We start from the raw sequence: 144,179 nt of genomic DNA on the forward strand, positions 1-144,179 counted from the left end.
CCCTCGGTTGGAGAGCAGGGAAAAAATTAAATAATGTCTGTATAATTAAGATTATAAAATCCTTTTTTTTAAATTTATGGCTCACAACCCTGGCTCCACAACAACTCCAGCGGGGGAAGTTATAACGTACGAGCCAAAACCCAGAAAAAGCTTGAGATGCTTTTTTCTTCTTCTACAGCACGCCGTTAATGGTGTTGTTCTTTGTGTTGGATTTGGTGCCGGACAGTTCGTCTTATACTCTACTATATTCATAGTATATTCATGTAAAGTGTACTTGTTTTTTTAAGGTGCTATATAAATTCAAGTTATTATTATTTATGATTTATGAACCCCTAATGGCTCCTGATGTGCAGGTTGGTGCCTTGCATGGTTTCCGCCGCCATCTGTGTATGAATGTATGTGTGAATGGATGAATGTAATGCACAATCTATGTAAGGCGCCTTGGATAAAGGCGCTATATAAATGCACCATTTACCATTCATGATGTCCACTCTCCTATATAGCTGTGAATGCTGGACCCTGAAGCCTGCTCTATCGTCCCTGGCCCCACTGTGCTACACCAGAATGCTACGTGCAGTGCTAAACATCAACCAGGATGAACACGTTACCAACATGCATCTGTATGGAGTGATACCGAGGGTGGGTGAGAGAAGATGGCCTCCAGGAGGAGGAGAATGAGGCTGGTCGGTGCCATTGACACTGGGATTAAATGGTAAACGGTGCCATTTATATAGCGCCTTTATCCAAGGCGCTTTACATATGCATTACATTCACACACACACACACACACACACACACACACACACACATTCATACACTGATTGCGGTGGAAGCCATGCAAGGTACCAACCTGCACAATTTTGCCCAAGGACCTGCTCTACCTCCTGAGCCACAGTCGCCACAGTCGGGATGTATGGAGGACTGGAGACCCCGCTGTAGGGCTCATCTGGATGTATGGAGGATGGAGAGGACTGGAGACCCCCCTGGAGGGCTCATCTGGATGTATGGAGGATGGAGAGGACTGGAGACCCCCCTGGAGGGCTCATCTGAGGACCAACTAAAAGAGGACTGCTCTATCTCTCTCTATCCATTGGTGGGTTCCAAACTTTGACCCTGCTGGCCGCCATCCCTTCTTCTACAACTGAAGTAGAAGACAGCTCAAGGTACGAACCCTTTTCCCCATCTTTGCTGCTGCTGCTTGTGTTGTAAGCAAATTAAGCTGTGTGTACACTTCAAGCTGTTGCATTTTAGGACGCAATGATTGGGTGGCAATTAATGAAACATGTTCAGTCAGTGACTGTTTGTCTCTGGGATTGGATGCTGCAGTCTGTGTTGTGTTGTGTTTCTGCTCTGGGATTGGACGCTGCAGTCTGTGTTGTGTCTGCTCTGGGATTGGGCGGATGCTGCAGTCTGTGTTGTGTCTGCTCTGGGATTGGGTGGATGCTGCAGTCTGTGTTGTGTCTGCTCTGGGATTGGGTGGATGCTGCAGTCTGTGTTGTGTCTGCTCTGGGATTGGGTGGATGCTGCAGTCTTTGTTGTGTTGTGTTTGCCACTGAACAAACTGAGTTGTTGTAACAGAGAATAGTATTATTATGTGGATCTTGGCCACTTCAATTAGCCTTTTAAGTTCAAGCTAGAGGTTTTGGGCTTTCACATGACGACAGCCATCATTTAAAAATGAAGACTGATGTTCATCTACACTACAGTTAGTAGATAGTTAGTTATTGTTACTAAGTGTGCGGCTGCTGTGTTGTGGGTGTGTTGAAGATTGTGTGTTGTGACGGCTATTGTTTAATGACTGGCTTGACGGAAAAACTTATCTCTATGTACTGGTCAATTCCTCATGGCCCGCCGTGGCCATAATTATTTCTTTCTTTCTTTTCTCTCTCTCTCTCTCTCTCTCTCTCTCTCTCTCTCTCTCTGTCTTGTATGTGTAGGACATGTTAGTGAATGATGCGTGGGTTCATACATGTCCAAGCACCCAATTATGTGTGACAATTAATCATAAACTTATATTTGTAATCGTTACAGCCCTACCATTTGGTGTAAGAGTGTGTCCTTATTATGGAGAGAAAGTGTGGGTACCTGAGGAATAAAAAATAACATACAAAAAATAGCGGCAATACAAAATGCCATCCTACAATATTTAATACAACAATTAAGTTTCTAAATACATTTTAAACCCATGTCCTACTTTCCTTTTAAAATAATGCTTTATTTTAATTATTCATGGAACTCCTATTCCATTGAGTTTGGCAGTACAGTAGTAAGGAATTGCAATACACACACAGAGTGTTGGTATCAGTTTTTCTGTCTTGATTCCAGGGTTCTCTGTCTTTTCAGTTCAGTTACTATTTGTATGAAGACCACCTCTCCAGAGATGGCCCTCCTGATCACTCCTGGTGTTCCAGATCTTATTGACCACAGTGCAAACCACAGCCCAATAAAAGTCTTGTTCCATAGCAGACATGTTTTTCATCAAAGACTCCATACAATACTGCATTATAAGTAACGTTAATGTTAAAAACCGATCTGTGGCATTTTCCCCCATACATCTCTAGACATCTGACAGTCCACTAGCAGGTTCTCTATGGTTTCATCTGGGTTACAGTTTGCATCCGGGCATTTAACAGTTTTTACAGTTTTTACTAAAACAACTCCATTTGACCACCTCCCTTACTCCCTTAATGACACCCCTCTTTTTTATGGATATACTTTTACTACCAATGTTCTTTAAACATACCTGTTTTTGTTTTTCATCAAGATTTTTTTTCTAACTATATTGCCATTATAAGCTCATTTACATGCAATTTGTTTAATTTTATAAGACATGTTCAATTTTCTCTCAGTTCATCATTTTGTTTTTCAGTGTGAAAGCAAAATAAGTGACATTACACTTTAACCCATTTTGTTATACGTTAGCTATTGAAACATAGCAGATCTACAAGCTCATAGCTTGTAGAACTTGTAGGTCTATTTTTGAAAAGTCGTAAAAATGCGGCACAAATCTTTGAATAGGTATATCTTTCAGAACGTTTTTTTTTTTATTTCAACGTCAGGCCTGAATGGGTTAAAGTTGCCTAGGCAGGCACTCTGATGACTCCGTTCATCAGAGTGATGTCACAGTCTCTCATGCCCAAATATAGAGTTCAATGTCAGTCTCGCCCCCAAATATGGACATCCATGACATCAGATTCCAGTCTGTAACCATATCAACCTGATATAAATGTTGTGCTTAATTAATGAAAAAAATAAAATAAATGAATAATAAGAAGGATTTTTTCCCCACCATTTATACTGGTGTGTATATACTGTATACATACAGTTTATTCTTTAAATAAATTAAATCAATTAGTTCGGTTATAACTGTTGCACCACTACAGTGCGGTCATGTCCCTGTCATGACATGTGCACAACTTCATACACATTGCTCTTGTCGTCTTGACTCTCGGGTTCTCTGCGCTCCTGCTGGGTTTTATTGGTTCCCCTGAAACGGGTCCACGTTAAAACAATAACAAGGGACAGAGAGAGCAGAGAGAGCAGGGCCACGGCCACCGTAAGACCCACTGCCGTTTCTGTCGTCGTTGTTGTTGTTGGTGTTGTTGTTAATCGATACACCGCCATGGTTCTGTTGTATGCTCTCTTGTTGACCTGCTCTGAGGAGTCACAGGTGTACAAGCCAGTGTCTGATTCCGAGACGTCTCGAACGAGGAGGAATCCGTCGTGGATGTAGTATTTGTTGCTGTCGGAGTGAAGTATTTGGTCCGACAGACGCCAGTGGACCTGCGCCAGGTTGGAGTCCGGCTGGCAAGGCAGCAGAATGTTGTTCCCTGGAACCAGGGCGACATCTTCAACTGGTGGCTCTTCCGGCTCTGGACGAGGACATTGCGAAATGTCTCCCTTTAGACTCTGAATGGCAGTGTCGGAGGAAGACGCCATGAGGCTGGAGACTAGGCGGCATTGGTCAGAGGAGGGGTCCCAGGCACAGTAGGGGTCTCTGGCCAGGATACAGTCCACACAGGACTCGTAGCGGCTGCAGTCACTGACTGGCATCTGAACAGCACCAAACTCTGACCCTGCGTACAGCTGGCCCTTGCTGGAAGAGAGACGCAGAGTCCTGATGGGATTGGGGTCCTTATACAGCTGAATCTCTTCGATAATGAACATCTCCCCAGCGTAGTTCACAGCCTTCTGAATGTAGCCGTTGTCAGTGCCGATGAACATGACAGGGTATCTCTCACCATCTAGTGCCAATACACTATCCACTACAATCCGAGTCAACAGAGGCCCCTTTTTCACCACCATCGGGCCCCCATTGAGTGGCTGAACAGTCTCGGCCATGATGGGCCGATCTCTGATGAACTCCACGGTTTTATCTGGTAGTTCAAAAGAGGTCTCAATCCCCTTTTTTCGAGCAACATCATTGATGCAAGCTCCCGGTCTGGGATCAGGCAACTTACCCGTGTACGTCACCCACTTGATCTCACCATTCAAGGTTTCGGGCGATTTAAACCTCCCCTCACTGAACAAGTTTCCAACGGTAGACACATTGTATGCACAAACTGCAGACATGTCTGACGAGCTCGACTGAGGTGTAAAGACAGCATAGAAGATGCTCTCGGTCCAGTTTGGGTGCTTCAGCAGGAACACATCCTGGACAATGGAAGGCAGGAGGCTGTGCTCAAGGATGGGGCAGTCCAGACGTGCCTTCTGGAACGAAGTCCATTTCTTCTGCAACGTCCGTGCACCTCCTATATCCCCCTTGCAGACGCGAGCCACTCGCGACACCATGAGTTCGCTGGAGAAGTCATATTCCTTTGCCTTCTCTGTGAAGAACATGTAGACCTTATCATCGTCACCATCGGCACTGCCAACGCTTTCGGGCACAAAGTCCATGTGGATGAAGGCGGGGTCACTGAGCCAGGAGCTTCTCCGGTCAGTTTGAATAGCCGAGGCTGAGCTGCGGAACCTTGTGAAACTGTGCTCATAGGCCAAGAAGTTGACTGCTGTTGCAGAATACAGATCAGTTCCAACCATGAGGGAAGAGTGTCTATGGAAAGGATTAAAGGGACACTTCCCCCTCCCGTCCTCAAGCTTTCCCTCCAGACTCAACTGTCCATCAGAATACATCATGTAGTCGCAGGTGGGTTTAAAAGCATTTGTTCCACAAACATACATCCTGGGATCATTCACCTTGCCATCTTCCAGTGTGTGCAACGTCCGAATGTAGTTACGGCAATCCACCTCAGCGTCTTTTCCCTTGGATGAACACTCCCTCTGTTCTGCTTCGGTAACCCTCCAATGAACTGCAGCTTTCTTATCGGCGATGTTGTCGATATTCAGGGCATAGATTGCATCTCTGGAACCAAGAAGCAGCAGACCCAAATCCTCTCTCATGAGCATGGTGGTGTAGTTCCAGATCCCCTCCTCTCTGAACGTCTTCAGCTCGTTCTGGTAGGTGACAGTCTTTCGTGGAATGCCGAAGTGAGTGTTGGACGTGCCATAGGACATGGGGAGAAGACATCCCCAGAGAATGAAGAAAACATACAGAGGAGACATGGTCTATATATAATGCAGGTGTGGGAAAAAATTAAGCACTGATGCTCCTGTCAGGAACGTTATAGGTCATGGTATATAAAGTTTGTCTTGCAATTGTCTGCTCTCATGGAGTCTCCTGTATGTATTGATAGTGTAAATGGCACTCTTGGGCTGCTGCTTTTATTTGACACTGACGTCACAGTGATGTCACAGTGATGTCACGGTCTCTCATGCCCAAATATAGAGTTCGATGTCAGTCTCGCCCCCAAATATGGACATCCATGACATCAGATTCCAGTCTGACGTCATGGTAACCATAGCAACCTGATATAAACAAACATGGACGCAGGGCAAGGCCTTTTTTAACAACTGTAGTCGTGTCGGTGTGTCCCTGTTATGCCCATATATGGAGATCTCTATTGTCTATAGTCCAGTATTTGTCTGTCTTTCTGCCTGTTCCCCTTGTATGCTCGTATAAAGAGTTCCCTGATGTATTCTCTCATTACTATATGCCCATTTGAGTACCACATCTAGAGTTGGGGCGCCCCTCACACCCATGTCGCACTGCTGATATATGCCCATATATGGAGATAGCTGTTTCTGTCAGTCCATGTCACTTTTATGCCCATATGGAGATCCCTGCTGGCATATGCCCATATATGGGTATGCCTCCTTTTGTGCCCATATGGAGCTGACTGTTTGTTTGCGCCTGATGCCATGACGACACATTGAGGCATTGTGAGCTTGTTACTTGTGTTACTTTTGTGTGACACACGATGAAGTCATATACAGATTACTAGGTTAGCACATCCGCGTAGTGTGGATGTGCTATATGAGGGCAGTGTAGCTGCAGAAGGGGGGGGAGGGAGAGGGCTAGGTAGGGAGGGAGGGAGAAAAGGGGGAGAAAGAGAAGGGGGGAGGAGAGAGGGAGAGAGAAAAGGGGGAGAAAGAGAAGGGGGAAGGAGAGAGAAAGAGAGAGCGGAGGGGAGGAGGGAGAGAGAAAAGGGGGAGAAAGAGAAGGGGAAGGAGAGAGAGAGAGGAGGGGAGGAGGGAGAGAGAAAAGGGGGAGAAAGAGAAGGGGAAGGAGAGAGAGAGAGGAGGGGAGGAGGGAGAGAGAAAAGGGGGAGAAAGAGAAGGGGAAGGAGAGAGAAAGAGAGAGAGGAGGGGAGGAGGGAAAGAGAAGGGGGAAGGAGAGAGGAGGGGAGAGGGAGAGATGTGAGTTGTGAGGGCCCTCAGAGGTGGATGTGCAAGGTTTCTAGATGTGAGGGCCGTGTAGCGGCCTGAACCTCGAACTCCCCCAAAATTCAGCACACTGTATTTCCATGCATTATGCACTAATAGGAGTCCCGTGCACACATAAATTACCTTCATTGTAAAAGCAACAAGCGTACAACTGTTCTCTACCATTAAATTCCCCTTGTCTGCGTAAGACCAACCTCACCCTCAATCCCTCCATTCCCCCCCCCCCTTAATTCACACCTCATTTCATGTCATAAATCCACTTGGCCCTCATATCTAACTAGTAAAGCATACAATCTTTCCCACTAATAGGCCATAATAACTTAATAAGCTATTTTTCCACCACTATTGTTCTTATTTTTCAATTTTAACTGTATACTTCTACAGTTAGTATGCTCTCTTTTGTTCAGCTGTCTAAAAGCTTCTCAGTACTGGAGATGATGTGCAGAATGTGTGCGTTTATGCACACTTCATGGTGCATGCAGTAATGTGCATTAAAAAAGTGCATTGAGAGGAGTCGCTAGCAAACTTTCACATTCAAATCTGGCGTGTTCATTTAAACTTTGACAGTGTACAAAAGGGTCCATTTTGTACACTCTAAATTAAAGGGGGTGCAAGTCAGTGGGTTTTCAACCAGTGGTCCTTGTGGGAGTTCCAGGTGGTCCCCAGCTAAATGAAGGAGAGTTGGTAACCAAATGGATCCTTATTAGATCTTTAACTCTTGAGAGTGTAAAATGAAACCAAACGGACCCTTACGGGTCTGTTTTGGTTCATTTTACGCTCTCAAGACAAGTTATTGTTAAACATTTGCATTTACTTAATTTACAGTCCGAAGTCTGCACAATTAGAGAATGTTGAAGAATTGTTATTTTGATAAGCGTTTGCCTGTTATTATCTCTATATGGTACCAACAACAATACAGCATGTAATTGTGGACAAAACCTTTTCCAACAACAACAAAATATTCAAAGGCTTGAGTTTGAGAGGCTAAATCTCATGGAATGGAGGTCTGTGCCTGTGGCTCAAATGCTGAATAAATAATGGGCCTTGATCTGAAAAGGGTTGAAAGCCACTGGTGTAAGTGATTGGTGCATCCCTATTTTAACACTTCATTTGAAAAAAACAAACAAAAAAAAGACAGGTACAGCCGCCTTTAACACTCATACTTTACATTGTGTGTATTTCACATCATGCAGCTATATGTTATATAGACCGACACCTCCTCTTCCTCAACCATCTCTCCCACTTAGAGCGCCTTAACAGACATTGGCAGCCATTCCCGATTAGACACGCATCTGAGAAATGTCAAAAATGTCTCATGCAACATGTCTAAGCTCAACTGGTCCACCAAGACGTTTTTACAGTAGCGATAAAGGGCCAGGCATCGGCAGCTGAGGAGGGTTCAGAGAGTGGAGGCGGGAGGCAGTGCATGCCACGGGCTGGGCTACTAACCTCGCGTCACCAGGCTTGACTGGTCTGTGTTACTAAATGGACGCGTGATCCGGTCGGGAGTGGATGATGATCGTGACTCTCGTAGCCTGAGCTTTTATTTTGGAATGTATTCTTTTTCCGGTTTGAGGGAAATAGGAAGTTCCAGATTGAGGGTTCCGGCCTGATGACTACAAAACAATGACGACAACATCTCTATAGTTTTAGTACTGGCGTAGGCAGGGAGTTCCAGAGGTTTGCCCCCTTTACTGAGAAGGCAGACTGTCCGAGTGATGTGTTACACCAGAGGTTCTCAACTGCAGGGGACCCCCGGAAAGGCTTTGGCCATGTCTCGCGACCCCCGCCCCGCCACCCCTCTCCCCACCAATACAAACTATAAATAAAATATCAGAAATGAATACTGAAAACCAGATATAATCATTAAGGAAAGTTTATGCATGCACTAACGTTGTGTACTATGTAAACTCTTTTTTTTAATAATAATTTGGGGATCCCCCAAAATAATTTGGCGACCCCCCCCCCCCCCCGAGGGGACGCGACCCACGGGTTGAGAACCCCTGTGTTACAGTTACCACTTGTGACAGTGACATAATGATATCATCCGCTCCATCCTGACCGGATCATAAACCCGAAAAGGAATGTTGCCCTGCATTTTTACAGTGCCTTTAGGACAGCATGACACTGTGGAAGAAGTACGGCTCTTAACTGATTTCTCACTTGCTTGTAAAGGTCAAGAACATATTGAGCCCCTTTTTCGCTTCAAGGGTTTATCAACAATGAGATGAGAACTTGAAGCCAGTTATAGTGCACACAGACATTTCGGCCATTTGAAAATAGCCGATCTACACGATCGCGATTGAAAACTTGAAATGGGACATAATGACTACTTTTACTTTTGGTAATTTAAGTACATTTTAATGGCATTAAAATGAATGCCAATGCTTTTACCCAAGTACATTTTGAATTCAGGACTTTTTAGTAAAACATTTGAATACTTTTTCCACCACTGCAGACCATATGGGTTTGAATCCAACTCCCGTCCTGTCTCGCATGCCTCTGCCCGTGGTTTCCTGTCTTTCTACGTCTATGCGCTGACCTGTCCATCTGTATATATCTGATATCCGATCCCCCCCCCCAGGACAAGCCACCTGCGACTCAGCTGACCGCTATATGGGTACGGCGTGGCCATTTGCAGAAATGCTTAGCAAGTCAAATCCTTTCAACTCCTGACAGGCAGTTGGGTGTAGAGAGGCCTCAGAAGGGCCTGGCTGGTTCTGCAAGCAGCAACAGGCCAGGGCGCGGTCACTGGTGGAGCTGCCATGTTTCACTTCACATGACTGTACAGTACCACAGCCAACAAACCCCCGAACACATCATATCTATATTGCTGTAAAAGTTAGTGAAATATTGATTTGTGTGTTGTAACAACGTTCCTGTGGCCCGATTGCCTACTGACTTGGACACATACAGTATTTGTACAGAACTGCAGCATAACATTTCTGCAAGATTACTTATTTTCGAAGTGGAAAGTACCTCAGTTGTACTTCCTCTCCTTAAAAAACAGGTGTTCTTTCCTAGGTCTATTCCAGGAAAACACGGTTTCCTTTTTCTATTTAATTAGCCATCTCTGTAAACGTATTGGCCAATATCATCTTAGACTCAGACTATGCCATGCATGTAAGTCAGTGTACAGATAGTGACTCATTGCTATAAGAGTCGCATAGTGTACTGTAGACGCCTGACCTGAAGGTACAAATATTGCTCTGTGTCATCCAGTGCTGCAATCAAATGATTTGATTATGTTAAATTATCATTTGTCTGGTAATTCTTTTTCACGTGGTTATTATTTAGATCTAGGGCAGGGGTGGGCAACTTTGACGATGGAGAGGGCCACTATAGTTCCACACTCACTCCAGAGGGACACATTGCATATTACTGTCGTAGCAAAAATAGCCGATCTACAAGCTCAAAATGCATAAAAAAAGACAATAACATTTTAATACTAGTAATTAGCTGAAATCATTAATACATCAGTATTCCGATATTAACCTGCGGGCCACATTAAGTGATGGTGAGGGTTGCCCATGTATGATCTAGGATTTGACACCCAGAAGTACAGAAGAGAGGAATGACGGAAAAACACCCAACAACTACTGTAACTATGAGCTGAACACATATCAGATGGTAATCATTCATATCAGAGTTGAATTGAGCATCTTGAAGGTTCCATACTTCAATCTAGAGAGGTAGCATGTTGGTGGAGTCTTTTTTTTTTAATTATTATTATTATTATTATTATTATTATTATTATTATTATTACATGTTTCAACAATAATTCCAGTTGTAGATCATTTCGTGACACATACATGTGTGAAGAAATGTATTGAAATGTATTTCCTGTCCTGGTTTGAGTATTGAACAAGACAATATTGGTTAAATTATTGTTGAATATTTAACACCGAAATACAGGGAAAAAAAGGTTTTGTTTTGTGTAGTTGAATATGGTCATTAATTTTCTGTTGACAAGGTTTCATCATAGGGGGAGCTGTGGGGAGAAAAAAATCATGTTAGCAGTTCCAGGAAGTGAGGTACCAGGAAGGAACATCTATAAAGGTACAGGAAGTGAAGCTGGTGTTGCATTTTAGCTATCAAAGAGAGTGTTTGGTGGTACGTGGTATGTCATATAGAGACTCTTTTGAGGCCAATACTAAACTATAATCAGAAATTGATATACCGCAGAGTAGTGGGGCCGGAAAACATTGAGATCTGGAAGAAGAAAAGTTTGGTCAGGGAACATTTCTGAGGGTTTAGCTCTGAATCCCTTCAGAGCTTTTGGACAAATTAAGGACAACATGCTGTGGCCTCCTGACTTGAAAATTGGGTGAGGAATATACTTATACTTTTACTTTTTTTTTTAGCATTGCATTGTCTTTTTATTTTCTAACTTTATGGAATACTCGGAAAATAGAAGATCTACAATGGTTTGATTACTTACTTTCAACTGAAGTGAATTATTATGTTAATTGTTTGGTCAAAATTAGATAAGAATATTGCAATTTAACTTCAATGGCAACAGTTTTGTGTTTTCCTTTTGGTCTGCAATAATACATTCTGGATAAAGAATTACTGACGCAGGTACAGGACCTTTATTTATTTAAGTTCTGTAATATAACTCAGAGATAACTTGTTATGGTTTGATTGTTATAATGTTACATGAATATTATATTATATTACAAATGAATGCACTGTGATCCGGTGTATGACAGACATAAATTACTCCTCAAAAGAGCATGCAAGTCCATCTCAAACCCCAGATTCAACCGGTTGTGGCCTAGCAACATCAAATACTTCTGCATGGGCAGCGTTGAATAGGATAGTATACAGCTGTAGCCTAGTTGTGGTTTCCTCGGTCGGACACCATGAACATGGGAAAGATCCATGTCTGTGTTATGAGTTTGCGGTCATTGCATGGCGCCCGTAAATTGAACCAAATAAAGGATCATGGCCAGAATTCATAATGCACTCGCAAAAAAACCCTGCAGCCCCTCAAAGCCGTCCGGAGATACGGGGAGAGATGCACTGATCCTAGCAATCCCCTAGTGGCATGCAGCCTGGCTTGCTCTCGTCCCGCCACTGTGGCTGTTGGATCAGGGCCCATCAGTGGCTCACACATGCAGGGCTGATCAGAAACACAGAACCTGACCGGCTCTGAACTACTGGGTTTGCATGGGTCTGTGCGTGAGTGCGCAGGCTTAAAGATTCTTCCAGAAGCTTATTACTGTCTGTTCCAACAACACTGCATGCCTCAATCTGACTCAGTCACTTAAGACTGTTCCTTTCATACCAGTAATACTGCCTGGAACAATTTATGTTATGTTTGGAAATGTAGGTTCAAATGGTATAATCTCTCGTGAGGCATCTGCAGTGGATAGCTATCTCGGAGAGAAAAGATGTACTGCTTCAACTATTCTCCTGAGTCCTGTCCAAGAAAAGATGACGGCGATAGCCAAAAGTCCACGGGTGATGGTGCGTTCACACGGGCAGATGAAACGATGCAAAGGCGCGTTGTGAGTTGATTTGGAGCAGCTACATGCATCGTTGGGCCTTTGCAACGTCATGTCGCTGGCTTCCATTGAAAAATTACAATGAAAGGAAGACAGCATTGTTTAATTAATCTTCCCCGTGTGTGTGAACGTGAGTGAGTTTTCCTGTCCAGGTAACCAGGTTGTCATGATGTGGGGGTCATCGTTAAGCAATGATAGCTTGTAGTGGTGGTCAGTCTCTCAGTGGGGTTTCAACCAACTCTTTCTCAGGTCAGTGTATGAGGCCACAGTGAAGAGAGAGTTATTCGCAGAGGGGGTAATTTTTTTTGCTACAAAATATCCCCTTCACTGGTTAGTGAGCAACACCAGCCACAAATCCCTGCTTTTGGCCAACAGACTTGCTGAATTTGCAGAAAGAGAAAGAAAGGGGGGAGGGAGGGGGGGGGGGTTGCAGTCGAAAAGAGGGAAGAAAATAGTGGGCTGCCATGCAAATTAAGTGCAGATTCTGTATATATGAATCTTTTTTTCATGTCACAAATGAAAAAGAAAAAGAAATGGCGAAGATGAAAAATGGAGAGAAATAAACATAGTTGGGCTGGCTGGGGCCCTTGTTTCATTTGGCGGATTGCAACCCAGCACCATTACAGCCCAGTCATTAACCTGGAATCCAGAGGAGGAGGGGGCAGTGCTCCATTTTCCTCTCCTTCTTTCTCTCTCTCTCTCACTCTTTTGCTTCCCTCTTTATCTTCTCTCTCTTTCCCAGTATCTGCTGCCTATATCCCTAACACCAGTGGTTCCCAAAGTGGGGTCTGGGGACCCCCAGCCAGGGGTCCTTGAGGTAGTTCCAGGGGGTCCCCAGCTAAATGATATAGTTAGGAACCAAATGGATCCTTATGGGTCTGTATAATTTACAAATGGAACCATTTGTATACACTCTCAGAGTTAAATTATGTTTGGGGTCCTTGGCATATATTTTCAAACAAATGGGGGGTCCCTCTCTCTCTCTCTCCAAACTACATTTTCCATTTCTCTCTCGACAATCTGCTCTTTTTCTCCACACTCTACATTATATTCTTGCTTTCTTTGTTTCCATTCATATTTATTTCAATTCTATTATTTTCTGCTTTCTCAGATGCCCCTCTCTCTCTCTCTCTCTCTCTCTCTCTCTCTCCCCCCCCCCCCTCATGTCACTCTATTTCTCTCTCACACTCTCCTCTTAATTCTCTTGTCTTCTGTTCTGAGTCTGACTCAAGTTTTTTTTCTTCTTTTTCTTTTCTGACCTGCTCCCTCCGTTGTCGTCTCCGGGCGTAATTTCAAGGCAATTCTAATTCACTTAAAAATCCTTAAAGAAAGTCTGGCACACTGTACAGGAGGGGCTGTTTGAAGGCTGGAGTAAGGTGAGGTTGTATTAACGAAGGGGTTTTTTTTCTTCCAAGTGTGCATTTTACGAAAGAAAGAAGGAAAGAAATAATAATAATAAGAACCAGTGGGTTAGAGTTTACAAGGCACTCTGGAGGCCAATGCCGAGATATGAAGAATAACATAACAAAAAATATGATCTGCTGTATTGCGGGAAAAGGAAGTGTTTGGGGTTTCTGGTCAGGTTATTACAGTTTCATACCGCAAGAAATGGGTATCCTCTCTGGTGGGAATGTGGAGCCTTGGTGTGAACCCACGTCGGTCTGGGGCCCCTGGGTTTTACTGTTCGCTTAAGAAGATGGCCCCGTTCTGCCCAAACCACACATGAATGGGAAACCCAAAAAGAAGAACTTAAGACTTAAGTGCTTGAATCAGAAACGTATGTGCATGCAGCACAATGCCAACCTCACCACAACAGATTGCCAGGCGCAGGCAGGCCTATACAGTACCTCTTACGTTTAAAGAGGAGGGAATTGGAGTATTATTTTAAGATGGGAGAACTGGCGTCTCACTCACTGAGCACAGTCGGCACACAAAGAGGCCTTGCAACAGAAAATGGCGATAATAGTGGTAGAAAAAGAAAATTAAGACATCTATTATGAAATCTTATAGCAGGCGACCGGGGGTTCACCATTTTGAGATGGCGAGACACAGGCAGACGCGCTGCATTATTCTGCACCGCTTTGTCTTCGCCGTGAAACTCCTATTCATTCATTCCCACGGAAAGAGACATTCATTATCCCGTTTAAGATAACACACCCCAAGTGGTTCATCCAAAATAAGCCTCCCAAGACATTTGTCAGTGGTTTTTTTCCTACTCAACGTACCTGCTTGTGTTTGCGGCATGCAGGCTGTCCCTTCAGATTATCACATGCTCTCTGACAGACAGACAGCCTCCTCTCCTCTCTGCCGTAAGTCTCCACTTAATTCTCCTGCAGCTCTTTAATGCAGCTGGCTCGGGGCAGTGTGATCTGTTCTTCCTCCTCCTGGCCCTCTCCACTTAGCCCTCCATCACTCTGATGTGTGTCTGCAGGAGAGGAGACAGACCTTGACTGACTTCTGCTGGCTCTGAGATCACCTGGCTTGAACCTATACTTAGTATTTAGTCTGTTTGTGTATTTGTAATCCTCGACTCTTCTTATGATATATACTCTCTAACAACTAGTGTAACCTATTGTAATGACTCATTGTTCTGAAATCTTGGCCTGTTCTTTTCATTTATTTTCTATTCTTTTCTTTGTCTATGTCTTTGTCTTTATTTTTTTTAATTAAGTCCTTTATGTCTGTCTTCTTTTTTTTGCAATTAATTAAGTCCTTTAAGTCTGTCTTCTTGTTAATTAACACAAATATTAAATACAAAGTGCAGGCTGCTCCACAATGCACAGCTCTCGGGCCCATCATGCCTCGAATAATACTGTGACAAATAATGTTCGTTGACTACCTTCTTTCACTGACAAGCTAAATGAAAACTAAATAAAAACGAATCTATGATGAATAAGAATAAATATAATGATCGACAATTTTGTCAACAGATAAAAACTAGACTAAAATGTTACGGAGGGACTAGTGTAAGTCATTTTACACTTGGTTGCATGCTGAAAATAGCCGATCTACAAGCTCACAACGCATCGCAGCACGTGTAATATCAGTCAAAATACATTTTAGTTGACTAAATCAACTATAGATTTAGTCGACTAAAACTAGACCAACACTAAAACATTCCAGGTGACTAAAACAAAATGAAAACTATTCAAGGGACTATGACTAAAAATTTTCTTTCAAAATTCAACACTGCACTCCAGCCATGCAGGGCCAGCTGATCTGTGGCATTGTGCCAAGGGAGAGTGGTGGAGAGGGTGGGTGGCATCAGTTCACCATACTCTGTGGACAGATCTGCCGTGCCTGCCACGCATTCACAGAGTCAACAGAGAGACGGTGCATGCACAACGTGCATGTGCGTTCCTCTCGTCCACTGATCCGGTGGGCGAGTGGAGTGTGCAGAGTTTTGTTTTGTGAGGCCCAAATAAACGCATACAGAACACATGTTCTGTCTTCTGTCTTGTCTGTGTTTAATGGCCGCCACAATGCAGATCATGACACAGATCATGTGTTCTGTATGTGTGTATGGGGCCTCAGTCATATTCAGTGTCTGGCACGACAGATAAGTAGGGTGGAGAGAAGGAGGGGGGAGGATTATTATTATTATTATTATTATTAATGTATGGGGTTTTGTGTGAGGAGGGGAGGGGGGTACAGGGAGTGGGCGTGTTGCAGGGTCTGCCGGTGGGGTCAGGCCGGGGGTGACACTGTTGTCAGTCATGTTTTCGGGGCTGACAAGACAGACAGGCCGGCTGTGGGAACCGATGACAGGGGGGCCCTCAGAGGCCTTCATGGGTTAACATGGGATGGGAGGGGGTTACCCCCTCCCTTCTGCACACAGGAAATACGCTGATGGCAGATGAATGGAGAGATCAAGTGAATGAGTCAATGAGGACAGCGTAGTAGGGTGCATGGGCAGAAGAAGGGGGGACAAGGGATGACACCAGTAGGGGGGGGGGGGATGGGGGGGGGGGCAGTGGGCGTACTGGTCCGGATGATGTGGTGGGTGACGGGATGGCTTGTACTGTAGATCGGTTATTCTCAAATGGATGGAATGTGGGGGTTGGGGAGGAGGGGGGCGGAGAGGAGAGGGGTGGACTTGGATTGAGGCAGAGGTTTGCGCTGCAGTCAGTGGTGGAGAAAGTACTACTCACTGTAAATAAAAGTATCAATACTGCAGTGTAGAAATACTCTGTTACAAGTAATTATTTCAAAATGTAATTGAGTAAAAGTACAAAAGTGTTGGCATCAACGTCTACTTAAAAGTACCAAAAGTAACAGAAAATCTGTATAATAATCTTTTGAAAATAACAGATCTACAAGCTCACAATGTGTCGCATCTCTACGCATTGTGAGTTTGTAGATCTGGCTGAAATGTATATAGGGCTGAAGTGGTTAATGTAGGCCTAAGGCCTATGTTTTGTAATTGGCCTAATAATGAAAGTAACTAGTAACTAAAGTTTTACAATACATTTTGTGGAGTAAAAGTACAATATTTGCCTCTGAGATGTAGTGGAGCAGAAGTACAAGTGGAAATTGGAAATACTCAAGTAAAGTATTTAGTGGTATTTTAAGTAATTTTACTTTTAAGTACAGTACCAAAGTAAATGTGCTTATACTTTCCACCACTGCAAGCCATGCACTGAATAGCCTGAGCTGCAGGCTGAGCTGCAGGCTGAGCTGCAGGCTGAGCTGCAGGCTGGTATAAAGTGTAACAATACATCAAATATTCAGTAGGCTGCATGGAAATGAACATGTTATACGAACAGTGAGGTATCACATCTTCATATTGTGTACCGTATATTGTAAGCATGTCTTTGTACCTTTGGTGATGTATGTGTATGATGCAGTCAGGAGTCTGGGGAAGACTTTCTTCCTTGGGAGGCATTAACGTATGTGAACATTAACCTTACCCCTCAGTGCGTCATGCGTGCGTGCGTGCGTGCGTGCCTGTGTGCATGCGTGCGTGCGTTCGTGCGTGTGTTGGTTTGAGTTCCTCACTGGAGGATATCTCCAACTAACCTGCAGCTAAAGTACATTATTGGTAAACAGATCATGTAGCAATGCAGCACTAGAGAAAGCACTTGCAGAACGACAGACCAGATAGATGGAGGCTGCAGGTGTTACTGGGTGTTTCTAAGGGTGGCCAAGTTTCAGCATCTCCTTCCACACACTCATAGCAGGGTCTCTCTTAGTTCATATACAAACTGCACAGCACAGCTACTTTAAAGATGTAGTTGTAGCTAGTCTATAGCTGACATACCAAGTCTTGTTGGTAATGTGGCAGAGGACATGTGTTATGTCATTGAGTGATAAGAATAAAACATACAGCGCCAACGGGATGGAAAGCCACTTCTCCATGTCCGTGGAGAAATTCTCTTTTTGATGTGAAGGGCAAACTGTACTCGATACTCGACCTGTGAAAGTTTTTAACTTAATGTGCTGCTGAAAATGTAGTGATATTGCTTTTGTTAAGCACGCAGCTGCATGTTGAAAAGAATAGCTTACTTGTCTTGCATGCTACATCACACTGAAAGAAGTGATCGAAGTAAGTTACCAAGCTACTGCCAACACTGAATACTATACTTCATATGAAGCAGAGTGAAAATATGGGATCTGCACCAGTGTTGCCAGGTTTTGTGAGAGGAACAAGCAACCAGGTCTATGAAAAGAAGCGACTAGGCTATAGGAGCCTTCTATGGACAAATGCAGACAAATGCAGATCAATTGGGGGGTCCTTGACATGAAAATATTTGAGAACCACTGGTTCAAGCAACATTAGTAAACAAGCACAAATAAGCAAAGATTCTTTCAAAACAAGCCCAAAAACCAAGTGATCTGTACTAGTCACAGGTGAAGAAAAACGAGCTCACAGTATTGTCGGGATGCATTATTGTTCCAAAGATCTTTAAATCGCATTGATATAAATCTCTCCCTTTATACACAAACCAACAAATCACATCAACGATTCTCTGTGGGAGTTAGGCTACGCAAAACGTTTTGCCCCATACGCAGATACATGTGAAAGAATTACACATATATTTCCCCTCAGAGCTAACACGTGCATCTGCTCCTCTTTGGAAGTGTGTGTGTGTGTGTGTGTGTGTGTGTGTGTGTGTGTGTGTGTGTGTGTGTGTGTGTGTGTGTGTGTGTGTGTGTGTGTGTGTGTGTGTGTGTGTGTGTGTGTGTGTGTGTGTGTGTGTGTGTGTGTGTGTGTGTGTGTGTGTGTGTGTGTGTGTGTGTGTGTGTGTGTGTGTGTGTGTGTGTGTGTGTGTGTGTGTGTGTGTGTGTGTGTGTGTGTGTGTGCGGCTGTGCGTGCGTGTGCGGCTGTGAGGGCCAAATCTCCCAAAAAGTGTAATTGAATTTGATAAATATAGACTTATGTTTTCCTGGTTCTCACAAGAGAAATGGTTAGTAAACACATCGGGGGAGTTAGATGTACAATTAGGAAAAGATTCAAGTTGGCGGTTAGGATTAAACATACCAAGGTCATGTTTGGAGGTTGTGTTTAGCTATTGTTGCGCGGCAGTCTTGCATCACAAAGTGACACACTTTTCGATGCCGACCCAAAATGTTCATGTCCTCACAAGTAGTAGTCCTATAGTGTGTGTGTGTTTCTGCTATTTTCAAAATATTTGTATTCATTTGAAAACTTGATATGAGACATTCTGCATAAATAGTATACTTCCTACTTTTGGTACTTTAAGTACATTTTGATACCAATACTTTTGAATTCCGGACTTATTCCGTAACGACGTACTTCTACATTGCAGTATAGAGGGTATGCGCATGACATCATCATCACACCCGGTTATACCCAAGTTATACGAGAATGCCTACTGAGTGGCAAAAAACTACTTTCTGGCCTTGACAGCCCGTAGCCTACATCCAAACAGAAAAGTCCTATCTGATTGCATTAAACGACGTTAAATGACATTAAACGTACTTTTCCACTCACTTTGCAACTCGATTTTCCATTCACTTTATGTATGCGCAATTTGCGCATTGTGCATACCAGTCTACAGATATACTTTTACTTCAGTAAAACATGTGTACTTTTTCCACCACTGGGCTTGTGTCTGTAGACTGGGCTGGTCCATGCAGGCTGGGCTGTCTGAGGCCAGGCCACCCCCTGAACCCCTGCGTCTGGGCGTCTGCAGGGTTTTAGGCGTCGATCCTCCTCCATCTAGGATATGGCTTATTTATGAGCCGGGCCGAGCCTGGTCCAACAGTTGGAGACAGAGGGAGAGAGAGGGGAGAGTTATATACCCTGTGATGCATTGCATTCACCTCACACACTTTAGCAAAAGAAAAAGAAAAAAGAGCACATGCACCCATGTACAGGCACATGCGTAAACACGCACACACACACACACACACACACACACACACACATACGCACACGCACGTACACACGCACACACACACACACACACACACACACACACACACACACACACACACACACACACACACACACACACACACACACACATACTGCTTGCAGATAAGACGATGGAAATATCTCCCATGATCTCATAAAAATCTAGTTCTAGATCTAGACTGTATAGGATGAGCCATCTTCCCTGTTCGCCTTTTGGTCCCATGTGCATCTCTCTCTCTCTCTCTCTCTCTCTCTCTCTCTCTCTCTCTCTCTCACTCTCTCTCTCCATACACACCCCATGTCTCTTTCTTTATCTCAACGTATCACTGTAACAACTGTATTTTTCTCTCCCTCTGTCCCTCTCCCTAATTTCCTCTCTTCCACACACATACACACGTGCACGAGCACACACGCACAGAGTAAGCCCTGTGCTCTGTTAAAAGGTTATAGCTCTCTGTTGTCGAAGATTATAATTTTTTATGACAGAAATTCCCCCTACTTTTTAGGGGGTTTTCATGATGCTGAATCCATTCCAAGCATGAGTTTTGCACGAAAATACTCCTTGGGCTAAACTCGGCCATAGCTACTTGCCCAAATGTGCCCAAATGTGCTGACCTCATCACATTTGTGCAAAACTAATGCTTGCAATGGATTCAGCATCATGAAAACCCCCTAGTTTGACATGTCACATGCTACTTAAAGTATAATGAAAATTGGAATGTTTATATTGGTTGATAATGGTACCCCAACTTTCAGCAGCTGTCACAAAGTTTCCCAAGGGAGTTTGGTTGGAACATTTTTTTTCTGTGATAGTAGACACCTTTATGAACACATCTGTGAAGAAAGCTAGTGGTAAGCAGATTTGCAGATTTGCCACAACTTAAGCTAACTTTATCTAACTAATACGGGAGTGAAGGATCTCAAGTCAAGGAGACGGTCGTCTCAGCCCAGAAATCCATATAGCTGACTTGAGATGAATTGACCGGTGGTTTGGACCACAGAGTCTGGAGAGTTTGATGCACTGTATGTAACTCTTACTTAAACAGGCAGGAACACCTTTGTTTAAGGCGTGATCATGGGCTACAATGCACTTGACCTTGACCCCTCCCTGGGAGATGGATTGCTGAGGCGGAGTGCCACCTGTAGTGTTGGCTCCCAGTACATACCAGAAGTGGTGGAAAGTAACTAAGTACATTTACTTAAGTACTGTAAATATTGTACTTTTACTACACTACAATTATTTCACCTACATACATTTTGGCCATTTGAAAATAGCAGATCTACAAGCTCTGAGCTTGTAAAGATTTTTATACATTTGAAAACTTGCAATGGGACATTCTCCGTAGTGAGTACTTTCTACTTTGTGGTACTATTTTAATGTTAATACTTTTGGAATTTTACTAAAGTACATTTTGAATTCCAGACTTTTTCTTCTTCTTTTTTTTTTAATATTTTTTATCCCACGATTTTTGTAACCCATTTTTTCACCCAGTGTCAATTATCTAATGTAATCCTAGTTCTACATTGTAGTAGTTCTACATTTGCAGTATTGATACTTTTACTTATGTAAAACAATTGAGTACTTTTTCCACCACTGCTGTCGGCTCCCAGTACGTCGTACTCACTTAGTTACCCAGGCTGTGCTTCTCATACGCTGAGTTGGCGGTGCTAGGGGATCGAACCCAGTACCGTGCGTTTCGAGGGCGAGTGCTATTCCGACTGTACGAGTGCCGGAGAGGGTACTTAAATACGGGTATAGACAAATGTAAGTCCACAGGGTTTCAAACTGGCAACCCCGGGGCCCCAAGTCCACTTGAACTTCTTCAAAATCGAGTGCGACTCTCTTCCCGCACCCAAGTACACTGAATACAGTATACGTTTTTTTCTTTTCTTTTCATCTCAGCTCCCTTGTGAAGCAGTACCGCCCTAGCTGTCTTACATCACTGCTCAACTATCCCTGTGTCAGTGAACTCTCAAATACCAGTGGGGTAGAACTAGTACAACCCACAGTGGACATGAAGAACACTACAGAGACAGAGAGAGAGAGAGGCCCACTGTGTTCATTCTGTCACGTTTGGCAACGTACTTCACCAGTGCACAACAGAGAGAGAGAGGGAGAGTTGCTGTTGCTGACCTTTCAGGTGGCAGGCAGAGAACGTGGGATGAGTATGAGGGTGCTTGATGCCTCCCCCCCCAACCCACCACCCCCCCCCACCCCCCCGCCCTTTTTTGTGTGGTTAAATGCCGCGGAAAATTGGATGGCCCGGCAAAACAGAGGTGGATGTTTTCCCTGCAGCCGAGTGCGGATGGAGCACATTCCTGGGGAAAGCTGTGTAAATCCCTCCATTGATTTGGTGCGAAACCCCCCTGACCTCTGGAATACATTAGCAGATTAGCCATGGAGCCCCGTGTGTGCGCGCGGCGCCTTTAGCCCAGCTATAGCCGCTTGGTCTATTTCACTTTCACTGTGCAAAGAAGGCAGCGCTCCACCGCCATGACTCCCAAATACTGCACCCACCCACCCGGATACTGGGGGACAGATGGGCCCACGGCCCCATGCACACCCGCATTACACACTCTCCAAACTCAATTACACTGCAAAGTCCTCGGTGTTCATTTAACCCGGGCCGTGGTGGGCAAACTGTTCAGGCTCATCATGGTCGTTGATCACCCACACCCATGAGTGCCAGACAGTGAAAACCAACATTGCTTTGACGTCTTGTTATTTGGCTGCTAATTAGATGAATGCAAGCATAGAAGTAGTTTTATAATCAAAACGCGGAATGAGCCAATCATTTCACATGAATAATGAAGGAAAGATAAATTCTGACTATCTGGGGAGACTTTTTTCTTTTTAATGTTTTTGATCATCTCACTTAATCACCAGTCTGATCAGCTGGTAGAGGATAAAGAGTTTGTTGCCACTGCTTCAGCCCTATACCGTATCATGCAAAAATAGCACATGTACAGTACAGACGTTTTGGGGGGAATGAAGAGAGACATGCCCAAAATAGGTATGGCAGGTTTAAGGTGATTAACAGAGTGTAAAAGTGAACCCCTCCACGGGTTATGTCAACAACGAGGATGTGTATTGTACAGTAGGTGTGCTTGCATAGCGTAGCCTACATGCCTGCACCTGCGTATACATGCATACCTCCCTCATATCTCATGTCTAGGTGTATGGTGGTGGTGGTGGTGGTGGTGTATATATATATAGGGTGATGTCAACGTGAGTCAGACTGAGCGTATAGAAGGGCTTTGTTGACTCTTGGAAGAATCGAGTCCTGTCTTTCAGATCAAAGATGTTCAGATTGTATTTAAACAATCGCTGTCTTCTCCCTGGAGATTTATTTGCAGAACTGAGCAGCTCCTTAATCTTAATCTCTCTCTCTCTCTATCTCGTTTTTCAGTTACATAATATGAACATTAACACTAATACTGACACACAAAGGTGCTTCTTGGTGTGGATTTGGCTCCTTTGAAAAGTGAATAGTTGGATGTTCCTGCATCTGCATTTGTCATAAGATGGTGCTAGTTGTTGCTGGTCCCTGCACTATATGGAACCATAGTCTGGTTGTTGCTGGTCCGTGCACTATGACATGGAACCATAGTCTGGTTGTTGCTGGTCCCTGCACTATGACATGGAACCATAGTCTGGTTGTTGCTGGTCCCTGCACTACGACATGGAACCATAGTCTGGTTGTTGCTGGTCCCTGCACTATGACATGGAACCATAGTCTGGTTGTTGCTGGTCCCTGCACTATGACATGGAACCATAGTCTGGTTGTTGCTGGTCCCTGCACTACGATATGGAACTATAGTCTAGTTGTTGCTGGTCCCTGCACTACGATATGGAACCAGTCTAGTTGTTGCTGGTCCCTGCACTACGATATGGAACTATAGTCTAGTTGTTGCTGGTCCCTGCACTATGACATGGAACTATACTCTGATTGTTGCTGGTCCCTGCACTACGATATGGAACCAGTCTAGTTGTTGCTGGTCCCTGCACTACGACATGGAACTATAGTCTAGTTGTTGCTGGTCCCTGCACTACGATATGGAACTATACTCTGATTGTTGCTGGTCCCTGCACTACGATATGGAACCAGTCTAGTTGTTGCTGGTACCTGCACTACGACATAGAACCATAGTCTAGTTGTTGCTGGTCCCTGCACTACGATATGGAACCAGTCTAGTTGTTGCTGGTCCCTGCACTACGAATCTACGATATGGAACCATAGTCTTGCACTAGAACAGTAAATGTTATCTATATGTAACACTCACAAACGCAATGCTGATACATGCATGTCCTTTGCTCCTCCAATGTTGTTGCTCGAGTCTTATTAGTTGTAATTTAGTCTTTATATTTTAATTAGTCATTTTTTATAGATCTTTCTGTTCTTTCCTTGAGCTTCATATAGGTATAGTGGGCACTGTGCTTACTAATGCTATTTGTCTGTCTTAAATGTTGTTCTGTATTTGTTGGTATACTGGAGCTGTGTAACATTATTTGCCTCTTCGCTTGGCCAGTTCACACTTGTAAAAGAGACTTTAGTCTCAATGTGTTTTTTTTACTGGTTAAATAAAGGTTAAATAAAAATTAAATAAAGACAATGGACTCGCACCAAAATAGCCTATGTGTGTCTCTCTCTCAAAGAGTATAACTTCCCTGGAGTTTCATCAATGTGTCTCGTCTGTCTCGTGGAGGTCCACTGCTGGTTCCACTGTATGTGTGAGCTGCTGCATGGGGTCATTTTCCACATGACAGCCGCATTTATGGGATTTACTGTGCAGCAATGCAGGGACCCTGTGTTGTGTTTCTGTTGTAAGGAAGGCAGAGGGTCAGACTAAAACTATGACCAAAAATGTTTGTTGACGACCCTGTTTTCACTGACAAAACTAAATGGAAACTAAATGAAAATGAAGCTATGATGACTTAAAGACTAAATATATTGACAATTTCCTCAACAAATACAAACTACCTAAACCTAAAATGTTAGGAAGGGACTAGTGGACAAGAGATCCAGTCATTTCACACTTGTTTACATGCTATTTTCAGCAAGCATAAAATCAACCATTACGACGGCATCAAAAATGCATTTTTATGGACCAAAACCAACTGAGTTTTAGTCGACTAAAATCAGTAGCGGTGATCGTCAGAGGGAAGACGAGGCTGGGGTTCCATCCTTGTTCCATCCGGCTCCAATGTGGACGGGCGATTATAGGGGGCCAGCTCTGTTTGAAGTATGTGGAGCTGTGCCGGTGGTGGCGTGGATATAGAGAAGAGAAGTGTTTGCTCTCCCACTTCTGCCTCTGTTCATACCCCCCCCCCCCCTAAAAAAACCCTCTGTTCTTCACTCGTTCATTGGGCAGTGGGAGTTTAAAGACTGCTAGTGCACAGGCAATGGTAACAAATAGCGAAAGTCATGAGACCTGTAGTCTCGCTTGGCCAGACTGTTGCCTCCTGCAATTTTCAAATGCGTATACAGTCTGGAGCAACGGAAGCTCTGACCATGAGCAAGCGATAAAGCGGAAGTGAACGGAACTTCCTCTTTGTCCTTACAGTCGCGCAAAATGTAAAGCTATTTTCGTGAAAGGAAATGCCAGCTTCCTTCCTTGCTCGGATTTCGGGAGGTGTAGTTCCAGACTAGCATTTAGAGATTGTGGAATAGTCTAATCTTGCTAGGACAATAATTTTCTCTCTCTCTCTCTCTCTCTCTCTCTCTCTCTCACTCTCTCTCTCTTTTAGCGAGCCGTGTCTGCGTATTTTCTAATAACGGCCCTCTATAGTTACATAACCTTCAGACGTTTGCTTTTCATAACATTGTGGAAATGTTATGAAAGCAGGGTGTTAAACGCTGGTTGAGCAAGTGGCTGTTGACCTGGCATTGTGCATAATGCGTGTCCGCGCACATGCTTACGGGCATCGGTCTCACTCGGGGTGAGGGGTTGGTGCTCTGGGTCAGGGGGAACAGCTATCACGGTCACGCACTACAAGACCCACCAGGACCCCTGTTACACCCCCTTTGGTGGGGACACATGGCCCCGGCTGCACCCCTCAACAGACTCACACACCACAGGGGGAGTGTTCAGCCACCAGCCACCAGCCTGACGCCCAGATGGAGGCGTCGCCTTCTTAAACTATTGGCCATTTCAAGTCATTTTTTTAAAAGGTTTTCAGGAAAATTAAATAAAAACTGATCCAAAACAAAACAATATATTTCTTAATCATTTCACCAAAAACATTTATAAAAAACGACTACTATTGAACTTAAAATAACACTGTCTGTTAGTTATGTAACATAACATTGAATATAATTAAATAGGATTAAACCTTAGACTTTTGGCCTAAGTCACACTCTTGAAATACCGTATGCCATTTTAATTAAAAGGGGCAGGATCAGCAGGATCCTTTTCAATTAGGACTTTAGCGATTTTACCAGAGGTGGCTAGTGTCACGAGGAGCTAATTTAGGCCAAAGAATTCCTCAAAAAATGACTTGGCCCATTAGTTTTAAGAAGGTGATGATAATCATGATATTCTCCCTTTCCACTCTCTGTCTCTCACTCTCTATCATCAAACTTGAATTCATGATTTATCTGATTATGTTCCCTGAACTTGAGGAATTTCATAGTACATCTCTTTAATCTTTGCATGCTATTTTGACTTTGCCTGTTGTACAGACCAGTTGTACTCTGGGTAGATTTATTCCACACTGCTCTACTTGATTCTAATCTGTTGTCAACAGAGTACACAACCCCCTTATTTTCGAGAAAACAGTTTACAGTTGTGTTTGCATATAGTTGTGTGCATATTGTGCGCATGTGCACACACACACACACACACACACACACACACACACACGCACAGATGCACATGCACTCACGCACACACGCACGCACGCAAGCATGCACACGCAGACGCAGACGCACACACACACACACACACACACACACACACACACACACACACACACACACACACACACACACACACACACACACTTTTGCAACCAGATCTTATTTTAATGATGTTAAGGACACAAACACTTTCATGGGGTGTGTTTTTCTTTATATTTTAGTCATGGCGCCATGTTCATGACCAAAATGTATCATGAAAATGTGGTCTCACTTCCTTCCTGGACTACGAGTCACACCTTCACGCAGCCTCCCCCTCTCCACAAGGAGCGGTAGTGCACCAAAGCGTCATGGTCATTGTAGGAATTCAGCAATCCAGTCAAACCCTATAGTCAAACAAATATGCAGACTTCGTTATTCTTCTGGTACAAATTTCAAATTGAGCTACTGTTATCATTCTATACAAATACTATATTATCATTGAGTGACTGCAGTTTCTTCCAGTGGTCAAATGTCCCTTAATGTATGCTTTGTCGTACAACGATGTGGCCAATCAGACCCACAGGCTCAGTGAACTCGTCGTTCTGCTATTTTCAGCGTGCTTCATGCAATGACGTGCAAATAACACAGACATGACCTCTCTAAGCAGAGAGTGGCCTGAAGGCTGCACGATGAAAACAAGTATCCAATGCACCCGTGAACAATAACCACGTAGGAAAACAGCCTCTGACCCAATATCATGTGTGTCGCTGACGGCTAACGCTGACCATGGGAACGCTCTGGACAGGAGAATCTGCTTACACGCTGCTCTCTGTTTTTAAGTAAACAACATCCATGTCTAGACTCTCTGGGGGCTGCGATGGTCCGATAGGCTTTCACTGTACTGGGAAGAACAGATGACATGCATTATGATGCACATAATATTTCATCCTCCACAAACACACACAAAAACATTATGAGCATGAATAATCTGCACTGGGTCACCAACTCCCTCAAATGTAAATTCTCGGTTGGAGATGAATGAGGCTATTTTCGGTGAAGAGATGTTTTAGTGTAGAGAGAAGAAATCACACTCGTGTATGTGAAGTGAGGGGCGCCTGGTAATGTTTGTTTAAAGTGCTCTATACAAACATTAAAAGTCCATAGACTTGGCCACTGTGTTTGTTTAAAGAGCTCTGTCTAGACAAACGTTAAAAGTCTAGACTTTGCTGATATGACGAATTTCAAAAGCCAGACATTGGAGCTAGGGCTCATGATAGTTTTAGTATTTAATCTGACTTGATTGAACTTGGTCAATAGTTCACCAACACTATCCCATACACACTAATATAAAGTAGAAATGTACTCTGTCGAGGTGCCACACTGCTACTAACTAATGTCTATTACAGCTGCTGTTCTAAATTCTTTAGACCCGTTAATTGACCTTATACCTACCTTGAAACGTACCTTAGTTACGTCACCATCAACAGCCAATAAGGGACCACCATTCTTACCGACATACTTGCATACATGACATACATGCATACATACATACTTAAGTTACCTTTTTTACCCACTCAACATTTAAACATATCTTAATTACGTCACCATCAACAGCCAATTAGGGACGACCATACCATGGATACCATACATATATATACCTACCACTTTTGGTCCAATCATCATCGTGATGTCATCTCTAAACTGAATATATCTCTGTCTTGAGCAGAGGGTTGCTAATTGCTAGCTTCTCTCAGAGGCTAAATGGCTTCCCGTTTCAAAGAAGCACTGCTCACTTTTACAGAGGAGGATTTTTCCTGTTCGGTGTGTCGTGACATATTTAAACATCCTGTCGTCTTGTCATGTAGCCACAGCTTCTGTAAAGCCTGTCTGCAGGAATGGTGGAGACATAAGGACACCAAGAAATGTCCAGTTTGTAAGAGAATATCTTCAATAGATGATCCACCCTGCAACCTGGCTCTGAAGAACATATGTGAGACGATCATGGGTCCCAAGCTCACAGTCCTCCAGGAATCACTGACGATCTTACAGGAGAAACTAAATGTCTTCTATGACATTCAAACAGACTGTGAACAAGCAGCAGAACACATTGACATCCAGACTCGGAATACAGAGAGGAAGATCAAGGAACGGTTTAAGAAGCTTCATCAGTTTCTACATGAGGAAGAGGAGGCTAGGATCACTGCACTAAGGGAGGAAGAGGAGCAGAAGAGTCAGATGATGAAGGAGAAGATTGAGGGTCTGAACAGAGACATATCAACCCTTTCAGATACAATCAGAGCCATAGAGGAGGATCTGAGAGCCGAACACACGTCGTCATCTCCACAGACCAACAGCGCCACGGTGGAAAGACTCCGGCTCACACTGCAGGACCCACAGCCGGTCCCGGTGGGAGCGCTGATAGACGAGGCCAAACACCTGGGCAACCTGACCTTCAGAGTCTGGGACAAGATGAAGGCCCTCGTCTCCTACACCAGACCCGAATAGTTCTGATGATCCTCATGGGGGCTATCCGCAGCCCCGCCTCCCCCCCCCCCCCCCCCCCAGCGGTGAAAAAAAAGAAGTTGATGTTTTCTCGCGTTTACGCTGATATAATGACGTGAAGCTAGCGGAAAGGCATTTACGTAGATTTCATGTGTCCCGACCTAGACCTAGAAATGCCTGTGATCATTTAATTATACTTCGTACTAGTCTATATATATGATATATAAATGCCGAGTGCACTTGCATGCCTATGCATGCATTCTAGAGGCAAGTCCCATAAGGAAACTGCCCCTGCAAGCGACACCTTTTTATTTATTTATTAGGATATTTCTATAGCATGCGCGATTGCGCTGCTCACTTGACAGCCTTCTCTAGGCTACTCGCAGTGCAACGCGTTGTGAGCTTGTAGATCGGCTCCCGTGGACTCGCGGTGCATGTTAAAAAACAAACTCACAATTATAATAAGAACATAGGCCTACACTTATCTGCATTCTGCACTGTACGAATCCAACGTTGTTTAGTGTTGTTTAGTGAGTCAGTTCTCTGACTGTCGGTGTGTGTGTGTGTGGGGGGCGGACAGCAGCATGCGGCCGCTGAACCGAGTCCAATCTGGGTGAAATGTACATTGGAAAATTAATATAACGGCGCGGTGAGCCCGGCAAGGACAGAACACGGCGACGGCCCGATAAAAGTGCCGTTGGAATAGTAGCTTCTTCGGCAGGTTTAAGCGGCGACAGGCTGGCATCACTGGAGAACTGTAGCTTCCTCTGTCTGGACGAAGCTACCCTTCTTAGCTGGTGGTGGTTTCATTGTGAATGAAGTAAGCATCACACTGACACAGTGACACTGTACTGTAGGCATATTTATACATACCTGGCTAGGTGAAAACAAAATAAACCTGATTAGCATTTGAGTACTTGGTGGCCGCACCCAACCCATTTTAACACCTCTGAACAGCCAGTGGAGAGGTTCACATTTTCGGAATGTAACATAGTATGCAGTCTGTGACAGAGTCAGAAAATCTGTAATGTAACTAATGTTAATATAAAATGTCCACGAAAATGTTCATGGGGGCTAAAAGGGGCTATTTAATTCTTCATGGGGGCTATAGCCCCATAGCCCCCACAGACTCTACGTGGCTGTCCTACACTCCCGTCATCCTGGACCCCAACACCGCCTGTCCAGAATATGCCCTGTCCGACAATCTGACCAAGGTGAGACACGAAGGCGAACGGCACCTTCCCAATAACCCAGAAAGGTTTGACTACTTCGGCCTCGTGGTGGGCTCCGAGGGCTTCGACTCAGGGACTCACAGCTGGGACGTCTGGGTCAGAGACAACGAGGACTGGGAGGTAGGCGTGCTGGCGGAGTCGTACCAGAGGAAGGGCGAGGCGGGGGGTCCGCTCTGGTGTGTGAAGTTGGACCAATACGGAGAATACACGGCGAAAACGGCACCGTGGTCGCTCACCGTTCTCCAGGTGAACCAGCAACCGCGGAAGATCAGAATCCAACTGGACTGGGATGCAGGAAAGCTGTCCTTCTCCGATCACGACACCGACGCACACCTACACACGTTCACGCACCCTTTTACAGAGAGGCTCTTTCCGTACATTTATAACGGCGATGATGCCGTTCCTCTGATGATGTTACCAAGGAAGCTAATAATAATCGCTTAAATTTATATAGCGCTTTTCTAAATAACCAAAGCGCTTCAGCGACTTTATTAAGAAAAAAAAACAAAGCAAAACATAACGGATACAACAACAGTACAGGGTTAAAAAGATAAAAGGATAAACGAGGGAAGGGGGGGGACATCCTAACCAGACCTCAGCTGGGGAAAGCTATCCTGAAGAGGTGGGTTTTGAGTGAGGTTTTGAAAGAGAGGAGAGAGGGAGCAACTCTGAGATGGTTAGGGAGTTCATTCCAGAGTTTGGGGGCCGAAACATAAAAGGCCCTGTCCCCCCAGTTGCGGTACTTGGCCTTGTGGACCTTCAGGAGTTTGGCTTCACTGGACCTGAGGGAGCGGGGGGGGGACATATGGTTTGAGAAGATCGGAGAGGTAGGGGGGAGCCAGGTTATTGAGAGCTTTGTAGGTGGTGAGCAGGATTTTGTAGTGAATTCTTTGTTTGTCGGGAAGCCAGTGTAGGTCGTGGAGGACGAGTGTAATGTGGTCTCCGGAGCGTGTACTGGTGAGCAGGCGGACAGCGGCGTTTTGCACGTGTTGTAGTTTGTTGAGGACTTTGGAGGTGGTGCCATTGAGTATACTGTTGCAGTAGTCAATCCGGGATGTGATGAATGCGTGGATGAGGGTTTCGGCAGCAGGGAAAGAGAGGGCCAGAGGCGGGCGATATTCCTGAGGTGGAAGAAGGCGGTTTTGGTGATCTGGTTTATGTGGGGGAGGAATGAGAGGGTGGAGTCAAATGTGACACCAAGGTTACGGATGTGGGGGGAGGTTGTAACAGTGGAGCCATCGATGTTGAGGGTGAAGTTCTGGGTGGAGCTGGTGAGAGAGTTAGATCAGTGTCAATACATAAGACTAGAAGCTCGCAGAAACCATGTGGCCCGTAGAAAGATGTTACCGTACAGGTGCGCATCGCTTTTCGATGACGTTGCATAGAGTGGTCCTACTGGGCAAAAGAGGTGGCTGAAATGTGCCTGAATAATGGGGCGGCAGTGGCTCAGGGATAGTGTGACCGGATGGGAACTGCAAGGTTCCCAGTTCGAACCCGGGCTTCCCCAGAGTTAGTGTCAAAGTGTCCTTGAGCGAGACTCCCGTTGTGCAGGTTGGTTTCCTCCGTCATCGGTGTGTGAATGGGTGAATGTAATGCACAATCTCTGCGCCTTGATATAGCGCCTTGGATAAAGGTGCTATATAAATGCACCATTTACCATTTAATGCGTTTTATATTAACTGTACTATATGTGAAGACATTGAGGGCAGGACAATAAGAAGCCTAGAACCTTGGCAGAGTACTTATGGAGGTCTGTGGAAGTGTGCTGGTAAGCTCGCTATTAGCTTATTTGGATATTTTCACGAATGTAAAAAGTGCATTATAAATAGTGTGGTTGCTACGGGCAATACACTTATTATTGTTCTCGGTCCGAGGATTTTTTTGCCAGGAAAGTGAACCTGCTTTTTGTTACCTTTCGCACAACAGAGAAGTGAAGCTTTTGGTCATGTTTCACACACTGTGGATTCCTCCCGACTCCTGTCGGTGCAACCACACTTGCAACTTTCAAGATTTGTGCCTCTAGCTATTATTATTATTAACAACAAACACATCATTGACCTTTTTACCTTTGACCTCAACACCACTGATGACCTAAAGACAAGGACCAACACCATTATAATTATTTCACTGCAACTCTACTAAATACTACCATTAGCAGTGAACACATTTTGGGTAATTGAAATATAATGATTAAAAACTAGAACATTTCAAAGGAATCTGTTCTCGTGCATCAGTCTGTTGTAATAACAATAAAGTATTCACAGCATTATATCACAAATATTAATCACAGGCCGTGCTATTGCGGCAATAGTCACTAAAGGGAAATAAACATTCAATGAGCGTCTGTCTACATTAAGAGAAAGACACACAGGGTTTATACATAACATTAGCGGCTCCCTCGATCCCCTGCACAATATGTATTTATATTGTCCACATGCCGTCTCACGTCGTCTAAAAAAAAGTCTATAGACTTGGCTGGCAAACGATTTTTGTTCTAAGTGCTCTAAACTAATTTATAGACTTGGCTGCCATATGAGGTAATTTAGAAAGCTATGTGCACTGGCCCCCGGGGTCCCCAGTACTTAAAGTACCTGTATAGGCTTCAAATTAATTTCAACTACCCAAAACACGTTTGCTTTATTAATATGTGGCTGCTTAAACACACGTGTGTGTTAATTGTTTGCTCTTCTAGGGAATTTGTTTTGCACTACACGGTCAATGAAATGTACCCTCTTGTGAGGCCGTGCATGACTGAATTCCTTCTTTTTCCCCGAAAGGGTTTCCCACCCTTCAGCTCTTGCCAGCCAGGTTAATGTTTACAGTTTTATTGATTGTGGTCTCCTGACTAATGTTAGGCAAACAACAGATCAGTTCCATTAGCTCAGAAGAATCAGAGATTTGTGAGGGGACAATATGGTTCTTGGATTAGAAAACAAAACAAGTGCCATGTTTTTACACCATCCTTGATTTATAGCCTCCCCGTCTTTTTCAGTTGATTCTCGGGTAGTCTCTCTTTCGCTTTCTTACTCCCTGTGTTCTCCCTTTTTCACCTCCATCTGCATATTCTTTCCATTGATTCTCTCTCTTTTCTTTTTACCCCTCCTCCCTGCAAAACTTTTTGTACTTTCCCTCTCACAGGGATGGAAAAAAAGCATTTCGCACTCTTATAAAAACAAGCAGGGAGAGCTTCCATTTGAGACAGGGGTGTGAAACTTTAAACTGTCCCCCTAAACACCCACCCACCCACCCTCCCCCACGCTCCGTATTCTATACTCTTGACGGGGTCAGAGGTGGCTGACTCGCCAATTCTTCAACCTCTCACCACTCTGACGGGGGGCCCATGTTGACTCTCAAGCCCATTGTAGCTTTGCAAAGTATTCACAGCATTATATCACAAATATTAATCACAGGCCGTGCCATTGCGGCGATATACAACAAGTATAGTCACTAAATGGAGATAAACATTCAACGAGCGTCCGTCTACATTAAGAGAAAGACACATACAGGGTTTATATACATAACAATAGCGGCTCCCCTCCCCTGCATGGCGGCCTTTACCTCTACTCTTTCTCCCCTCTGCCCTCTCTCTCCTTTTCTTTCTATTCCCTGCTGAATACCCCTTGTCTCTTACCACCCCTCCTTTCCCTCATTCCCTCTCTCTCTCTGTGTGTTCAGTGTGTGAAGGATCATGGCCAGTGCGTAGCGTGGCCAGTTGCTTGTTGTCACCGCGAATTACCGTGACACAGCCGAGGAGTGACAGGTCACACTGGGTGGGACTGGCAGAGAGAGGGAGAGAGAGAGAGAGAGGCTGGACCCTGGGGTAAAGGGGGGAGGGGTCGGAGGATGACTGCAGGGAGGAGGAGGGGAGAGACTATCTCCTGCAACCACACCACTGTGAGGCAGGGAGATGGGAGGGGCCTTGGATGTGAAACATGACGGTTCTCATGGATTCGTTTACAAGGTGTGCCTCCTTGACTTTCACCAGTTTCACTGGTTGAGTCATAAACCTGAGGTTTTCCCACAGCGCAATCCTACCCATCATTTAATTACAGAAAACAATGGGATGAGAGTTGATGATCCCTTACTTAAGGATTCTCATGAAGGAATCCAAGTCTTCCTGTTATGAGAGTGCATGTTATCCATTGTGACTTGCTGTTTACATTCAACGTTCCAATTTCTTGTTAATTTGCATAATGCAGGAAGCAGCAGCACGATGCGTTAATGAAAATGAATGCTTCCAAACACTTTATCGCCTGCACAGAATTTCTTGACAGAAAGTAGCTCATAACATGTCTATGTTGATTTTTATGAAACAAACTCTTTGCAGATTGAAAGAGGATAATTCAAGCTCGCCTTACAGATGCAATGTTGGTAACATAACATAATTAAATACAAGCTGATAGGACTTTTATATTTGATTGAATGGGCTGTCAATGGTGTTTCAACGCTAGATTCAACCCATTATAAAAACATCTAGTGTTGCAAATTGCGGCTAGTACTAACCAGTGTAACTGTGTAAAGTGTTGGGACTGTTCTGTTGCTCTAACCACACTATGAGACAAACGCACAAACCACACTTACAATCCCAAGATTCTCCAGGAATCTGTTTTTTTTGCTGCCGGAAAAATCTGTGTATTGGCCTTGTTCCACATTTCCACTAGTGATTTGACCATGATTGATGGAATATATGCTAACGGGCCCCCCAGATTATCGAGAGAGGCAGAGTGGAGCTTTAGCTAGATTCATTTGTTTTTACAGTGCAGTTTTTCAACAGGGATGACTGAATAAATGTACCTAAGCCATTGCATGTTCAGACTTTCATGTCTGTTTACACAGAGAAAGGATCATAAAATCTTTCCTGGCTTATGTCCAGAGTTAGTGCAAGGCATAATCGTTCACATAAATTAATTAATCAATCGCTCTTTTGTCTAGGGGTGCATTCGGTTCACTATTCTATATCCAATAAGTACTTGACTCCACTCTGGTTTGTTTTATAGGCCTAGTAGGAGCTTTTATTCAGCCTCTCGTGGTTTCTTTGACATGGGTGTGGGCAGTGCTGCCATGCTGCAATCGAGAGATAGAAAGTGTTACATATTGACAGACGGGCTGTTCATGAGATGTTGTGCAATGGCGTCATTGGGAATTGCAAATGTGGAACGCTGCTGTGGTAGACAACAATTTAAAATCAGTTTGTGCTCGGCAGGCATGCATGCTGTGACCTGAAGCCTTGTGGCAGCCAACCCGCTCACACACACACACACACCGGTACTGAGCAGAGTTATAAGGCTGGAGGCCATGTACGCTGTATGGCAAAACAGCATAACCACACCTGCCCAGAAATCAAAACAAACATGGATCGGCAGTCTGATGAACTTTTTGTCTCAGTGCTAGGCCAAAGGCATGACGAGACTCATGTTTTGCACTGTCCGTCAGGGACGTGCAGAGAATGTTAGAGAGGCAGGGGCTGAAATTCTCTAAAAGGGCACTTTTGACCAAACATATCGAAACGGCATGTATTTCGACAAATTCTTTAAACGCAAAATGTCGCGTTCAAGTTCAGGAGAGTTTGAAAAGAGGCAATTCTCCTGCTGCTGGCATTTGTGGTCTGGAGAGGGCAGTTTTTTAATGTAAAAGGGCAGGGGCTCAGGCCCGCTTTGATGTCCATGTGTGCATGTGCCTGCTGTACGTCCATCCATGTGTCTGTCCTTCAGTCCATAATATACGTCCGTCGATCCATACGTCATTCTGTCTGTTGTCTGTGGACAGAGGAACAAATGCCACCATTCTAACATTGGCCTATTATAGCACCACCAGGAGGCCTTTTTTGCAAAACATTACTCCATTATTCAGGCAAATCGAGTTATGAAAACGGATCCGTCCGATTTTTCATATTAAATCTCGATTGGCAAATCCGAACATTGCTGGCCCACAATAACCTACCTGAGCTGGCGGAGCTCCGAGGAGCACTTTTTCTAGTTTTTCTATTTGCAGAGTCACTGGGGATCGAGGGGGATTATTACTATCTTGTGAGAGATGCTACAGTTTAGCACCAGCGAGGGGCATTTCTCTCTCTTTCTCTTAATTGCTCTCTTTTCTTTTTCTCTCAATGCAGTGCAGAAGCAGCTACAACGGTCAGGGGGTCAGGGCCCTGGTGAGGAGGTTGCTTCTCTAGAGACAGCTCAGCTCAAATTAGGCCTCAAATTCGCGTTCACGGTCAAAATGGTTAACCCAGGCTCACCTCATCGTCCCTTAAGAAAACATATGCTTTGCCTCAATGCCGCAGTCTCATTGTTAGCACTGTGTCAGTCACACGGATGGGGAAACCATGCTTCTCCATGGAGCATTGTCCACACATATCCAAACATCTCCTATAATAGTGAAAATCTGAATAATTATTTAACAGTAAAATGTAAAAATGGACCCGTAAGGATCCAGGATCCATTTTTTATCTCCCATTGACACTGGATTTAACTGTGTACAAGCAAATACCCATTTGTGGCACAATCTTGCCAATGGTAGCCCATCTAGTAAAAACTAAAAACATGCGTGAATGCAGGCCCTCCCACTCCTGTCCAGGCCCACCCGAAACGTCAGTTTTGGATTCGCCACTGCACCATGCGTGCCTATATCCTTCATTAGTGCTTCACACATGGGCAACATATACGGCCTAGGGGCCAAACCTGGCCACCATATCAATCGGGCCCGCAACTTCCTCAAAGGAATGACCCCCCAAATTAACATATTAAATTCAGTTTAATTGAGTTCAATTAAATAAATTGAAATCAATTCCAGGTATTGGCAAGTAAAACATTTACAATTTTAGTCCATACCTGCATTCCACTGATGCAGATAACTGTACTCAAATGGTTAATATCAAATTGTCACCAGTGACCTTGAAGCGCGGTGTACCATAAGACGATCAGAAGAATACATTTTAGGTCAATGTAAAAGTTAATAATGCATTGAGGTGGATTGTTTTATGTAAGAATATTTTGATTGTAACTTCACCAAAGTGACTCATACAGCTGTTTAAAAAACAAAAAAGATTTTTTTTAAATATAATTCAGCACTGTGTGAAAATGTGCTACAATGACCAATGTATATATATATACTAGAATTTCGCCCCCCTTCGGGGGGCTCAATCCTAGTGTCGTTGCAGCGCAATATGGGAAGAAGGAAATTGCGGGAATTGACAGACTCCACTTCATGTTTCAGCTGTGGTTTTAAACTCAGTAGTGTGCCCTGCACACAGCGCACACTCGCAATTGCAGCTGGAGGGCGACGCGACACACACACACACACACACACACACACACACACACACACACACACACACACACACACACACACACACAGAGCGATGTGTGGATAAATCACTGAGATTTGGGAAATGTGTTCAGAAGTACAACGATTAAGCACGCACAGGCAAATGTCAGAAGCATCTGTTTCGGTTTCCAAACAGGAAGTTGTAAATGTGCTTATTAGACGGAGGCAGCGTGATGCTGGCATCTATTGTGATGCCAGCATCACCACATTTCACATAGAAATATAAGCACCCATTTACTCGCTTAGCGGAGACTGTGGGGTGGTAGAGGACATCTCCCCGGACGCGTGGGTATGTCCAGATAGTTGCCTCGCGGAGGCCTCTTTGTCCAGTGTCCATTCTGGGTCTGGAAACGGCACTTTTTTGAGTGTTGACCCCAATAGAAGGTCTGCTGCTCTGAATTTTACACCTCTCCCGCTTAGCGGAGACTGTGGGGTGGTAGAGGACATCTCCCCGGACGCGTGGGTATGTCCAGATAGTTGCCTCGCGGAGCCGTCTTTTGTCCAGTGTCCAGTCTGGGTCCGGAAACGGTAATTTATTTTGCATTGACCCCAGTAGAAGCTCTGCTGCTCTGAATTTTACACCTCTCTCGCTTAGCGGAGACTGTGGGGTGGTAGAGGACATCTCCCCGGACGCGTGGGTATGTCCAGATAGTTGCCTCGCGGAGGCCTCTTTGTCCAGTGTCCATTCTGGGTCTGGAAATGGCACTTTTTTGAGTGTTGACCCCAATAGAAGGTCTGCTGCTCTGAATTTTACACCTCTCCCGCTTAGCGGAGACTGTGGGGTGGTAGAGGACATCTCCCCGGACGCGTGGGTATGTCCAGATAGTTGCCTCGCGGAGGCCTCTTTGTCCAGTGTCCATTCTGGGTCTGGAAATGGCACTTTTTTGAGTGTTGACCCCAATAGAAGGTCTGCTGCTCTGAATTTTACACCTCTCCCGCTTAGCGGAGACTGTGGGGTGGTAGAGGACATCTCCCCGGACGCGTGGGTATGTCCAGATAGTTGCCTCGCGGAGGCCTCTTTGTCCAGTGTCCATTCTGGGTCCGGAAACGGTACATTTTTTTGCATTGACCCCAGTAGAAGCTCTGCTGCTGTGAATTTTACACCTCTCCCGCTTAGCGGAGACTGTGGGGTGGTAGAGGACATCTTCCCAAACGCGTGGGTATGTCCAGATAGTTGCCTGGCGGAGCCGTCTTTTGTCCAGTGTCCACTTTATAAAGTCCATGCACTCCAGTGAATAGCATTTATCCATTTAGATAACTTTTTTATGTTATTTAATTACTTATTTTTACACAGAAACATAATGTGTGTCTTTACAATAACTGTAATGTAATAATAATACTAATAATGTAATGTAAAAATTATTTAATTAACGAATTAAATAATCTTATTTTATTCTGAAAGCAACCGGATGTCTTAAATCTGCTAGCTGTCAGACCGGAAGTTCTAAATTTGCTCATAAGACGGAGCCTTAGACGGAGCCAACTCGCAGGCAGTGCGAGAGGCTGGTTACAGGATTCTATAGGTCAGCCGTTTTGGTGTGACACACACGGCTTCCACATTTAGCTTCATACTGGGTGAAAGTGTCCTTCCAAAAATTATTATTTCGCTCGAAATTCTTATTCACAATGACATCGAGTTGAGGTGTTTGTGTTTTAGGGTAATTGTTGCATAAGCGCTATTTCGCACTATTTCTCCCTCCCCTCCCCTGTGTCTGAAGCAGCTAGCATGGAAGCTATATGGATTATGGAAGCTTTCCCTCCGATTGCACACAACCATGCCGTTATCCACGCGTCCATCCGATTGCTTTTAATGTAAATGTCCCATCCACTGAGCAATAGCGATATAAGCGCCTTATTCATTCATTCGATTCATTTGGGTGTGGGGCTGTGCAGTGCTGTGGGCAGCCTTTCTGACGGAGGCTCGGAGCTGCTGCTGCTGACGCTGTTCGAGTCGCATGGAGCAGTATAGAGTAGGCGTGGCGCAGCATTAGAAGGGCGCAGCAAATGCACGACATTGAGGGGTAGAAACCATCCCGGTCGCGTGGTTCATCTAACGCGTGTGTCACTGTGAAGGACTGGCCCCAATAAGTGAACGTAGTTGGCGTAGTAGACGCCAACATGACGATTCTGACGTAGGCTGGTGATGTTGAGCAACAATGGCGTGGTTGACAAAAGTAATATTTATTCAGTAATTAAGACATTTGTTTCAATGAAATGTAGCCTATATGTATTCTGGGAGTGTGCCGAATTTATTTTGCATATAGAGATGTGTGGTGAAAGTGTGGTTGGGTCGGAGAAAGCTGTTGGATAAACGGCCATGTGCTTATGTACCCCTGTCTATTAGGGTAGCAGGATTATTATGATTATTATTATTAGTATTGTTATTGTGATTATTACATGGATTATTGTTGTGATGTGAGCTTGTGGCTGACTCACTATCTAGAAAATAAAAACATGGCACTTCATTTAAAATAGGTTACAGACCCCTGTTATATGCGCTTGTTTTGGGATTCTTTTTAAAGACCTATTTACTTGTTTCTATGAGACATGGCAACGCCAACAGCGCAGCGAAAGGCATCCACGTCTTTCTCTTGTGAAATGCTGAGATTAGAAACGACCATAATTATTTCATTTCTCAACCTTAAAAAAAAAATAAAGACATCTCCATAATCCTTGGGAAGTGTGTGTAGCAAAAGTAGTCGGCATTGTCATGGTTGAAAGTATTCATGCAACACTGACGCTGTAAGCTGTGTGATGCTAACGCGCTAACACCGTTAGCATGGTCTGTGTTGGTCAAAGGAAAAAGGATAGATATGAAACTACTGGCCAAAGTGTCATACAAAACACAACACCTAAAATCGGAATGTGATGGTGACCTATTGAGCACAAACAGACAATCATGATTTGCTTGCTGGACCTATAATTAATTTATGTGCATTACATTTCCACCTCGCACATATAAATGAAAAGCAAGATGGATGCTAACGCGCTAACACCGTTAGCATGTTCTGTGTTGGTCGGAAAAAGGATAGATATGAAACTACTGGCCCAAATAAATGTCATAGAAAACACAACACCTAAAATCGGAATGTGATGGTGACCTATTGAGCACAAACAGACAATCGTGATTTGCTTGCTGGACCTATAATTAATTTATGTGCATTACATTTCAACCTCGCACATATAAATCAAGCCACAGTGCAGTCAGAGAGTAGTTCACAGGTCACACACAGGAGCAGTGAAAGGGGGAGGGGCCTTCGGATGGCAGTGTAGAGTAGGCACGACATTGAGGGGTAGAAACCATCCCAGTCGCGTGGTTGATCTAACGCGTGTGTCACTGTGAAGGACTGGCCCCATTAAGTGAACGTAGTTGGCGTAGTAGACGCCAACATGACGATTCTGACGTAGGCTGTTGAGGTTGAGCAAGAATAGCGTGTTTCAGAAAAGTAATATTTAAACAGTAAAGAAGACATTTTTGGCGAATGCAATGTAGTCTATGTCTTTTGTGGGAGTGTGCAGGTTTTATTTTGCATAGAGAGATGTGTGGTGGAAGTGTGGCTTGGTCGGAGATAGAGCACGAATGAACGGCCAGGTGCTCATGTACCCCTGTCTATTAGGGTAGCAGGATATGTAAAATCTAGTTTAGTTGACATAAGCTTTTGGAGGAATGTGTTTCTTGTTCTCCTGCCAATTGACAGAGCAGTGAGTTGGGACACACGGAAACAATACATACACAGCTTTGCCTTTACTTTATCCATCTGTAAGTCCAAGGGTGTCCTCGTGATTTGTACACTCTCCGAGTTAAATCAACACTGAGGATTTCACTGTGCCGTGAGTATTGGGACACACACAGAAACAATAAATATAGTTAATTGTGGGCAGTTGTGGATTGGAAAACAAAGCATGCCAAGGTCAAGTCTATTAACCATTGGCCCACGGAGTGATTTAGGCACTGTGTGGCCATGGGGGCGAGCTCGTCCTCAATGGAGAGGGTTCAGGGTGGGTTGGGGGTAGAGGTGTTGAGGACCCTGACGTTAATGACTTGCTGATGACATCAGAACATAGAGCAGAGTCTTGCCTTGGCCTTGGGGGTCATAAGTCAGACGGCCCATTCACTGACCTTGTGATTTATTCGCTATGGGCCTCCCCCACTTTGTAAACACAATGAACGCTGTGTGTATGCCAGGAATGTATGTATATGCAGGCGCTCTGTGAGGTGAGCCCAATAGTATAGTCCCTGCTGAACTGCTTTAGTCCGGATTTTTATTGCCAAGCACCGAAAAAACTAATATTTTCTAAAGATAGGTCATGAAAACGGATTGCGCTCATCAGCTTCCAACTGCACGTCGTTTCAGACCCACAATGGGGACCAGCTGCTTACAAAAGGCATGGGGGAAGTCTTGCTGAACCCATCGAATGGAAACCAAGTTCATAACCTCGCGTCAACAGGCTTTCCACCTTGGAGGAAAGCCTAGGTCTGTGTTACTAAATTGCCGTGTGATGCCGATTAGGAGCGGATGATATTGTTACGTCATGATGTAGTCATTGTTTTGTAGTCATCAGGCCGGAACCCTCTAAACCAGAACATCCTTTCCCTCCAACCGGAAGAATAATATTGAAGGAGCCATTTCTGCCTGTGTGTGCCTTTAACCCGTTTGATGGGCGGGTTCACCATGGGGGGGTGTGTGTCACACAGGATTGACATTATGAGAACACAGGTGCAACAAGCCAGGTTGAATGGTTTGGAAGGTATGGGCACAGCAGGCTAGAGATCACACGGTTTTTACCGTATCACTGTATTTTGCATAACGAAAACTGCTGTATTACAGAACGTGTACAATAAATGGGAACCTCACCCTACAGCAGTCAATGCCTGGACAATATAATATATACGCATCAAAAACAGTTTCTGTATGCATGTGCCCAGCCGAGAGGCAAAGTATAGTTTGAGCTTGCCTCTATAAATATCTTCCCAACTAAAGCCTTGATGTGGCATAGTGTGAGTCACGCTTTTATTGGGAAGGTATTATTCTTCCGGTTTGAGGGAAAGGAAGTTCCAGATTGAGTGTTCCGGCCTGATGACTACAAAACAATGACTATACAACATGACGTAACGATATCATCCGCTCCCGACCGGATCATAAACCTGAAAAGGAATATGCTGCACAGGCTAAGTTCATCCATGGGGTGATCTTCAAAGATGGGATACAAAAATCAAGACTGCATCACTGCATTCTCTCTAAATATTGAAAATATCACGTGTGCCATCTTCATTTGTGCACCCTATTGTTCTGACCATCAACCTGCACCTTTTTTCTGTCTGTCTGTCTGTAGCCGCCCTATGTATGGTTACAGTACCAACAGGGGGCACTGTTGCACCACTCACTTCAGACAGGTCTGATTTTTTTTCTTCATGTCAATATCACATGTTTTGAGTCTGCTATTGGGGTGAGGGAAGAGTTTGGGACTATAAGTAATGTTTAACCCTGCATCCTGCATTTACAGACTGAACAAGTGCAGGGACTGCTACAGTCAGCAGTAATGTGTAACAGGACCTGGACACTCTCAGTACTACTGCTAAGTGCTAATAGCATGGAGCCCAGCTGGGTCTGTTTGCTAATGAGACAATGATGATGTAAGCCTTACAAATCAAATCATAACTATGACATGCAGAGTTTACTTAAGTACAAACAGGGAATATTTAGCTGTCACAGTTAACTCTTGAAAGGGCTGCCAGTTTGTTAAACAGAATGCCACACTTTAACACCACAGGCTGACGTTCTGACTTGCAATGTATGAGTCATCATACTCTGAATGAGTGAAGTGACCTGTTCTTGGAACCTAATGGTGTGTGTGTGTGTGTGTGTGTGTGTGTGTGTGTGTGTGTGTGTGTGTGTGTGTGTGTGTGTGTGTGTGTGTGTGTGCGCGCGTGCATTTTCATGCACATGTTGTATGGAAAATGTAAAAAGAATAAAGAGAGAGACTGCCTATACTGTCCCTGTTGAGATGCCAGGAAAAGAAATGTGTAAAAAAAACTTTATTTTACAGAGAGACATAAAGGCATCAATTTCACTCATCAACTCTGTCTCTCCCTGGAAAAAAGTCCCGTGTAATTTTTATTGGGGATGATGGTGCCAGTCAGATGGGAGGGAAAGCAGACATTTTGACCACTGCCCTTATTCCCTTTGCCTTTGCTACCGCTGAAACACTGCGGATTCCCGCTGGGGTGGACACAGGGATACAAATCTAACTCCCAATCAGACCCTGGAAAAATCCAATATCTCCTCTCTTGTTCCCAGTCAGTGTTGATTTCGTCGACTAAAACTATGAAGAAAAATGTCCGTCGACTACCTTTTTTCACTGACTAAAACTAAGTGAAAACAAAGCTATGATGACTAAAACTAAATATTGACAATTTCGTCAACAAATAAAAACTAGACTAAAATGTTAGGAAGGGACTAGTGGACAAGAGATCCAGTATAAGTAATTTTACACTTGGTTGCATGCTGAAAATAGCCGATCTACAAGCTCCCAAGAGTCACAACGTGTCGCAGCCATCAGCAGTCATTTACGACGGCATCAAGGCCCTCCAAAATACATTTTAGTCGACGAAAACTAGACTAACACTAAAACATTCTGGGTAACTAAAATATGACTAAAACTAAATGAAAACTATATTCAAGAGACTATGGACTAAAACTAAAATCGACAGTTCGCTGCCAAAAACAACACTGGTGCAAGTTCAACCTGTACGAGGCATCCCAGCTATTCCAAACACTCTGCACTGTAGCGCTGGGGGGGTGGAAACACGTGTGGAATCTGGGTGGTTGAGACAGAGACACCCCCTCCTTCTCCTCCTATGCTCTGGTAGCTCTCTATCCCTGGCTCTCTGTTACCTGCTGAGGGGGAGGAGAGGTCAGCAAAGGCCTGCCTGTCGGGAAGGGGCTTATTAAGGCATATTAGTGACACTGAGAAGGTAAAGCCTGAGTTATATACGTGTTGGCGCGGGGTCTGTGTCCCGCATGTGGAAATAGCAGATCTACACGCTCACAAGGAGTCGCAGAGCGACGCGGTGTAAGCTTGTAGATCTGTTATGTTTTCTTATGCGAGTCATGGCACGCAAACAAGTATGAAAGGGGGTAGACCTATACTTTGGTGCTTTACTTCGCCTGTTCACAAATCTATGCAGCTCTAGAGCTTTCGGCAGTCAGTTGTTCAAACCTCTAATCTCTGATCTGGACTGTGCTTGATTGATTAGCCAGGTAAATAGCTACGGTAAATGGCTCACGTCAGCAGATGCCATTTCTGGCGTAACTAGAGGGCTATAACCCTGCACACTATATCTAATTATATATTTTTTTCTATTATGTCAAATAATATCTGTGACCTGTCCTATATAATTTCCTGTTGTATGTGATATCAATCCAAATGTGATAATTGCATTATGATGCATTTGCTTCACAGAGTTGAAGAGTAGCTATTTTCAGTATTATGGTTCAAATTAAACCCGGGGGCTTCATGCATTACTTCTTATTTGTTTCAGATTTAATGCAGGATATGAGTCACCTTACTTTTGCTTTGATGTTATAGTTATATTGTCAAATCTACATCAAGAGAGAAAAAGGTTGGTTTCTATATAATAATAACACATCACTGCCATTCACTATTAACCACACCACCCTGGAAGAAGAAAGATGAGATCCCAGAGAACAGGACTGTTTTGTTACTCTGGGATACTCTTTTGACAGTGAATATCTCTTTTGGAACTCCACAGCTGTCACTGAGACAAAGAGGGGGAGTTTTGCCGTTCTGGCCCAGCTCACTGTGAGGGAGTGGATCGTCTATGTGCCACCACCAGTAAAACACACACACACACACACACACACACACACACACACACACACGCGCGCGCACACACTATACTTGTGAGGTCAACTATCTAATCACCATTAACTATTTTACGCAAAGTGATTGAAGGTTTATAGATTATCCTGAGATTTACTATGTGGTCTAATCAAAAACCAGCCAATCAGAATCAAGTATTGGGACTAACCGTTTTAGAATGCTATATCTATCCCAACCAGTTTAAACTGGTGAGGCTCAACAAGTGGAGACGGGATCGAGTGTTTAATGTGAACCAATTAGCCAGTCCCTGACAAATAGAACCAAAGGCCAGTGTTGATTAGCTCACTCCAATAGCATCTCAGATTAGCATATCAGCAGGAGGTAGGCTCAATGACTGGTGAGTGGCTTAGCTAATATAATACCCAAAGCTTCAAACATCAGCAATAATACTAGCCTGTAATAATGATGTGGCTACTACTACTACTACTCCTGCTACTACTAGCCTACTAATACTACTACTACTTGCAAAATGCAAACACAATGTTTCATATCAAAAATGTATAGTTACACAATTCATTCAAGTTTTATTTATTCTCGAAATTACACTGAGTAACGATACATCAGAAGATCAGGAACAGGAAAACAAAAGGTATAAATGTGAATTACATAGTTTACAAATAGAAGCTAAGACAAATTTCAAAACCATCTAAAAACAGTTACATATTGTGGGGATCTGTATGCTCACCAAGGTTTGTGTTTGTGTGTGTGTGTGTGTGTGTGTGTGTGTGTGTGTGTGTGTGTGCTATTCATTAGCAGCATGTGCTGAGGAGCTGTGATTGGTGGTCTATACATTTGTGGACACAGATACAAACCATGTTTTAAACAGCTGCCCCCTCCGGCATCACCATGCAATAACAAATATCTAAAAACATAATAGACAAATAGCCGGAATTGGGGCAGCCCCTTTACAGCAGCTTATGTATGCTCAACATAAAAGGAACTATTTTCACTGAAAACCAGGTTTCTTATTAGAAACCTGGTTTTATTGGCATGAGAAAACATACGTTTACATTGCCAAAGCAGAAAGAACAATACAACGATACAGCAATACAATCAGAACAAAAATTATGTACTTTGAAGGTCAGAATCTTCAATAGATCAACTTCTGTGTACCAAGATCACTTGATGCAGGTATAGTGCAGGAATATACGCAGTGATTAGTCTTTAGGGTGGTTGTGTTCCATTTGATATCCTTCTCCTATCACAGCAACTCACAAATCTTGCTGCTGTGTTTGCACATTGTTGTACTTCGCCCAGCAGATATGGGAGTTTTTTGTCATTGGTCATGTTTTCAAAATCTCTGTGTGTGGTTGTAATCTGTGGGAAGTATGTGTCTCTGATGTCTTGGTATAATGGACAGATGGTTAGGAAGTGTAGCTCGGTTTCCACTTCGTTTAGTGTGCAGTGGGTGCATAGTCTGTCTTCTCTCGGGATACAGGTCTGCCTATGACGGCCTTTCTCGATCGCGAGACTGTGCTCACTGAGTCTGTACCTAGTTAAGATTTTTCTTTGTTTTGGGTCGGTCACGGTGCTCAGGTATTCTGCCACTGTGTATTCTCTGTTTAGGGCCAGATAGCATTCTAGTTTACTCTGCTTTTGTGTTGCTTCTTTCCAATGTGTCAGATAGTTTTCCCTTTGCTGTTTTATAATTTGGTTTAGTCCAATGGGTTTTCTATCTTGTGGCTCTGTTTGTGTTTGTGCCCGGAGTTCCAGGGCCAGCTGGCTGAGGGGCATCTCTCTAGAGTTTCACTGTGTGTGAGTGCCTTGTTATGGAGTGCATATAGGTCACTTTCTTTTAGGTGGTTGTAGAACTTAAGTGCTCTCTTTTTTATTTTGATTATGAGTGGGTATCGTCCTAATTCTGCCCTGCATGCATTATTTGGTGTTTTTCGCTGGGTACGGAGAATGGATTTGCAGAATTCTGTGTGTAGGGTCTCGGTTTGGTGTTTATCCCATTTTTCCAGGTCAAGGTTTGCTAATGGTCCCCAGATCTCGCAACCATAGAGGGAAATTGGTTCTATCACAGAGTCCAGTATTTTAAGCCAGGTTTTAATTGGGATGTCTATTTTGATGTTTCTTTTGATGGCATAGAATACCCTTCTTGCCTTGTCTCTCAGGTCCTTTACAGCTTGGTTGTAGTTCCCTGTGCTGCTGATGTTTAGGCCAAGGTAGGTATAGTTTTTAGTTTGTTCTAGTGGGATTGTATTTAGGAAAAATTGGTGGTTTTGGCGGCTGGGCCTTTTTTTAAATATCATGATTTTAGTCTTACTTTACTCTCACATCATTGCCTGGTTCATTCGTTCATGTTGACTGGTGGTGGAGAGCCATGGGGGGATTTGTCTCCCCAGAGAAGACAGACTATGCACCCACTGCACACAAAACTAAGTGGAAACTGAGCTACATTTCCTAACTGTCTGTCCACTGTACCAATACATCAAAGACACATACTTCCCACAGATTACAATCACCCACAGAGATTTTGAAAACATGACTAATGAACAAAAAAACCCCTCCCATATCTGCTGGGCGAAGTACAACAATATGTGCAAACACAGCAGCAGGTTTCGTGAGCTGCTGTGATAGGAGAAGGATATTGAATGGAACACAACCACCCTAAAGACGAATAATTGTGTGTATACCTGCACTGCATCGAGTGATCTTGGTACATAAAATTGATTTATTGGAGATTCTGACTTTCAATTGTACATATACATTTTGTATATATATTGTATTGCTCCACTTTTTGCTTTTGGCAATGTAAACGTATATTTTCTCATGCCAATAAAGCCCTTTAAATTGAATAGAATTGATTAGAGAAAGGATGCAAGAGAGTGCATAAGAGGGGAGAAGAGAGGACTGTGGAGATGAGAAAGGACAATGACAGTCTACTCTGCATGGGGGGGAATGAGTTCACCCAATTCTCAGTCAAAGGCTGTGCGCTGCTCCAACAGCGGAAAATAAATTGGGATTTGTAAATGGACTTGTGTGAGAATGGATAAAGAGAAAATGAGAAGGGGGAGGAGGTATTTGTTAATCAAACTCTCGGTCCCCTCTTTTTTCCCCCCCTATACCCAAGCTGTCACCCTCTAGCACTTCTCTCTGATGGCTTTACTGAGGGTGACAGAGATGGAGAGGACGAGGAAAAAAAGATGGAACAGAAAACAGACATAACACTCTCCATTCACAAGCAAAAACTGCGATGGCCTATAAAGAGCTCCTGAAGGCAGGGCGCTCTGCCTTATAGAATAGGCTCTCTTTTAGTCCATTTATTCAAAATGAATGGAAACGTTTTCCTTCCTTGGGTAAATAGGGGCTTCAAAATAAGAACCTATGAGGAGATTAGATTCTCCCACCCTCCCATCTGTCTCACTTGAACCCCTGAGAGGCTGGACCAATGTGGGAGACGGCTCGAGCTGTTAAACTGGCACACAAGTTATAGGAGCCCTCCCTTCCCCATGCATAAACTCTCTCTCTCTCCTATAGTAGGTGTTTATCTGCTATGGCTGTTGTGAAACTTCTTGAATGTGGACATGTTTGTTGAAATAACGTGTATGTATAGCCTATCTACATATATAGTATTAACGCCAATACACTATGGGCTGTATTTTGCGTGTCTTAAGTACCAGGTCTTATTCCCTAACTTGAGTAAACTAAAGACCTGGAGGCGTGATCAATGCTCTTTGGCCACTCAGAATAGCCAAATGGCATTGAACACACCTCCAGGTCTTTAGTTTACTCAAGTTAGGGAATAAGACCTTGTACTTAAGACACGCAAAATACAGCCCATTGTGTCTTACTGCATTATATATCCCAGGGGTCCTTGAGGGGTTTCCAGGTGGTCCCCAGCTAAATGATGGAGAGTTGGTATAACGAAATGGAGCCTTATAGATCTTTTACTCTTGAGAGAGTAACATGCTCTCGAGAATGCACTAAAAATGTCGCTCTCAAGAGTTAGAATAATTAATATTTTGATTGATGTTTGCCTGCTATCTCTCAATGCCTAATGGTATCAATAGGCCTACAAAAGTCTTATGCAATGATAATGAAATATAAATTCTAAATGTCATCAAATGATGGTCCGTAGCTCAAATGCTGAATAAATAATGGACCATGACATGAAAAGGGTTGAAACCCACTGGTATAATGTATGTATGTATACTGTCTGTATGTATTGTACGCATGTATTGATGCGCATGTATTTGCACAGATGTTACACGTTGACCACAGAGCGGCGTTGTTTCTGCGTGTTGAAGAAGAGATTTCAGTGCTGAATTTGTAGTCAGCAAAGTTGAGGCCAGTGGAGGCTGCATCCCATAGCCCGGAAGGACGGCCTTGGCGTGCAGTGATTGGCTCAGTTTATTGATGCGGTAGCTTAAAAGATTGTTTGGATTTTAGAGTAGGCCTACACACAAGGGACGTCTTCAAGGAATATCTCAGACAGAGAAGAAGCTCGTGTATGAAATGAAACAAACAGGCAACAGTAATACAATGGTTTTCATTCAACCAGTTGTCCGGGGACCACCATTGGGGCCTTAATTGAGGGGGTTCCAGGTGGTCCCCATGCTAAATGATGGAGAGTTGGTAAACAAATGGACTCTTATTCGAGTCTTTACCTCTTGAGAGCGTAAAATGGACCCATTTCAAATAAAATCTTAATCTTAATTTACAAGAAGTCTACAGATTTAGAAAGAATGTAGAATGTGTGCCTGTTATCTCTCCTATAGGCCTATGGAACCAACATCAATGGAAGCATGTATCCAGCAATAACAAACATATTCTTTAGTTTTGGGTCTGAGAAGCTTTATGTCATCAAATGTTGGTCCGTGGTTCAAATCAAATGCAGAATAAATAATTTTCCTTGCTATGAAAAGGGTTGAAAACCACTGCCATAATACCAATATTTTTAAAGATATATTCTCACTTCAGAGATTGCCTGTCAAACCAGTCTACCCAATCACAACGCGACCAATCCTTTTCGGCCATGGGACCTGTCTAGATCCCTCCCATATGATTGGTCGGAGAGACACGGAGCCCAAAAAAGCACTGCGGCCCAGGAAGCGGCTCGTATTTCAGGGGGGAGTGACACCCACTGGATGGAGGGAGGAGGGATGGGTGGAGGGAGGGAGGAGGGAGGAGGGGGCCCGTGAAGTGTGTGGGGACGAAAAAATAGTAAACCTGACACAAAGCGTCTGAGAACAGTACCAGGATTGTCGGTGGTGGTGGGGGAAAAGACGCTCTTTCGCAAAGGGGACCATACATTGATGGATTTTATGTTTTTTTGGTATAAGAAGACATCTGTCCTCTTCTACCTTTCGATCGCTCCCCGGGTTGCTGCTCCTCACACAACTTTCCAAGCTTCCATTTAGTCGAGGAGAAGAAGTGCGCTGCCTGCTGCTGCTGCTGTGGGGAACACACTGACATGTTTTTGCCTCTAGAAGAAACTTGGTGAAGGGGAGGAAAGTTTCGGGGACAGCGAGCGGAGGCTATACTTTTTTTCTTACGTGATTTTTTCCGCAAGGATACGAAGGCAAAGCAAAGTCGGATTTCTTTTTTCCCCTTCCTTTTCTTAATGCACTGGACTACTGGGTTTGGATTGGAATATACTCTTCGCCGTTTCTCTGATCTGAGTTGAACGACGCCGGCTTGGGTTTGTGGAATAGAGAGTTAAAAAAAGCAAGCAAGAAGCAGCGCTTCGCATTTTTTTGGTGCAGTGGGGAGAATTATTTGGCTCCGTCGGGAGTTGTAGACATTCCTCCCCTTGATTTCGGCCCATGCACTCGCCTGCCTTATCTGTGCATGCGAAAACAAGAGATCTGCAAGATTTCAGTCCTCCCCGGTAAGTGTTGTTTCTGTCTGTCCAGAAAACAAATCAGTTGAAAAAGCGTCGTTATTACGACCAAGACTTTGACTGTCACGACAAATATGTGGGAATAGTTTTTTTTTTCACTTTGTTTGTTTCCTTTTTTCTCCTCCTTTCCCTTTTTTGTTTTTAAAACTACCGTAAATAAATATATATATTATGGTCCTGTGTGCTTTTAGAGTAGAATATGCCTTTTCTAAAACTCCAATGACACAATTAAATGTAGGCTATAAAGTTGTCATGAAACTTTATTTTCCTAATACAATTAGGCTACTCAGTCCATTCTGTGTGTGAAAATGTTTTAGGCTGTTTGGAGAAAAAAATAGATCTGGCCCAAGGTTTGAAGTTTTAAAAACTACTGTTTCGATTATCATAATATAATATATATATATATATTTTAGAAACATGGATAAGCGTCACTAAATCGGTCATACCCAAACATTTAGGTAGCCTATAGGTTATTTGTTGTTTAAAGAGAACATTTCACATCTTCTTACATCATGCGTTTAGCGCCACCATTAAACAAGTGTCTTGGTTATTTATTACTTTGCTTAATTTTCTACATTGCATTTATGGTGCCCAATTATCCCGTGACCGCAGTTGTTTTTTCACTACTTGGTGGTGCTGGGAGCCCTAAATCACTGAACGCTCTAAATGAGCCCCCATTGTGTGAAAAAAAAAAGCCAACTGATTTGAATTTCAATAGGAATTCAATCAGTGCCAAGAAATGTCATTCAAAGCCTGGTTTAAATAGAGGCTATAGTGATCTCTATAGAAGCGAAAGCGCACGAGGGGGGGAAAAGCCCTCATGTGTCCGAATGTCCTGCTGTCAGCAACATTTAAAAGACCATATAGTTTCAGAGCATATATATATATATATATACAGCTAACACACATATAGCCTATTAAACGGAGCGAGATTTCTGTCTGAATTTGATGTCTGTTTATCGGCTTACTGGTTTGTGACAGCAAGATGTAGGCTATTGGTCGGTAACAGACTAACAGTTGTGTGCGCCAGGACATACAGCCATGGGTCACGATGTCACAATGGAGAAATCTGTCCCCTAAAGTCAGTGGTTCTCAAACTTTTTGTCAGGGACCCCCAAAGTGACTCATATTAGTCCTATAGCCCACGGATTGAAGGGATATATGCCGCAGGGACCCCCATAAGAGAAGATTTGTGCGGCTCTATAGCTGCGATATTCAACCATTTTAATGTGCAAGGAGGGACCCCCAGTTTGACATGGGTTAGGCTCATATAGACTGTGAAAAAATAGGTTAGGCTACCGATCCCTAATGGCTCTGCATAGGAACCCAACGTATCGATACAATCAATGTTCATTTAACTCTTGAGAGTGTATACAAAATGGAACAATTTTGTACACTCTCTGAGTTAAGGACCCATAAGGGTACATTTGGTTCCTAACTAGCTGTGTTCCCTATCGTCCCCAATCATTATTCGCTCGCTACAAGTCAAATTACACGCGACTCTCTCTCTCCCGAGGAAAGTAAACCGATCGATGTCCTTCCAGCTGGAACAGAGCAGGAGCGCATGTATGTATGCAGCCAGAGCCAGGGAAGCGTGACTTCTTTGGGTCGCAGACTAGTGCAAACCTCCGCCGGTCGGGTCGGTCCCTGGAGACTGCCTATAGCTGCTGCGAAGTGAACCCCCCAGAGACCCGGCCGTGGGGCATGCATGCAATCGGATTGCGCCGCTGCAGATGTCGCGCCATATAGATCTTTGTGTCCCGATGTTAGGAGGACGTTTACATCCTTTCAATCCCTTTTGTGTCTCACGTCACAATCAAGTCACTTATGGATTGGGAAATGCAATGAGTGTGTGTGTTGGACGGTGACGATTTGGGTTTGCTTTCAACGCTAAATGGGAGGATGCAACAGGTTTGGCGCATCTGTGTGGCTCCCCCTGAGCAGTTTTTAGCCTATATTATGCCTATGCGACAATTGTGCTAAGAGTTTGTAGATTGTGTGTAAGATTGTATTAGTACGATTTTGTAGTTATTATACACTTCATGTCCCATACCACAGAGAAAATGACGTTGGCCACTATACACAATCAAGTCTGTTCATATTTTGATATTTATGACTTTTAGGCTAATAGTAGGCTAATTACTGATTACAGCTAAAACAAATAACGTCATGCCGGCATTACCCTATGCAACACCTAGCATTAAAACGTGTACCATTACATTTAAATACACAGATTATCTACAACACTAGATTTCTTCAGACAGAAGGCACATAACGGGTCTGCTGCAAATCTGACGATACAGTACTGCCGAGATGACGGTAAACTAGTGTGGTATAGTGTGTTCACTTCACTGTCTGTGCATCACAGCTTCGGTATGTCTGTCTGTGGCATGGCTTGTTTGACAGCTTTTTGAAACATGGCCATGCTTTCTCTCCCTTTCCGTCTCCCCTCTTTGAGCATACGTAATAAATGAAAGTATACAAGTCTCTGCAGGAATCAGTGTGTCCCATGACATAGTTTTATAATTGTCTTGTCTTATCTCTCCATTTCTCTGCCTCTCTCTCTCCCCCCCCCCCCCAATCCATGCCTCATCTCGCCACCTCCGTCATCGGTGTAACTTCACAACGGACACCGTCACTTTCCTCTCCTCCTCCGGGCTCTCCTGTACCGTCCTCCGCTGCAGCCCAGGTGATTGGGTGAATTCCAGTGCAGTGAAAGGGGCCTAACAGGCTGCAGTTGATGGTTGGGCGGTGCCCCTCAGATGGGATCAGTGTCGAGGGGGAGGCGAAGGAGGGGGGCATGGAGAGCCCTGCTGCTGCTGCGGGCTCCCGCTAAGGGCCTCATGGCCTCTTGGGCCTGGCTGCTGTTGCCCGCCGTCCTGCTGTCCCTGCTGACCGTCAGCGCGGCCCGGCCGCCCCTCGCCGCCGCTAAGGAGGAAGAGGCTACCCTGGAACCCGAAGGTAAGCAATTTAAGCGAGCGGAGGGGAGAGGGTTTTGGTAGCGTGGATTAAAGTTCTCAGTCGCCACGACTGATTTCAAGTCATTGGGATCGCAGTCACAGGCACAGCGTGTCTTCTGTGAAAGCCGAAAATAGCCGATATACAAGCTCACAACACTGCTGTGGGGGAGGGGGGGGGGGGGCTGGAGGATAAGTGGGGGTACAAACCCGTTTGTTAATCTTGTTTTCCTTGCCGTGATAAGAAGACGGCAGAGAAGGATTGCATCCCTCGATTCTAGCCCTGACTCTTGCACTTGGAATCCCTCCTGTTTAGGCTGTTTAAGATGAAAAACAAACAAATGTGGAGAAGGGAATTGACAACCACCCCCCCCCCCTCCCTTTCAATAAATGGAAGGCTGTTTTTTTTTAAAGCAGCCCAACTAGTCTAATGATTGCCACATGGTGAGATGTGTGGTTTACAACTATAGCTGCCAGTTTCATTTATGTACTTTTTCTTGAGCTTATCATAGTTTATGTTATTTCTAAGTGTGAAAAGCAAATCTGTGACCCTCCATAACCCTAACCCTGTGAGAAAGACGGTGGGGTCGTGTTTATACTGGCATCACTCACATCATGCCCCAGTTTCCTATAGTATTCATACAAATGGACCCAGTGGGGTCCATTTGGTTTCATTTGTACACTTCAGAGTTAAATTCTGTGTGGAAAGAGATAATGAGAGGGAGCAAAGAGGGAAGAACAGAATGAACTGAGATTCCCAACTGAGCTTTACATTGTTTCCGTGGCTCATGAATCCCACTGTATATGACTTGTGGCGGTGGATGGAAAAAACCCTTTTGAGCGTGGTGTTGAAGAATATCTGTAGCACGGACGGACAGGCAGTGATTATTTATATTTAGTGAAGCTTCTCCTTCGTGTCTCCAGTCTCAGAGTCTGGTCAGAGAGGAGCTAATTAGAGCTGTTGTGATGGATAGTACGGCGCATTCCAAAGCCTTTTGTTCCCAGGCTTTAATCAACATGCTAATTGCAAGTTGGGTCAGAGCATCCCTTTTTTTAAAAGCAGCCCCAGAGTCTGTTTCTCTCTCTCTCTCTCCCACACACACACACACACACACACACACACACACACACACACACACACACACACACACACACACACACACACACACACACAGCGACATACTCATTCCCCTCCTCTGCCCTTTTGCCCCAGAGGTCGGGTGTCAGTCTTGCTTGTTTCGACAAGGCCCACCTCGTGTTTTCTCTTGTTGTTGTTGTTGTTGTTGGTGATGATCTCAGTCAGACCTCTTGCCTCCAAGCTGCTCAGTCCAGAAGGAAGCACCCCCCCCTCCACTGAAGACCCCTGGACACTACGCTACATAGCCACAGAGAAAACAGTGCAAAACAGGGGAGGAAGAGGGGAGAGTTTTCCAGAGTTACCCAATCCCAAGGAAAGTTCTAAGAGGATTTGCACATATTTGACTTCTCCTTTAGATGGGAGAGATTACCGAGAGCCAGGAGAGTGTAGTGGGGGGAAGTCATGTGACTAAGGATTAAGTGGCTAGACCTGTGGGTCACATGATGAGGGATCAGCGGGCCTGAACCTGGACCCGCTTATCTGATCCCCGATCGGTTTCCCTTTGCACCCTGACAGACACGGGGCCGAGCCCACATATTATCTTACTGCCGCTCTCGGGTCTGTGTCCACTGGGTCGGCGTTTGGAGCTCAGGTTAGCGGTACAGGGCTCTACTACTCCTCCGAGTGCTGTTGTGATGGTCATGTGGCGAGGCTGGAGGCATCAGAAATGCATGGCATGTCCTAATGACCTCTACCGAGGTGTTGGGGGATCTCTACGGCTCTACCTCCCCCCTCCTAAACCTCTCGGCCCTGCCCAGGCGCCCTGCAGCCTTATATGCCTGATTTATACTTGGGTTGCGTGCCGCGTCACACATGAGTGAATGAACGGATCTCGCATTTGTGAATGTGTAGATCTTCTCTTTGTGCCCTGGTGTCGCGCAACTGTCAAAACCTCAGGCTTTATAGTCCCACACCACCAACCTGTGTGTGTGTGTGTGTGTGTGTGTGTGTGTGGGAGTGGTAGATCCACAGCTAGATTCACCCAGATTGCATATCAATGTTGCCTCTATATAAAGACCAGAGCCTGCACCCCTGGTGGCCTTGCTAGTTTGTTTACCTGTGTTTAGTGTAACAGTAGGAGTGGAGTGAGCGCGCCCGGTGAAAGGGCCCCTCACAACAGCCCCATTGTTGTCAGCGCAGCCACCTTTAGTATCTATGGGAGTGTTTACCTTGTCCAGGCACTCTCCGTTTGCACTGTGATTAAAATACTCTGACTTGAGCTTGAATAACAATGGCAAGAAAGACAGGGGCAATGTATTTTGTGTGTGTGTGTGTGTGTGTGTGTGTGTGTGTCTTTTGTGTTGGCATTCTGTGCTGTATACTGTGGTACTTCAGTATAAAAAGGTTGGGAACCAATGCTATACAGTGTATAGCATTGGTTCCCAACCTTTTTATACTGAAGTACCACCTCAGAAAATATTTGGCTCTCCATCTACCACCATAATAAAATACAGGAGCGTATACCGCTGCCCTTTTTGTTCCATTCCTAAGTCAATAGTGCTGCTGCTCTGACAAAACTCTGTCTAATCACTAATCCGCACAACTGATGATATTTCTAATGTGATTAGGACCTTCTCAAACGGCTAGGTGCGCTGTCATGCTCATTTCAGCACGGCGGGAGAGCCTATTTCAACCAATTGCTTGGTCAGAAGAACTACCTGTATATGTATAGTAATATAAACATTTCATTCCACTTTTGTCTTTTTTCTCCTTTTTTGGGGGGGCGACTCCTCTGTGTGCCTCCAGAGTGGGGCTCAAGTACCACCAGTGTAAGTACCAGTGGTTAGGAACCTCTGTATAGGGCCTGTTCAGACACTGACAAATTGCAATGAGATGAATTCATGTCTGACCACCACCAGGAACACTGGAACGTAGACTAATGCCAGTGCAGCTGACAAAAGCAGACGTTTGGCTGTGAATTCCTCAACAATCTTGCCAAACTATATTTGACAATGAATTGTACGGTCAGCTCAAGGACAAATACCGAAAGACAGCTTTCTGTGTAAATAAACACAGGGGTAAATACTGTGTTATGGCTGCAACTGTGTGTGTGTGTGTGTGTGTGTGTGTGTGTGTGCGCGCGTGCAGATGACAGATTGTCAAGCGCTATTGGGCTTATTACCCATCTGTGTGTAACATTGTTGTATCCACACAGTGGGGTTCTGGTTGTAAAAGTGTAAAACTGTCAGCTGGCTTGTTAATGACACGGTGTGTGTGTGTGTGGCTGCGTGTGCGTGCGCATGTACGTGAGCGTCCCTGTGCCTATGGCAATGGCACTGAACTCAAAACCAATACAGTGGGTCCAGTCCGTCTCTCGGTGTGACCAGGGCACTTAGCCTGAATAGACCTCCTTCACATAAAGCTGTTTATTACCCCACCGTTAGTTGGTGCGTTAGTGTGTGTCTGCGTGCGCGCGCACTGACTGAATAGACTGTTATTTGTCTTGGCCGATGCACCAGAAAACGCCTTGTCACTCCACCATGCAATCTCACACCTGTCTGATAAGAGGCTAGTAAAAGCGGCCGACCTGTGCCAGCTTGTGTCTCCAGCCTCAGCGCGCTCTGTCTGCTATAGGGCAGGCGGGTGGGCGGGGGGAGGGGGGGCAACGACACGGCCGCAGTCAGACGGGCACCTGGCTGCGTTTGACGCTGATGGAGTGAGTGCACATGCAGTGCGTTAGGAGAGAAGAAAAAAACACCCCACTGAATGAAAAGAAAAGTGAGCTCTGGTTGCGCAGCAGCACACCTGTAGCTACATCTATTGCGATAGCATTTCTGTTCCTGAGTTTTAAATGACAAACGTCAACTCATGAATGCGCAGGTGCATTCACAGGCATATAGTAGTCAGACACTCTCAGTACTTATAGGTATGTACTTATTATTCATGCTAAGAAACAATATATTTATATTAACCACTTGAGCCCTATTTTGTAGGCTGATAATACTTATTGTCATGCGGTGAAACTAGCTAATCTACAATCTCATTGCATTGCGACTCATTGTGAGCTTGTAAATTGGCTATTTTTGGGCATTTGTCAAGATTGTGCCTCCATTACATGATTCCTGATTCATGATACATTCCATGAGAATCCTGCAGAAAATAGTCTCATCGTTTGTTACCGAGTCGAAGAATAATCCACCGCGGAACATCAACACAGAGCAATGGAGGATGGAAACTCGTTGACTTGCATTGAACTTAGTTTCATCATCATAAAGCGTCCTCCTCGTCACGATGTCCGCAACAAAGCCGGTATTTCTTAAAAGTTAGCAGAAAACGGCGAATTAAACAAATAAAACAAAAGGCGGGTTTAGGCGGATTCGGCAGGGAAACACAATGGGTAAAAATACTGGTTTAGCGGGTTCCGCAGCGAAACTGATAACATGCCCAAAAAAGTAGGGACACCCGTGGAAACTAAAGTGGTTAATATGTTATATTTTACATCAAGCAAAAAAAATCGTTTTGCAACTAATCAGTGGTGGGGTTGACCAAAAGCTTTTTCTTTTGCAGAGCATGGGTAATTAAGAGTAGTTTATAATAATTTATCATTACTACAACAACAACAACAACAACAAAAACAGCTGTATATCCAATCCGTTCCGTGGATGGCTCATCAGACTGAGTGAGACACAAGCATGCAGAAGCCCAGAAGCTGCTCTAGGAATAGAAGCAGAATACAAATGTCTCTGGGGGGGGGGGGGGTATAGTTAGGAGCCGTGCCAGCACAGCACAGCCTGGCCCGGCCACCCTAATGTGAGGTCAGTAATCAAGGCATACAGCTCTGCTGCGGGTCCCTGGACAGACCAGGAGGTCGCTTGGGATTCGCCCCCCTGTGGGGAGGGGGTATCATAAGGGGTTTGTGTGTGTGTGTGTGTGGGGAGAGGGGTGGTGGCTCTGTTGCCATGGACTCTGGTAGAGCGGCCCCCTTTGTCATGATAAAACCAAATAAGCAGGAGGGGGCGGGGCCATTTGAATGAGAAAGACGGCAAACAGTCACAGCAGAGAAGAGACTGAAAGTCTTAGCATTTGACTGAAGAGGATGCAGGCAAGAGAGGACAGGAAAAACAAGGGATCGGACGGGCAGCCGAGATAATGTGATTTGTGCGTGCGTGTGTGTGTGTGTGTGTGTGTGTGTGTGTGTGTGTTGCGTGCGTGTGCATACCACATAATTATGTTGCTTTTGAAATAGCAAGCAGCCAAATCCACGCCAAAAAGTAAATTTGTTCCTTAAATGAATGATTGAATAAATTAATGAGAGGTTCAGGAAGCATCACGCCACACACACACGAGGCCTTCCTTCATGTCCTCCAGCCAGTCTGATGACAGACAGATGGATAAACCTCTTGCTCCAGTCTCTCTCTGTCTGTCTCTCTCTCTGTCTGTCTGTCTCTCTGTCTGTCTGTCTCTCTCTCTCTCTCTCTGTCGCTCTCTCTCTCTCTCTGCAGACTTTCAGTGAGCCCAGATGACTGGCAGCCGAAATGGTGTGAATGCGGAAGAGGGGAGAGAGTGGGGGGGGGGGGAGAGAGAGAGAGAGAGAGAGAGAGAGACTGCTCTGTCAATAATGACGACACTAGAGAGAAAGAAAGCAAAGATATACCTGTTTTCTAGCTTTTTTGGACATTACATCACAGCTAAGGTCTATGGACCTTTTAAATGTTTGTTTAGAGCACTTTAAACAAACATTATCGGGCGTCCCTCACTTCACATGAGTGTGATTTTCTTTTAAAGGAAGCGGAGAGTGTAACTTCAGTACAGGAGTAGGCAAAACGTGACTGGAGAATAGAAAGCAGAGCGATGGAAGAGAGAGAGTGAGTGTGTGTGCGTGCATGTGAGTCCGTCCGTCCATCCGTCCGTGCACATGAAGACGAGACCTTGCAGAAGTGACACATCTGCAGCCTCTCTATGCTGTGTGTGTGTGTGTGTGTGTGTGTGTGTGTTTGTTCGTCTGCATTCATTTACATGTGGAAATGGTTTTCGGCACTGTTATACTTGCACAGACAGCTCCCACTATATAGGACTAAAGCTGCTGTTGCAGTTGTTGTTGTTGTGCAACAGAGTTGCGTGCGTATGTGTGTGTGCGCGTGTGCGTGTGTGTGTGACTTGACGTTGAGGTCTCTGTGTGCCAGGCCATCTCGTATAATACCCCCAGAAGTTTCCCATGAACAATCGGGCATGCTGGGAAGTGTTAACAGGTTGGGGAAGGAAGGGGGTCAGGGTTAGGCCAGCTGGGTCACGGCAGGGGAGAGGGACAGTGGGAGGCCATGAGGGAGAGAGAGAGAGAGAGAGAGAGGGACAGGGGGAGGCCGAGAGAGAGAGGGACAGGGGGAGGCCGATAGAGAGAGAGACAGGGGGAGGCCGAGAGAGAGAGAGAGGGACAGGGGAGGCAGAGAGAGAGAGAGAGAGAGAGAGAGAGAGGGGGGGGGGGACAGGGGGAGGCCGAGAGAGGGGGGGGGGGAGGCAGAGAGAGAGAGAGAGGGGGGGGGGGGGGGGCAGGGGGAGGCCGAGAGAGAGAGAGAGAGAGAGAGAGGGACAGGGGGAGGGAGAGAGAGAGAGAGAGAGACAAGATGTGAAGAAGTGAAACAGACCAGCAGGAGGAGGAGACCGGAGGCCAGGCTCTTGACGGAGGGAGACAGATGGACCCAGTAGAGATAAGACGGACGGCCGAGGCAGAACTAACACATGCAATGCTTTCTTAAACCAGACCCACCATTTGGAGGGAGGGAGAGAGAGAGGGAGAGAGAGAGAGAGAGGCGCAGTCTAACCCTCAATCTTACTCCCTCTGGCCTCCTACTGTAGCATGCACGCACGCACGCGCACGTGTGTGTGTTTGTGCATGTGTGTCTGTCCTAAAGAGACTCTTATACGGACATCTTTCTTTGGGGAACAATCTCGGCACGTCCCGTATTCCGTAATGGGGAGCAGAGGTTAGTCAGTGTAGTGTAAGCGCTGCCGGTGGCCCGCGGTGAGGACAAGGTATGTTGTGAGAGGAACAAAAAACACATGAAAAAACAAAGGTGTTGGAGACAGGTCCCATCAATCAGCACAGGAGCTCCACCTCTCTCATCGGACCACACACACACACACACACACACACACACACACACACACACTGTTGGGCGGGTGAGGGAGGGGGGGGTTCATTATTTCCGGAATGAAGGAAAGCGGGGGAGAGAGAGAGAGGAAAAAAGAGGCAATACCGGAACTATACCTGTGTGGGGCTGTGTGCCTGCCTGGGGGGGACGTTTTAGAGGCTCGCGCACACGCTCTGGCCACCGTCTGTTTGGCGGAATTACTTTCCTTAACTGCTTGAGCTGAGACGGGATGTGTTTACGTGTGTGTGTGTGTGTGTGTGTGTGTGTGTGCTTGCACACGTGCGTCAGTGTTGATTTTGTCGACTAATACTATGACGAAAGATGTTCGTCGAATACCTTTTGTCACTGATGAAAACTAAATGGAAACTAAATGAAAACTAAGCTATGATGACTAAAACTAAGACTGAATATATTGACAAAGGAAGGGACTAGTGGACAAGAGATCCAGTATAAGTCATTTTACACTTGGCTGCATGCTGAAAATAGCAGATCTACAAGCTCAGCGCGTCGCACTTCGACGCGCTGTGAGCTTGTCGATCTGCTATTTAAATCAGCCATTACGTCAAGGCCCGCCAAAATACATCTTAGTTGACTAAATCAACTGCAGATTTAGTCGACCAATGTCTTGATACATGTCTTGATATTTAGTCGACTAAAATTAGACTAAACACAAAAACATTTCAGGTGACTAAAATGTGACTAAAACTAAATGATAACTATTGAAGACACTACGACTGAAGCTAAAATCAAAATTTGCTGTCAAAATCAACGTGTGTGTGTGTGTGTGTGTGTGTGTGTGTGTGTTCAGGGAGTGGAATGTTTCTTGCAGAGTTGTGTTGAGTTACAGGAGTGTCTTTATAATTATTATTACTGCCTTCAGCATAGTGTACACACACACACACACACACACACACACACACACACACACACACACACACACACACACACACACACACACACATGTTGGTATAGTTCCCCACCACCCCTTCCCCCCTCACATGATGTGAATCCCCATCGGCGCACACACACACACTTTTTGGACGCATTTCTGTAATGCAATAAAAAAACTGGAAACTTGGAATTTCTCCATGTTTTTTTTTGTTATAATAAAGCGTTTTACAGAGTGTGTTGAGATCGATCCGCCTTTGAGCAGAGGGAATGTACAGAGTTGCGATTGTGTGAGTGTGTGTGTGTCTGCGTCTGCATGTGCTTGTGAAGTTGTGTGTGTGTGACTGCATGTGTGTGTGTGGCTGTGTCAAAGAGAATCTAACTAGATGTTTGGCTTCAGCCTATACAGTATACCACACTAGCCAACAACATGTATAGCTCTCTGGCAGCATGCATGTCTCCATGTCGCTCAGTGATTAGTCTCGTGCCAGACATTCTAGGTGGGTATGGATGAAAACCATGCCGACGTATCGCAATTTCAGCACGAGCCCCCCCGAGAGTTGGCTTTGATAGGCTGTGGATGTGTACAGTACCTATACTCCACTGACACGCTTGCTTCCTTCCATCCGTGCCTTCGTAGCAAATCAGAGGACAGCGCGCGTGCATGCACGCATGCACACACTACTCACGCACAGGAGGACTTGGAGATTCTCCCAGAAGAGATGATTTTATGCTCTTTGGAGCCGAGCTGAGTTTTTTCTCTATTTCATCCTTGGCCTGCAAGATCTTTATACCGAGGTTGAAACCATAGATTCTCCATGGCTGTGTTGTGAAAGACAGAACAGACAGAGAGAGAGAGAGAGGGAAAGAGGGAGAGAGAGATGGAAAACAGAAGAGTCAGGCTACGCTCGGGTCAAGGTTTTCAGAGCTTTAGGCACACTGTCAAAAACCTGGGGTGAAAAAAAAATAGAGAGAAAAGCAAACGCAAACAGAAAAGAAGAACGTGTATACACGCCCCTCCCCTACCCCCCCCTCCCCCTCCCCTTCTTGTAACCGCTTCCGTTTTGGACCTTTCTGGCCGCTTTCCTCTCTGATGGGCAGATGACTGGAGTTTTTATCAGTTTTTTGTGTGGAAATCTTCCTGTTCTGCTCATGCGCACACACACACTCGCACTCGCACACGCACGCTGACTGCTTGGCATTGGCATCTCTGCTGAAGGGGGTGAGGAACTTTGGGGGCGGGGCCTATATATCTAAAGCTCTTTATTGTTGTAAATGTTTCATGTGTGTGTTTGCCTCTCACCCCCCCCCCCCCCCCGCTCTGCTATGGCCGTATAACGTCACTGCATGCCCAGACTCGCTGTAGAACAGTGGTTCTCAAACCCAAATGTGACACTTTTTAGCCCACCGGACACCCCCTGTGTTCTTCACTTTGAGAACCACTGCTGCACCACACACACTCACTGGACACTGGTGTTCTCCATGTGGAGGGCTCCTCCTCCTCCTTCTAACTGACAACATGCATCACACTGTGACGGTGGAATAAGAGAGTGGCAACACTATCGTTGACTCCCATTGTAACAATGGAATGCGGAAGTGCTCATTCTATCTCAATGGGATAGTTCCAATGTTTGGAACTATAGCCCATAGGCACCCGCTTTGCGGCGAGATCAAAGCGTGTCGCCACTCTCTAAAAGGCTCATTGATAGTCTGGATTTCCTGTGGCGGGGTGACCACCGTACTACAACATGACGTCACAAGCCGCGGTGAAGAGCAAACCACCGCCCCAGCCCTTCTCTCTGTTTTTACTCGCCACCGCTCAACGTTATTTCATCTCCGGTGGTCACCTCACCACCGGAGCGGTGGTCACCTCACCACCGAAAATCCAGACTATGAATGAGCCTTCACTATTCCTACTCGGAGTTATACAACATGCACCGCAAAACTGTTAACCCGCAAATTAAACCCAGTGTTCATTTTACCACTTTCAACCCGGCAATGTCCCTAATTTTGGGACATTGCCATTGTAGGTGAACACAGATTTCCCCCCCAGAAATAGTTAAAATAGCTAGATCTGCATTATATGCATATATACGGCTTAAAGGACCACTTCACCACTTTTCAGCGTATCTTCATATAATTGGTCCTCACTAATGTTCGTGATAAAACACCAGTGCCACGCATTTTTTCTACTCGGTCTGTGTCTCATAGGAGGGCTGTGGGCAGTTCAAAAACTCATCCACCAGTGACATCATCGATAGGCAGATTTTGTTTTATTTTTTAAAACATTTAGATTTGTATTATCGTGAGAACGATGGCTTCCATTTTCGCATTGCAACTTTTCAGGAATAGAAAAGCCTGCAGTTTCTATTAGCTTGGATTCTCCATTGATGATGTCACTGGTGGACGGGTTTCTGAACTGCCCACAGCCCTCCTATATGAGAGCAAGTAGAATTTTTTTTGTCGCATTTTAGCATGAACATTAGTGAGGACCAATTATATGAAGGTAGGTTGAAAAGTGGTGAAGTGGCCCTACAATTAAATCTCTGAGAGTATAAAATGGGTTGAATATTCATCCATTTGCTTAAATGAACACTGAGGATTTGCCTGCTCTCTTCTATATGACTCGTTGATTGAAATGCATCCATTTGGGATTTATGTGGTGTTTTTTTTTTCTTCTTACACTATGGCTCTTTTTTTCCCCTCCTTTTTGCCTGTCCTCCCCTCCTTCTTTTTTCCATGCACCCTTCCTCTGTTCCCTCCCTCTCTCCTTCACTCCTCCCTTCCTTCCTTCCAACCCTCGACCCCGATTTCCCCCCCCACCCCCCCGCTCTACAGAGGCGGCGCCGAACAACAACAAATACCAAATCTCTAAGCCCACCGTGTGCTCGCTCCACCCGGGGGAGCTGCTGAAGCTCAACTGCCCCCTGCCCGCGTCCACGGCGGAGGGCGGGGGCTCCACCATCACGTGGACCAAGGACGGCAGCTCCCTGGGCGCCAACAACCGCACGCTCATCGAGCAAGAGGTGCTGCAGATCCGTGACGCCACGCACAAGGACTCGGGCCTGTACGCCTGCACCAGCATGGGCAGGGACACGGTGTGCTTCATAGTGAACGTCACAGGTGAGTCGGGGACGAGGCACGCACGGTCGCACGCCTGCGAGGACAGGGACAGGGTAGGGCGATGATACGGTGACAGCTGGAGGAAGAGACTGAGAGGCAGCAGGTCTGCCGCCCCCCACCCTATACTGAGTGGATAAGGACACTCTCTCTGTCTGTCTGTGTGTGTGTGTGTGTGTACCTGTGAGGGTATCATGGAGTGTGTGTGTGTTTGGATTGTACACCTAACGGAATATGTTTGTGATGATAGTTTGGCTAAGTAGTGTTGGACGAGAGTTAGATTTTTGACAGTCATCATCGATATCAACATCGAGTTTATATATTTAGTTTTGTTTTCTTTCTTTCTTTAAAATAGTTTAAACAAGGAACGGTTTAGCAATAACGAGATTCTTTCTAAAAATGGTTCTCAAGAACACTAGAGATTGATCCATCATCTCTAGAACACTAGAGATTGATCCATCATCTCATAGAACACTAGACTTTTTTGTGAGCGTTATTCCGGACAGAATATGTTTGTGATGATGGTCTGGCTCTATTAGGGATGGACGAGTGAGTTTGATTGTTTTTAATATCAAAATCGAGTTCATGTATTTATTAGTTTTGTTTTCTTTATTTAAAATAAATAAATAATGAATGGTTTAGCAACAGAAATACCCAGATTCCTTTTGAAGAATCTGTCCCAAGAACACTAGATTGTTTGATCATGTACATCGCCTAGTTTGAATGACTCTTTACACTACGTTAACAGCACATAGTTATTCCAAAACACACACATCAAAGAGAGGGCATTTATTCGTGAGTGTAATGCCTATATGATCGCACCATCGTACGCTGGTGTCCCACGTTAAGACAACAGCAGATTTTACGACGCGCTGTGAGCTTGTAGATCTGCTATACTTTCAATGCGGGACACCCGCGTACAATAAACTATAAGCGTGAATCGGGGGCGTGAAGCGTAAGAGATGGCAGTAACCCTCTGGTTGCTCTGTGCAGATGCCATCTCGTCGGGGGATGATGAAGATGACACTGAGAGGTCCGAGGACACGGGGGCTGACGGAGAACAGATCAGTGAGTATCAACATGGGGCTGACGAAAAGACACACGGCTAGCGCTCTCATCATCACGTATATACAGACCACAGCAGTGTGTGTGTTGATTTTGACAGCAAATTTAGATTTTAGTTTTATTCATATAGTCTCTTGAATAGTTTTCATTTAGTTTTAGTCACCTTGGAATGTTTTAATGTTAGTTTAGTTTTAGTTGACTAAATATCATAATATTTTAGTCAACTAAATCTACAGTTGATATAGTCGACTAAAATGTATTTTGGCGGGCCTTGATGCCGTCGTAATGGCCGATTTACAACACGGGTGTCCAGGAACCGAGTTCACGGACACGGACGTTGGGGAGGTTTCCTGGACGCCCCCCTCCCTCCCCCCTCCACTATCACTTCCTCCTCCACTATCACTTCCTCCTGTAGCTGTGGTTCCCTAATAGCACGTCAAAACATCATAACGGAATGCCTCACCGAAACGACCAGTCAAAGACTTCCACAAGGGGCCTAATCCCTGAATCACAGTAATCTCCTTATAGCTTTGTCAGTGTTTATTAGCGCAGTAAAGACATGGCGATTGTGTGTGTGTGTGTGGGGGGGGGGGCAAGGCAAGGCAGCTGTGCAGCGGGTCACAGATTCACCCCTCCATCCAGACTTGTATCAGCTCTGTTCCTCCTCCTCCTCTTCACTCACATTGCTGCTGTTCTATATAGCGTAGCATTCCTGTCTAGACCTATACACTCTGAGGCTTGGAGCGTGTGGTGTGGTGGTGGTGGTGTGTGGGTGGGTGGTGAAGTTTGTGCTGTGTGTGTGTGTGTGTGCGTGTGTGTGTGTGTGCATGCGTGTGTGTGTGTGTGTGTGTGTGTGCGTGCTCCAGGGAAGGTGAATTCCTTACATTCCTTCAGCCAGTGTCTCAGGTAGTCAGGCCCCATGGAGCCAGCCAGCCAGTCAGCTGGGCTCATCCATTATGAAAGACGCCCATCTGGACCCACTTACCCCCCCCCTTGTGTGCGTCCGTGTGTGTGTGTGTGTGTGTGTGTGTGTGTGTGTGAGAGAGAGTTTTGTTTCCTGAAGCATAATTACTTGTATGCATATGCATGTGTCTCAGTTAGTGATGTGTTAATTTTCGCTTTTGCATGCACGCACACACGCACGCACGCACACACGCATGCACGCACACAACCAAAATCGTGCTGAAATGAAGATGAGGGCTTCCACATCTTGTTAAAATTCTCGACACGCACACTGCGTCTCACTGTGAGTCGCCCTCCAGTTTTGGGCTGACTGTAATTGCCTGAAATCCATTAAATGTAGCGGGTGGGACTTGGCAAGGAGACGGAATGGGGGGGGGGGGGGGGGGAGTAATGACTCTGACGGTTCTAAAGCTGGTTGAAAACAAAACAAGGCTCTCGCCGTCCTTGCTTGTACATTTTGTCTTTACTTTGTATTTCATTTTCTGTTTAATAACACCAAAACAGTGACAATGTTTATTTTATTATTATTATTATTATATAAAATTGTGGGGGAGAGAAAGGAATGCTGTGTGGAGAGGGGAGAGAGAGAGACAGTTGGACTGGGTGGAGAGGGGAGAGAGAGAGAGACAGTTGGACCAGGACCAGCTCTGTTCTCTGAGCACACGGCGTCGAGCTCTGGCACCAGGCCCGAGGAGTGCTGGGGGGGTTGCCAGGGTTTGCGAGAGAAACAAGCAACCTGGTCTATGAAGACAAGCCCAAAAGAAGTGAGCCCTTATACCTTTTAAACAGGCACATACATGGGCTATTTTCCCAAAAATTTTGAACTTTTAGATTTCTTACTAAAATCATGCGTGTGGGTCCCTGGCATAAAACGTTTTCAGATGGGGTGGGTCCGCTTTAATTTAAATCCTGTTTTATACAACATTGCGAAACATGCCCAAAGTCGCTTATAACAAACGGACATGGCAACACTGGTATGTATGCGTGGGAGGGAGCGAGAGTGGGGAATGCAGCGTTATATATGCTCTCGTGGTGTCAAACAAAAAAACAGGCTGAGTTTTAGTCTCTGCTGAGCAGAAAGCGTTGATTTGACTAATTTTTTATTTTTTTCCCCCTTTTTGATTGAACAACGTGGCCTCATAAAAAATAACAAGGGAGGCGAAAGTTTTGTTGCCGTGGCGAGTGGGGGGGGGGGGGGGGGGGGGTCTTTGGACAACGTCAGCAGTGTTATTAGAGGAGACGGAAGGCTCTCCATCCGTGAACCCAGGCTGTTCGTTGGGGTGTAATGGGCGGTTTGGTAGTACTATAGCGTTATGATGACATCATTCAACCGCAAGGTTGGAAGGAGCTCGGCATTCAATGGATGACTTGCATGTTTATCACTGTGTTTACCCTAAGCTGGTATACATTATCTCATACATTCATTCTCCGTGTAGTGTATATACCTCCCGTTTAACAAACAACCACGTAATGTTGCAACAGGCCGGAGAGTATATTATGCCGTGGTATATAGCTCAGCTTTGAGAGAGAGAGAGAGAGGGAGAGAGGGAGAGAGGGAGGGAGAGAGAGAGAGAGAGAGGGAGAGAGAGAGAGAGAGGGAGAGAGAGAGAGAGAGAGAGAGAGAGAGATTTTGCTTCCGCTGAGATGCACTCGGGCACTGCATCTCGTGCAGGGAACCGTCCAGACTTAAATGGTTTTGACTCGTATGAGCTTTCGGGTTAGATAACCTCAGTTCACCCCAGGGCAGGCCCATCTAAAAGCGTAAACAGCCGTGAGCCCAGTTCCGGACACATGAGGGCTGCTGCAGGGGCCAGGAGGGAGGGAGGGAGGGAGGGGGAGGGTGTTCCTGGAAGCTCTAGCTGGTTGGATGGTGAGAGTTTTTGGCCTCATCTGGACAGGGGTTTGGAGGAGGGGGCGGGGGCGGGGGGTTGCCGTCGTTTGAAGTGCTGTTGCCCCCTCCTCCGGATGGGGGAGAGCATGGGAAACGACGGACGCTCACTTTTCATGTGCCGGCCGCCTCATCCTCTGACCCCAGCTGCCAGTCTGGGGTCGAGAGGTCAGCCTCCGAGAGAGACAGTCTCACGGCGTGGGCCCGGCGGGTCACCCTCGACTTAATCTGTCTGCGCTTGTTTCTGAATGGACCGATGGGGGCGATGACAGCCAGAGTGGACTGACGCGGTGGCGGGTGGGTGGGGGTGTGGGTGGATGAGGATGCGGAGTAAAAAGAGAGGTGGTGCAGATAGCGAGAGTGAAGAAGATGAGAGAGAGAGAGAGAGAGCCGTGTGCTAATTATAGCTCAAGCACTCTCCCGTTTCCGGAAGGAAGATCACTGTTTACTGACCTCACTATCAAACTGTGTCCTGTCCTGTCCTGTCCTGTCCTGTCCTGTCCTGTCCTGTCCTGTCCTGTCCTGTCCTGTCCTGTCCTGTCCTGTCCTGTCTTATGTCCTGTCCTGTCCTGTCCTGTGTCCTTTCCTGTCTTATGTCCTGTCTTATGTCCTGTTCTGTCCTGTCCAGTGGGCATGACAGAGAAAATGATGTGTGAGGAGGTGGCTGATAGTGTGCAGATTGTACAGGCGGTGAGAAATGTTCAGGAGGAGGAGAGGGGGGGGGAAATAGCTTCTTAAGTGAGTGTATAAGCATAAATACCGGTAGCCAATCCACAAGCTCACAATGCATCACATGAGCGTGTATTTTGGCTATTGTCAGTTTGGGACAGTGTCATACTACTGGGTATAAATCAGGCTTAATAAGAGATGGTACGTGCATGGGCGAGAGACGCAACATGTCACTGTGTGGCGTGAGCTCAGCCCATACTGTAGGTAGCAGTGTTCCTTTCATGGGATTTCCACGATTCCCTCTGTTCCCTTGTCCTCCTGCTACATGGAGAGGAAGCAATGGTTGGCTGGGGGGGGGGGGGGGCATTGGCGTTGTTGTTGTTCTTTCACTCTCCCCAGTTTCTCTTCCCTTCCGAGCCCCCCATCTGCTTAGGCAATCACGCTCCCAGGTGCAGATGGAACGGACGGGTGTGTGTGTATGCATGTGTGTGTGTGTGTGTGTGTGTGCGGGAGACACAGAGAGAGAGAGAGCAGGGATCCAGCTCAGTGTCAAGAGATCGACATAGGGGTGGGCATACACGAAACACGTCCAAGGTGATAGATTCGGGCAACAAGCAGGAGAGATAAGCATTCCGAGCCGATGTAATCTGGTGCTAAGTGTGCAATGCAGGGCTCTGACATTCCTACATCTTAGGGAAACGTGACATTAATTTTCTCCCTTCCGATGGCTCCTGTAATGATTTTCCAAAGGGTGATAAGTATCCTTTGGCCCCGCCCCCACCATCCATATCTTAGCCAAGTGACGGGCGGATAAACACGCAAGCTATGCTAATTGGAGGAAGTGGAAGGGAAAAAAAAGCTGCTAAATGGAATGAGATTAAATTGAATGTGATGGTCTAGTTAGCCCTCTTGGCAACGCCCGAGCACATTTCTCCACTCTGAACCAATGTTGTTTTTTTTCTCCCCTTTCCCTTTTTGCGACACCCCGCAGAGCCTGGTGGAGGGGAAGCATGCGTGTTGTTTTTTGTGTGCTCTGTGTGTGTGTGTGTGTGTGTGTGTGTGTGTGTGTGTGTGTGTGTGTGTCGCTGTGTTTTTTTTGGCAGCACATTTAGATTATAGTTTAGTCATAGTCTTTGGAATAAAACTTCATTTAGTTTAGTCATATTTTAGTCACCTGAAATGTTTTAGTATTAGGCTAGCTTTAGTCGACTAAATGTCATAAGATTTTAGTCGACTAAATCTACAGTTGATTTAGTCGACTAAAATGTATCTTGGCGGGCCTTAATGGCTGATTTTACATGTATGCTGAACATAGCCGATCTACAAGCTCACAATGCAAGATTGGCTATTTCCAGCCAAGTTTTGCCAAGTGTAAAATGCCTTGATCTCTTGTCCACTCCCTAACATTTTAGTCTAGTTTTAATTTTTTCATTAGTCATCGTAGCTTAGTTTTCATTTGTTTCGGTTTAGTTAGTCAGGTAGTCGACGAACATTTTTTGTCATAGTTCTTTGTCGACAAAAACAACACTAAACTGCAACATGGAAATTGGCTAGTAGCTGAGAAAGTCCTTGGACCGATGCACACTAACTAACTCTCCTCGGTCCCTCGCTCTGTAGGGTAGCCTATATCTGCCTTATCGAGACTCAAGCTTCTCCAGTCGAGTTGAAAACTCACACACACACCAACAGGAGCATAACAGAGGGAGTGGTGGGGTTTTTTTCTCCGAGGGGGCACAGGCTAAAACAGAGGGATGTTGCTGGCTTTAGAAGTGGCCGATATATCTGTATCGCGATACCGTTGCCTTTTTGCGATACTGATATTGCACGTGTTCATACCTACCTCGATAGCCATACGATATATTGTGCAGCCTTGGTACTAATAATGTTTAGCGTTCCCGCGCTGACCCCCAGTCATTTGTTCCTCCCGCCAGGCGCCCCCTACTGGACCTCCATGGAGAAGATGGAGAAGAAGCTGCACGCGGTGCCGGCCGCCAACACCGTCAAGTTCCGCTGTGCAGCGGGAGGCAACCCCAAGCCCAGGTTACGCTGGCTGAAGAACAGCCGGCCGTTTCGCCAAGAGGACCGCATGGGAGGCTTCAAGGTATGGGGACTAGACAGTAAAACCATACATATGATAGAGGACCGCATGGGAGGCTTCAAGGTATGGGGACTAGACAGTAAAACCATACATACTGTATCATAGAGGACCGCATGGGAGGCTTCAAGGTATGGGGACTAGACAGTAAAACCATACATATCATAGAGGACCGCATGAATGAATGAATGAATGAATGAATGAATGAATGAATGAATTTTATTTATATAGCACCTTTCCAAACATATAGTTACAAAGTGCTTTACAGGCAGGTTATAAAACAGTAATCATAAAAAAACATCAAAACAACAAAACATCAAGACATCAGAAACAATAAAACATGAAAAAACAACGGGTCATCAAAACAATTAGCCCCCTAAGAGCCAAGGGCAGAGAGTTCCAGAGCAAATGTCTTCTGAATCCTAACAGTTTTCTGAAAACCCTATGTCTCAATACCAGTGGTGCTCAACCTTTAGAAAACCCTATGGCTCTATGTCAGTGGTGCTCAACCCTTTTCATGTCAAGGACCCCCAGAATTATCTTTATTTGGCCGCAGAAACCATGTTTTTCCAGGGATATGGAGATATAGGGGTAATCGGGTCCAGAGTCCGGACAACCGGCTATGCGACGGACTCGACACCGGGCACTGCACTCCCTGTGGGGGTGTGGAACGCGTGTCGGTGGGGCCAACGGTTCTCGAGTTACGTGGATTACGGACGTACACAGTACAGAGACATTTATAGAACAACCTACTTGTGCCATTTTCATTCTGAAAGGTAACAGTTTTTATATAGTAGGTAACGGCGCTACCAGTACCTACGCTACAGGACACTACAGTACTTGTGTAATTGTTTTGTAAGTTGTGCTCATTGGAAGCGTGGTCTTGCAGTATGGCAAAAATACAAGGGGTTAATTTAACTGTTAATCACATGAACCCTAGCGTCCCTATTGTGTGCAGCATGTCATAATGGGCGGAAATTACCTGTAGATTGTCTGCATGTGGGGAAGAGTTCTTTGTAGGACGTTCCTCTGGGGTTTAAGTGCTTAAACACTTTTAACCTGGCGTCCCTTTTTCGGCCAGGTGAAAATGTATATATACTGTATATATACCCTATCTCACAGAAATTCCCATCCATCCCCCTTTCCACCCTTGACTGGGAAACCTGATAGTAGAGGAGAGGAGCGCATGGCTCCTCCAGCCTGCTGTGAAATTGGGATTGTTCCACCCGTGTGCCTCATGATCTCGCCGGGATAGCGTCTCCTATACTCTGTAACCCCCGAAAAGGCTCTCGGCCGGCCCTCACAGCCCGTCAGACGAAAAGAACGCGACTGCAAAGTGTTAAACAACGCAGCGGGACCGTGACGTAGAGAGCAAGACAGGAAAAAGGTAGAGTCAAGAGTTGAAGTGAGTTTGAGATCAGAATGCTGAGGTAACTCCAAAAGCATGGGGAACTGGTCCCACAGGCTTATATACAGCTCAGTGCGTGAGGCCTATTGTTATGAAATGTGAAGTGTGAGTGATTTATACGTGCTATTATTGCAGAGCTGGTTAAAGTTTAAACAATATATTCTCTGCAAACATGCAACACGGCAGAGTCTCTGTTTGCTGTTTCACCATAAAACCGAGCAACAGTGTAATCAACGAGTCACTCGAAACCATTAATGGGCAAATGACAGTTAGCCTAAGTCAGGATACAGACAAAGTATATGGTTGGCCCAATATTTACCCATTTAGACCTGAAGACGCATCCGTGTCACCTTTATAGCTTTCAACCACTTTAACCATTATTTTAAACTTTAGCTGGTGAAAATTAGCAGATCTGCTGTACAAGCTCGTAGCGCAGCACCGAGTGCCGTGCTACGAGCTTGTAGACCTGCTATTGTTTTGAACAATTGCAGGCCACAAATCCTTGAATGTATATTCTTTCACAGCGAACGCTTTTTACTCCAATCTTTCCCTGGAACAACATATTTTCAGATGTGGGTCGGTGGCCAAATACATATAATTTTTGTGGTCCTTCACATGAAATCGTTTGAGAACCATTGATATAGAAACGTTTTTTCAGAAAACTCTGGTGATTTTAGAAGACATTTGTAGAATCATGTCACCAGGTCTTCATGGGTTAACATGTGTACACATACTTGATGTTGCATCATTGCTTGTAATTCTACAATCATAGACAGGTCTGAGGTCGTCATTTCAATTGTTTATTCAATAAAATAGGGCATTTAGATTTCTATCTATAAATGCACATTGTTGTGGTCAGAACAAGAGATCTTTGTCTCCCTGGTAAAAAGAAAAGAAAAAGAAAGTTGTCTTCTCGCCCCAAAAGCCCAATCTGTATTCGGGGAAAGTGAAACATTTTAAGCAGATTTATTTGTTCTGAAAATACCTGATTCTGCATGTCATGGGAAAGTATGGTCCAGACTGAGTCTCAAATGTTTTATTTCCTCCCGAAAAGTGCTAGAGTTTAATCTGAACGTCAGGAATTCCTCCTCAGTGACGTCTGTTTGGACTGGAGTCTTTTTTTATGGCGTGGCTAGCCGTGTGTGTGTGTGTGTGTGCGTGTGTGTGCGTGTGCGTTTGTGTGCGTGTGCCACAGAAGTGCCTTCACTAAATTAATTTTTCACATTATGTTTTATGCTTCTTTTTATAATGGAAGTCACAAGTCAGTGGTTAGACTGGTCAGGCTGAAACCAAGCTTGCCCACATTTGGAGTCATAATGTCACAGACCAGTGGTTCTCAACCTTTTTATAAGAAGTACCGTCTCAGAAAATGTGAGATGTTAAAATAAAGAGCGTATAGCTGCCCTGTCTTAGTTTGTTCCATGCCTGTAAGCCAATAATGCTGCTGCTGTGACGAAACTAATAACTAATCGGCACAACTGATGTCTAATCACTAATCGGCACATCTGATGATATTTCTAACATAACTAATGACTAATGACTAATTGGTCCTCAAATCTTCTATTAACGGCTAGGTGTGCTGTCATGCTCATTTCAGCACGTCTGGAGAGCCTATTTCAACCAATTGCTTGGTCAAAAGAACTACCTGTAGTAATATAAATGTTTCATTCCACTTTTGTCTTTTTTTATTTTTTATTGGGCGACTCCTCTGTGTACCACTAGAGACACCAGACGTCACAGGCTTGTTGAAATATTTAATACCAGCCTCTCGGTCTAATGGATGCAGGAGCAGTTTATGTTGAATTATATCTGCTAATTTATTCCCCCCCCCCCCGCGCCTTCGCCTGGGCTTTCAGCAGACTTCATTACTGTTCGGACGTAAAAGAGCGACAAAGTGTGGCGGGAACTTGCAGACAATGTGCCAGTCACTCAACCAGTTGAATACCCTTTAGAAACCGCAACATTTTTTTGTCAACAAAACGCTGGACAAAAGCCGTACCTGTGCCCTACCCTGTGAGGTAATGTCAGTCTATTGTACTGTTGCCAATGCCATACACACAAACAGTAGCAATAGTCTTGCTTCACTGTGTGTGTGTGTGTGTGTGTGTGTGTGTGTGTGTGTGTGTGTGTGTGTGTGTGTGTGTGTGTGTGTGTGTGTGTGTGTGTGTGTGTGTGTGTGTGTGTGTGTGTGTGTGTGTGTGTGTGTGTCTGTGTGTGTCTGTGTGTGCTGGTGGCTATTGTTGGTTAACACCTGGGAATTCCATAGGCTATATGTGTGGTGGCTCAAAACGTATTTGTAAAAAATACCCTAACCTAACCCTAACCGCAAGCACGACGTAACGCATGTCAGGCCAACGCATGTCGGGCCAACGCATGTCGGGAGCGTGCCACGACCCTTGTGAACTTGTAGTTTTTTCGTATTAAAAAAGACAGATTATTGAAAATGTTTTCACATTTGACCAAAATATCGATGTCCGCCATAGTTTATGTGCTTTAAAACAAATGCAAATCATCACTATCACTTCTAAACATTATTTTAGCAATGTTTTGTGTGATTCCTGCCATTAAAAAAAAAACTAAATTGCACAGGGTAAAACTCTTCAAAGGATTGCAAAGCCCATAGATCAGTAGGCTAGTTCTTTTCCCAGCGGTCAAGGTGAGCCGCAGGCTCATAAGAAGGCGGCGTCATGTTGCCCAGACATTCCACGGAAATCAGCCTGTCATCAGCGTTAATATTGTTTTCCAGTGTGAACGCTGCCTCAGCACTCACCTTTCAATCCCCCATGTGTGTGTGTGTGTGTGTGTGTGTGTGTTTTGTGTGTGTTGTGTCTTTGACGTCACTATAACACCAGTGCACTGGTTGGTCTCCCTGTGTTTTTCCAGGTGCGGAGCCAGCACTGGACTCTGATCATGGAGAGTGTGGTGCCGTCGGATAAGGGCAACTACACCTGCCTGGTGGAGAACCAGTACGGAGCCATCAACCACACCTACACCCTGGACGTAGTGGGTCAGTACCACACCCGTCTGTCTGTCTGCATGCTGTGGAGGGGAAAGCGTAAAGAGAGGGAGGGGTGGGACGATGCATAAGGGCCATGGTTACCAAACTTTTTAGCCCGTGACCTAAAAGAGAGATTTGATGTCTCCCCCGCAACCCAAACTAGTGAAAATAGCCGATCTACAAGCTTGTAGATCTCCTATTTTAATATTGATTGATGATCAATTGTGTCCTGTATGCGCTCATAACACTCTGGCAGCGGTCCGTTAAAAAACGGAAATGGAATATCCGCTGGTCTTATGCTGTCAACGGGGATGCACATTCTTAGAATGCTAATATCTAGTGTGCGTGCGTGCTTGCGTGCGTGGCTGCGTGCGTATATGTGTGCGTGTGCGTGCGTGAGCGTGCAGTGTTTGATCCCCCAGGTGCATTCTGTAGAGAGCAGGTGCTGGGAACAGATTGCTGCCAAGTCTTTTACCAGTTTAAAAGAGTTTTTGTGTGTGTGTGTGTGTGTTTTACATAACGCAGTCAATATTTTCAAATCATTAATTTTGTTAATGTTATTTTGCTCGAAGCACTCGGGGAGGCGTAGGGATTATATTTAATCCGAACGACTTGGTCCGGTTCTCCGTGTATACTGTCGCGTACACGCATGCACAGCATGCCGTATGTGGTATTTTCACTTTGAGTGCAGGGTGTTGATTTAGTTTTTTTAGTTTTAGTTATGGGTTAGGGTTAGTCTCATTTAGTTAGAAACTAAATAGTTTACATTTTAGTCACCTGAAATGTTTTAGTGGTAGTCTAGTTTTAGTTGACTAAATCTACAGTTGATTTAGTCGACTAAAATGTACTTTGGCGGGCCTTGATGCCGTCGTAATGACTGATTTTACACTTGCTGAAACTTGCCGCACTAGATCGGCTATTTTCAGCATGCAAACAAGTGTAAAATGACTTATACTGGATCTCTTGTCCACTAGTCCCTTCCTAACATTTTAGTCTAGTTTATATTTGTTGATGAAATTGTCAATATAATTAGTCTTGGAGTTAATCAGTGCAGCTTAGTTTTCATTGCGTTTCCATTTAGTTCTCATCAGTGGAAAAAGGTAGACGCCGAACATTTTTCGTCATAGTATTTTTAGTCGACGAAATCAACACTGAAATTACACACGTGCACAAACACGCTTAGTGCACGTTAAGTGAGCAGAGCACTAAAGACAGATTTCCATGTACTGTTTGTGAGCGTCGCTTTGTAACCCTGTGTGTGTGTCGCTGAGCAAACAGAACTGCTGCTCTCAGCAGTATTATTCTGGCAAGTTCAGACCCAAGTCACTCAACCCCAGCCTGCTGTGACCTTTGGATCATTCCATGTAAAGACACCCTTTTCTGCTCACTTTGCAAAAAATCAATATGGTTGTTGCAGAAGTGGGGTGATTGTAGGTCAATCTGTGCGTGCACACACACACACACACACACACACACACACACACACACACACACACACACACACGTGTGCACTTACAGGCTTATAGTATGTGTGTGCAGAACAGCTTTGCTCTTTGGTACCAGTGTTGATTTCGTCGACTAATACTATGACGAAAGATGCTCATCGACTACCTTTTTTCACTAAATGGAAACTAAATGAAAACTAAGATATTATGACTAAAACTGAGACTAAATATATTGACAATTTCGTCAACAAATAAAAACTAGATGTGATGGGACACACAATGGCACACAATGCGTTGTGAGCTTGTAGGTCTGATATTTTCAGCAAGCAAAAAATCAGCCATTACGAACGGCATCAAGGCCCGCCAAAAATGCATTTTTGTCGACAAAAAAACAACTGTGGATTTAGTCGACTAAAATCGCATGACATCTAGTCGACCAAAACTAGACCAACACTAAGGCATTTCGGATGGCTAAAAATGTGACTCGAACGAATGAATTCAACTTTATTCAAAAGGCTATGACTAAAACCAAAATCAACACTGCTTGGTATAAATGGACAGCGGGGTTTTCCTTGGCCTCACTGTGGCACCGCTATGCAAGCCAAGCGGGTCGATGGACATCAAAGCCTATTCCTCGACCCCCCCCCCCCCCCCCCCTCTGTCAATACTCTATTGATCGCTGATAAGTGATAACCTATATTGGTCACACAAGCACCAGCTGTTGACATCTGTACTTCTAGTGCCAGTAGGTCAGTCACGTGACGCCGTGTGTCCCCACCGCCACCGGGCATAGATAATGTAGATATAGACCCTCTAGGGGGGGATTCGTCCCCCTCCTTCCTGTCCTCACATCGTCCTCACCTGAACTGAGGTCCTTTTACACGCTACACACCATTTTGGATTTGTCGTTTTGCAGGGTTTGCCCAAAACATGAGAGTCGATCACTTTTGTGAGACGCGGTCAACTTGCAAGCTGCGTGGTTGAATGCAAGCACACGCGCACTAAGGCTGCACAATATATTGTTACCGTATCGTTATCGAGGTGTGAACATGCGCCATGTCAGTATTGCAAAAAGGCGACGGTATCGTCGATATATCGTGAGTAATTATGTCTATAGTTTTTTATGTTGCAACACTTACAATATAGAATATGACATTTTAACGGTAATATCGTATATCGTATCTTTATATCGTATCTTATTTATTTGGCATGAGTACCGAGATAAGACATTTTGTCCATATCGTGCAGCCCTAGTGTGCACGCACGCACGCTCACAGATCGAGAGAGGTACATGCAAATAAACACACACAACGCTGTCCACCCTTCCCTTATAGCCGGCCCCCTGCTTTGCCGTGCTGTATATAATATACCCAGGGCTCAGCCAAAAGCTCTCCATCAGACTGCTGTGTTTCTGTTGTTTTTTTCCTTTTTGGGGTTCTGTTTTACTGCACAGCAGTAAAGCCCCCCGCTCCCCCCATCTGGCTCCAGACGGGCCACTAAACCCCACCCCACCCCCCCTGCAACCTCTTGCTTCATTTGACTCCATCTTACTGGAGGAGGAGGAGGAGGAGGAAGAAGGAGAACTGGAGAAAAAGGAGGGGGAACAAGGCTCTTATCAGTCTCTTGGGCCCAAATAACACACCGGATCAGCCATTAAAAGCCCAGTCAAAGCAGCCTTTTTCTGGTTCAAACTGGCCACTGGGGAGAGAGGACATGGTCAGACACACACACACACACACACACACACACGCACACACACACACACACACACACACACACACACACACACACACACACACACACTTCCAGCCTAATCACCCACTGGCCCTTCAGTCCCAACTATAGTCGGTTCGCCACGCCACACTTTGTTGACAGACAGGCCGCCATGCGGGCACGCCTTCCTGCGCCATGCGGCTGCCTTCCCGTGCCCGTATGTGCCCTGCTGGCATTCGCCAGTGTTGATTTCGCCGACCATGACGAAAACATTTCGTCGACTACCTTTTTTCACAGACGAAAACTAAATGGAAACTAAATGAAAACTAAGCTATGATGACTAAAACTAAATACATTGACAATTTCGTCAACAAATAAAAGTTAGAAGAAAATGTTATAGGAAGGGACTAGTGGACAAGAGATCCATTATAGGTCTAAGTAAAAGACACAAGTCATTTCACACTTGTTTGCATGCTGAAAATAACAGATCTACTGTGACGCGTCATGAGCTTGTCGTGAGCTTGTAGATCCGCTATTTTCAGCAAGCGTAAAATCTGTCATTATGACGGCATCAAGGCCCGCCGAAATACATTTTAGTGACATTTAGTCGTACTAAATCTAAACACTAAAACATTCCAGGTGACAAAAATGTGACTAAAACTAAATGAAAACAGAGACTATATGACTAAAAACTAAAACCAAAATGTGCCTTCAAACTCAACGCTGGCGCCATGCTGCTGCTGCCTTCCTGTGCCCGTGTGCCCTGCTGGCATCCACCACCTCGTCCTTCCTGACCCCTATAGAGGGCTCTCCGTGCCAAGCCCCACCGGGTTACCCAGAGTTCACCGGTCTCGCTTGAGATACCACGGAATGCCCCCGTGTCCCTCTCCCCTCTCTCCCACCACCACCGCTCCTCTCCTCTCCTCCCCCCCCCCCCTCCGCCCAGCGACCGTGAAAACACCCCACTAATGACTTAATTGATAGATTGATTTAGATCCTAAATGGGCGGGCACGCATCTCGGGGGGGGGGGGGGGGGGGGGGGCTCGGTGGAAATCCTACATCAAATGCTATAGACAGCAGTTTGAGGAAACTCTGACCGATGTCGTACTGTCAGGGATCCAGAGAGAGAGAGAGAGAGAGAGAGAGATAAATGGGTAGATACTATTTATTCCTGAGGGAATTCCAGTGACCAAAGTGCCTCTCTGTACGAGCTGCCAATGTCGCTGCCAGACAGTGCTCTACGACAGTGGTTTTCAACCCATTTCATATCAAGGCCCATTATTTATTTATTTCGTCATTTGAGCCACGGACCATCATCTGATGGCATTTAGCTTCTCAAGACCCAAAACAAAATAATATTTTGTTATCTTCCGATCAGATTTTGTCCACAATTGCATGCTGTGTTATACCATTATAAGAGAGATGACAGGCCAATGTTGATCAAAATGACAATTCTTCTACATTCTCTAATTGTGTAGACTTCTTGTAAATTAAGTAATGTGGGTGTTTAACAATAATGTAACTCTTGAGAGCATAAAATGTTATGCTCTCAACAGTTAATAATTTAATTTGTGTTTATTATGTACCTGGTTAGGTTAGTTATAATATAAGCATAATCTATGTCAGAAAAAAAGGGGAAAAAATAATATTAGGAACCGTTAAGGGAACCGTTAAGAGGGATCCGGGATAAGGATCCGGAATCGTAAAAATCCTAACGAATCCCAACCCTAGTCCTCTCACGCCGCATGGTGTGTTTACCGTTGGCTCGTAACTGTCGAAACGTTTGGATCGAACTGGAAAATGACATCAGGTGCGGTGCGGCTCACTCAAGCCAGCCTTGTTAAACGTGTCTAAATGTGTTTACTGTAGCCTGTGTAGCGGACGGTGTGATTCTGTGTAATTGTGTGTGAAAGGTAACGGCGCTAGCCGCTTGCGCGGTCCCCACTTGGAAGAAAATACAGTACGTCTCTTGTGGACTCTCTCCAAAGAGAGAGAGACTTACAGAGACTCCTTTGAATTGAAAATTGAGAGAGACGGACAGAATGCCTAAATGGAGGGGGGTGTAAAAAGAGGAGAGAGGAGGATAAAATAAACACTGTTAAAGTCATAGGAATGCACGGATGGAGGCGGAGAGGATGTATAGATGTCCTGATCTATCTGATCTGATGGAGCCAACAGCCTTGATGGACATATGGACAGTAGAGCGCACGCACGCACGCACGCGCACACACGGAAGATTCCTCTCATCTGTGTCTGTCCTGTTCCTTAAAGCGCAAATAACATGCATTTTAAAACTGCTTTTAATATTTAATAATCATATGGTCTATGTCCCTCAAAGTTATTTCTAATGGTTTGAGCCTCAATCACCACTCTGATATAACCAGGCCTTGGCATTTCTTTGTGGACTTTGAAAGCAGTTTTAGCTGCAGTACCACAATGTTCTGAGGTAGTGGGGGTGCTGATATGCAGATTATTTGAAAAAGTTGAATTTTATGTTATAGGTCCTTTAAGTTCCCCCATCGGTTCAACTCTTTCTCTCTCTCTCTCTCTCTCTCTCTCTCTCTCTCTCTCTCTCTCTCTCTCTCTCTCTCTCTCTCTCTCTCTCTCTCTCTCTCTCTCTCTCTCTCTCTCTCTCTCTCTCTTTTAAATCTCCATCCTTAAGACATCCAGTACCTCCTCATTGCATAGTCTCCGCCTCTGACCAACCCCCCGTGACCCCCGACCCCACTCTCAAGCACTCATACTCCACACACACACACACACACACACACACACACACACGCGCACACACACTAATTCCCTTAACCCACCTCAAGGCTTTGTTTTGGGAAGGCAACCACTTTGCCCTGGGCCGAATGATGTCATTCCGTGTGTGTGTGTGTGTGTGTGTGCGCGCGGGGTGTGGGGGTTGTGTGTGAAAGAGAGCATTGTTCAACAGGTCTCGCTCTGTTTGGAGTCGCAGGCCCAATGTTTGCTTGCAAAAGAATGCAGATAGTTTGAGAGGTGTGTGTGTGTGCGTGTATGTACGTGCGTGAAGGTGTTTCACTTTCCAAGACTAGTGCATATTTCTGCTTAACCCCTTAAATGCCCACAAAGTCGAAACACACCAGGCCCCTTTCTTTCTTCAGCATCAGGCCATAACAACAACCTCGAGGGAAGGTGATAAAAAGCACTATTTGTAAATTCCTTTCCTTCCCCTCCTACAGATTCTGCTCAGTTCTTATCTCGTAAAGAGATTATACTCCCAGAGCCTCTTTGTTTTGCGTGAAGCTTCTAAACGCCGCTGGGATCCGAGATAAGCTCAGGCCCTGTCACAACTCTGTACCTGTCACATGTACACACGTACTATGCAGAATGTATCATTTCAAGTTTGTATAAAAATGTGTATACAAATATTTAGAAAATAGCCCGATCTACAAGCCCAGTGAATTATAGTATGTGTGATATTTGAGTTTACCATAATCACATTAATCCTTCATCATATTTCATCATATTCAAGGGCTTATTGGATAGAAATGAAACCGACTCCATGCAGTCACTTTGAATTAGGCTGTGTCTGTGACCAGCTGATGGTCATTGATGCATCAAGGAAGGCAATTCTGTTTCTGCACTGTCAAATAGGTCTACATCTATTCTAAGATAGCATCTTAAATAAATGTGATTTTTTTAAAATTCAAATAGTTCCAATGGCAACTAAATGTAAGGTTGTAAATATGCTTATCAGTGTTGCGAGGATGGTACATGGAGGAGGGTACATGGAAAAAAACCCTAGGGGTACCTGGGCCAAAAGAGTTTAGGAACCCCTGCATTAAACAACCCCCCGTCCTCCTCTCCCCAATAGAGCGCTCCCCTCACCGGCCCATCCTCCAGGCCGGCCTCCCGGCCAACACCACGGTGCACGTGGGGGAGGAGGCCCGCTTCGTGTGCAAGGTGTACAGCGACGCCCAGCCGCACATCCAGTGGCTGAAGCACATCACCAAGAACGGCAGCCGTTACGCGCCCGACGGACACCCCTACTTCCACGTGTTGAAGGTACGTTCCCGCCGGGGCCGCCGTTTAAAAAAATATATGTTGTTCCAGGGATCTGCAAGGTCGTAGCGCGGCATTCTGTGGCGCGCTACGACACCACCCAAAACACTGCTTAAAACACCGCCCAGGACGGGTTAAAGTTCTCTCAATCGCCACGAATGTTTTCACGTCATTTGGATTCCATAGAAGCCACAGCGTGGCGTGTCTTCTGTGACAGCGTGCTGCAGTCATTAGTTCAGTCAGATAATTCACCAATAGATTGAACCATTATTTATTATTGAATGACAATACAAGTGTGCAAATAATAATATTTCATCTTGGCGTTCGGCTCTGCTACATTTTTCTCCCTGCTTGGCACAATTATAAAACCATCATTAACCATTAAGAGCAGGGAGATAGATATACAATAGCAACCCCCCCCCCCCCCCCCCCCCCCATGGGGAACAGGAATAGCAGAGCCCACCGGTGGTGCTGGAGTGGCGGTTGAAGTAAACAGTGCATAACAACACCAGGAGGAACGCATATATAGAGGAAGGAACGCAGGAAGAATCCAGTTCTTAGGTGAGCTTAAATACCCCGCCCCAATTGGTCAGCTGGGTGGGTCAGACATGTGGGTCTTGCATAACACTGAATGAGCCTCTAAAGTATATCTGGCTGAACTAACTCTGCAAGCTACGTATCATTTATTTTAAGACTAAAGACCTATTTGAAGTTTAGAAGCAAACATGAACAATCTCAGAAAATGTTACGATTTCTTCAGCCGGTCGGCCCTAAAACATCATCATTACATTTTCAGTCCCGGGGTTTTTTTTGTTGCTTTTTCTTCCATGAACTCTTTCACATTTACAGGAATCCTTCCCACTGTGTCGCGTTCGCAACATTTTGCCGTCTTTAATGGACATTGTTGACCATTGTTTGCAGGTTGTGCCCCTCACGAGTAATTCGTCTTTTGACCAGTGATCGTTCAACCAAAGCGCACACATCTCAACTACATACCTTTCCTCTGAAGCCTGTGTGCACCCCCCCCCCCCCCCAGCTCCATACAAACTGTAACCCCCCCCCAATAATCACCACTATGTTTTTATCAAGACCATTCAATGCAACCAGTATGGACATTTTTCCTACATGCTTTTTTAATGCGGAACTGAAATTACTGCCGCAGAAGTGGAAAAAAAAGTGTGAAACTGACTTACGTCATCATGGCCGGTTACGTCGGAACAATCTCTGACGACAACGTCAGTATGCTGTAAATACTGGCTGCATTGAATGGTGTCGATAACGGCTGACGATGACATTAAATACGGATATTATAACTTCCCAAACGGCTCGTTCGCTGCATTGTCAGCAGGGGGTCGTCGCCATGCTGGCTTTTTTGTCAAGATTATTTATTTTGCCACGGACAGAAGTGGACAATAATATCTATAATACCAGACAGAAACACATAATGAGTTGGCCTACGTAGGACCATAACAGGTCAGTAACTATGAGAGTGTAGAAATGGTCCATTTGGTTCCATTTCTACACTCTCAGAGTTAAGGGGGTCCTTGTAAATAAAACACTCTCAATATGCCAGTGTCATAGTAAATAAGTCATACATATTGTGAAGAAAACCTGGAGACTTGACATTCAGTAAGTGGGTCTTATGACCAAAATAAAAACATTATAATGGCGTGTAACACAGAAAATATTTGCCACGGACACGGACAACTACCCGTTTGACTGTGTTGTGAATGTGATGTTGTTGTCCGTCCGTCCGTCCAGCGCTCGGGCATTAACAGCTCGGACATGGAGGTGCTCACCCTCAGCAACGTGACGGCGGAGGACGCCGGCGAGTATACCTGTAAGGTCTCCAGTTATTTAGGCGATGTCAACCAGTCGGCCTGGCTCACTGTTCCAGGTAAAACCCCCAGCAAAGAGAACTGCCTGGTCGCTGCTGTGCTGACCCACCCCTCGTCCTTTGTCGTCGTCCCCCCCCCTCCCCTGCGGTGTGGTGGTGTCTTCGGGGCCTTGCCTGACCTCCCCCCTGCCCTGCCCTGCCCTGCCCTGCCCCGCCCCGCCCGGTGTGCTGTGGTTGGTGGTCCTTTTTTGGGTTGGTGGTCCTTGGTTGGTTGGTCTCTCTCGTGTTCACACTTCTCTGTCCCGGTGTAGAGATGCCCCCCCCCCCCTCCCCCCCCGCTCCGTGTTGGTTTCAGCCGTTGCTCTCCTGCACCTGAGAACCTGCGGCCATGGAAGCACCTGTCGGACCTGCACGCCACACGTGTGGCAGGACACACGCCACACATACACACGCACACATATACACAAACTGACACAGCTTTTCACTTTTTCTCTGATGTCTCTTTCTCTGCCTCTCTCTCTCTCTCTCTCTCTCTCTCTCTCTCTCTCCCTCTCTCTTTCTGTTTTTTTTTCTTTCTTTCTTTTTTTTAATTTAGTTTGTCTCCGTTTTTTCTCTCTCTGTGTGTTGTTTCTCTCTCTCACTCTCTCTCTCTCGTCTCTGTCTCTCTCTCTTTCTCTCTTTCTCTCTCTTTCTGGAAAGCTGTGTCAGAGATAGCGTGTGGCGTTGCAGTGCAGTGACCTCCATGCCTCCCCTCCTCCTCCCTCTGTGTGTGTGTGTGTGTGTGTGTGTGTGTGTGTGTGTGTGTGTGTGCGCAATGCACTGTGCATGAGTCCAGTTGGCTGGAACTGGATTGTACAAAGGGGGTTCTGGTGCTGTGGTGAAGGGAACCTTATGGTTTATTTGACTTTTCTTGTGTGTATTGTCTGTTTTTTCTTTGTTTTTTTACCCCTTCAATATTTTATGTTTATTTTGAGGCACTCTTTTCTGTGACTATTTGGTTTTGTTGGAAACTCCCATAATCCTCTGCTCTAGATGGACCTGAGCCAAGGACACTCTTTATTTCTCTCCTGGTGTTGTGGGTCTCATTTTTTTTGTTTTACCTCCTCTCCTCTCCTCTCCTCTCCTCTCCTCTCCTCTCCTCTCCTCTCCTCTCCTCTCCTCTCCTCTCCTCTCCCCACTTTTCCGATCTCCCACCTCTTCAAATATTTCCCCCCGTCTACCTTAATCTTCCACCCACTCTCTCTCTCTATCTCTCTATCTCTCTCTCTCTCTCTCTCTCTCTCTCTCTCATCTCTCTCTCTCTCTCTCTCTCTCTCTCTCTCTCTCTCTCTCTCTCTCTCTCCCCCCTGCTTCCTCCTCCTCTTCCTCCCAGACCGCCGGTGTTAACACCACGGACAAGGAGATAGAAATGCTGTACTTGCCCAATGTAACTTTCGAGGACGCTGGGGAGTATACGTGCTTGGCTGGTAATTCTATTGGGATCTCCTATCACACTGCTTGGTTGACGGTACTTCCAGGTATATACACTCATAACCTGTCCCTCGCTTCCTCTTTCCTCCTCTCGTCTTATAACGCTCTCTCGCAATGTGCTTTTGGATTGTTTTCTTTTCACTGACTTTCTATAGAGAGGGTAAGCCCAACCTCCCCCCCCGGGTCAAAGACAGACACACAAGCTGGAAATATTGTATCACGGGTAACAGGGTAACAGGGTATAAGAGCGGGGGTGAACCAGGGTAACAGGGTACCAGGTGACCCAGGGTACCAGGTGAACCAGGGTAAAGGGGTAAAGAGCGCAAGTGTTGGTTTCGTCGACTAAAACCAAGACAGAAAATGTTCGTCGGCTACCTTTTTACACTGACGAGAACGAAATTAATTACGAAATAAAAATGGATCTATGATGACTAAATATGTTGACAATTTCGTCAACAAATAAAAACTATACTAAAATGTTATGGATAAGAGATCCAGTTTCATGCTAGTTCACAACACGTCGCAGCGTACTGTAGATTTAGCAGACTAAAATATTATGATATTTAGTGGACTAAAACATTTTAGGTGACTAAAATGTGACTATAAAACGAAATGGGATTTTATTCAAAAGACTATGACTAAAACTAAAATCAAAATTTTGCTGTCAAAATCAACACTGGAAAAGCGCCAAGCATATACCGTATAGTATTATCTTAGATTGGAGAGCCATGCAGATACAGTGGACTTAAATAATAATTACAACCCTGAGGCGGAAGCAGCTTGTGTGTCCCCAGACTCGCAAAGTGGGGAGGTTGTCTCTCTCTCTCTCTCTCTCTCTCCTTCTCAATGTCCTCGTTTTCGCCTCATTCTCTCTCCCCTTGGGGGGAGCATGGGGGAGAGCGTCTTCCCCATGTTTTCGTTCAGAGAGACTGCATGTTAAATGCAATGTTTCCGTCACTCCTTTTCAGTGAATATTAGCATATGTGTGTGTTATTATTTTTATTATGCATGTCCACTTCCTTATCCGTGGGCTCCTCTGCCCCATTTTCCTGGCTCTGATAATTGGTCGCTTTAAAAAAGAAAGATCCTTATTTATTTCCCCTTCCTTTGGAAATAAAAGCCCAGAAAGGCAGAGTTCAACAACCGCTTCATATCTGGTTGGCTTGGCTTTCTCAATTATCAGGGCCAAACGTCTCAACGTGTCTGCCATGAATGACTTCTTGAGTTTCAACTGCGTGAATGTTTGTGTCCATTCGAGCTCCGTCTGTGTGTATCCATGTGTGTCCGTTTACACGTATGTTTTTGTCCTATTTGTTTTGTCTAGTCTGTAAAAGGCATTTACAGAATAATGGATAGAACTTAGCGAGCTGCCTTTGTAAGAAAAAGAAACAGTTCACCATTCACCTCAGGCTCAGCAGATCAATGTCAGTTGCACAAGCCCCGGTTTTAGAGTAATAAATCCCGCATTCAGTCAAGGTGTCGGGCCACCGAATGAGATCGATGAGCATAATTACGGCCTCGAACTCCTCCCCGAGCCTTAAAGCAACAACAGCCGACATAAACACCCATGTAAGGCTGTAATAGGATAAATCGTTTTGTTTTGCCTCTAACAGCTAAAGAATATAAAATAATGGGTTAAAGTGGGTTAAAAGTTATAAAGGTGACACATGATGCGTTCCTCAGGTCTTAATGGGCTAAACATTTGAAACATAACGATCAGAGATGAGCCTTTTCCCTCTGGGGCAGTAATATAGGTGTATTTATTTATTCCCCTCTATGTGTGGCGCCTGCGTGGCTGGGCCATGCATATCTGTGGTTTGTGGAACTGGGTACTCTACGGAGGAAGGTTGCTACATGTAGTCCCCCCTCATCACCCCAGCTGCCTGAATGACTTGCTTGCTTGCCTGGGCTGTAACTGCAACACAAGGGCCTTGTTTGTGGCTTGTGGAATTGAAGGCCATGCATTATGGAATAAGGAAAACTAAGCCGTGCTGACACAAACGAAAATGTTAGTTAGGGACTAGTGGACAAGAGCTCCAGTATAGGTAAAAGACACAAGTCATTTTACACTTGGTTGCATGCTGAAAATAGCTGCTCTATATGCTTGCGTTGCGCTGCGACGCGTTGTGAGCTTGTAGGTCGGTCAAAATTAATTTTAGTCGACTAAAATCTTATGATATTTAGTCGACTAAAACTAGACTAACACTAAAACATTCCAGGGAACTTAAAATGTTACTAAAACTAAAAGAAAACTATGCAAGAGATATGACTGAAAAACCCACACACACGTGCACGCACACTCAGCCCGTTTCCTTTCAGGAAGCCCCGGACACATACACCCACAAAGGACGCCACCACTCTCACTTTGTTTGTGGTCTGAAGTCAAGCGCACATTGTTCTGGTCGTGTGTGTGTGTGTGTGTAGCAGGCACGCGTTTCTCCCCCAGAAGTATAGCGCAGAAGGCAGACATATGCAGGCTCACTATATTAGTCTGGTAGTCTGCTGGCTCAGCCCTGATTTACCAAGCCAGCAGAGAGTGCTTAGCTCAGTACTGGGAGGGGGGGGGGGGGTGTTTGATCAAATAGGGAATATGTGGGAAGAGGCTCTGATCTAAAAGCAGTTGTTTAGTCAGTCTGTCTGAGGTGATTACTTTAGCTCGTGACTGAGTCATCTTCCACCAGAGCCATCTGTCCGTCCGTGTTTGTCTATCTGATGTCCATATGTGTTTGTTCATGTGTAAGAGAGAGGGCGTTGTGCACGCCCGTGTGTGTGTGTATGTGTACATGTGTGTGTGTACATGTGTGCCGTGTGCGTCACTGAGCGCGAGGGTTTTGTCCGTCCCCTCCTGACCTCTGCTTTGACCCCTCCCCCTCGTCCAGCCAGTAAGGACGAGCCCATAACGGGCCTGACGTCGCCCGACTACGTGGAGATCGCCATCTACTGCGTGGGCGTGTTCCTGATCGCCTGCATGGTGGTCATCGTGGTGGTTTGTCGCATGAAGAACACGGCCAAGAAGCCCGACTTCGGCAACCAGCCGGCGGTGCACAAGCTGAGCAAGCAGATGCCCCTCCGCCGCCAGGTAACAGAAAGTAGATAAAGAGTTTGAAAAGGCATCTAACACCAACACTAGAGGAGCACATAGTAAAGAGCGGCCGTAGGCCCGCCTCGCCCCCCCGAACAGCGGCCCGGATTCATTATTTCTTCCCATAGACGTTTCAGAAAAGAAAAAAAACTTAAATGAATACATATTTATTTAAAGACCTTTAAGCCTCGGACAAAGCCAACTCGGTTCATGACAAATCATGTCAATAAACACAATTTTTTGGGGGGCCGAACAAATAATTAGAAAGTGGAAAAAAGGGCAGGGTATTGAATGGTTTGTTTAATTTTTAATTAATTATTTATATTTTTAGTTTATTGTCATGGTTTGTCATGATCCGAGTTGGCTTAAAGGTCTTTAAATAAATACTTCTTGAAACGTCTATAGGAAAACATGAATGGGGAATTCTCTTCCGGGCCGCTCATCGTTCTGAAAGGGGGGCGGGACTGCGACGCTCTATAGTACCACACATACTCATTGAGATCAGTGTCTCTCAAACCCCCTGGGACCCCGTCGAGGGGGGTCCCCACTCCCAGACCCCACTTTGAGAAACCTCTGCTTTAGTCAATATACACATTGACTCGAAAGGTTCTACTGCGAATTTAATTAATACTCTGGAGGCAAAGCGAATAAAATAAATCAACTAGGTGCTCAGTGGACGGGCAAAAGTAAAAGAAAATAACAGTATAATGGATGGTTGGTGCTTCGAGGATCAAAGGGACTATATAGCACAAGAAAGAGGGGCGATCCGAGCACTCCAAAAAGTTAAAAAAAAGAGGAGAGGGCGGATATAAAATCAGGGTACTTAATTAAAGTTTCAAAGTTAACGCAGTCGCCGATATGTTTCGATTCATAGTCTTCATCATACATGCCCAGATGAAGACTCTCATGAGTCGAAACATGTTGTTAGTGCTCGGATTGCCCCTCTTTCTTGTACTACTCTGGATGCATAAGTGAAAAAGTTATGAAAGGGACACTTCACCCCTTTTCCAACCAGATCTTATTGTAATGTTTGGGAGACAAGAGACACTTTCCTGGGTTTTTTTAATGTGGCTAATATGTGTTTTAACTTTTTAGAAAGTGTCTGTGATGTCATGGACACTGGTCTCACTTTCTTCCTGGACTACATCTCCCCTCTCCCTATCCACACGCAGGAACAGTGCACCAAAGCATTATGGGAATTGTAGTGAGACCAGTGTCCATGACATCACAGACACTTTGAAATACTAAAATATCTAAAAACACAAATTAACCACATAAAAACCACAGTAAAGTGTTTCTTGTCTCTCAAACGTCATTAAAATAATTAAAATCTGGTTGCAAAAGGGGTGAAGTCTCCCTTGAAGGAAGCTCACATTGTAGTATTAGTAGTAAAGCACCATACTGTGTAACTTCAGGGACTCTATTTCAACTGGGAATAATAGTTGGTAAATTAATGATCAACTTGCGGTGCTGACTGAGGTCTTATGTAATGCAGTGCAGGATTTGATGAAGGCATTCTAAAGAGGTGTTCCTTCTAGGGCTTCTAACTTCTAAGAACTATAGCGGTTAGCGGTTAGCGTCAGGCCTTAAGCAGTGCTTCAGGTTTTGGAGTGAGCTAGTGCTGCCTGCTTCATTGCACCGCGTCCAGACTCCAGAGTGTTCCCTGTGTGTGTGTGTGTGTGTGTGTGTGTGTGTGTGTGTGTGTGTGTGTGTGCTATGAGTTTTTTTCCCCCCTGAAACCAACACTCCAAACGGTAAAAAAAAATTAAGTGTTGGATTACATTCCAGAGAGAGAGACGGATTCCTGTACCGAGGTAAGATTAGTGGTGGAAGAAGTACTCAAATGTTTTACTTAAGTAAAAGTATAAATACTGCAATGTAGATGTACTCTGTTACAAGTACAAGTCCCATATTCAAAATGTACTCAAGTAAAAGTACAAATGTATTGGCATCAAAATGTACATATTGCAGAATGTCCCATTTCACAAGTTCAAAATGTGTACAAAATCTTTTGAAAATAGCAGATCTACAAGCTCACAATGTGTCACATCGCGACGAGCTTGTATATCTGCTATTTTAAATGGCTGAAATGGTTAATGTATGTTTTCTAATCAAAATTAAAATCTCCAAAGTAACTACCGGTAGTAGTAACTAAAGTTTTCAAATAAGTGTAGTGGAGTAAAAGTTGGAAAATTGGAAATACTCAAGCAAAGTACTCCAAATTGTACTTGGGGGTACTTGAGTAAATTTACTTAGTTACGTTAGCTCATTTCTCAATGATTTCTGAAATGTAAGTTCTAATGGCCGGGTTGAAAGCATAATCTGCATAATATTAAAAAGTACTAAAGCATGGAAATTATTTTGTGGCATATTTCTCCCTAATGCATGTGAACTCCCTGGGCGTGCCAACACATGGTAATTTCACATCAATTCATTTAGTGTTTTTTGCATTTATCTGAGCTACAGATGTGTGACCCAACTTCTTTATAAAGCAGTGATATTTTAGGGTCCTTGCTTGACATGAGAACAACCAATAAAGAAATATAGGGTTTTTTTTGGCCGGATTTAGAAGGCATTTGTAGAATCATCCTCAGGTCTAAATGATGTGACATATACCCCTGCACCACACCACACTACATCCTCTCCTCTAGCAGTGCCTTTTGGTTAGAACAGCGTGTGAAGCCAGACTGTGGTGATCAGCCCGTCTCTCTCTCTCTCTGGACCTTGCAGGTGTCGGCCGACTCCAGCTCCTCCATGAACTCCAGCACGCCGCTGGTACGCATCACCACGCGACGGAGCTCCGCCCACGACGACCCCATCCCGGAGTATGACCTTCCGGAGGACCCCCGCTGGGAGTTCAATCGAGACAGGTGAGAGAGCAGTGAAAAGTATAAATGCTGCAATGTAGGAGCACTTTATTTAGTAAAAAATAAAAATAAAAGTCCGGAATTCAAAATGGGACCTGCTGTCCTAATAAAGTATCGGCACACATATAGTTTGTCTTAAATTTAGTCGTCATAGTTTTTAGACTTTTAGTCTAGGCCTACATTTAGTCTCCATTTAGTTTTCGTCAGTGAAAAAAGGTAGTCGACACATTTTTCTTTGGTCATAGTATTAGTCGACGAAATCAACACCGTTTGTCACCTTCTGCAAATCATAGAGCCTCCACTCAAGAGGGTCAGCAACGCACTAATATCTCCAAGACTGTGTGTGGTCACATCCTGTGTTACACCCATTACTACTATCTCTGGTTAACAGAGTGCTTTACAGTAGCTGATAACAGCCTAGATTACTACACACAACAATGACCACCTGACCTCACTGATTGCATCAGCACCTGGGGAGCGATCAGATAACCATTGTTCTAGTGTGAAGTGTGTGCGCAAAACCCATGATTGCTTTATTGCCAAACGTCTTTGTAATCTTTGTTATTGTTGTTGTTCCACTGTTCTTCATTAGTGGAGTGAATGTGTTCGCGGTTTTACATCATCACTTCCTCTGGATTACTTTTCCACTGTGTGGGAAAGTGTGTGTGTGTGTGTGTGTGTGTGTGTGTGTGTGTGTATGTGTATGTGGTTATGCAGTGTTATATTGGTGAAGTAGGTAGCGGTAGGTAGCGGTAGGTATTGAATACTGACTGCGTTGGTCTCGATAAGCAAAAGTGATTCGTTCTCTTGGTTGCTTTAGCAGACCGGCCTGAGCTTAATTGGCATCTCTCTGTCCTGTCTCATCTTTACACACACACACACACACACACACACACACACACACACACAGTGTGTGTACTGCTGGTAATGGACGAAGAATACGTGATAATTAGTGGTTAGCGGGAGAGCGTTTGAATGATGGCTCCTTTCATCTGCCTGTTGGGACGATGCGTGGGGCGTTTGCTCACTTTCATACCAGAGGAATTAGCTGAGGTTTTGGGTTTAGTCATAGTTGCTGTGGTCAGCGGTAAAACTTTAGGTTGGATTTGAATAGGCCAGCTAGGCTTTAGTTGTTTACTGCTTTCGTGTTATAGGATTTGGGAAATAAGTTTGAAGGAGAAAAAAGAAAAAGCTAAACTAAATGACAATAGGGATTACAAAAAGCACATCCCACTTGTCACTGTCAATAAGTCATGATGTATTGTTATATTGTTTTATGTGCATGTTGAATCGGGAATAACACGGCAATGAATCTAACGGCAGTTTAGACGTGATTTTATTTGATGTGGCAGTGAGTGAGAGGAGAGATTTGTTTGTGTGAGACCAAAATGATCAGGGGAATGTTTTTATTTTTGTGCTGAATGTAGCTCTGTGTGCTTCACTTTCTCTCTCTCTCTCTCTGTCCTGCATCCACGTTCCTCGACTGTCATAGCGTTGCGCTGGAATCGCGGAGAGAGCTTTTTCTGGGAGGAATGCTAATGTTTGTGGTCACACGGAGGGAAAAATAATATTGATTATGTATGGTCTGATGATGGGTAGAATGGACGCCATTGAGAGTGGCGGAGGGGGGAGGGGTGGGGGTGAGGCGGGTGTGCGAGGACAGATAGGGGATTGTGTTGCGGTGATAGAGAGAGCGCTATAGCGCTGGATGGGCCTCGGGGCGCCAGGGTTCACGGCTAGCTAGCAGCACGAGTGTGTTTACGCAGCCGGGACACATGGGCCGCTGGGGGGGGGGGCTACACACGTCAATCAAACCGCCCGACAGAGAGCACTGCTGCATGGGGTCAGGAGGTCATAGAGGTGTGAGTCGTGTGACCTCTAGTCCTTGATGAATGAATGGCCGTCTGAGACTGTGTGTGTCTCTACTGTGTGTGTCTCTACTGTGTGTGTCTCTACTGTGTGTCTCTACTGCAGTGGCTTCCAAACTGTTTTAAGCCTGTGACCCCGAAAGATAAATTATACCTCCCCCCCGGCCCCGGGACAGAACTTCAGTGAAAATAGCCGATCTTACAAGCTCATTTGCTCACTCTTTCAGAAAACTCATAGGTCAGGATTTAGAAGGCGTTTTATTTTTTTGAATCTGCCTAGAAGGCGTTTTTAGAATCGCCCTCAATCCTAAATGGGTTAAAAGAAAAGAAAGAAAACATCAACATCAGACCAGATCCGGTGACATCATGACATAACTTCCGCTTGTACAGCTAAGCATAGAGGCAGCTCTCCCTGCATCCATCCATCCCTCGGCAGGCTAATGTGTCAGAGATTTAGCTAAAGCCCCCTGTGTAATGACTTGTGTAAAGAGTGTGTATATCGAAACATGCCAAGGCAGGGTAAACAGTTTAGAGACAAGTGCCTCTCTCTCTCACTTTATCAGGTGATTATGGCTCCGTTCCTCCCCAAACCTTTTCCCTACCCTACCTACCGCCCTGGCACGGGACAGCCATCTCTACCGCGCCAGTAAAGCACTCCACACTGACACAATCTGATTGAAATCAGAGGTGGGGGAGGGGGAGAAGGGGGAGGGGTTGATGGAGTGAGAGAATTTCAGTGTAAGCAGGAAGAAAGAAGTGGGTAAAGGGAGACGGCTGTTAGTAGACGGTGCTGAAGTTTTATTCTCTGTTTCAGTCATTCTTTTTTCTCTCTCTCCCTCGCATTGCTGCTAACCCTTTTACCCCCCCCCCACGTCTCGTGCAAGACAGAATGTAAGTCAGTCCGTTGATCGGTTGATGTTTAGCATGCGTACACACAAGCGCGCCGTACTGTGCACACGTGTCTGTACTGTATGTGTCTGGCAGTGTTGATTTCGTCGACTAACACTATGACAACCAACTACCTTTTTTAATCGACGAAAACTAAATGGAAACTAAACGAAAACTAAGCTATGGCAACTAAGACTAAATATATTGACAATTTCGTCAACAAATTAAAAAACTAGACTAAAATGTTAGGAAGGGACTAGTGGACGAGAGATCCTGCAGTATTGTCATTTTACACTTGGTTGCATGCTGAAAATTTCAGATCTACAAGCTCTACATTTGTATGATATTTAGTCGACTAAAACTAGACTAAAACTAAGACATTCCAGGTGACCAAAATGGGAGTAAAACTAAATGAAAACTATTCAAGAGTCTATGCCTGGAACTAAAATCAACGTGTGTGTGTGTGTGTGTGTGTGTGTGTGTGTGTGTGTGTGTGTGTGTGTGTGTGTGTGTGTGTGTGCGTGTGTGTCCCATGCAGGCTAACCCTGGGCAAGCCTCTGGGTGAGGGCTGCTTTGGCCAGGTGGTGATGGCGGAGGCCCTGGGCATCGACAAGGACAAGCCCAAGGAGGCGGTAACGGTCGCCGTGAAGATGCTCAAAGGTACGTGGCGTTCATTCACACACTACAGCAGTGGTTCCCAAACTTTGTCATGTCGAGGACCCCCAAACTGATACTAATTAGCCCCGCGGACCCACATTTGAAAAGATTTGCCAGAGACCCCCCCCCCCCCAATAAGAGAAGAGTTTTACGGCTCTAGCAGTGATTCTCAACCTGTTTAATTTCAAGGACCCCCCCCCATGCATATCAAATGCATTTGTCTACGGATCCCCATTTAATGGCATTTCTATCTCCGGGACCCCCAATTTATATTGTAAAAATCATTGTTAATTTAACTCTGAGAGCGTACAAATGGAACCAAATGGACACTCTCAGAGTTACATGTTCCAAACTATAATTTAGCTGGGGACCCCCTTGAACTGCCCCGGACCCCACTTTGGGAACCACGGCACTACAGCGAGTGTAACGGGATCCTCAGGACACCTTGACACACTTGAAACAGGCAAGGGAAAGGAATTGACGTATAACCCGCTAACCCGCTTTGCCCAACAGGGACACGGGGTTTGGGCTTTTTTGATGACCTACACTGTTCCCAGATCAGCCGTCTGCACAAGTTAAAGATAACAGGTATTTGTAAGTACTAAGTGATATCCAAGTGCATCAAGTAAAGCCTGTGTGCCGCCGGCCGGTGCACAGCCATGTTATATGAGTGTGAATGGCTGGGGGTAAATGGGCCAGTTCCTCTCCAATGAAGGACGAGCAAAAAAAGACCAAAGGCGGAGCCTGAGAGGCTAGTCCTTGTTACTAGTTATTGAAGTTTGCTGAATGACTGCTGGGAGGGAGTGTGTAGATAGTGTGTGTGTGTGGGTGTGTGTGTGGTGGGGGGAGGCGCATACCTGTCCTCTTAGCGGCAGCTGGCTAATGCTCAGTCAGCACCTGCACAAAAGAGGCAGTCACTAAGCAGCAGTGTTGTCATTAATGAAGCGGGGGGGGGGGGGTGGGGGGGTCGTGACATCCCCCTTAAAGGAGTTCAGGGTTGGGATGGTGGGTGGGTGGGGGCTATGGTCAGGTTAGAATGGGATGGTGGGTGGGTGGGGGCTATGGTCAGGTTAGAATGGGATGGTGGGTGGGTGAGGGCTATGGTCAGGTTAGAATGGGATGGTGGGTGGGTGGGGGCTATGGTCAGGTTAGAATGGGATGGTGGGTGGGTGGGGGCTATGGTCAGGTTGGGATGGGATGGTGGGGGGTGGGGGCTATGGTCAGGTTGGGATGGGATGGTGGGTGGGTAGGGGCTATGGTCAGGTTAGAATAGCCGTCATCACACACATGTGATCACATTTGGGCACATTTGGTCTAATATGGCCGAATTTAGCCCAAAAGTAGTGTTTTTTCGTTCAAAACTAATGCTTGGAATGGGTTCAGAAGCGCCGACCACCTGGCCACCTCCGTCCAGATTGGCTCTGTCGTGTGGTTACAGCAGCACCACTATAGCGTTCCGTAACGTTATAGCCAGCGTCGTCTGTCAGCCTCATTTAATCACTAAGTCCGCCAAACGAGGTGCTGTACCGAGATTGAAGGGATCAAGGGGAGAGAGAGAGATGCAGATGATGACTGGCGGGGGGGGGGGGAGGGGGTGCGCCTGTTGTTTCACTGACCCTAAACCCTCCTAACCCCCTCTCCTCCACCCCACTTCTCCTTGTTGTCGTCCCCGTCCCCCCACCACCACCAGATGACGCCACGGAGAAAGATCTGTCTGACCTGGTGTCAGAGATGGAGATGATGAAGATGATAGGAAAACACAAGAATATCATTAATCTTCTGGGAGCGTGCACACAGGATGGTGAGTATAGGCTAGGGCAGGCCATGACATCTTTTAAACGTATACATCAGATGGCAGTAAAGTGACAATTTTGGGACATTTGACCTTTTTTTATACCTCAAAAAAGAAAAAGGCCATCAAAGGTAATCAAACCAAGCCAAATTGCATAATATGAGATATATAAGAAAATATCAGAAAACAAAAAGAAAAATATAGGAAATTGTGAAATTAGCAGATCTACAACCTTGTAGATCTTTTTTACAATATTTAATATCCAACCAAATGTAATGCCTCAACTCCTACATTCCAAGTGCTTTAGCTTGTCAGGGTGGGGGTCCCCAGTTCAAATAGGATTATTTTGTACAGGGTAGAGAACCGCTGTCTTAGTAGTGCACTGGCTAAGAATGAGTCTAGCATTTATTTATTTTTTAGCTTTCTCTGTTCGTCGGAGCAGAGTGTTTTACATCTCCATTCCAGTATTGTTTTTGACAGCAACTTTCTATTTGAGTTTCTGTCACAGTCTTTGGAATGAAATTTAAAAGACTTATATTACTTCTCTTGTCCACTAGTCCCTAACATTTTAGTTATTTGTTGACAAAGTTCACTCAAATATATATTTAGTCTTAGTTTAAGTAATCATAGCTCATAGTTTCCAAAAAAAAAGGTAGTCGACGAACATTTTTCGCCATGGTTTTGGTCGACGAAATCAACACTTCTCTCCATTGTCTCCTCCTGCCACATCAGGCCCCCTGTACGTAATAGTGGAATATGCCTCCAAGGGCAACCTCAGGGAGTACCTCCGCGCCCGCCGTCCCCCCGGCATGGAGTACTCCTACGACATCGGCCGCGTCTCGGACGAAGTGCTCACCTTCAAGGACCTCGTGTCCTGCACTTACCAGGTGGCACGGGGCATGGAATACCTGGCATCACAGAAGGTACGGTGCCGCACGCACGCACGCACGCACGCACAGACAGACAGACAGACAGACAGACACACACACACAATGTCCCCCCCTATCACATCCATCCAAGTCTCCTGGCCGACTAGACGCCTATCTGTGCCAGAGAGTGCTGAGGCCTTTGACGCGCGCCGCTGCCTCCCAGGAGGGCTTTTTACTCTGCTTAAGCCTGGTTTGTGCGTCGCTGTGGGAATGCCATCTCCCTAAAAACACAATTCCAGCTTCACCGTCCAGTCCCCTGCATTGTTTCTCATCCCATCACAAAAGCCCCTCTGTACAGAAACCGGGGAGGAGAAGAATAGGAAGGTCTTTCACAAAGGCGCGGGTGTCTGCGTTAGCCAAACGCAGCCTCACGCTCCTGCTCACTGTTGGAATGTGACAGAGCATACGGCACGCAAACATTCTCTGTCTCTCTCTCTCTCTCTCTCTCTCTCTCTCTCTCTTTCACTCACACACACATACACACATTCTCACACACTCTCACACTCTTTCACATGGTCGCACCTGCACATGCTTTGCACATGCGTCCGTATGAACGAAAACAACGGGCATGTTCATGGCGGTGCAACCGCTATGGCGTCACGACACCACCACCGTGTGTTACAGGCTTCCAGCCACAGTCGTAATTACATTTCTATCAAAGTGCATATACATCTGTCTGTTTTCATGTTTGTATATTTGCACAATGAGGTAACCCCGTCTTATTCCCTGCTTTCCCCTCACTCTTTCCACTCCTTGACCTTGTCTTCTCTTCTTTGTGGGTTTGTCTGTTTCTCTCTCTCTCTCTCTCTCTCTCTCTCTCTCTCTCTCTCTCTCTCTCTCCATCTCTCAATTTTTTTTAGGTTTTCTGAACTCAATTGCACCAAAAAACATTAACTTTTAGCATTTAGTAGATTTTCTGTGGCCTGGCTCAAACAAGTGCTCTGATTTGTCTGTGGAGTGTGGGGTAGGAGTCCACAAATCCCATACATGACATAGGGGTTTGCCAGCACATGTTGAGGGCTGTTTGCAGCTCAAAAGGCTTCAGAACACACAGATAAAACCCCAGACCACCAAAAATCCACTGAATGTTACAAGTTCAGGTTGTTTGGGTGTAAATTGTAATTGTAAGGTCATAAAACCTATAAGAAAGACAAAAAATTAAATGAATGAAAATTAATGTCATGAAACCTTTTGTCCATCCATCTCACCCAGTGTATACACAGAGACCTGGCAGCCAGGAACGTCCTGGTCACGGAGAGCAACTTCATGAAGATTGCCGACTTTGGCCTGGCCAGGGACGTCCACAACATCGACTACTACAAAAAGACAACCAATGTGAGTCCCGTTCCGCTGTCGTCTTATGTGGCTGGAGAGAGAGAGAGAGAGAGAGATGTTCGCTGGGCATAGTGTTGATTTCGTTGACTAATACTATGACGAAAAATGTTCGTCGGCTACCTTTCTTCACGGACGAAAACTAAATGGAAACTAAATGAAAGCTAAGCTACGATGACTAATACTAAGACTAAAATGTATTGACAATTTCCTCAACAAATAAAAAACTACACTAAAATGTTAAGGGACTATAGTGGACAAGAGATCCAGTATAGGCCTACATGTATAAGTAAAATAATTTCACTCTTGCATGCTGAGAATAGCTGATCTACAAGCTCACAACACGCCCCTCTCTCTTCCTTCGTTCGGCTATGATTTATCACTCTCCCTCATGTCCTTTTTATGCTATTTCTTGTTCTCTCTCTTTAATTCCCTGCTTCACTTATTTCTCTTTCTTTCTCTGCCTCTCTCTCTCTCTCTCTCTCTCTCTCTGCCTCTCATGCTCTCTCTCTCTCCCTCTCTCTCCCCGTGTCTCTGTCTCTGTGAGCTGGTGTCTTGGCAGAAGCAGAAGGTTCCCAGGCAAAGCTGTTGAATGTAGCTCTGGGTTTCTGGAGACACTGTGTTGTTTATCCCTCATTCTCTGGTTCCTTTAGTACCATAGATACTTATACAATTAAGCCCTGAGAGAGAGAGAGAGAGAGAGAGAGAGAGAGAGAGAGAATATTGACACCTCCCGTAGTGGGCCCGGTGTTATCTGTCTTTCCCACCGTGCAGAGCGGACACTGCCTGCCCGTCCTGATTCAGCACGCATGGATGAGTTTTCGTGACACGCACACTGAGAACTCTAGTTGACAACAACACACTGAGAACTCTAGTTGACAACAACACACTGAGAACTCTAGTTGACAACAACACACTGAGAACTCTAGTTGACAACAACAACACACTGAGAACTCTAGTTGACAACAACACACTGAGAACTCTAGTTGACAACAACACACTGAGAACTCTAGTTGACAACAACACACTGAGAACTCTAGTTGACAACAACACACTGAGAACTCTAGTTGACAACAACACACTGAGAACTCTAGTTGACAACAACACACTGAGAACTCTAGTTAACAACAACACATGCATGAGGGCAAGGATGCTCATGATGTTGACGATGACGGCAACTTAGAGCATGTCTGAAATATATGTCAGAGCTGAAATTGACATGTAAATATGAGATAAATGCTTAAACATGTAGCTAGGTGTAATGTAATAGGGAATTCACACTATGGTCCCGGGTCCGCACTCGGGACCACTTGGCAGATGTTGTGGTAGTGTGAATGATGCGTACCGTTCCCGGGAGCGGATCGCCCAACCGTCCCCGGGACCGCATGGGGGGCGGGTCTCTGGACCGTTGAAGTGTATTCAGATACGGATCGTTCCAATGTGAATGCATGCGTACCTAAAGAAGGAAGTGGACTGTTTTTTTTTAAGAACGTGACATAATCTCTAGTCGACAAGCCAAGCGTCAACAAAAAAAAACACACAGCCGCTGCACAACGCGTAACACCAGCTGATTTCATCAACGCCGCCCGTCTCCTGTTGAATCTGCGTATACGCACAGCACCGCAGTACGCGCTGGTCTTATTCTGCGGACTACACGTGGCTCTTGGGCTTTGCTTGGCATAGTTTCCAAAGTAAAACAAAATAATAATAATGCTAAAGTAGAATCCATAGCAAACTAATATCAAACACGACACTGGAGCACAGAACTGACTGACACAGTGAATAGCAGGCAGGCTGACAGTATAGTAGTATAACGGCAAAGAGCCAAAGAGGCAATGCAATGCAGTGTGTCTGAATTTATTTGAGACAATGTCGCACAGTTGATTGTCAGTGTCCGTGCGCGCCAGCCATCAAGCACACCGTCATCTGGAGGATTAAAGTGTGTTATGCAAGTGTACCCGGGTGCGCTGTTGAATCTCGGGCAATGTGAATCATGGCCATCGGGGACCAGGCAACCGTATTCGGAAACGGTTCCAATGAAACGGATTCAGTCCGTCTCAGTGTGAATTCCCTATTAGAGACCACAGAAGTGAACCTTTCAAGCCTGTTTTCTCAACTCGCTGTTTTCTGCAAGACATTACTCTATAAGCCATATCTCCAAAACTTGTGGGTCAAACTGAACAACCAATAATTATGTGGATTTGAAGCTATGATTCCCTGCTTTCATATGACATGAACAAAACGAAAAGTAAAAGAAAATCAATGTCTTATCCTCGGTCAGAAACTGTCACATATTTAACTCGGAGTCCGCCATGAATGTGAATTTACGTCATTTGCCGTAGTCTGGCCATGGGCAATTGGGCTTTTATAGTGCTTTTGATCGATCAAGTCGACCTGATGATGTCAACAAGACTGGAGCGCGCCATCTTGACTTTCTCGTGCACCCGGTTTTGGCTCTTCAAAATAAGGGTTTAAGGGGGATATTCCTGTCAGTACGAGGTGAATTAATTAATGAATCATTGTGGGGAAAGTGATAAAACTCACCATCAGCCTATGGTCAGTGGACTGACCATAATGATCCTTGTGAGCTGCCGTGGACCCGAGTTTGAATCTGACCCCCATCTTGTCTCGCATGTCTCTCTCTGCCCTCGGTTTCCTGTATCTCTACAATCTCCTTAAAATGCCCAAAATATATATTTAAATAAATGACAATCATTACACATGATGTGCTCGTACAAGGACCTAACAACATAATGCAAGTCGTTGCTGTCAGGTGGAAACCTCAAGTCCAAAACTGTTTCTTTTCAGGACTGGGATTCAGAAATAGCAGATCTACAAGCTCAAAACATGTCACATCGGCTATTTTCTGCTATTTTCATGTAACTGTACTGTGGTATGATTAGGGCGAGATTATGGAGATAAGAGGTTTCTCTCTAACAGTAGCAAAGTACAAAGTTTGCTAACGTAATGCACTAAAATGGAAATTTAAAGAAGGGAGTTCCAGTGTTGCACAGCGATATGCTTTTGTTTCATTGTGTCTCATGGAACGCTGCACTAAAACATTGTGAAATATGTGCTACATTATTTGCCAGCAGAAAATAAATATGGACCTTGTGTTTCCATGGCATTTTTATTCCATGATAACAATTTGGGCTGTGGCCAAATGTTTGCCTATAAAGTTATTAATGGCTACATTATCAGGGCGAAACGCTATCGTTATACTAACGGCGTGTTTATTATTACGTTCTTGTGTGAAACTGTTTTTCCAACTGTGAATATTGGTTATGCACTGGACCGATGCCATTTTAAAGTGAAACGTTTTTTGTTGATTTTCTTAAAAACAGCAGTCACAGAAGCAATAATAGCAGATGTCTGCAAGCTTGTAGATCGGCTAATCTTTGGCCACCACTGTACAAAGGTTTCTAAGGCAGGCTAAAAGATGGAGTGCCGTGATTTTTTTCCACCCTAAAATGATCAGGTATTCAGGTATTATTATTATATAAGATTATTTAAAAAAAAAGTGTACAGTATATGTTAAAATGTAGTTTTTATGTGGACATGCCCACCAGTTCATTAAGGTTCACCTGGGTGTTGAACTGAACAGCTGTTGTTATATGGTAAAGGTTAGGGGAGGGGATGATATTGTGATGTCACTATATCACTATTTATTTTTCATTGGCACGTTTGACTGTCAAGGTTTCAGCCTCCAGGAAGAAACCCTAAATACAAATGGAAGACATCATTGCGCATAGCAACCACACCAAGGGGTCTAATGAAGTACAGTCACCTCACAAAAACTGGAAAATATACAAAAATCATGGCACACCATCTTTAAGATGCAGCATCGCTCATGCATTTGTACCATAGATGTGCTATTGACCCCCCACAGTACAGAGTCAGACAGTCTGCTTGTCAGCTGTACTTAGCTGACCCAGACATGCCCATAGTGTTTTAATGGCATGTCGAGATAAACTCTACTCCTTTATCTGTGACCCTGTTTATCAGACCCTGCTGGTGCTTTAGCAAGGTTAATGCTCCTGTGGGACAGTCACTGTGGTGGTGGTGCTGTGTGTCGTTCATCTTGCTAAGAGTAATTGAGTCTCCCTGGCTGGGAATTAATTAAAATATGCTGATCAGGCAAAAAGAAAAGAAAGGGGGGGGGGGAAAATCAAACATGCCTTGGGATTGGGTTGGTTCTGGTTGTAGGTTTAAGTTGAACTGGATGACCGTTTGACCTCTGTGTGTGTGTGTGTGTGTGCGTGTGCGCGCGTGTCCACAGGGTCGTCTTCCAGTTAAATGGATGGCTCCAGAGGCGTTGTTTGACAGAGTGTACACACACCAGAGTGACGTGTAAGTATTGAACCTCCTCTCCTCTCCTCACCCACAGACATATGCAGTTACACACCCTTGCGTGCACATGCAAAATGATAATAATTTCACAATCATCAGCGACGTCAGAATATCAGGATCTTACAGTGAGTGAACATGTGCTATTTGCACACAAACTGTGTCCAGTTAGACTCCCATACAGTGTTGATTTCGTCGACTGATACTATGACGAAAATGCTCGTCGACTACCTTTTTTTCACTGACGAAAACTAAATATTTACTAACTATGCCATGATGACTAAAACTAAGACTAAGTGTAAAATCAGTCATTACGACGTTTCAAGGCCTGCCAAAATAGCTTTTAGTCAACTAAATCAGCTGTAGATTTAGTCGACTAAAATCTTATGATATTTAGTCGACTAAAACTAGCCTAACACTACAACATTCCAGGTGACTAAAATGTGACTAAATTAAAACTATTCAAGAGACTATGGCTAAAACCAAAATCAAACTTTGCGGTCAAAATCAACACTGCTTAGAAGGAGTCCAACGAGGACTCGGCGAGGTGTAGCAGTGGAAATATCTGATCTACAAGCTTGCAACGTGGCACCAAGCAACGCATCGTGCGCCTGTAGACCTGCTATTTTCACTAGTTCGCGTCCTGGGCAAACTAGGTCTTAATGTCTATTTTGGGTCTCGACCTGAATGGTTTGGGGAGCCACTGTTTTGGTGGACAGTTGGTGTGTGTATTGGTGGGAGGGAGGGTGGAACGGGGGGAGTGGCAGCATTTAGGGGGCCGGTGCTGACCGACCGACCTGGTCTGTGCCGAAAGTTGAGGATTTCACGGTAGACTTGAAGCCAATGCTGTGTTACTAATCTGACCGGCTTCAAAGGGCCTGGAAGGGGGGCGACCCCCACCCCCATCCCCCCAACAAACGCCTCACCCTCGCTCCCCCCAGCCTCGCACGGAAGTCTCTCCCCTCCCTCGCTCCTCCTGGCTGGGCCTTCACACATGTCTGAACGCAGCAGTTACCCCACGCCTCCTCCCACACCACCACCACCATCCACCTCCCATGTTACTCCTTATTTACCCAACTCTACTGCTGCCTCATCCCACACCACCACCACCCTCCACCTCCCATATTTTTGGGGCTTTTTCTGCCTTTTATTAGTATCCAGTAGATTGTCTTTACAATCGCGCACATTTATATAAATATAAATTATATGAGCATACCGGTATATCGCTTGCTGCTTAGCAAAAATGGAAATACAAAAATAACCTAAACCTAAAAAAATATTGTTGTGAAGGGAAATGACAAACAGATTACTCTGATTTCGAGACTCTGTATAGCATTCGGAGATTGTGGAACAGTTTTCTTGCCACGCAAGACTAGATGGAGAGTGACACGCAGCAAAGGTAGCCGGGGATCGGGAATCGAACCGGTGGCACGCCGTCAGACTGCATCAGCAGCCTAGAGGTGCCCGGACCGCTATACCCTAGCCAAAGTAGTCATACGAGCCGACTTATTTCACTTTTAAACAATGAGCAATGGTTCACGATCAAAATACCCCGCCCCCCGCCCTTCGGGTATTACATTTTCATTCATTTGGTTTGTGAATGGCTGGCATGTCTCTCTCTCTCTCTCTCTCTCTCTCTCTCTCTCTCTGTTTCTCTCTCTCTCTCTTTTATTTCAAGAATCTTCTTTCTAAAAATAGGTGCAAAGAACAAAGGATGGCGGCCCACTTGTTTTTTGGGCGTTTGAGTCTCAGGCATTCTGACAAGCGTTGCCGTTTGAAGTTTTCCGTCTCAGACCTTGGCAGCAGACAAAGTGTGTGTGGCAATTAGATAAATGTGTTACGTCGTGGTGCTGCCATGGGAAGAAAAAATTAGATTTCATTCGTGCATCTATGAGTCATACATAGGGCAGTAGCGCACCGCACACACACAAACATGCGCTCATGCCGTTTCAGCACCTCGATTAGAGCATTCCTTTAGACGTGTGCGCGCGTCTCCATGCGTGCATGTAAAACGTGTGTGTGTGTGTGTGTGTGTATAGGCATGCTGTCCTTCATGTTCCATATCGTGGCCACCAATCAATAGCTGTGTGTGTGGCGTGGGGGGGCAGACCTAGGGAGCCAGTGGCATGCTGTAGTCCTTTGTGGCGCATGTCACCACTAATTACGTTTCATCACTCACTTTTAGTAATTGCCTTTTTCACATATTGTGTGTGTGTGTGTGTGTGTGTGTGTGTGTGTGTGTGTGTGTGTGTGTGTGTGTGTGTGTGTGTGTGTGAGATATGCCGTACGTTACACCCCCCAAACCTTGGTGGAAGCCCGAGAGATCTATACATGACATCAGATTAAATGAATACATGAATTCCCAATGAAACCCGCCCCCATGTTTGTTTTGACAAATGGGCCCTCGGGGAGAGGGGGTGGACAACGCTAAGGTGTTGCAGCCTTGCGGGCACATACGGCGCAGGCTGGAGTTGGCACACTCTTTTGTGTGTGTGTGTGTGGGGGGGGGGGGGTCCGTTCAAGGAGGTGGGGCTGGTCAGTAGGTGGAGATCACTGAAACGCTACCCTACAAGAAAGCAAAAAAAAGGAAGCATGAGTTCAAGTCCATTGCTCTCCCCAGGTTGGCGGAGGGTGTGTAGAGCCCAGGATCACATTAGATAATTGACACAGGGATGAAAAATGGCTTACAAAATCGTGGGATAAAAAAAAGCAAAAGAAATAAAGAAAAAGAGGTGCAGGATGCTCAACAACACCGCTGGCTGACTGGCTGCAGTTATAGTTACAGTGCTCATTGTGAATGGCCCTTTTAGGTTTGAGTAGTGGAAATGTTCTAACAACTGGGCGGTATAACACCATTTAGGATGCTATAGTAGAAACATACCTGACTGAGCCTGAGCCTGTTTGTGCATGCGCATGTTGGTGTTAACTGAGCGCGCGCGTGTGTGTAAAACCCTACGGAAGGTGATTGATAGAAACAAAGTGTCATTGAAAGCAGCAGATGAGAGTGTCAACAGAGGGAGAGATACAGAGGGTGAGGTGGAAGAGAGCACAGGCCCATGGGTGGTTCTGTAAACACATTAGAGCCTCCTATCAGTCTGGCCATTATTGGGCTTATTTATTTGTTTTGTTTTTATTGTTTTTCGGTATCTGCAATTGTGCTGTTGATGTGTTCCATCGTTTTAACCACTTTCAACATGGCATTCTTAAACTTTTATTAATTCATTATCAAATTGATCGGTGGACATCGGCAGGCTCTAAAAACAGAAGTCTGCCTGTCTGTCTGTCTGTCTGTCTGTCTGTCTGTCTGTCTGTCTGTCTGTCTGTCTGTCTGTCTGTCTGTCTGTCTGTCTGTCTGTCTGTCTGTCTGTCTGTCTGTCTGTCTGTCTGTCTGTGGCCTGGTAGCCACATTGGATCACTAACATGGGTGCCTGTATGTGTCACATACACTCATATAAGTGTAAGTATAGTCAACTCTTTGTTGCTGACACAAACCCAGCATGCTTTCAGAGTAAGAATGATTCACTGATTCATCGCAGAGATACTGCAGTACCATACCAGCTCCATCGGTCTCTTCTATGAAAATGTTGGATGACACTGATTGATTGAGCCACCATGGAATCATTGATAGCTAAATGACCGGATGCTTTATATATGAGGAAGTAGTTAATCTTTAATCGCTATCTCCAGAGTCGCAAAAAAAGAAAAATCTCCCTTTTGTCTGCTGTGGGTGGTCCGCACTGTTTGTTTTGGTGTGGTGTGTGTGTGTGTGTGTGTGTGTGTGTGTGTGTGTGTGAGTGAGTGACTTGGACAATGATAGCCACTGTGACAGTCCAGCCAGGCACAAAAGCCATCTTTGAGGCCAGAGCTGGAGTGGCACTGCCCACAGGCTCCAGGCTGCCGGAGGGGCAGAAAGGGAGCATTGACACTGGCCATTCACACTGCTGTTCTCTCCACCTCTTATAGCCACATGGCCACCAGTTGATTATCTTATTTACATGTCACCAGGAAGAAGTGGGATTTATTCTGCCGGGGCCAAATTCTTATTTGGTCTGATGTGATTTAGATCATGAGACCGACGCTGGTCATTAAATGGAGCCATTTAGGACTGGGGATGTTTTTTTTCCCTCATAAAAGTATTGCACAAATCAGTGACCACCAACAGCTCCAGTTGTCGTCATTCTTGCGTACAAGTGATGAAACTGACTTCATTAATAACACATTTGATGTGTTATTTTCTCAACAGCTGGTCGTTTGGGGTGCTGATGTGGGAGATCTTCACCCTGGGGGGCTCCCCCTACCCTGGCATCCCTGTGGAAGAGCTCTTCAAGCTGCTCAAAGAGGGACATCGCATGGACAAGCCTGGCAACTGCACCAATGAACTGTAAGGGACCCTATTTCCACCCCTCACATAGAAGTGGTTGGTTTTGCTAGACATATTGCCAGGAACGTGTGTGGTGTCATTAATACTTTTTGGTTACATACATTCCAGTATGATGCAGTTACATGCATACCATATTCACAAGGCCCCCCTTGGAACCCCTTTTTGACTATAAGGCAACAGAACCGGGGTTGAACAGGTTCTGTTATTTTTTTTCCGCCTAATATTGACCCGTTCAGAGCGTTTCCACTGAAAATGAATTGGTTCGGAACCCTAAAAGTTGGTTCGGAACTGGTTCCAAGAAGAATCTAGAACGGAACCAGTTCTAGAATGTTATTTTGGTGGAAAAGGGTCCTATTTGGAAACACCAGTACTCGCTGTGCTATCAATCAGACCAGAGCCAGTCTCCATTACATCTATAACCACTGTCCACTCTCTTTAGGCCCTTTGCACAGCTGCCTCTGACTGCTATCAATGTCCTCATTCAACAACAGGGCCTCGCCGGTCAGTACAGCAGACAATGGCACGGCTCGCTCCTGTAAACACTGGAGAGACACAGTGGACGACTGGACGCAGACAGCCCTAGTGTTGCACAGGGCTGTCACGGTTATGGCATTTTACATGACGATTAACAGTCACACAACTAATTGCGATTTATTATATGAATAAAAATGACATTTCTGTTTGCATTATAGGCAAATATATCGTTAGCGCGAGCTCGAATTAATGTTTTATTAAGCTCAGAACATCATATTTTATCCTATAATGAGCCCTAAAGTCACTAAAGACTGTGTGTGGGCCAAATTCACAACGGCGTTTACGATGATAACATGACGTGAAGCTAGCGGAAAGGCACATTCATTTGGAATTCATGGAAATGGCCTCACGTAGGTTGGTCGGAAACTCCGTCAAATCCTACGGGACGTCTTTAGGTGGCGGAGACATTTGCGGAAGCATACACATGCGTATAGATTTATTCAGAAGGCTTTAGTCTTCATGCTGAATCAATAAATTGTTCCCAAATCTCAGATAAAATATGTAGGCATGTGTCCCCAACATATTGGTCGATCAGCACAAAATAAATGATAGCCTATATAATAAAAGCTGAGTGCACTTGTATGCCTAAATGCATGCATTTCCCATACAGAAACTGCCCCTGCAAGCCCGACACCTTTTAATTTATTTATTAGGATATTACTATAGCATGCGCGATTGCGCTTCTCACTTGACAGCTTTCTAGCAACGAGTTGTGAGCTTGTAGATCGGCTCTCGCGCATGTTAAAAAACAAACTCACAATTATAATAAGAACATATATAGGCTTATCTGCATTCTGCACTGTACGAATCCAACATTGTTTAGTGTAGTAATGCCTGCAGTAGGTGGCAGGCCTATTGAAATTGTTTTGTTACGGAGCTCCTTGAGTCAGTTGACTGTCGGTCGGTGTGTGTGTGTGTGTGTGTGTGTGTGTGTGTGTGTGTGTGTGTGCAGGGTGTGTGCTGTGTGTGTGTGTGTGTGTGTGGGGGGGGGGGGGGGGGCAGACGGCATTCACATTGGATCCGATTCACATTGGAAAATGAATAGGGCTATATAGCCCTATATAAAAAATAGAAGACCACATTAGCCTAATGAATGGCATCAGCGTGTTTGAAAGTCGGCCAGTCATATCATAGTTTTAAGCCAGCTCACCTCCACTCGCGCTTCACAAACATGACGGACAGACTTTATAATAATGTATATTGATATTGATCACATGCATGGATGCCACACACAGAATAGTTTAACTCACTGGATAAACTCACTGGATTATAATTTCTTCAGACAAGAGGATCCCACTCCCAGGCCTCTCGTAGGCCTATAATTATTCACTTATGAATGTATAGGCTACTGTTCTTTATCGCGCCAACAGTGTCGAGGGCCCATGCCCCCCTCCCTCCCTCTCTCTCTCTCTCTAGCTCTCTCTCAAAAGACGACTTTTGCATTGACATATATCCGATATTTTAAATATCGGATATGTTTTACCTCTGCAAAGGTGTGAGTGAGCACCCGCCTTGGTCCCGAAATTAATTCAATAAATTATAATTATATTGCTTCAGCGGAGCACGCAATCTGGAAATCTTTTAATTTCATTTGGTGTCCTTTGATGGATTGATGTCAGTTTGTACATATATAGTAGCCTACAGTGGTAATATACAATGGTGCAAAAACGACATAACATAAAAGCCCTACCTGTCCTGCTCCTACATGTGTAGAATTATTAAATTAATAGAGTGCGGGCTATATTCATAGCAGTGACCGCGGCTTTGATTTCTTTCCAGCAATCATTTTTATTGTAATTTGTGAAGCCGCTGCCCGCTATATAGTCTGCGGCTGCAAAGCCTTTTTTTCTTTTTTTGACAGACCAAACTGCTGTCTGCTGAGTCATGCTTGAAGCCTTTTATGGTGCGATATGGGGCGTGGATCTATGCAGGTCGGGTGCTTTTCCGATCACTTTGCACCCGCTGCACCTGCACCTGCGATACGCCTGCGTACCTGTGGTACACACCGCTCTCTGAATAACACGTCATCTCAACGTAGCTTGATCGGACGGATAAATACGTTATCTGTTTCCGCCACAGTGTAACGGTGGCGTATTTCTTTTTAATGAATCAGGCCCTGTGTGTGCACGTGCACGTAAACAGAGGATTTGGTGTTTCTGCCATGGATGCCAGCGGTGGCTAGCGACGGAGGCTAAAATTAGGTAACAAATATTTTTTCAAACTGGATTAAAAAGGCATGATTGCAAATCGAGACGTTCCAGTCGCACTAACTGAGGGAAATTGTGCTTGACGGAGCCAGGATGCTTTGGGCTCACCTGGGTGCAGAGAGGCATAAATCACCACAGTCGTGTCTGACAGGCAATATTTGAAACTCAAAGTGAGCGAGTTGAGCACAAGTGGTAGCTGGCATGGCTTCTCTCTCTGTGTGTGAGTGTGTGTGCGTGCGTGTGCGCGTTGTGTCCACAGGGTCGACTTATTAGCCTGCAGACCCCCCATTTGAAAAGATATGTGAGGGACCACCCCATAAGAGGAGATGTTTATGGCTCAACTTATGATTCTCAACTCGTTTCATTTCAAGGACCGCCAGTTTGACATGCATTAGTCTACGGACCCACCTTTAATGACGTTTCTATCTCTGGGACCCCAATTTATATTCTAAAATGAAAGTTAATGTAACTCTGAGAGTGTACAAATGGAACCAAATGGACCCGTTATGGACCCTTCTGTACGTAACAGGAATGAAAACGGATGCTTAGTTGACTGGGGTCCATCAGGGTTCCATACTAGATCCTCACTCTATACACCAAGTCTAAAAACCTCTCTCTCTCTCTCTCTCTCTCTCTCTCTCTCTCCCCTGCCTCTCCATCGCTCTCTGTCTCTGCAGGTACATGATGATGAAAGACTGTTGGCACGCCATCTCGTCCCACAGACCAACGTTCAAGCAGCTAGTGGAGGACCTGGATCGGATCCTAACCCTCAACACCGCGGAGGTGAGTGCACGCCAGAGTTGCATATAGCTTCCACTGTCCTGTCCTGTCCTGTCCTATCTCCCTCCAGCCTAAGACAGGCATTCTCTAACTTCTTTCGGCCCAGGTACCCCCCTTGGAGGGGATACATTTTCCCCCCTCACCTTCGCGACACTGATGTACTTACAACCTTACATTTAGAGATGCCATTGGAACTATTTGTATTCAAACTTTTCAATCGATGTCACAACGCGCTACCACATTTTCACTTTTATTTAAGACGCTATCTTAGAATAGATGTAGACCTATTTGCATTCTGTGATGCATTAACAAGCATCAACGAGCAACAGCTGGTCACAGACACGCAGCCTCTGCAGTGCTCTAACTGTAAGTGACTGCGAGTCTGTTTCATTTCTATCCAAAATTAATATGATGGAATATGACTAAGGATTACTGTGATTATGGTAAACTCACATATCACACATACCTTAATTCACTAGCAAAAATATGTATATATTTTGGGGACCCCCTGGCTATGGGTTCCCCACTTTGGGAACCGCGGCCCTAAGACCTGAAATATCATTCTGGACGTATGGAAGGCACAAAACTGAAAACCGCGAAAACCATGACAAGATTGTCCATTCCTACACGTCACAACAAACGTCTCCTGTCCAGTCTTCATCACACACCTGACAGGGTGAGCCCAGGTTTCAGCTTAGTAGTTGCTAAACTTCTGAGGCGGCCTTGCTGACATGCGACCCCTATGGTGATCAGAAAATGGTCGCCAGATTTGATGCAGGCTGCCACAGCTGACGAAGGTACCCAATCATCACAGCCATGCTTCGCTCCCCTTAATGGCCAGCGTTTCTTTCCATTCCCTCCCCCCCCCCCCCCTGTCGTGTGCGATATCCGCGCGCAGGGGATGAAGAGAGGCCGTGGATGGAAATCTGTCAGGACTCGTCTGCTCCCGGAGCGGGACTTCGTGTATTTATGCCAAAGAAAGAAAAAAGGGGCCCAACTTTGAGTTTGAACTTTTGAAATGTAATAAAGCACTTTCTTTAAAAAAAAAAATCCCCCTCTCCCCTTGTCTTTCTTTTTGCCTTCCCCTCTGCCCCAAACCGCTGGCAGATGTGGAGGTCTTTAGTAATGTGAGCCTCCTTGTGTTGAGCTGGGAAAATGGGAGCCAGCACTCATTTTCTCGAAAAGGCCCAAGAACTCTTCCTCCTCCTCACAACTAGTCCCAATAACTGCCGTGCAAGTCAAGGGGGTGAACAATGGGGCCCGAGATGAAAAGACCAAAAACAACCACTGAATGCTGGACCAATTCAAAAATTAATAGCAGGCATTTCTTGAGGGTTTTCATCTTTCCTCTGGTTTTTCGGGGAGGGCTCCATCCGAGTACTGCCAGATTCCTGGTCTATTTATTCAGTCACTTGCTTAAAAAAAAAAAGGGGAAAAAAAGAATCCATTCATCCTAGGGTTGCTGGCACTCTTGAGGTCCAATTTCGGTTGCCATGTTTGTTTGGTCTGCAGCGGAGAATGACATGAACCCGGAGCTGAGAGAGCCAGGGTGACATGTCTCTTCCCTTGTCTCTAGCTGCTCTCAGCCACTGTTGCCATGCCTTTCCCCCCGCCCCCCATCCCCTCCCACCCCTCACTGGTGCGAGTAGGAAAACAGGGAAGCCAGGCCACTCCCTCCACCCTGTACACACTTTGTAGTGGACGGAGTGGGTTCAACCCTGACTATACGGAACGCACAGCCCCCGAGACCTGGCCAATTCACCCTTTGTCAAGTCCCTCCCGTGGTTGTGCCCGTGCGTTGGACAAAAATATTTTCTCTCCATCTGCTACCATTGAAATAACGTGTTTTTCAGTTGCTTCGTATTGATATTCTGCACATTCAATTCTTATTTTAAACGTAATGTCAGTAAAAAAAGGAACATCACAAGTGCAGCATGGTGACTGGGCATATCATGATTGTTTGTTTTTAGTTCTAGTTTTTTTTCCCCAAAAAATTTGAAAGAGCCTGCTGGTTAGTCAGTCAGGGACAAAATCAGAAGGCTGACAAATGGTGTATTAACTATTATCCCTGCAAAATATTTTCATATGGTATCCGATGTAGGTTTATTATTCTGTCCCGTGCTGGCCCCGGCACTTCATAAATCCGTCTGGGGTGATTTGGTACGGTTTACGTAAATAACGATGATGGAAGGTGATACTGCTCTCCTCTTTGTCTAGCTCTCTCCCCGTTCACTGGAAAGTCCCTGTCAGTGGTGGAAAAAGTACTCAAATGTTTTACTTTAAGTAAAATTATAAATATTGCAATGTTGATGTAGATCGGCTATTTTCAAATGGTCCGAAATGTATATGGGACTGAAGTGGTTTACGGTATTTTCTAAAATCGCCAAAGTAACTAGTAACTACATATTTAAGCATGGTTCTGTGATGTAGTGGAGTAGAAGTAAAAGTACAGAAAATTGGAAATACTCGAGTAAAGTATAAATATTTACCAGCTCAGTGGACTTGTGGTTAGAGTGTCCGACCCTGAAACTGGGAGGTCGGGGTTCCATCCCCGGCCGGGTCATACCAAAGACTACCTGCTTGACACTCAGCATCAATGGGTTAGATCGGGGGTCAAATCAACTAATCAAATTATTCCCGAGCGCGGCACGGCTGCAGCTCACTGCTCCTTGGCGGCGACTCACCGCTCCAAGAGATGGGTCAAATTTACCACCTTTAGAGTTTATGCTATGAGTGTAAGTTATCTCATCCAAGTGTGTGTGCGTGTGTGTGTGTGTGTAGGAGTATCTGGACCTGTGCGCCCCAGCTGAGCAGTATTCCCCCAGCTTCCCCGACACTCGTAGCTCTTGCTCCTCTGGTGACGACTCTGTGTTTTCCCATGACCCGCTACCGGACGAGCCCTGCCTCCCCAAGTACCAGCACATCAACGGCGGTGTCAAAACATGAGGCCCTTCAAACCTCCTCCTCGGGCCCGGGCCTCCACCACCACCCTCAGCCCCCCGCCCCCCCAAGCCCAAACTTCTGCCTCCGAAACTCCAACGTGATCTGGCCCATCCCTCATCACAAACACACACGTGTATGCGTAACTGCACGCAGGCGCACACACACACACACACACACACACTTCCACACTTCCACGGTACCCCCCTCCTCCCTACAACTTCCTGCCCTCCCCCCCCCCCCCCCCCCCCATCAACCCCGCTGGTTCCCAATGGACAAATGAACCTGTACGGGAGTGGGCTGGCGGGAGCGCTGCTGTCACACATGCACGCACGCACACACACACACATTCAAATGTTCACACACGTTTAAGGAGAGGGCAGGGACCTTGCAAGACTTCTTCCTTTACTGACTGAATGAATGGATGGATGGATGATTCCAGGTGTAGCTCTCTTCGCGCCATTGTTTTGTTGTTGTTTGTTTTTGTGTTTTTTTTGTCATTTTGCGTTCTCGCGTTGTTCTTGTTTTGGAGAAATACGTGACGTGATTCCATTCCGTTGGCTGGCCGGCATTCCGAGACTTTTGTTGATTGTCGGTCGATCCCAGAGGGATGTTGATCCCAGAGGAATGTAATATGGACCATTCTGAACTTAAAACAAGGGACTGCAAGAGGATGACGCAATAGGAAAACCTAACAAACCAGAGAACAGGAGAAGAAGAGTGCAATATACAGACACTGCCTCTCGTTTATTTTGTTATACGGTCGCATTTATTTTCACGTGCTCTTCTCGAAAAAGTCTGTGCAGTTATTATATGGAGAAAGAAAAAGAAAAAAAAACGATACACAGTATAATGTATAGTGCTGGGTATATTTGTAAATATATTCAAATATGTATAAATATATATTATATATTTACAGTGAATTATTTTTTGTATGGACACAGAATAACCCCATCCACCTCCTCACCCTTCCCCAACACCCCTTCCCTTCGAGTTTGAGACGGGTGTGCTTCAAATGTTGGTTGACGCACGCACGCACGCACGCGCACACACACACACACACACACACACACACACACACACACACACACACACACACACACACACACACACACACACACACATTCCAAAACACACCTGTCTTGCTCTCACTCAGTAACACACAGTTGAGTATTGGCTTTCAGGGACAGAGGTAGCATGTTAATTTATTGACTTAAAAGGTTTTTTTTTTTTTAATGAATCAAAAAGAGAGAAAAAAAGAATAAAAACAGTACAGATGAAATGATGATATTAATAATAATGATGCTGATAATAAATAATCCATTAAGTTTATGGTAATTTAAGATGATCTTTCAGCAGTAACAGAAAAAAGCTATTTTTAGTGGGTTTGAAAGATCCTGGTTTTGTAAGTTTTATATATGAATGTGAATACTTAAGTTAAATTTTAAATACTGTACATTTTATAGCCAGCTAATCCCTTTCGTATGTAGATGATGCCGTTTCTATCCAGTAATTTTTACTCTTTCTTAGGTTTGCATTAGGAAATGAGATGATTTCTGGATATTTATATATGATTGAAAGATTGAAATACCCAATAGCAATCTGTTCCTTTGAGTAGACTAAATATAGATTCCAAACTTATTTGACAGAATTGAAAGCTGAACAACAAAAAAGTATTACATCATTCAAGTGTTTTTCTTTTTTTCTACTGGACCAACTTTCAAGATGTTCTTTGCAAGTGTTCTTTCACACATTTGCGAAATAAACGGAGAAAAAAATCTTAATGTGCTAATATCTGGCTTTGTGTCTGTCCTAATCATTGCCTAGTCCTAGTCCCTAATACACAGAAAGTCTTCATGCAATAACAGTGTTTTACTCAGCAAGACCCTTCCTACTCTCTCCCTGCCTGGCCCCTCCGCTTCCTACTCTCCCCCTGCTCTCCTCCTACCTGACCCCTACTCTCCTGCTACCTGACCCCTACTCTCCTCCTACCTGACCCCTACTCTCCTGCTACCTGACCCCTAATCTCCTCCTACCTACCTGCTCCTACTCTAGGTGTTGGTGATTTGAACCAGCACCTCCTACTAGGAGTATGTCGGTTTTGAACCAGCATACTTGTACTAGGTATTCTATGGATATCATCTGATTTATCCACTGGGCCACTCCTACTCTAGGTGTCAGTGATTTGAACCATCACCGCCTACTAGGAGTATGTCGGGTTTGAACCGGATTTTTTTCAAATCCTCAAAAATGATGAAAAACGGAGTGCTATAGTATGCCGTACGATATGGGCTATAGCCCATGGTCCAAAATGATGAGAAACGAGGATAACTTTTTTTTTCAAAATTTCAAAAAACATGGGCTATAACCCATCGTTTTTTCCGCAATTTCCGCAATTTTTCAAAAAATTCAAAAAATAATGTGTATAAACAAACGTTTTTTCCGCAATTTTCCACAATTCCTTCGTAAAACTCCGCAATTTTTCCGCAACTTGCTAATGTTTCTCATCCTCCGCAACACTAAATTTTTCCGGTAAATACAACACATTTAGCAGGGCACTGCAGGGAGTTGAACCCCTGTTCCGGTAAACCAGAAGTACGACACCAGTGCCTTAGCTTTTGTGTATTCAACTATTTGGGTAACATGTGAGCTTTATCCTCTAATTCATGGGCCTGGATGATGAAAAACGGCGGGCCATAGTATGCCGTACGATATTGGCTATAGCCCACGGTCCAAAATGATGAGAAACGAGGCTAACTTTTTTTTTCAAAATTTCAAAAAACATGGGCTATAACCCATCGTTTTTGTCATTTCGTCAATTTTTTCAAATCCTCAAAAATGATGAAAAACTGCGCGCTATAGTATGCCGTACGATATGGGCTATAGCCCACAGTCCAAAATGATGAGAAACGAGGCTAACTTTTTTTTTCAAAATTTCAAAAAACATGGGCTATAACCCATCGTTTTTGTCATTTCGTCATTTTTTTCAAATCTTCAAAAATGATGAAAAACGGCGCGCTATAGTATGCCATACGATATGGGCTATAGCCCATGGTCCAAAATGATGAGAAACGAGGATAACTTTTTTTTTCAAAATTTCAAAAAACATGGGCTATAACCCATCGTTTTTGTCATTTCGTCAATTTTTTCAAATCCTCAAAAATGATGAAAAACTGCACGCTATAGTATGCCGTACGATATGGGCTATAGCCCACGGTCCAAAATGATGAGAAACGAGGCTAACTTTTTTTTTCAAAATTTCAAAAAACATGGGCTATAACCCATCGTTTTTGTCATTTCGTCAATTTTTTCAAATCCTCAAAAATGATGAAAAACTGCGCGCTATAGTATGCCGTACGATATGGGCTATAGCCCACGGTCCAAAATGATGAGAAACGAGGCTAACTTTTTTTTTCCAAAATTTCAAAAAACATGGGCTATAACCCATCGTTTTTGTCATTTCGTCAATTTTTTCAAATCCTCAAAAATGATGAAAAACTGCGCGCTATAGTATGCCGTACAATATGGACTATAGCCCACGGTCCAAAATGATGAGAAACGAGGCTAACTTTTTTTTTCAAAATTTCAAAAAACATGGGCTATAACCCATCGTTTTTGTCATTTCGTCATTTTTTTCAAATCTTCAAAAATGATGAAAAACTGCGCGCTATAGTATGCCGTACGATATGGGCTATAGCCCATGGTCCAAAATGATGAGAAACGAGGATAACTTTTTTTTTCAAAATTTCAAAAAACATGGGCTATAACCCATCGTTTTTTCCGCAATTTCCGCAATTTTTCAAAAAATTCAAAAAATAATGTGTATAAACAAACGTTTTTTCCGCAATTTTCCACAATTCCTTCGTAAAACTCCGCAATTTTTCCGCAACTTGCTAATGTTTCTCATCCTCCGCAACACTAAATTTTTCCGGTAAATACAACACATTTAGCAGGGCACTGCAGGGAGTTGAACCCCTGTTCCGGTAAACCAGAAGTACGACACCAGTGCCTTAGCTTTTGTGTATTCAACTATTTGGGTAACATGTGAGCTTTATCCTCTAATTCATGGGCCTGGATGATGAAAAACGGCGGGCCATAGTATGCCGTACGATATTGGCTATAGCCCACGGTCCAAAATGATGAGAAACGAGGCTAACTTTTTTTTTCAAAATTTCAAAAAACATGGGCTATAACCCATCGTTTTTGTCATTTCGTCAATTTTTTCAAATCCTCAAAAATGATGAAAAACTGCGCGCTATAGTATGCCGTACGATATGGGCTATAGCCCACAGTCCAAAATGATGAGAAACGAGGCTAACTTTTTTTTTCAAAATTTCAAAAAACATGGGCTATAACCCATCGTTTTTGTCATTTCGTCATTTTTTTCAAATCTTCAAAAATGATGAAAAACGGCGCGCTATAGTATGCCATACGATATGGGCTATAGCCCATGGTCCAAAATGATGAGAAACGAGGATAACTTTTTTTTTCAAAATTTCAAAAAACATGGGCTATAACCCATCGTTTTTGTCATTTCGTCAATTTTTTCAAATCCTCAAAAATGATGAAAAACTGCACGCTATAGTATGCCGTACGATATGGGCTATAGCCCACGGTCCAAAATGATGAGAAACGAGGCTAACTTTTTTTTTCAAAATTTCAAAAAACATGGGCTATAACCCATCGTTTTTGTCATTTCGTCAATTTTTTCAAATCCTCAAAAATGATGAAAAACTGCGCGCTATAGTATGCCGTACGATATGGGCTATAGCCCACGGTCCAAAATGATGAGAAACGAGGCTAACTTTTTTTTTCCAAAATTTCAAAAAACATGGGCTATAACCCATCGTTTTTGTCATTTCGTCAATTTTTTCAAATCCTCAAAAATGATGAAAAACTGCGCGCTATAGTATGCCGTACAATATGGACTATAGCCCACGGTCCAAAATGATGAGAAACGAGGCTAACTTTTTTTTTCAAAATTTCAAAAAACATGGGCTATAACCCATCGTTTTTGTCATTTCGTCATTTTTTTCAAATCTTCAAAAATGATGAAAAACGGCGCGCTATAGTATGCCATACGATATGGGCTATAGCCCATGGTCCAAAATGATGAGAAACGAGGATAACTTTTTTTTTCAAAATTTCAAAAAACATGGGCTATAACCCATCGTTTTTGTCATTTCGTCAATTTTTTCAAATCCTCAAAAAAGATGAAAAACTGCACGCTATAGTATGCCGTACGATATGGGCTATAGCCCACGGTCCAAAATGATGAGAAACGAGGCTAACTTTTTTTTTCAAAATTTCAAAAAACATGGGCTATAACCCATCGTTTTTGTCATTTCGTCAATTTTTTCAAATCCTCAAAAATGATGAAAAACTGCGCGCTATAGTATGCCGTACGATATGGGCTATAGCCCACGGTCCAAAATGATGAGAAACGAGGCTAACTTTTTTTTCCAAAATTTCAAAAAACATGGGCTATAACCCATCGTTTTTGTCATTTCGTCAATTTTTTCAAATCCTCAAAAATGATGAAAAACTGCGCGCTATAGAATGCCGTACGATATGGGCTATAGCCCACGGTCCAAAATGATGAGAAACGAGGCTAACTTTTTTTTTCAAAATTTCAAAAAACATGGGCTATAACCCATCGTTTTTGTCATTTCGTAAATTTTTTCAAATCCTCAAAAATGATGAAAAACTGCGCGCTATAGTATGCCGTACGATATGGGCTATAGCCCACGGTCCAAAATGATGAGAAACGAGGCTAACTTTTTTTTTCAAAATTTCAAAAAACATGGGCTATAACCCATCGTTTTTGTCATTTCGTCATTTTTTTCAAATCTTCAAAAATGATGAAAAACGGCGCGCTATAGTATGCCGTACGATATGGGCTATAGCCCACGGTCCAAAATGATGAGAAACGAGGCTAACTTTTTTTTTCAAAATTTCAAAAAACATGGGCTATAACCCATCGTTTTTGTCATTTCGTCATTTTTTTCAAATCTTCAAAAATGATGAAAAACGGCGCGCTATAGTATGCCGTACGATATGGGCTATAGCCCACGGTCCAAAATGATGAGAAACGAGGCTAACTTTTTTTTTCAAAATTTCAAAAAACATGGGCTATAACCCATCGTTTTTGTCATTTCGTCAATTTTTTCAAATCCTCAAAAATGATGAAAAACTGCGCGCTATAGTATGCCGTACAATATGGACTATAGCCCACGGTCCAAAATGATGAGAAACGAGGCTAACTTTTTTTTTCAAAATTTCAAAAAACATGGGCTATAACCCATCGTTTTTGTCATTTCGTCATTTTTTTCAAATCTTCAAAAATGATGAAAAACGGCGCGCTATAGTATGCCGTACGATATGGGCTATAGCCCACGGTCCAAAATGATGAGAAACGAGGCTAACTTTTTTTTTCAAAATTTCAAAAAACATGGGCTATAACCCATCGTTTTTGTCATTTCGTCAATTTTTTCAAATCCTCAAAAATGATGAAAAACTGCGCGCTATAGTATGCCGTACGATATGGGCTATAGCCCACGGTCCAAAATGATGAGAAACGAGGCTAACCTTTTTTTTCAAAATTTCAAAAAACATGGGCTATAACCCATCGTTTTTGTCATTTCGTCAATTTTTTCAAATCCTCAAAAATGATGAAAAACTGCGCGCTATAGTATGCCGTACAATATGGGCTATAGCCCACGGTCCAAAATGATGAGAAACGAGGCTAACTTTTTTTTTCAAAATTTCAAAAAACATGGGCTATAACCCATCGTTTTTGTAATTTCGTCATTTTTTTCAAATCTTCAAAAATGATGAAAAACGGCGCGCTATAGTATGCCGTACGATATGGGCTATAGCCCACGGTCCAAAATGATGAGAAACGAGGCTAACCTTTTTTTTCAAAATTTCAAAAAACATGGGCTATAACCCATCGTTTTTGTCATTTCGTCAATTTTTTCAAATCCTCAAAAATGATGAAAAACTGCGCGCTATAGTATGCCGTACGATATGGGCTATAGCCCACGGTCCAAAATGATGAGAAACGAGGCTAACTTTTTTTTTCAAAATTTCAAAAAACATGGGCTATAACCCATCGTTTTTGTCATTTCGTCATTTTTTCAAATCATCAAAAATGATGAAAAACGGCGCGCTATAGTATGCCGAACGATATGGGCTATAGCACACGGTCCAAAATGATGAGAAACGAGGCTAACTTTTTTTTTCAAAATTTCAAAAAACATGGGCTATAACCCATCGTTTTTGTCATTTCGTCAATTTTTTCAAATCCTCAAAAATGATGAAAAACTGCGCGCTATAGTATGCCGTAAGATATGGGCTATAGCCCACGGTCCAAAATGATGAGAAACGAGGCTAACTTTTTTTTTCAAAATTTCAAAAAACATGGGCTATAACCCATCGTTTTTGTCATTTCGTCAATTTTTTCAAATCCTCAAAAATGATGAAAAACTGCGCACTATAGTATGCCGTACGATATGGGCTATAGCCCACGGTCCAAAATGATGAGAAACGAGGCTAACTTTTTTTTTCAAAATTTCAAAAAACATGGGCTATAACCCATCGTTTTTGTCATTTCGTCAATTTTTTCAAATCCTCAAAAATGATGAAAAACTGCGCGCTATAGTATGCCGTACAATATGGGCTATAGCCCACGGTCCAAAATGATGATAAACGAGGCTAACTTTTTTTTTCAAATTTTCAAAAAACATGGGCTATAACCCATCGTTTTTGTCATTTCGTCATTTTTTTCAAATCTTCAAAAATGATGAAAAACGGCGCGCTATAGTATGCCGTACGATATGGGCTATAGCCCACGGTCCAAAATGATGAGAAACGAGGCTAACTTTTTTTTTCAAAATTTCAAAAAACATGGGCTATAACCCATCGTTTTTGTCATTTCGTCAATTTTTTCAAATCCTCAAAAATGATGAAAAACTGCGCGCTATAGTATGCCGTACGATATGGGCTATAGCCCACGGTCCAAAATGATGAGAAACGAGGCTAACTTTTTTTTTCAAAATTTCAAAAAACATGGGCTATAACCCATCGTTTTTGTCATTTCGTCATTTTTTTCAAATCTTCAAAAATGATGAAAAACGGCGCGCTATAGTATGCCGTACGATATGGGCTATAGCCCACGGTCCAAAATGATGAGAAACGAGGCTAACTTTTTTTTTCAAAATTTCAAAAAACATGGGCTATAACCCATCGTTTTTGTCATTTCGTCATTTTTTCAAATCATCAAAAATGATGAAAAACGGCGCGCTATAGTATGCCGTACGATATGGGCTATAGCACACGGTCCAAAATGATGAGAAACGAGGCTAACTTTTTTTTTCAAAATTTCAAAAAACATGGGCTATAACCCATCGTTTTTGTCATTTCGTCAATTTTTTCAAATCCTCAAAAATGATGAAAAACTGCGCGCTATAGTATGCCGTACGATATGGGCTATAGCGCACGGTCCAAAATGATGAGAAACGAGGCTAACTTTTTTTTTCAAAATTTCAAAAAACATGGGCTATAACCCATCGTTTTTGTCATTTCGTCAATTTTTTCAAATCCTCAAAAATGATGAAAAACTGCGCACTATAGTATGCCGTACGATATGGGCTATAGCCCACGGTCCAAAATGATGAGAAACGAGGCTAACTTTTTTTTTCAAAATTTCAAAAAACATGGGCTATAACCCATCGTTTTTGTCATTTCGTCAATTTTTTCAAATCCTCAAAAATGATGAAAAACTGCGCGCTATAGTATGCCGTACAATATGGGCTATAGCCCACGGTCCAAAATGATGAGAAACGAGGCTAACTTTCTTTTTCAAAATTTCAAAAAACATGGGCTATAACCCATCGTTTTTGTCATTTCGTCATTTTTTTTAAATCTTCAAAAATGATGAAAAACGGTGCGCTATAGTATGCCGTACGATATGGGCTATAGCCCACGGTCCAAAATGATGAGAAACGAGGCTAACTTTTTTTTCAAAATTTCAAAAAACATGGGCTATAACCCATCGTTTTTGTCATTTCGTCATTTTTTCAAATCTTCAAAATGATGAAAAACGGCGCGCTATAGTATGCCGTACGATATGGGCTATAGCCCACGGTCCAAAATGATGAGAAACGAGGCTAACTTTTTTTTTCAAAATTTCAAAAAACATGGGCTATAACCCATCGTTTTTGTCATTTCGTCAATTTTTTCAAATCCTCAAAAATGATGAAAAACTGCGCGCTATAGTATGCCGTACGATATGGGCTATAGCCCACGGTCCAAAATGATGAGAAACGAGGCTAACTTTTTTTTTCAAAATTTCAAAAACATGGGCTATAACCCATCGTTTTTGTCATTTCGTAATTTTTTTCAAATCTTCAAAAATGATGAAAAACGGCGCGCTATAGTATGCCGTACGATATGGGCTATAGCCCACGGTCCAAAATGATGAGAAACGAGGCTAACCTTTTTTTTCAAAATTTCAAAAAACATGGGCTATAACCATCATTTTTGTCATTTCGTCAATTTTTTCAAATCCTCAAAAATGATGAAAAACTGCGCGCTATAGTATGCCGTACGATATGGGCTATAGCCCACGGTCCAAAATGATGAGAAACGAGGCTAACTTTTTTTTTCAAAATTTCAAAAAACATGGGCTATAACCCATCGTTTTTGTCATTTCGTCAATTTTTTCAAATCCTCAAAATGATGAAAAACTGCGCGCTATAGTATGCCGTACGATATGGGCTATAGCCCACGGTCCAAAATGATGAGAAACGAGGCTAACTTTTTTTTTCAAAATTTCAAAAAACATGGGCTATAACCCATCGTTTTTGTCATTTCGTCATTTTTTTCAAATCTTCAAAAATGATGAAAAACGGCGCGCTATAGTATGCCGTACGATATGGGCTATAGCCCACGGTCCAAAATGATGAGAAACGAGGCTAACTTTTTTTTTCAAAATTTCAAAAAACATGGGCTATAACCCATCGTTTTTGTCATTTCGTCAATTTTTTCAAATCCTCAAAAATGATGAAAAACTGCGCGCTATAGTATGCCGTACGATATGGGCTATAGCCCACGGTCCAAAATGATGAGAAACGAGGCTAACTTTTTTTTCCAAAATTTCAAAAAACATGGGCTATAACCCATCGTTTTTGTCATTTCGTCAATTTTTTCAAATCCTCAAAAATGATGAAAAACTGCGCGCTATAGAATGCCGTACGATATGGGCTATAGCCCACGGTCCAAAATGATGAGAAACGAGGCTAACTTTTTTTTTCAAAATTTCAAAAAACATGGGCTATAACCCATCGTTTTTGTCATTTCGTAAATTTTTTCAAATCCTCAAAAATGATGAAACTGCGCGCTATAGTATGCCGTACGATATGGGCTATAGCCCACGGTCCAAAATGATGAGAAACGAGGCTAACTTTTTTTTTCAAAATTTCAAAAAACATGGGCTATAACCCATCGTTTTTGTCATTTCGTCATTTTTTTCAAATCTTCAAAAATGATGAAAAACGGCGCGCTATAGTATGCCGTACGATATGGGCTATAGCCCACGGTCCAAAATGATGAGAAACGAGGCTAACTTTTTTTTTTCAAAATTTCAAAAACATGGGCTATAACCCATCGTTTTTGTCCATTTCGTCATTTTTTTCAAATCTTCAAAAATGATGAAAAACGGCGCGCTATAGTATGCCGTACGATATGGGCTATAGCCCACGGTCCAAAATGATGAGAAACGAGGCTAACTTTTTTTTTCAAAATTTCAAAAAACATGGGCTATAACCCATCGTTTTTGTCATTTCGTCAATTTTTTTCAAATCCTCAAAAATGATGAAAAACTGCGCGCTATAGTATGCCGTACAATATGGACTATAGCCCACGGTCCAAAATGATGAGAAACGAGGCTAACTTTTTTTTTCAAAATTTCAAAAAACATGGGCTATAACCCATCGTTTTTGTCATTTCGTCATTTTTTTCAAATCTTCAAAAATGATGAAAAACGGCGCGCTATAGTATGCCGTACGATATGGGCTATAGCCCACGGTCCAAAATGATGAGAAACGAGGCTAACTTTTTTTTTCAAAATTTCAAAAAACATGGGCTATAACCCATCGTTTTTGTCATTTCGTCAATTTTTTCAAATCCTCAAAAATGATGAAAAACTGCGCGCTATAGTATGCCGTACGATATGGGCTATAGCCCACGGTCCAAAATGATGAGAAACGAGGCTAACTTTTTTTTTCAAAATTTCAAAAAACATGGGCTATAACCCATCGTTTTGTCATTTCGTCAATTTTTTCAAATCCTCAAAAATGATGAAAAACTGCGCGCTATAGTATGCCGTACAATATGGGCTATAGCCCACGGTCCAAAATGATGAGAAACGAGGCTAACGTTTTTTTTCAAAATTTCAAAAAACATGGGCTATAACCCATCGTTTTTGTAATTTCGTCATTTTTTTCAAATCTTCAAAATGATGAAAAACGGCGCGCTATAGTATGCCGTACGATATGGGCTATAGCCCACGGTCCCAAAATGATGAGAAACGAGGCTAACCTTTTTTTTCAAAATTTCAAAAAACATGGGCTATAACCCATCGTTTTTGTCATTTCGTCAATTTTTTCAAATCCTCAAAAATGATGAAAAACTGCGCGCTATAGTATGCCGTACGATATGGGCTATAGCCCACGGTCCAAAATGATGAGAAACGAGGCTAACTTTTTTTTTCAAAATTTCAAAAAACATGGGCTATAACCCATCGTTTTTGTCATTTCGTCATTTTTTCAAATCATCAAAAATGATGAAAAACGGCGCGCTATAGTATGCCGAACGATATGGGCTATAGCACACGGTCCAAAATGATGAGAAACGAGGCTAACTTTTTTTTTCAAAATTTCAAAAAACATGGGCTATAACCCATCGTTTTTGTCATTTCGTCAATTTTTTCAAATCCTCAAAAATGATGAAAAACTGCGCGCTATAGTATGCCGTAAGATATGGCTATAGCCCACGGTCCAAAATGATGAGAAACGAGGCTAACTTTTTTTTTCAAAATTTCAAAAACATGGGCTATAACCCATCGTTTTTGTCATTTCGTCAATTTTTTCAAATCCTCAAAAATGATGAAAAACTGCGCGCTATAGTATGCCGTACAATATGGGCTATAGCCCACGGTCCAAAATGATGAGAAACGAGGCTAACTTTTTTTTTCAAAATTTCAAAAAAACATGGGCTATAACCCATCGTTTTTGTCATTTCGTCATTTTTTTCAAATCTTCAAAATGATGAAAAACTGCGCGCTATAGTATGCCGTACGATATGGGCTATAGCCCACGGTCCAAAATGATGAGAAACGAGGCTAACTTTTTTTTTCAAAATTTCAAAAAACATGGGCTATAACCCATCGTTTTTGTCATTTCGTCATTTTTTTAAATCTTCAAAAATGATGAAAAACGGTGCGCTATAGTATGCCGTACGATATGGGCTATAGCCCACGGTCCAAAATGATGAGAAACGAGGCTAACTTTTTTTTTCAAAATTTCAAAAAACATGGGCTATAACCCATCGTTTTTGTCATTTCGTCATTTTTTTCAAATCTTCAAAAATGATGAAAAACGGCGCGCTATAGTATGCCGTACGATATGGGCTATAGCCCACGGTCCAAAATGATGAGAAACGAGGCTAACTTTTTTTTCCAAAATTTCAAAAAACATGGGCTATAACCCATCGTTTTTGTCATTTCGTCAATTTTTTCAAATCCTCAAAAATGATGAAAAACTGCGCGCTATAGTATGCCGTACGATATGGGCTATAGCCCACGGTCCAAAATGATGAGAAACGAGGCTAACTTTTTTTTCAAAATTTCAAAAAACATGGGCTATAACCCATCGTTTTTGTCATTTCGTAATTTTTTTCAAATCTTCAAAAATGATGAAAAACGGCGCGCTATAGTATGCCGTACGATATGGGCTATAGCCCACGGTCCAAAATGATGAGAAACGAGGCTAACCTTTTTTTTCAAAATTTCAAAAAACATGGGCTATAACCCATCGTTTTTGTCATTTCGTCAATTTTTTCAAATCCTCAAAAATGATGAAAAACTGCGCGCTATAGTATGCCGTACGATATGGGCTATAGCCCACGGTCCAAAATGATGAGAAACGAGGCTAACTTTTTTTTTCAAAATTTCAAAAAACATGGGCTATAACCCATCGTTTTTGTCATTTCGTCAATTTTTTCAAATCCTCAAAAATGATGAAAAACTGCGCGCTATAGTATGCCGTACTATATGGGCTATAGCCCACGGTCCAAAATGATGAGAAACGAGGCTAACTTTTTTTTTCAAAATTTCAAAAAACATGGGCTATAACCCATCGTTTTTGTCATTTCGTCATTTTTTTCAAATCTTCAAAAATGATGAAAAACGGCGCGCTATAGTATGCCGTACGATATGGGCTATAGCCCACGGTCCAAAATGATGAGAAACGAGGCTAACTTTTTTTTTCAAAATTTCAAAAAACATGGGCTATAACCCATCGTTTTTGTCATTTCGTCAATTTTTTCAAATCCTCAAAAATGATGAAAAACTGCGCGCTATAGCATGCCGTACGATATGGGCTATAGCCCACGGTCCAAAATGATGAGAAACGAGGCTAACTTTTTTTTCAAAATTTCAAAAAACATGGGCTATAACCCATCGTTTTTGTCATTCGTCAATTTTTTCAAATCCTCAAAAATGATGAAAAAACTGCGCGCTATAGTATGCCGTACAATATGGGCTATAGCCCACGGTCCAAAATGATGAGAAACGAGGCTAACTTTTTTTTTCAAAATTTCAAAAAACATGGGCTATAACCCATCGTTTTTGTCATTTCGTCATTTTTTTCAAATCTTCAAAAATGATGAAAAACTGCGCGCTATAGTATGCCGTACGATATGGGCTATAGCCCACGGTCCAAAATGATGAGAAACGAGGCTAACTTTTTTTTTCAAAATTTCAAAAAACATGGGCTATAACCCATCGTTTTTGTCATTTCGTCAATTTTTTCAAATCCTCAAAAATGATGAAAAACTGCGCGCTATAGCATGCCGTACGATATGGGCTATAGCCCACGGTCCAAAATGATGAGAAACGAGGCTAACTTTTTTTTTCAAAATTTCAAAAAACATGGGCTATAACCCATCGTTTTTGTCATTTCGTCAATTTTTTCAAATCCTCAAAAATGATGAAAAACTGCGCGCTATAGTATGCCGTACAATATGGGCTATAGCCCACGGTCCAAAATGATGAGAAACGAGGCTAACTTTTTTTTTCAAAATTTCAAAAAACATGGGCTATAACCCATCGTTTTTGTCATTTCGTCATTTTTTTCAAATCTTCAAAAATGATGAAAAACTGCGCGCTATAGTATGCCGTACGATATGGGCTATAGCCCACGGTCCAAAATGATGAGAAACGAGGCTAACTTTTTTTTTCAAAATTTCAAAAAACATGGGCTATAACGCATCGTTTTTGTCATTTCGTCAATTTTTTCAAATCCTCAAAAATGATGAAAAACTGCGCGCTATAGTATGCCGTACGATATGGGCTATAGCCCACGGTCCAATAAATGATGAGAAACGAGGCTAACTTTTTTTTTCAAAATTTCAAAAAACATGGGCTATAACCCATCGTTTTTGTCATTTCGTCATTTTTTTCAAATCTTCAAAAATGATGAAAAACGGCGCGCTATAGTATGCCATACGATATGGGCTATAGCCCATGGTCCAAAATGATGAGAAACGAGGATAACTTTTTTTTTCAAAATTTCAAAAAACATGGGCTATAACCCATCGTTTTTGTCATTTCGTCAATTTTTTCAAATCCTCAAAAATGATGAAAAACTGCACGCTATAGTATGCCGTACGATATGGGCTATAGCCCACGGTCAAAATGATGAGAAACGAGGCTAACTTTTTTTTTCAAAATTTCAAAAAACATGGGCTATAACCCATCGTTTTTGTCATTTCGTCAATTTTTTCAAATCCTCAAAAATGATGAAAAACTGCGCGCTATAGTATGCCGTACGATATGGGCTATAGCCCACGGTCCAAAATGATGAGAAACGAGGCTAACTTTTTTTTTCCAAAATTTCAAAAAACATGGGCTATAACCCATCGTTTTTGTCATTTCGTCAATTTTTTCAAATCCTCAAAAATGATGAAAAACTGCTCGCTATAGTATGCCGTACGATATGGGCTATAGCCCACGGTCCAAAATGATGAGAAACGAGGCTAACTTTTTTTTTCAAATTTTCAAAAAACATGGGCTATAACCCATCGTTTTTGTCATTTCGTCAATTTTTTCAAATCCTCAAAAATGATGAAAAACTGCGCGCTATAGTATGCCGTACAATATGGGCTATAGCCCACGGTCCAAAATGATGAGAAACGAGGCTAACTTTTTTTTTCAAAATTTCAAAAAACATGGGCTATAACCCATCGTTTTTGTCATTTCGTCAATTTTTTCAAATCTCAAAAATGATGAAAAACTGCGCGCTATAGTATGCCGTACGATATGGGCTATAGCCCACGGTCCAAAATGATGAGAAACGAGGCTAACTTTTTTTTTCAAAATTTCAAAAAACATGGGCTATAACCCATCGTTTTTGTCATTTCGTCAATTTTTTCAAATCCTCAAAAATGATGAAAAACTGCGCGCTATAGCATGCCGTACGATATGGGCTATAGCCCACGGTCCAAAATGATGAGAAACGAGGCTAACTTTTTTTTTCAAATTTCAAAAAACATGGGCTATAACCCATCGTTTTTGTCATTTCGTCAATTTTTTCAAATCCTCAAAAATGATGAAAAACTGCGCGCTATAGTATGCCGTACAATATGGGCTATAGCCCACGGTCCAAAATGATGAGAAACGAGGCTAACTTTTTTTTTCAAAATTTCAAAAAACATGGGCTATAACCCATCGTTTTTGTCATTTCGTCATTTTTTTCAAATCTTCAAAAATGATGAAAAACTGCGCGCTATAGTATTGCCGTACGATATGGGCTATAGCCCACGGTCCAAAATGATGAGAAACGAGGCTAACTTTTTTTTTCAAAATTTCAAAAAACATGGGCTATAACCCATCGTTTTTGTCATTTCGTCAATTTTTTCAAATCCTCAAAAATGATGAAAAACTGCGCGCTATAGTATGCCGTACAATATGGGCTATAGCCCACGGTCCAAAATGATGAGAAACGAGGCTAACTTTTTTTTTCAAAATTTCAAAAAACATGGGCTATAACCCATCGTTTTTGTCATTTCGTCATTTTTTTCAAATCTTCAAAAATGATGAAAAACTGCGCGCTATAGTATGCCGTACGATATAGTATGCCGTACGATATGGGCTATAGCCCACGGTCCAAAATGATGAGAAACGAGGCTAACTTTTTTTTTCAAAATTTCAAAAAACATGGGCTATAACCCATCGTTTTTGTCATTTCGTCAATTTTTTCAAATCCTCAAAAATGATGAAAAACTGCGCGCTATAGTATGCCGTACGATATGGGCTATAGCCCACGGTCCAAAATGATGAGAAACGAGGCTAACTTTTTTTTTCAAAATTTCAAAAAACATGGGCTATAACCCATCGTTTTTGTCATTTCGTCATTTTTTTCAAATCTTCAAAAATGATGAAAAACGGCGCGCTATAGTATGCCATACGATATGGGCTATAGCCCATGGTCCAAAATGATGAGAAACGAGGATAACTTTTTTTTCAAAATTTCAAAAAACATGGGCTATAACCCATCGTTTTTGTCATTTCGTCAATTTTTTCAAATCCTCAAAAATGATGAAAAACTGCACGCTATAGTATGCCGTACGATATGGGCTATAGCCCACGGTCCAAAATGATGAGAAACGAGGCTAACTTTTTTTTTCAAAATTTCAAAAAACATGGGCTATAACCCATCGTTTTTGTCATTTCGTCAATTTTTTCAAATCCTCAAAAATGATGAAAAACTGCGCGCTATAGTATGCCGTACGATATGGGCTATAGCCCACGGTCCAAAATGATGAGAAACGAGGCTAACTTTTTTTTCAAAATTTCAAAAAACATGGGCTATAACCCATCGTTTTTGTCATTTCGTCAATTTTTTCAAATCCTCAAAAATGATGAAAAACTGCGCGCTATAGTATGCCGTACGATATGGGCTATAGCCCACGGTCCAAAATGATGAGAAACGAGGCTAACTTTTTTTTTCAAAATTTCAAAAAACATGGGCTATAACCCATCGTTTTTGTCATTTCGTAAATTTTTTCAAATCCTCAAAATGATGAAAAACTGCGCGCTATAGTATGCCGTACGATATGGGCTATAGCCCACGGTCCAAAATGATGAGAAACGAGGCTAACTTTTTTTTTTCAAAATTTCAAAAAACATGGGCTATAACCCATCGTTTTTGTCATTTCGTCATTTTTTTCAAATCTTCAAAAATGATGAAAAACGGCGCGCTATAGTATGCCGTACGATATGGGCTATAGCCCACGGTCCAAAATGATGAGAAACGAGGCTAACTTTTTTTTTCAAAATTTCAAAAAACATGGGCTATAACCCATCGTTTTTGTCATTTCGTCATTTTTTTCAAATCTTCAAAAATGATGAAAAACGGCACGCTATAGTATGCCGTACGATATGGGCTATAGCCCACGGTCCAAAATGATGAGAAACGAGGCTAACTTTTTTTTTCAAAATTTCAAAAAACATGGGCTATAACCATCGTTTTTGTCATTTCGTCAATTTTTTCAAATCCTCAAAAATGATGAAAAACTGCGCGCTATAGTATGCCGTACAATATGGGCTATAGCCCACGGTCCAAAATGATGAGAAACGAGGCTAACTTTTTTTTTCAAAATTTCAAAAAACATGGGCTATAACCCATCGTTTTTGTCATTTCGTCATTTTTTTCAAATCTTCAAAAATGATGAAAAACGGCGCGCTATAGTATGCCGTACGATATGGGCTATAGCCCACGGTCCAAAATGATGAGAAACGAGGCTAACTTTTTTTTCAAAATTTCAAAAAACATGGGCTATAACCCATCGTTTTTGTCATTTCGTCAATTTTTTCAAATCTCAAAAATGATGAAAAACTGCGCGCTATAGTATGCCGTACGATATGGGCTATAGCCCACGGTCCAAAATGATGAGAAACGAGGCTAACTTTTTTTTTCAAAATTTCAAAAAACATGGGCTATAACCCATCGTTTTTGTCATTTCGTCATTTTTTCAAATCATCAAAAATGATGAAAAACGGCGCGCTATAGTATGCCGTACGATATGGGCTATAGCCCACGGTCCAAAATGATGAGAAACGAGGCTAACTTTTTTTTTCAAAATTTCAAAAAACATGGGCTATAACCCATCGTTTTTGTCATTTCGTCATTTTTTTCAAATCTTCAAAAATGATGAAAAACTGCGCGCTATAGTATGCCGTACGATATGGGCTATAGCCCACGGTCCAAAATGATGAGAAACGAGGCTAACTTTTTTTTTCAAAATTTCAAAAAACATGGGCTATAACCCATCGTTTTTGTCATTTCGTCAATTTTTTCAAATCCTCAAAAATGATGAAAAACTGCGCGCTATAGTATGCCGTACGATATGGGCTATAGCCCACGGTCCAAAATGATGAGAAACGAGGCTAACTTTTTTTTTCAAAATTTCAAAAAACATGGGCTATAACCCATCGTTTTTGTCATTTCGTCAATTTTTTCAAATCCTCAAAAATGATGAAAAACTGCGCGCTATAGTATGCCGTACGATATGGGCTATAGCCCACGGTCCAAAATGATGAGAAACGAGGCTAACTTTTTTTTTCAAAATTTCAAAAAACATGGGCTATAACCCATCGTTTTTGTCATTTCGTCAATTTTTTCAAATCCTCAAAAATGATGAAAAACTGCGCGCTATAGTATGCCGTACGATATGGGCTATAGCCCACGGTCCAAAATGATGAGAAACGAGGCTAACTTTTTTTTTCAAAATTTCAAAAAACATGGGCTATAACCCATCGTTTTTGTCATTTCGTCATTTTTTTCAAATCTTCAAAAATGATGAAAAACGGCGCGCTATAGTATGCCGTACGATATGGGCTATAGCCCACGGTCCAAAATGATGAGAAACGAGGCTAACCTTTTTTTTCAAAATTTCAAAAAACATGGGCTATAACCCATCGTTTTTGTCATTTCGTCAATTTTTTCAAATCCTCAAAAATGATGAAAAACTGCGCGCTATAGTATGCCGTACGATATGGGCTATAGCCCACGGTCCAAAATGATGAGAAACGAGGCTAACTTTTTTTCAAAATTTCAAAAAACATGGGCTATAACCCATCGTTTTTGTCATTTCGTCATTTTTTCAAATCATCAAAAATGATGAAAAACGGCGCGCTATAGTATGCCGTACGATATGGGCTATAGCACACGGTCCAAAATGATGAGAAACGAGGCTAACTTTTTTTTTCAAAATTTCAAAAAACATGGGCTATAACCCATCGTTTTTGTCATTTCGTCAATTTTTTCAAATCCTCAAAAATGATGAAAAACTGCGCGCTATAGTATGCCGTAAGATATGGGCTATAGCCACGGTCCAAAATGATGAGAAACGAGGCTAACTTTTTTTTTCAAAAATTCAAAAAACATGGGCTATAACCCATCGTTTTTGTCATTTCGTCAATTTTTTCAAATCCTCAAAATGATGAAAAACTGCGCCTATAGTATGCCGTACGATATGGGCTATAGCCCACGGTCCAAAATGATGAGAAACGAGGCTAACTTTTTTTTTCAAAATTTCAAAAACATGGGCTATAACCCATCGTTTTTGTCATTTCGTCAATTTTTTCAAATCCTCAAAAATGATGAAAAACTGCGCGCTATAGTATGCCGTACAATATGGGCTATAGCCCACGGTCCAAAATGATGAGAAACGAGGCTAACTTTTTTTTTCAAAATTTCAAAAAACATGGGCTATAACCCATCGTTTTTGTCATTTCGTCAATTTTTTCAAATCCTCAAAAATGATGAAAAACTGCGCGCTATAGTATGCCGTACGATATGGGCTATAGCCCACGGTCCAAAATGATGAGAAACGAGGCTAACTTTTTTTTTCAAAATTTCAAAAAACATGGGCTATAACCCATCGTTTTTGTCATTTCGTCAATTTTTTCAAATCCTCAAAAATGATGAAAAACTGCGCGCTATAGTATGCCGTACGATATGGGCTATAGCCCACGGTCCAAAATGATGAGAAACGAGGCTAACTTTTTTTTCAAATTTCAAAAAACATGGGCTATAACCCATCGTTTTTGTCATTTCGTCATTTTTTCAAATCTTCAAAATGATGAAAAACGGCGCGCTATAGTATGCCGTACGATATGGGCTATAGCCCACGGTCCAAAATGATGAGAAACGAGGCTAACTTTTTTTTTCAAAATTTCAAAAAACATGGGCTATAACCCATCGTTTTTGTCATTTCGTCAATTTTTTCAAATCCTCAAAAATGATGAAAAACTGCGCGCTATAGCATGCCGTACGATATGGGCTATAGCCCACGGTCCAAAATGATGAGAAACGAGGCTAACTTTTTTTTTCAAAATTTCAAAAAACATGGGCTATAACCCATCGTTTTTGTCATTTCGTCAATTTTTTCAAATCCTCAAAAATGATGAAAAACTGCGCGCTATAGTATGCCGTACGATATGGGCTATAGCCCACGGTCCAAAATGATGAGAAACGAGGCTAACTTTTTTTTTCAAAATTTCAAAAAACATGGGCTATAACCATCGTTTTTGTCATTTCGTCATTTTTTCAAATCCTCAAAAATGATGAAAAACTGCGCGCTATAGTATGCCGTACAATATGGGCTATAGCCCACGGTCCAAAATGATGAGAAACGAGGCTAACTTTTTTTTTCAAAATTTCAAAAAACATGGGCTATAACCCATCGTTTTTGTCATTTCGTCATTTTTTCAAATCCTCAAAAATGATGAAAAACTGCGCCTATAGTATGCCGTACGATATGGGCTATAGCCCACGGTCCAAAATGATGAGAAACGAGGCTAACTTTTTTTTTCAAAATTTCAAAAACATGGGCTATAACCCATCGTTTTTGTCATTTCGTCAATTTTTTCAAATCCTCAAAATTATGAAAAACTGCGCGCTATAGTATGCCGTACAATATGGGCTATAGCCCACGGTCCAAAATGATGAGAAACGAGGCTAACTTTTTTTTTCAAAATTTCAAAAAACATGGGCTATAACCCATCGTTTTTGTCATTTCGTCATTTTTTTAAATCTTCAAAAATGATGAAAAACGGCGCGCTATAGTATGCCGTACGATATGGGCTATAGCCCACGGTCCAAAATGATGAGAAACGAGGCTAACTTTTTTTTTCAAAATTTCAAAAAACATGGGCTATAACCCATCGTTTTTGTCATTTCGTCAATTTTTCAAATCCTCAAAATGATGAAAAACTGCGCGCTATAGTATGCCGTACGATATGGGCTATAGCCCACGGTCCAAAATGATGAGAAACGAGGCTAACTTTTTTTTTCAAAATTTCAAAAAACATGGGCTATAACCCATCGTTTTTGTCATTTCGTAATTTTTTTCAAATCTTCAAAAATGATGAAAAACGGCGCGCTATAGTATGCCGTACGATATGGGCTATAGCCCACGGTCCAAAATGATGAGAAACGAGGCTAACTTTTTTTTCAAAATTTCAAAAAACATGGGCTATAACCCATCGTTTTTGTCATTTCGTCAATTTTTTCAAATCCTCAAAAATGATGAAAAACTGCGCGCTATAGTATGCCGTACGATATGGGCTATAGCCCACGGTCCAAAATGATGAGAAACGAGGCTAACTTTTTTTTTCAAAATTTCAAAAAACATGGGCTATAACCCATCGTTTTTGTCATTTCGTCAATTTTTTCAAATCCTCAAAAATGATGAAAAACTGCGCGCTATAGTATGCCGTACAGATATGGGCTATAGCCCACGGTCCAAAATGATGAGAAACGAGGCTAACTTTTTTTTTCAAAATTTCAAAAAACATGGGCTATAACCCATCGTTTTTGTCATTTCGTCATTTTTTTCAAATCTTCAAAAATGATGAAAAACGGCGCGCTATAGTATGCCGTACGATATGGGCTATAGCCCACGGTCCAAAATGATGAGAAACGAGGCTAACTTTTTTTTTCAAAATTTCAAAAAACATGGGCTATAACCCATCGTTTTTGTCATTTCGTCAATTTTTTCAAATCCTCAAAATGATGAAAAACTGCGCGCTATAGCATGCCGTACGATATGGGCTATAGCCCACGGTCCAAAATGATGAGAAACGAGGCTAACTTTTTTTTTCAAAATTTCAAAAACATGGGCTATAACCCATCGTTTTTGTCATTTCGTCAATTTTTTCAAATCCTCAAAATGATGAAAAACTGCGCGCTATAGTATGCCGTACAATATGGGCTATAGCCCACGGTCCAAAATGATGAGAAACGAGGCTAACTTTTTTTTTCAAAATTTCAAAAAACATGGGCTATAACCCATCGTTTTTGTCATTTCGTCATTTTTTCAAATCTTCAAAAATGATGAAAAACTGCGCGCTATAGTATGCCGTACGATATGGGCTATAGCCCACGGTCCAAAATGATGAGAAACGAGGCTAACTTTTTTTTTCAAAATTTCAAAAAACATGGCTATAACCCATCGTTTTTGTCATTTCGTCAATTTTTTCAAATCCTCAAAAATGATGAAAAACTGCGCGCTATAGTATGCCGTACGATATGGGCTATAGCCCACGGTCCAAAATGATGAGAAACGAGGCTAACTTTTTTTTTCAAAATTTCAAAAAACATGGGCTATAACCATCGTTTTTGTCATTTCGTCAATTTTTTCAAATCCTCAAAAATGATGAAAAACTGCGCGCTATAGTATGCCGTACAATATGGGCTATAGCCCACGGTCCAAAATGATGAGAAACGAGGCTAACTTTTTTTTTCAAAATTTCAAAAAACATGGGCTATAACCCATCGTTTTTGTCATTTCGTCATTTTTTTCAAATCTTCAAAAATGATGAAAAACTGCGCGCTATAGTATGCCGTACGATATGGGCTATAGCCCACGGTCCAAAATGATGAGAAACGAGGCTAACTTTTTTTTCAAAATTTCAAAAAACATGGGCTATAACCCATCGTTTTTGTCATTTCGTCAATTTTTTCAAATCCTCAAAAATGATGAAAAACTGCGCGCTATAGTATGCCGTACGATATGGGCTATAGCCCACGGTCCAAAATGATGAGAAACGAGGCTAACTTTTTTTTCAAATTTCAAAAAACATGGGCTATAACCCATCGTTTTTGTCATTTCGTCATTTTTTTCAAATCTTCAAAAATGATGAAAAACGGCGCGCTATAGTATGCCGTACGATATGGGCTATAGCCCACGGTCCAAAATGATGAGAAACGAGGCTAACTTTTTTTTTCAAAATTTCAAAAAACATGGGCTATAACCCATCGTTTTTGTCATTTCGTCAATTTTTTCAAATCCTCAAAAATGATGAAAAACTGCGCGCTATAGTATGCCGTACGATATGGGCTATAGCCCACGGTCCAAAATGATGAGAAACGAGGCTAACTTTTTTTTCAAATTTCAAAAAACATGGGCTATAACCCATCGTTTTTGTCATTTCGTCAATTTTTTCAAATCCTCAAAAATGATGAAAAACTGTGCGCTATAGTATGCCGTACGATATGGGCTATAGCCCACGGTCCAAAATGATGAGAAACGAGGCTAACTTTTTTTTTCAAAATTTCAAAAACATGGGCTATAACCCATCGTTTTGTCATTTCGTCATTTTTTCAAATCCTCAAAAATGATGAAAAACTGCGCGCTATAGTATGCCGTACAATATGGGCTATAGCCCACGGTCCAAAATGATGAGAAACGAGGCTAACTTCTTTTTTCAAAATTTAAAAAACATGGGCTATAACCCATCGTTTTTGTCATTTCGTCAATTTTTTCAAATCCTCAAAAATGATGAAAAACGGCGCGCTATAGTATGCCGTACGATATGGGCTATAGCCCACGGTCCAAAATGATGAGAAACGAGGCTAACTTTTTTTTCAAAATTTCAAAAAACATGGGCTATAACCCATCGTTTTTGTCATTTCGTCAATTTTTTCAAATCCTCAAAAATGATGAAAAACTGCGCGCTATAGTATGCCGTACGATATGGGCTATAGCCCACGGTCCAAAATGATGAGAAACGAGGCTAACTTTTTTTTTCAAAATTTCAAAAAACATGGGCTATAACCCATCGTTTTTGTCATTTCGTCAATTTTTTCAAATCCTCAAAAATGATGAAAAACTGCGCGCTATAGTATGCCGTACAATATGGGCTATAGCCCACGGTCCAAAATGATGAGAAACGAGGCTAACTTTTCTTTTTCAAAATTTCAAAAAACATGGGCTATAACCCATCGTTTTTGTCATTTCGTCAATTTTTTCAAATCCTCAAAAATATGAAAAACTGTGCGCTATAGTATGCCGTACGATATGGGCTATAGCCCACGGTCCAAAATGATGAGAAACGAGGCTAACTTTTTTTTCAAAATTTCAAAAAACATGGGCTATAACCCATCGTTTTTGTCATTTCGTCAATTTTTTCAAATCCTCAAAAATGATGAAAAACTGCAGCGCTATAGTATGCCGTACAATATGGGCTATAGCCCACGGTCCAAAATGATGAGAAACGAGGCTAACTTATTTTTTTCAAAATTTAAAAAAACATGGGCTATATAACCCATCGTTTTTGTCATTTCGTCAATTTTTTCAAATCCTCAAAAATGATGAAAAACGGCGCGCTATAGTATGCCGTACGATATGGGCTATAGCCCACGGTCCAAAATGATGAGAAACGAGGCTAACTTTTTTTTTCAAAATTTCAAAAAACATGGGCTATAACCCATCGTTTTTGTCATTTCGTCAATTTTTTCAAATCCTCAAAAATGATGAAAAACTGCGCGCTATAGTATGCCGTACAATATGGGCTATAGCCCACGGTCCAAAATGATGAGAAACGAGGCTAACTTTTTTTTTCAAAATTTAAAAAAACATGGGCTATAACCCATCGTTTTTGTCATTTCGTCAATTTTTCAAATCTTCAAAAATGATGAAAAACGGCGCGCTATAGTATGCCGTACGATATGGGCTATAGCCCACGGTCCAAAATGATGAGAAACGAGGCTAACTTTTTTTTTCAAAATTTCAAAAAACATGGGCTATAACCCATCGTTTTTGTCATTTCGTCAATTTTTTCAAATCCTCAAAAATGATGAAAAACTGCGCGCTATAGTATGCCGTACGATATGGGCTATAGCCCACGGTCCAAAATGATGAGAAACGAGGCTAACTTTTTTTTTCAAAATTTCAAAAAACATGGGCTATAACCCATCGTTTTTGTCATTTCGTCAATTTTTTCAAATCCTCAAAAATGATGAAAAACTGCGCGCTATAGTATGCCGTACAATATGGGCTATAGCCCACGGTCCAAAATGATGAGAAACGAGGCTAACTTTTTTTTTCAAAATTTCAAAAAACATGGGCTATAACCCATCGTTTTTGTCATTTCGTCATTTTTTTCAAATCTTCAAAATGATGAAAAACGGCGCGCTATAGTATGCCGTACGATATGGGCTATAGCCCACGGTCCAAAATGATGAGAAACGAGGCTAACTTTTTTTTCAAAATTTCAAAAAACATGGGCTATAACCCATCGTTTTTGTCATTTCGTCAATTTTTTTAAATCCTCAAAAATGATGAAAAACTGCGCGCTATAGTATGCCGTACGATATGGGCTATAGCCCACGGTCCAAAATGATGAGAAACGAGGCTAACTTTTTTTTCAAAATTTCAAAAAACATGGGCTATAACCCATCGTTTTTGTCATTTCGTCATTTTTTCAAATCTTCAAAAATGATGAAAAACGGCGCGCTATAGTATGCCGTACGATATGGGCTATAGCCCACGGTCCAAAATGATGAGAAACGAGGCTAACTTTTTTTTTCAAAATTTCAAAAAACATGGGCTATAACCCATCGTTTTTGTCATTTCGTCAATTTTTTCAAATCCTCAAAAATGATGAAAAACTGCGCGCTATAGTATGCCGTACGATATGGGCTATAGCCCACGGTCCAAATGATGAGAAACGAGGCTAACTTTTTTTTCAAAATTTCAAAAAACATGGGCTATAACCCATCGTTTTTGTCATTTCGTCATTTTTTCAAATCTCAAAAATGATGAAAAACTGCGCGCTATAGTATGCCGTACGATATGGGCTATAGCCCACGGTCCAAAATGATGAGAAACGAGGCTAACTTTTTTTTCAAAATTTCAAAAAACATGGGCTATAACCCATCGTTTTTGTCATTTCGTCAATTTTTTCAAATCCTCAAAAATGATGAAAAACTGCGCGCTATAGTATGCCGTACGATATGGGCTATAGCCCACGGTCCAAAATGATGAGAAACGAGGCTAACTTTTTTTTCAAAATTTCAAAAAACATGGGCTATAACCCATCGTTTTTGTCATTTCGTCAATTTTTTCAAATCCTCAAAAATGATGAAAAACTGCGCGCTATAGTATGCCGTACGATATGGGCTATAGCCCACGGTCCAAAATGATGAGAAACGAGGCTAACTTTTTTTTTCAAAATTTCAAAAAACATGGGCTATAACCCATCGTTTTTGTCATTTCGTCATTTTTTCAAATCCTCAAAAATGATGAAAAACGGCGCGCTATAGTATGCCGTACGATATGGGCTATAGCCCACGGTCCAAAATGATGAGAAACGAGGCTAACTTTTTTTTTCAAAATTTCAAAAAACATGGGCTATAACCCATCGTTTTTGTCATTTCGTCAATTTTTTCAAATCCTCAAAAATGATGAAAAACTGCGCGCTATAGTATGCCGTACGATATGGGCTATAGCCCACGGTCCAAAATGATGAGAAACGAGGCTAACTTTTTTTTTCAAAATTTCAAAAAACATGGGCTATAACCCATCGTTTTTGTCATTTCGTCAATTTTTTCAAATCCTCAAAAATGATGAAAAACGGCGCGCTATAGTATGCCGTACGATATGGGCTATAGCCCACGGTCCAAAATGATGAGAAACGAGGCTAACTTTTTTTTTCAAAATTTCAAAAAACATGGGCTATAACCCATCGTTTTTGTCATTTCGTCATTTTTTCAAATCCTCAAAAATGATGAAAAACTGCGCGCTATAGTATGCCGTACGATATGGGCTATAGCCACGGTCCAAAATGATGAGAAACGAGGCTAACTTTTTTTTTCAAAATTTCAAAAAACATGGGCTATAACCCATCGTTTTTGTCATTTCGTCAATTTTTTCAAATCCTCAAAAATGATGAAAAACTGCGCGCTATAGTATGCCGTACGATATGGGCTATAGCCCACGGTCCAAAATGATGAGAAACGAGGCTAACTTTTTTTTTCAAAATTTCAAAAAACATGGGCTATAACCCATCGTTTTTGTCATTTCGTCATTTTTTTCAAATCTTCAAAAATGATGAAAAACGGCGCGCTATAGTATGCCGTACGATATGGGCTATAGCCCACGGTCCAAAATGATGAGAAACGAGGCTAACTTTTTTTTTCAAAATTTCAAAAAACATGGGCTATAACCCATCGTTTTTGTCATTTCGTCAATTTTTTCAAATCTCAAAAATGATGAAAAACGGCGCGCTATAGTATGCCGTACGATATGGGCTATAGCCCACGGTCCAAAATGATGAGAAACGAGGCTAACTTTTTTTTTCAAAATTTCAAAAAACATGGGCTATAACCCATCGTTTTTGTCATTTCGTCAATTTTTTCAAATCTCAAAAATGATGAAAAACTGCGCGCTATAGTATGCCGTACGATATGGGCTATAGCCCACGGTCCAAAATGATGAGAAACGAGGCTAACTTTTTTTTCAAAATTTCAAAAAACATGGGCTATAACCCATCGTTTTTGTCATTTCGTAATTTTTTTCAAATCTTCAAAAATGATGAAAAACGGCGCGCTATAGTATGCCGTACGATATGGGCTATAGCCCACGGTCCAAAATGATGAGAAACGAGGCTAACTTTTTTTTCAAAATTTCAAAAAACATGGGCTATAACCCATCGTTTTTGTCATTTCGTCAATTTTTTCAAATCCTCAAAAATGATGAAAAACTGCGCGCTATAGTATGCCGTACGATATGGGCTATAGCCCACGGTCCAAAATGATGAGAAACGAGGCTAACTTTTTTTTTCAAAATTTCAAAAACATGGGCTATAACCCATCGTTTTTGTCATTTCGTCAATTTTTTCAAATCCTC

At 43.5% G+C, this 144,179-nt stretch overlaps 3 protein-coding genes across 10 annotated transcripts; 2 read left to right on the plus strand and 1 right to left on the minus strand.

The window, feature by feature from the left end:
- Positions 1-3,399: 3,399 nt before the first annotated feature.
- On the minus strand, positions 3,400-5,511 carry LOC308328793 (semaphorin-4E-like; the record flags this gene model as incomplete). The annotated part of the gene is made up of 1 exon (XM_080782903.1): positions 3,400-5,511. The coding sequence occupies one exon, from the start codon at positions 5,509-5,511 to the stop codon at positions 3,400-3,402; it is 2,112 nt and encodes a 703-aa protein (XP_080639029.1).
- A 22,760-nt stretch (positions 5,512-28,271) lies between these two features.
- Positions 28,272-36,416, plus strand: LOC308328794 (E3 ubiquitin-protein ligase TRIM35-like; the record flags this gene model as incomplete). Its single annotated transcript, XM_080782904.1, has 4 exons — positions 28,272-28,991; positions 30,227-30,618; positions 31,008-31,071; positions 36,357-36,416. 4 exons carry the CDS (start codon positions 28,272-28,274, stop codon positions 36,414-36,416), a joined length of 1,236 nt encoding a protein of 411 aa, XP_080639030.1.
- A 14,246-nt stretch (positions 36,417-50,662) lies between these two features.
- fgfr2 (fibroblast growth factor receptor 2) lies at positions 50,663-117,494 on the plus strand. Of its 8 annotated transcripts, none has more exons than XM_080782344.1 (19): positions 50,663-51,311; positions 54,008-54,284; positions 65,234-65,518; positions 66,509-66,583; positions 72,032-72,201; positions 76,487-76,610; positions 83,602-83,792; positions 85,551-85,686; positions 89,976-90,181; positions 92,909-93,048; positions 96,340-96,461; positions 96,972-97,052; positions 98,149-98,259; positions 98,983-99,173; positions 100,392-100,514; positions 104,791-104,861; positions 109,102-109,239; positions 112,658-112,763; positions 115,542-117,494. In XM_080782344.1, the coding sequence occupies exons 2-19, from the start codon at positions 54,086-54,088 to the stop codon at positions 115,704-115,706; spliced, it is 2,634 nt and encodes an 877-aa protein (XP_080638470.1). In that variant the 5' UTR covers positions 50,663-51,311; positions 54,008-54,085; the 3' UTR covers positions 115,707-117,494. The 8 variants fall into 8 exon arrangements, with proteins under 8 accessions (XP_080638470.1, XP_080638471.1, XP_080638467.1 ...); XM_080782345.1 differs by having other exon boundaries at positions 89,976-90,175; XM_080782341.1 differs by lacking the exon at positions 85,551-85,686 and adding an exon at positions 86,999-87,143.
- The last annotated feature ends 26,685 nt before the right edge of the window (positions 117,495-144,179 follow it).

The sequence above is a fragment of the Protomyctophum bolini genome (assembly GCF_963924005.1).
Source record: "Protomyctophum bolini genome assembly, chromosome: 14".
Classification (NCBI taxonomy): Eukaryota; Metazoa; Chordata; class Actinopteri; order Myctophiformes; family Myctophidae; genus Protomyctophum; species Protomyctophum bolini.

What these genes read in the sequence shown, in the direction of transcription:
- fgfr2 (XM_080782341.1), top strand. Translation starts at nt 54,086, where the DNA reads ATGGGATCAGTGTCGAGGGGGAGGCGAAGGAGGGGGGCATGGAGAGCC. An exon ending in TTGGTTGACGGTACTTCCAG is followed by an intron (nt 87,144 to 89,975) that starts GTATATACACTC and finishes CCCCTCGTCCAG; the next exon opens with CCAGTAAGGACGAGCCCATA. An exon ending in GTTAAAGATAACAGGTATTT is followed by an intron (nt 97,053 to 98,148) that starts GTAAGTACTAAG and finishes CACCACCACCAG; the next exon opens with ATGACGCCACGGAGAAAGAT.